This window comes from Cupressus sempervirens, chromosome 3, assembly GCF_028749045.1.
Source record: "Cupressus sempervirens isolate cs-2001-9-10 chromosome 3, ASM2874904v1, whole genome shotgun sequence".
Taxonomy (NCBI): domain Eukaryota; kingdom Viridiplantae; phylum Streptophyta; class Pinopsida; order Cupressales; family Cupressaceae; genus Cupressus; species Cupressus sempervirens.
In genome coordinates, this window is record NC_143120.1 from 1,010,312,431 (window position 1) to 1,010,456,609 (window position 144,179).

The window sequence follows — 144,179 nt, forward strand, 5'->3', positions numbered from 1 at the left end:
AATGACCCCTAACTCACCTCTTAGATAAAAAAAAAAAAAACATCCTTAGGTAATGGATTATTGAATATGTCTGCAATTTGTTCTTTAGTATTCACATATTCCAATTTTACCTCTTTATATTGCACCAATTCTCTTAGAAAATGATATTTTATAACAATGTGCTTGGTCTTGGTATGCATCACAGGATTCTTTGATATATTAATTGCACTGGTGTTATCATAGAAGATAACCACTGGATCCTTGATTTCTGCCTTCATACTTGCTAATAGTTGCTTGAACCAAACAATGTTGGAGCAATTAGTTGTTGCTGCCATATATTCTACCTCTATTGTAGACTGAGAAATACATTTATGCTTCTTACTGGTCCAAGGCACTAATCTTTTACCAAGAAAGAACGCTCCACCATTGGTGCTCTATCTGTCATCAACACTTCCTACCCAATCGACATCTCTAAATGCTTTCAAATCCATATTGCCTCCTTTTTGTACCATAATCCATAGTCTTCAGTACCCTTCAGATATCAAATACTTTCAAGTAACTTACATTAGGTTTGTAGCCATACCATAGTTCATAAGGAGTTTGATTTGAGTCTTTCTTTAGTTATGCTCTGTTCAAGCTATGCACTACAGTAACAATTGCTTCCTTCCAGTATTTGATTACAACACTCTTTTCTATCATCAAAGTTCTTCCACAATCCATGATGGATCTATTCCTTCTTTTAGCTATATCATTTTTTTGATGTGTACTAGGGGATGATACTTGTCTTTTAATTCCTTTTTCAGTGCAGAATTCATTGAACTCATTAGAGATGAATTCACCACCTCTATTTGATCTCAAACATTTTAGTTTCTTTGTAGTTTCTTTTTCCACTCTTTCCATATACCATTTAAACTTTTGAAAAGCTTTTGAATTCTCTTTGAGATACATTACAATCATCATTATAGAATAATCATCAACAAAAAGAATAAAATACTTATCTCCATTGTAGCTTTCTATTCCAATAGGTCCACATAAGTCTGTATGAACTAGCTCCAAGACTTCTTCAGAATGATAGTTCTTGCTTTTGAAACTTGTCTTGCCCATCTTACCAATTTGACAAATTTTGCATAAGCTCGTATAAGATTTCCTCGGGCTAGGGATACCTCTCACTCTTTTGTTTTTTCTTATCTTTACCATATTATCAAAGTTCACATGACATAAGCTTTTATGCCATAACCAACTTTCTTCTACTTGAGCAATGAAACATAAACTTTCACTGAGGTCTAGGTAGAATAGATTACCTTTGGTTTGTTTAGCAAACCCAACCATATTTCCTTTTCCATCTAAGAGCTTGGCCTTCTCATTCATGAATTCTACCTTGAATTTGATATTATTCAACTGTGCCACACTTAGTAGGTTATGCTTTAGTCCTTCAACTTGATAAGTATTATCACATCTAAGTTCATTGGTTAGTGAGATGCAACCTTTTCCTTTTATGCAACAAGGTTCATTGTTTCTAAATCTCACACTTCCTCCATCATAATGTTCCATATGTTCAAACTTTGTTTTGTCACCACTCATATGATGTGAGCAACCACTATCAATAATCCATGTATCATTTTTGCTAACATGAGAAAGAAATGTCATTTTATCTCCTTCGTTATCAAATTCATTTTTTACATCAATATAGACCTTTTCATCATCTTCACTAATATATGAATCTTTAGCCATGAAACTAGATTTCTTGCCTTTGTCCTTGTAGTCCTTGAAGTTCTTGAAATCCTTCTTGCCTTTGTATTTGTTGTGCTTCTTTTCATCTTTGTCTTCTTTGTTTGGACATCTTGCAACAATGTGTCCAACTTCTTCACAAGAGAAACAAATCAAAGGAATCTTACCTTTGTACTTTCCTTTGCCTTTGGGATGCCTTTTTGCAAGTAATGCTTCAATGGCTTCAAGATCACTTACAAAACTATCTTCCTCTTCACTTTCAGATTGTTTGTTGTTTGACCTTTTGCTTTCTTCTTGAGTGATACTCTGACTTCAACTGTAAACTCAAGATTGCTAGACCTAGGAGTATAATTATCATAGTTATCTAGTTTAAATGTAGTCAATCTTCTAACTAGAGCATCCAAGTTTATCTTGTTATTTGGATCACATCTCATCTCTTGAATAGCAGACACTCTGATTGCATAGATAGGAAGAAGGTTTCTAAGTATCTTGCTTACCACTATCACATCTTCAATTGTTCCTCCAGAGGCTTTGATAGCACTGACATTGACTTTGATTCTTTCAACATATTTTACAATGTTTTCATCTTCTCTCATCTTCATCTGATCAAACTGACCTCTCAAGATTTTTACCCTGGTTCTTTTCACATTATCATCACCTCCATAGATATCTTTCAATTTGGTCCACATGTCATGAGCAGTAGCACATCCTTTCACTTCATCAAATTTAACATAGTTAAGAGTTGATGCTATGTCAATCATCACGAGTCCAGTAAGTACAACTTGATATTCATCTTGAAGCTATCTCTAAGCTTGATTACATTAAGGTTGTGCTCAGAGATTGAGGAAATGAGGCCATGCAACTCTTGCAATTTTCTCTGCATTTGTTTCCTTAATACCTTGAATCTCTGGAAGGCTTCCTCCACTAGCTTCTTGTTCTTCCTCCTCATCATCCAAATTGACATCCTCTAGTTCATTATCTTTTATTTTTTCATCCTTTTCCTCATCTTCATCATCTTTGTCATCAACATGAAAAATAAAGTCACTAGGTTGATGTATCTTATAGATGTTTTTCAATATTGTTGTAGCTGCTTTCACCACATATTCAATGTCTTTGAGCAGTATCATGCATGTGCCTAATTTGAGAGTGAACTTTTTCCCATTTTTCTTCAAGGATTCCTTCACCTCCTTATTACTGAGATGCAAAATTCAATGGAAAGTGTTACATCTGCAATAAGCATGGTCATAGAACAAGTGAATGTAAAGAGAAACCTAAGTTTGAAGATAAATATCACAATTGCAAGAAACAAGGACACAAATCCTTAGAGTGCAAAACCAAGTAGTGGAACCCAACTGAAAACAAATTGCGAAAACAATATTTGGATGAGACTATAACACATGGTGTAGATGTCACTAATGTAGTGAATTTGGGCACATTGGAGCAAATTGTATGAAAGATCACATGAGAAAAATAAATACTACAAAGAGATGTTTTATTTGTACATAACTTGGACATTTTGCCAAAAACTGTATAAACACAAGTAGAATTGAAGATGAAAAGAAAGCCAAAGCTGACAATATCAGAAAATAAATGAGGTAGCAATGGGTACCAAAATCTCCATAGAATGCAAGTCAAAGTCATGACATTTAAGTCAATGAGTTGGATGGCTCAAACATTTCAACTTAGTTTCTTATGGAGGTCACTAGAATTGTGATTTAAAAAAAGTAATCTAACATCAGTTCTAGCTAGCAAGCAAAATGATCCAATAAATATTCAAGACATACAAGGATTACTGAATAGGATGGCAAGAAGGAGACATTATTGAGCAAGGTCGAGTCGCAAGAACTTATCAAGCAAGGTTAGGTTGCATATTGTTTTTGGTTACGAAGTTAGTAGTTCTTACTGAGTGTTGATGGATCTACTGAGCTGTAGATGTCTCCCAAGCATTAAAAGAAAACCAAGTGGAAAACAACTTGTCACTGAGTGAGTATAAAGTACAAAGCATTAATGGCAATTGATGAGAGGAAACTTGTTAAAAAGAAAGAAATTAATTGCATTGTTTTCACCACAATTTTCTAGAGCTATTTGTACAAAGTGATTTCAGAGCCCCCAGAAAATTGAGTACTTGTTGAAGAATTCTTGAAGTTTTTAGAAACCCAACCAAGCATGGCATCTTCAAGCAGCAAAGTGAAGAAAGGTTCTGAAATGCTAGTCCATGAAGTCGATTGCAAGGAACCAAATTTCAAGTTGAGTCCAATGATTGCAGAGGCACTCGACCCATCTGGTGCTTAATCTCAAATTCTACCTAAGGTACTACTCATGCATGACATTCATTCCTTTTATCAGTGTTCTATCCAAGAACTCAAAATCTTAGAGTTGAATGAGGTATTCAAGGAATTGTGTGTGATGGTGCATTGAAACCTAAACATTTGCATTTGGAAACCAAGGGCTTGACTCATATGTCTCATATGCCAAGAGACTCCTAGGTCAAATGGATGAGATAAATTCTAAGTTGTGTACACAATGGGCAGTTATGGTTGGACCAAATCATTTAGATAATGAAGAAAATGATTCATAGAATCATTGGGCTTCCAATGCTTAACAAAGCAAAGACAATCGAAACCCTAGGTCGAGTTAAATTGGAAAAGCAAACTCTTGCTGAGTGGGACGGAAGAGGTATGAAGATTAGTGCTGTAACAAACACATAACTAAAGTTTGACATTCATGTTATTGTACACAAAATTTATAGTTCTAGCAGATTAAACATCATGTCACGTGAAGCTATCGATATTGCATGCAAAGTTGTGAAGAATAAGCTATCCTTTGACCTTGCCGAGTTACTATTGAACCAATTCAACAAAAATATGAAGAGCATCGGAGGATCAAAGAATAATCCATGTAAGTTTGGATCTCTTTTAACATGTTTATTCTTCTTTGTTTAGAAAATTTTCCCTTCAAAAGGTACAATAGTATGGAGGAAAGATGTTCATGTTTTATATCATATTAATGAATACATAGCAGAGATGGTTGAAATTTTTGGAAACATCATGGATAACTATTTTGAAACATTCAAGGAGAAGATGAATAATAGATATAGGATCCCCAAGAAACTTGTAGAAGATTACAAGGATGATATTTGTTTCATGGTAGACCGTGAAAAAGTACACATTTAGGCACTCAAACCTAGAGTGGCATGGATTAAACCTCTAAAGTATGAGGTTAACATTAATGACACCAAGGATATCATAGAGGCTCTGATGAATGAGTTTGTGGATCCCAAAGCTACATACTTTAGAACATACGATGAAGCTAAAGCAAGAATAGAGCTTGAGATCGAGCTACCTTATGCAATAAACAAAGAAAGGAAAAGAGTATAAAAGTTGCTAAAAGACTCAAAGCAAGAAAGTTCCCCTCTAATGCTTAGCAAGGGAAAAGGTGATGATATAGAAGATGATGATGCAAAAGATGATGAAGAAGAAGCCAAATCTGGGGAAGAAGGGCCTCTAAGGAAGAAAGAAAAGGTTATCATAACCAAACCTACCAAGTCATCCCCTATTGTATTCACAAGAAGGGCACCCAAGTCAAGGAAGAAATTGAAGTTAGGTGAAGATGAAGTCGAGCACATAATCTTCAAGAGATCTGCACCTAAACTTCAAGAAAGATTGAAGAAAATAGAAGGAACCGGTATGGCATATTTCAAATTCCTCAAGTATGAGATAGGGAATACAGATGAGAAAAGGTAGATTGAGGATGTTGTTATGAAAAAGCTAGGTACATAGAAGTATTCTCTAGGTGAGCTTGCACAACAAATACCTAATGAACTTATGCAGGTAATAAAGCCAACATGGGCAAATGCATAAAAGTCTATCAAGGATATCTATGAACATACCTTAAGGCAACTAATGCTAAATATCAGTAATAAGGAGGTGAAGGAATCCTTGAAGAAAAATGAGAAAACATTCACTCTCAAATTAGGCACATGCATGTTACTACTCAAAGACATTGAATATGTGGTGAAAGAAGCTACAACAACATTGAAAAACATCTATAAGTTGCATCAACCTAGTGACTTTATTGTTCATGTTGACGACAAAGATGATGAAGATGAGGAACAGGATAAAGAAATAAAAGATGATGAACTAGATGATGTGAATCTGGATGATGAGGAGGAAAAATAGGAAGCCATTGGAGGAAGTCTTTTAGAGATTCAAGGTATTGAGGAAACAAATGCAGAGAAAATTACAACAACTGTCATGGCCTCATTTCCTCACTCTCCAAGCATAAGCTTAGTGCAATTTGGCTCAGAGATAGCTTCAACCAAGTTGGTTGTGGATACCACTACTATAACAAGCACCCAACCAAGCTCTAAAATTGGTTGGTTGAATGTTACAATGACTGAAGTACCCAACACTTCATCTACCAAGCAACAAGGTCCTCCATCACCAAGCTCGACCAAGCAGCAATAAGGTATTTTTGTTGTTAGTGTTATTCCAACATTTGTAGCTAGTCCATTAGTTTCCACAATTATTTCCATTCCAAGTATTTCCATAGCCAATACAATGATAGTTGAGAACTAGTCTCAACCGAGTATTGAAGTCTTAGAGAAGGGTAAACAAATTATTTCCACCATTCTAAAAGAAAAGGGCAAAGAAAAAGAAATTGTTGATCTGGATGAGGATGTAGTTATTCCAAATTGGGATATCTCTACCATCATGCCTGATCAAATGAACACCATGGGTAAATTACTAAAGAAGAGAGCTAAGCAACAAAATCTCAGAGAAGAGAAGAAGAAAGAAAACCAAGTCTTTGAAGACATAAAGGGCATATTTTTTGATGCTCTAAGTATTGAGGTTGATGGTACTCAACCTATTCTTGATCAATTAGCATATATTGTTCACAAATCTAATGAATACTTGAATGGACAAGAGAAGTTGCTTCAAAGAGAAGAAAGGAAATTCGAGAACAAAGTGTTGGAACAAGTTGCACAAAGAATTGCAATAGATCAAGTAGAATTAGGTACTATTCTTGGTTCACTAGAAACCTCAGTTAATAATGTTGTATCACTGTTTGTCAAGTTAAGTGACACATCTATCTTCACAAAGGAGATCAAGGATAAATTGTCCAAGATAGATGAAGATACAAAGGCAAGTGCATACTAGCTATCACTTGACCTAAGCCATAACTCTACACATTATACAAAGATTAGATATCTAACTAATCTACAGGCAAAATTATTAAGGGAAGAAGCCAAGATACAGGCCACACTTGCAAAAATCCAAGGCACGATTCTTCCAAACATGGATGCATTATAGAAACACATTGCACATGCAAAGACACTCATCCATGATAAAAACTTCTCCATAGCTGATCACACGATGAGATTATCAATAGAAGTTCAGATTGCACTACATGCAAGCAAGGTACTACAAGAAAATTGGGACAAGACAATGGTTCTCATTTTGAAGGTACATTTTGAATTCTTGTCACATTTTGTATTAACACATAAATATTATACACCTTTGGCATTTATGTCAAAAGGGGGGAGAAGTGTATATTATTATGAATAAGAATGGAAGAGAAGTGACATGTAAAGGAAGAGAAGTATACTATACTCCATTTGTATGTATATAAGAGATATATATGTATGGGGGAGCAATATGGATTAGCAAAAAGAAAAAAACCTTTATAGAAGCAATTTCAACAAATTAGAAAAATAGAGTATGTTACCGAGGTTGAAGACACTAAATGATGACTAAGGAAATTTTGACTTAAATTTTTTACGATCAGATTTTGTTTTGATAAGTATTTTTGTCACTAATGCCAAAGGGGGAGATTATTGACATTAAGGTCAATTTGTCTATCAGTGACTCAACACTTAGTCATTTGGTTACATTATTATTGAGCTTATCATTCAATTTGTAGTATTAACCAAGTGATTTAGTTGTTCTTGAGTTAAGTAGTTAGAATATAGTGTCTATCGAGCACCTGAATTAGTTTATAGTGTTTGTTGAGCTACATAGTTTTTACTGAGCTTCGGAGACAAAGGTTAGTGAAAACCAAGCATAGCATAGGCTATCGAGCTAGTTAGTAAGATCGTAGTGTTAACCAAGTCCAACAGTGTCTGCTGAGCTCATAAGGCTAACGAAGTGGATCTAGTGTTGACCGAGTTATGTAGTGTTAACCTAGTGATTTAGTTGCTTTCGATTTTCTCAAAGTTCACCGAGTCACACTGTGCTAACTGAGTTTGAGCTACTTGGAAGTGATTAGTATGGAACAAGCTTCAAGTTCAACCGAGTGCCAAAGATTATCGAGAATTGATAGTGTTTGTAGACTACCAAAACATCACTTAGTTTGTCTTCAAAACTCGAGTTATAATAGTTTAGCTGAATTTGTGAATTATGATGAAATTGGTATTGTAGTCAACTCCAATAAGTTGTGATTTGGATTGATATATATGTAATACATTATATCATATCCAAGTATGTATGTGAAGAAGTATATGATAAGTAGGAATGTGAATTAAAGAAGGCTACAATCAATACAAGGGACAACAAAGATTTATCCATCACGGTGAAGTGTTTATTGCATTTCAAGGAATCTCAACCAACAAATCAGAGTTGCAAATCAGAGATTAGCCATCAGTTCATCCTAACAGGTGTATCAGTTAAGTCCTCTAATAGGGTAGACTTAACAATCTTTGATAAATCTCTTAACTGAGTGTATACTTCATTGTGTGTTTGTAAATCCTTTAACAAGCTGGACCTCACAATCGTTATTGCTCCTAAGAGGGAAGATCACCAGAAGTGGTCAATTGTAAGCCTTAATAGTTTAACTTTATATTGCAGTACTAAAGCTTGTGGGTATCATCCCCACCCCAGTTTTACTTTCAGATTGGAAGGTTTCTGGGTTACTGTATCTTGTGTCAAAGTGTTATGAATGTTTATTTGCTTTCATTCTTTCATGCATGCAATTAGATCATAATATTATATGAAGGATTAATTAGTGAAGTAAGATAAATTTTTATTGGTTCCTGATTCGCCCTCCCCTCTCAGTAACCTTGCCTACCTTATATTTCCAACAATCTATCTATCTATCTATCTATCTATCTATCTATCTATCTATCTATCTATATATCTCTCTCTCTCTCTCTCTCTCTCTCTCTCTCTCTCTCTCTCTCTCTCTCTCTCTCTCTCTCTCTCTCTCTCTCTCTCTATATATATATATATATATATATATATATATATATATATATATATATATATATATATATATATATATATATATGTACATATATACAATTATACACATATATATACATTTATATATATATATATATGTATGTATGTATGTATGTATGTATATATGTATATATGTATATATGTATATATGTATATATGTACATCACATTTACTTTCTCTCACCTTTGACAAGTTTGCTTGAAAATCCTTTGACTTGGGCTAGACATTTTGTTGAATGCATCGCATGCCTCTCTATAAGTGCATAATTTCAATTATAGAAGTAAATATTGCATAAGAACTACTCATCCTGGCTTGAGAAAAATATGTTGTGGTTAAATTTGGAAAGTTATTTGTAATGTATCAATCACATTTTTCGTTTTGTGTACACCCAATGATTCTACATTTGGATGAATGTCTATGAAGGTGATGTTACTTTGAGGCATTCCTTCATTTTCTTTTGTATGTTGCTTCCATGAATTTATTGGCATATTCACAACATAGTTTATTGGATTTCCATCACAACTTCATGCTACATTCAAAATGGTGTGGAATAGTCATTGTAGGTTCCTATCCGGTATGGTATGATAAATGCTTGATGCTTATTCAAACTATCATGTCCACTGCAATCCCTTATTTCCTTGAGCCTTTTTCACATTCTCCATTTTGTCACATATATCCAAAATAACTAACTTTTATTGAGGTTAATTATTGAGTGTCTAAATCAATTATTCATCTATAAAGTAGATAAATAATCAATCATTATTTGAGTATTCCCCACACCCTCACATTAGTTAAATAAAAATCTCATTTAATTAATATATTCTCTTTCTTATTATTATATTTATATAATAAAATCCCATCCATGATAAAATAAATACTATTTATTTAATTGAGCTAATTTTTTCTCTTATAAAAATACATTTTATTTATTTATGTTTCTCTGCAAGTAAATAAATTCTTTATTTATCTAATAACTCCAAAGCCAACTAATACTAAACTCTTTGTTTGAGCAAGAGCCCATAACACAATGGTAAATTGTGAGCCTCTCATCGGAGAGGTCTTGGGTTTGAATCCACTTGAATTAACACATAATAATAATTAATCTAGGCTTTCGCCCATTACCTAAAAAAGAAAAAAACTAAAATTTTTGTTCACTCATTAATCATTAACTCTTCAATCAACATTGTTAATCCTCCCCTCAACATTTGGTAATCTAGTCAATCAATTTAGTCTTTCATTCCGTCTATTCTGTTACCAAACTCTGATCAATGTACTATTGTATCATTTTATGGCCTTTTAAAACACATTTTGAAGCACTATAGAATTGTGATCTTATAGATACTTTTATAGGGTGCAGTCCTATAATTACATTTTTATATGGATTATAATTAGATTCAAATTCTTAAATTGTTAAAAAGTCACTTATATTATGATTATAAAAATATAATTAATTTATTACATGCAAAATTAAAACTATAGTTAAGTTACATATTTATATTTAAAAATAATTTATTTCTGTTACAATATTTATGACAAGTACTATGTCACTTTGTGACACTTAGTACTTGCCGGTAGATGTGTCAATTTATGGATTGCTAGTCCTATCTAGTGATTAAATGAACTATTTTTATCCAATCTTGTACCACCATTTTCGTCACATTTATAAAATCCTATTTCTTCTAAGTATAGTTGTGGATTTTTTAAGTTCTAAATTTTATAAAATTATTTATGTAGACAATGCTTGGATAAACTATTTAAGGTCTTATATTGGAAGATACATAATTTTTTTGGGCATATTTTTATCCTCTTTTATAGGGTTCTTCACTCCTTACAATTGAAACTAATCACAATTTACAATCTTTTATTTTACATAGTAAAACTAAACAATTCAGGATTAAAATTAATTCTTATCTATAGATACAAATTTTGAATCTTAAATAAATAAGCAATTCAAAATAATGCTTTATAGTACAATTTTTTATTTTATTTTAAAAACTTACTATTATAATGACTCTTACTAAACTACAAACAAAATTATAACTATTATCATCAATATAATCATCACATTTTTATTTCAATTATAAAAATCAAATTCCACCTTAATCATAATTTATTAATCACAATTGAAACTAATTATAATTTATATTTGTTTATATTTTTAAATTACAACTTATGACTATATTTAATAACTATTCATTTCTTAAAATATATTTAATAACTATTTTCAAAAGTATATATATAAACTACAATTAATTACATAATTAAGTATAATGGTTTCTATTACAATCTTTACAGAAGTACTTAATTACTATGTGACACTTGTTGTACTTGTTAGATAATGTACTATTGCCTTCACTTTAACCAATTACTCAATTAATTTTTAAGTAATTTAAATAATTCTAAATTTTTGTTATTTATGTACTTTTAAAAATATTATATAAATTAAATATCTCAAACATGGTTGACTTAATTGATTTTGTGTTATAGAAACCATTTTTTGGGAGGTTCTCCATATTTCATTTTTTTGGCCGAATTTATGATACAACGAGGGAATAATTATGGGGTTGCATAATCTTTTGTGTTGTTTGATTTCAATACCTCCATCTCTATGCAATTCTCTTATTTCATCTCCTAACTTCTATTAACAATCTTTTTGTGATCGATATCTTATTAATACTTGTTGTAGGCCTAAGTGTTGTTGTATCACATTTTGACTTCCTAATCTTAACTGGTGATCAAATAAGTTGTAGTTGACCAATTATTTTTTCATATATTTGACCTTTAATTATAAATATTACATTTTAAAAAATATACACAGTAATTTTTAATTTTATAATTTATATAAATTATTTCTCTCTCTCTTAATTGGATGAATCATTTAAGGTTTTATATGCAAATTGTTTTGTGAAAATTTATATTTTATAAACTATATTTTAATCCCACTCTATTGTTATCACAAACATTCTTTGACTAATATGTCTTATCCCTAATTATAAGGAAATGACCTTGAATTAGAATGTATTGTCCTTTTTATAAAATGATTTTTAAAAAAATCATATTTAATAAATATTTGAATTGGCAAATATATTGTGGAAATTTCGTTCATCCACTCTAATACTAAATTTATTAAATAATTATTTTTAATTTCTTTATTTAAAACTTAGTAAAAACTAATATTTATGATACTTACAATAAATATATAATAAAATTGTAATTAAATTTACTATCAAAATTAAAACTAATACTACTTAAAGACAAGTACTAAGCCACTAAGTACACTTGTTGTTTGTTATTACAAACATAATCATATATGAAACATGCCAACATTTCCTATATTATAATTCTTTTAAATTTAAGATAATGGTCGTTGCTAAAATTCATGAATTAATTAATTTATAATGAAACACAAAACTCTTTCAATATTCACTTCTCACTATTTTTTTATTTAAATGTAGAAGTAACAAATTCATATTTCATTTTAAATACTTAAAATTTTATAATTATAATTTTTTTTTTTGTATTAATCATCGAGAGAGTAAAAAGTATCAAAAACTACAACAGAAGCCCGAGGGCAAAGAGCAAGCCCAAGGGAGCGAAAGTATCAAGATCTCATGATATGCAACAAGATAAAACAAAAAGACAAGCACAACTGCAAATGCTAAGCAAGAACATCATCACGGTACTCCAACCAGGTTGTCCATCCTTGTGCTCCTTCCATCCAAATAACTGTTTTCCTATCCAAGCACTGAGCATACATATCCAACTTATCATAAGAAGGAGTATCGGTGCGTCTAACCTCTTCAACCAAGCTGCCCAAGGCTCTGTCAAAGGCATTTTTGTCATCTAATATATTAGCCATCTCATATCCAAATTTCATCTCGTAAATGAACATCTCAGCATGCCATCCTCAAGGAATCTCATTAGCTTATCACATTCCAAATTCATGATGCAGCACACCTGAGAAGCAATTTTAAAATGGGTGAGTTTTCTACAAAACCCAATAAGACTTCTGTTTATGTCTTGAAATTTGGCTTCATTTCTACATTTCCAAATGAACCAAAGAATGAAAGATGAAAGAATATGCTAGAAAAGGTTAGAATCTTTTTTTAGACCATGTATAAAACCAGTAATGATATCAATAATGTAAACATTTTTGGTAATAGAAAAACCAAACATTAACCAGATTTATTTAGCAAAAGCACAGTCAAAGAAAATATGCCTCATGGTTTCAGGAACTCTACAAATAGAACAAGTGTCAAAATCAGTAGAATGATTTCTAACAGGAAGCTTATCAAGAAGGAGCTGCCATTTAAAACGCTTAACCTTAGGCGGAATAGGAGACTTCCATAATTTATCAAAGGATTTCTATCAATCAGAAGTGCTGAAGTTGCAATACCAAATTTTATTAGCATGATCAATAACACAATTATTAGAATTAAGGAAATTATATATGTTTTTCGCTTTAGTTTTTTCAGTAGGGTCCCATCTTTCCATTTGAAGGAAAGGTATCTATGTGAATCAATATCAGTATCTCTAGGGAGATTTAAAGAATTGCAAGCATTCTTGATAAGATTATAAGTTCTGATTTGAGAGTTAGGAAGGCCAAACCTGGTAGAAAGATAATGCCAACTTATAAGAGTATCATGTTCCATAATATCCATAATACATTTAATACCCTTAGAATTCCAAGCTCTTGCAGAGCAACCTTTAGTAAGAGCAAGAGGCTTATCCAAATTGGTGAGGTTCCACCAAATAGAACATTCCCCCTGAATGGAATATTGGTGATCAAAGCAGATGTTATCAATGTAATTTCGAACAATTTCCCAGACCTTCCAAATGGATCTAAAGACCCAGGTCCCTTGAACAGAAACAACAAATCGGCCAACCACCAAGTCGTAGAAGGGGAGATCCTTCTAGGATTTGGCATGCTTAGGGGCCCCACATTGTAATTATAATTTTTGATATTTAATATATGACGCATTTAAGATTTGAGCTATGTACATTCCTTGGTCATTTCTAAAATTTGAAACATCATGTTAAAAAATATAATATTAAAATAAATAGATTCACAATAAAAAAACAATGCTATGAGATAATGACTATTATTATAATAAGTTTGATACTAGATCTAATGATCAAAGATTAACAGTAAAAAAAATCTATTTCTCAATTGTTTTTCCTTTTAGATATACATATTTATTATAATACATTAAACTCTACCTTGTATAAATTGATTTCTCTTTTAAATTACAATATTGATTGATTCACAAATGAATCCCACAAAATAATAATAATATATCAATCTCATTTCTACAAACATCATATTAAATCTAATAATGTAAATAAAAACTTGAATCAATAAAAAACAGATTATATTACAATATTATATTAAAAAAGTTGCATTGAGAATATCAATTTCCAAATATTCATTTACATTTTCTTTATTTATAATCTTTTAAATATTTTCCATTTCATAATTATTTTGAATACTTTGAATAGATCTAGTATGCTCTTTAAAAAAAAGAAATTCAATTCTTATGAAAAAGACTATAAACTTAAAACATATATCTTCATTTTTTTTTAATAGTTTTCTAATTTAATATTTTTATTGTTTTTTGTACTTTTAAGACTTCCCACACCATATTAACAATTGCAAATCCATTTGCAAAATATTAGTAGCCATTCTAGGGTATATGGGCATTTTTATTTTCCCGCGGGAACTCCCTGCTCCTCCCCATCTTAGCTATCTTGTTTAAACAAATGTTGCTGGAGAAACGTACAGCTGCTCTGCAATGCGAGTTCTCTGTTGTAATAATTTGACAAGCATACGCTGATCTCGCCTCTCGCTAATGTTCTGCTCTCCAACTCTGTAAAATGTATAAATTTCTTAATTCAGCAACAAACCGATTGTTCTGTGACTTAATATTTGATTCAAAAAACAAAAAATGCACCAAAGAAAACAATTTATGTTTTGTAAAATGACTTAAAATTTCTTATTTAGTTATTAAAAGATAACATAGATGATATCTTATGCAGAAATTCGAGACGAGGGAGGAGCCGGTTACAATGGCCAGGGGAGACGCGGATCCTGATGTTAGCTCACAAGCCAATGTTTCCGCAGAGGTTCGTGGTTTCTTTAGTTAGAGTTTTGCATATTCTTTCAAAATTATTGTTTAAATGAACAAAACCCTGTTAGCTAAAATTATAACGTCTATTTAAAGAAGAAGAATTGAGTGTTGGCGGACCCTTGGTTATTCAGGAATTCTACACCAAAAAAACACTGTGCATGACAGAAACCAGAAACTATCTTTTAAAAAAATTGGGGTACGCATCAAGTATTACCTGTGAAATCTCAGGAGTGTCGGTTCCCACACATCTGAAGTCCTATAACCTTGTCCGTTGCTGAACACACAATTAAATTTCATTAAAATGCGATTAGGAAGCCCTGATAATGTTGCTTTCGTGGGTGGGAATCCAGTTGCGCAAACATCAATATCACCATATTGTTGTACTGCCTGCAATGGAAGATGCAAATAAACATGTTAAGACAAAAAATGGATTCAATTCAAGTATTATTGTTATCCTTAACAATGTTGTAGGGATATAAAGGCACCAATGGGGTTGCGCACCACATATACATAAGAAAAGTACTTACGTGTTCTTCAGTTGGGCTAACTGTTGCAATTGGGCGTTGAGTAAATACTGCAGAAGGTATATATCTGTCTTGAATAATTAAATATATAAAAATAAGCTTTGAAAACAATAATATAAATAAAACCAAACATGAATGATCTTTAAAACATATTGATGGAGGTAACACACATGGGAGATAAACAGTGATCGCTCCTCAGATAGGAAATATATTTGCACACAGTTACGAAGATTTGACTTAGGGTTGTCATTGTAGATAGATAGATAGATAAAATTTTAACGTCCACGAGGCCAAAAATAGCCTATGGGACAGCAAGACAACTCAAGCAGACTTAAGTAGCGCTGTTCGCCTCTTGTGTAGACTAATGATGAGCCCCCCCAATTGCTCAATGTACTCTTCGTTGAACAGGTTATGCCAAGAACTGTCACATATAGTATCCGCAAACTTATCCCTGCTATCCTTGTAGGCCTCACATTCTAGAATAAAGTGCTGTTCAGTTTCCACTTTCCCAGAATTGCAAAATCTGCAAATTCTCTTTTCCCAAGCCTCCTTTGGCCTCTTCCAACGCCGGGTCTCACAACGAAGTTGGTGAGAGTTGGTTCTCAGCTGAGCAATAAGAATTTTAGCTCTCCAAGGAATGTTGGCTCCTATGTACACTTTTTCGAGTTGATCACAAGTGGGGTTGAACTCATTTATATAATATAGTTTCTTCCTCCCAATCTCGCTTCCCCAATTTCTCTTGTAGAATTTCTCCATAACAAAGACCTTTATTTCTTTATTACTTGTGGGGCACATATTGAAATGAATATTCCATTTACTCATCCACTTGATGTTTTGTTGCATCCATGTCCTTTTTCGCTTACATAGTGTGTCACTAAAGACAACTTTCGGCCATCTATCCTCTTCCATTTTTTCGATTCTTTTTAGATAGCTTAAAAGGCGAACCATAGCAAGTGCCTCAATAGGCGCAGCCCCCATTTCACTTAGCATGATGTCATATGGAACAGTGCTTTTAATTTTAAACTTGCTTGTAATCAAGCGCTTTTGGATTCCTTCGATTTGTTTCCATTGTGCTATAGTAGTGCTGCTGGCCCATAATTCACACCCATAAAGAACAACTGGCAGCACAAGAAGACCAAACAAGGTTTGAATAGTTTTCCAATCCCACAACTCCGCTTCACGGCACCTATTCTGAAGAGCGTAGAAAGCCTTCCATCCACCTAATGTCCTTTTATACCTGCAGCTAGACCAGCTTAGTTTTTTGTTGAAATCGATGCCAAGGTATTTATATTCCGCAACTTCTTCGAGAACACTTCCATTGTAATAAAATTCATGTTGATGCTGTTTTTTATTATTAGAGAAAATCATAACCTTGGTTTTGCTGATATTGACTTGCATCCCCACCATTCTACAAAATTGATTTTTTATTAATGCTCAAATTTGATTTTTTAATTATGCTAGCCGCCTTAAAATTGTATTTTTTTTTAATGATAGTGGCCTTCTAGATAGAAGTCTTCATGTAGCCAATGGGAGAAACATAATAGTTTTTTAAATACGAGCAAAACCCAAATTGTTTTTTGTAATCATCATTAGTACTGCACCAACAGATCTGCGTTTGCCGTTTCTAGCTCTATTTGCAAGCCTATTGTAGAACTTGTGGATTGTGCATTATTTGCAAGCCCTAATTTCTTTTTAAATCATTATCAGTACTGCACAAATAGACCTGCATTTCTAGCTCTCTTTGTAAGCCTATTTTAGCTTTATTTCAAAATCCTTCTTCCAGTTTGCAGCTATCTCTCTTTATATAAATGACTTTAAGATGTTTCCAATTTCTGCTAAAGCTAGGAGTTTTCATCCACTAGTTTTCATCTTTTAATTTTCGATATGAGGGGCTTCATCTCAGATTCCTGAATCCTTATTTTATATTTCACAATGAAATTAAATATGTCTTAGCCCAAAGATGATCTCCTTTCTTGATTTTATCTTTCTTTATACACCTTTTCTATTTAATTGACACGACTCTTCATTTCATGCCTTTTAACCCTTTCATGAACTTAATTAAATCCCATTTTTAATGATATTGATTATTTCTCCTTGATCACTCCTTTTAATACCATAGGCAGCTGATGGTGATAATTAAATTCCATGTGATTAGGACAGTGATCTATTTTTTTGTAGTTGTCCAAGGTGTTTATGTTTTATTTGCGACCTGTGACATGTTATTCATTTTTGGATGAGGCCATTACGGCCCACCCTTCCCATGATTGCTTGTTCTCAAGCAAATTTAATTGGAATAATCAAAGATGTTGGAACCTTCCCACTTGACATTCTGCATAAGCTGATTCTTCCACTTAATCAAATATTCTGGTATAATCTTATCCTTAACATCCTTTCTTTCATGTCAATTGTTGCATCAAGTGACAAAATCAAATTAACTTCATCATCACGCAGGGAAATTTTGCACATGGCGTGGTTGCTTTTTTAGCACTTTCTTGAGGTGAGATACATGAAAAGCATTTTGAATTCTACTATTTGCTGGTAATTCTGGCTCATTGGTTACTTCTCATGACCTTCATGTAATCTTATAAGGTCCATAATTCTAGTGGGATTGTTACAATCTAGGACAAAGAGGGCACTTCTAGAGTCAAGTACCCCCTTACAAGCTTCACCCGACTCCGCATTGACAACTGTTTGAAGGGAGATAGGAATGATCAGGGAAAGCAGGTACAAGCCGTGAAGCAAGAGGGCTGTGATAGACATTCACTATTAAACTTGGTGTAGAGATGGCTTTGGGTGGATCCATCATGTCTCTTCCCCCAACGTGCTTATACTCTATGAATATGATGTGGCTTGACTAACTCTAAAGATTAACTATATAAATGTATATGTTTGTATGTATATTGCATATGTCTGTCATGCTGTGGTTACATGATTTGAAACCAGAATATTATCATTGAGAAAAGATTTATTTCTTAGGATGTAATACGAACCCTAATTTGTTGCATTTGTGATTTTAGGGTAAATTAGGAAGGGGACATCACACAGAAAGGTGGGGGTAACCTCACTTTTTGGCCCGAAATGGATTGCAATAGAAAGATGGGGTTAGGCACACTTCCTATCTCAGAATGGATTATGAGCAACAAATCTGACAAGCATAAATATTAATATGTGACAGTTCGTGTCTAAAATTCTAAATGCTTTGATATATGGCAGATTTTAAGGATAATAATAAGGTGAAGGATGATAGTGTAAATAAACTGAAGTTGCAAGATGAAAGAGTTAAATGATCGGTGGATTATAACTTTTTTGGAGAGTATGGCGAGAAAAATAAAGGAAAAACCAAGAAAAGTATGAACAGAGTAGAGGAAGAGTATGGCGAGAAAAATAAAGGAAAAACCAAGAAAAGTATGAACAGACTAGAGGAAGATAAGAGTAAAGGATTTATTTCAAGTATATTTAATGAGATGAATGTAAAAGGGATTAAAGGATGAATAAAAAATTAGATACCAAGAGAATGATCAAATTAAACAAGGAAATTAAGGCAAAATAAACTGGGAAAAAGAGTGGAAATGATATAGGAGAGAGCCAGAGAAGGTTTGAGTTTGCTTATGAACTGAAAGGGAAAAGGAGGAGGAAAGTAGTATGTGTTACCTTAATATCTAACATATTGAAAGTTACATGCCTTTACAAGACATTTTCTAATTCAACATGATGCTTTCAAGTTATAAATAAACTCATTTTTATACAGAAACTTTTACCAGATCAGTATGATGAGCAATGCTCCAGAAATGCTGTTTTGTAATTGGTAGTAAGTCTAGAATAAAACATTTTGGATCAACTGCATGATGCTACCCGGTGAATCGATTTATTTCTGTTGTGTAATTTGTACTGCAGGAAAGGGACAAACTTGTTTCTGAAATAATGAGATTCATGCTTTTCAAAAATCATCAACACCCTGGTGTTCCTGTAAGACGGGAAGAGCTAACACAGATTGTCACTAAGAACTATCGTCAAAGGAATCTTCCAAATTTAGTAATTCAGGATGCGCAAAAGAAATTTGCAAGCATTTTTGGCTATGAAATGAAGGAACTACAGCGTTGTCGATCTTCAAAGGACAATCTCGCTCGTAGTAGTCAACAAAGTAAGTTCTTAAGTTTTTTATTTAATCACATGATTTTTTTGGAAATGATCATTTGTTACATGTGCTTTAAAGTAGGTCATCCATGTGGTTCATGCAGGCACAACTGAGGTCAAATCATATGTTTTAAAGAGTACGTTGCAAGAAGAGCTTCGAACCAGATTTGTTGAAGACAAGCACAGTTCACAACTTCTTGGATTGACTTTTGTTGTAGTTGGCATTCTGCAACTCTCTGGAGGCAAAATTCCAGAAGGTAAGTTTTAGAAATATGAAAAAGTTCTTTAATGTGCTTATAGTGATATTTAAAATTTAAGCTTCCCTGATCTCTTTTGTGAACAGATACATTATGGCAACACCTGAGGAGACTAGGGGTGGATGAACATGAGGAAAGACATCTTGTTTTTGGAAATGTAAAACAGGCAATAGAGACAATAACCAAGCAAAGGTAAGACTTAATGCTCAGTTAGTAAGGTGCGCAGCAATGCTTTGGATGACCACAGATATTTGATGGAAAGAATTATATCATGCTGCGATCAAAATTAGGGCTATGATCATCAAGATTTTGAATCCTTCAGCAAAAAGGAGTCTGCAATTAAATGATATCTAATAAATTAAAATAATGTCTTTTAAGTTTTTGTACACTGTAGTTAGGATCTGGTAAATCTAATGCAAAAATCTTATCTTAGACATCAATATTATATACTTCTTAATCCTTACACGTTTTCAGTATACATCCTTAGCCTCATTTGGTTGTGAGAGACAAATAAACTAGTCCATTAAATTACATCCGAAATGCACAACAGTACCATTGAAAGTTTAACTACCCCAGATTTTCTCCCAGAGTTGACATGCTATTAGGATTTCCCATTTGGGATAATAGTTAGATGGCAAATCCGTATGTGTGTGTGTGTGTGCCTGCGTAGGTGTATGTTTCTATCCTATATTTAAATGAATGGATATATTTAAGAAACAATAGAAATTAATAATTATAGACAACATGGACTGAAATGCTGGAATCTAGTAAAACTATGCGTTTGATTGCAGACGAAGATTGAAATTTTATTCACTGTGAACAAAACACTTTTAAATATCAAATATATGCCTCTTTTAACAAATAGAAATTGGCAGATCAGGATTGGAGCTATAATTTGTTGGAAATCATATATTCAATTTATAAGTTCCATCAAGTTGATGGTCCATACAAACCTTCCTTATTGTGCACAGAATTACAACTAGCAATTAAGCTAGGTTGGTGGGTCATAGTTTCATTCTCAATCTCAAAATTACAAAGCTTTCAGGAAACAAGAAGGTAGACTGCAGAAAGCTGCAAAACCTTAACTGGAAAAAATATCCTCATTCTTTTGATGCCATTATTTCACCTCTAATACTTTTCAACAATCGCTTATGATGGTGGATATCTTTTGGGAGTGGTATTTAAATGGAGATGCATTCTTCTTGTGATTGCTAACATCCCACCATTTTGCAGTTGAAGTCAAGTTTGTGTGGTCTACGATGACAAACAAGTAGCCATGCCTTTGTTTAGATAAAGGCAAACCAATTATAAAATCGATTGGGATGCTCTCCATGATCTACTTGAAAGTTTGTATCTATACAACTCAAGCTTCCAATTGGTGTGTTGTAACATCTCCCTTTGCTTGGGTCTTAACTAACAACTAACATATCAAAGAAATACAGTTATTACTTCATTTTCATAGGAAGACAGTTATATCAGTTGTATTCATGTGAATGAGATTAATAGTTACAATCATTTAAACAGAAATTTTATAACTAACAATCGAAGATATCATCAATGAGTTTGCCAACGGATTTAAAATATACATACCATAGAATTCAAAATTGACAAATTGTCTAGAGATGCTTCTGCAAAAAGCTAGGTTAGTCCATAAAATACCTCTTAAGGAACAAATAGCTATAATACTTTATCGTAATGACAAATACCAATATATCATCTAGGGCATCAGATACCATTGTATCAATTAGGGAATCAATTACTATTGAATCATTCAGGGCATCACATGCCACTATCAATTAGGGCATCAATTACCATTGGATCATTTAGGGCATCACATACCACTGTATCAATTAGGGCATCAATTACCATTGGATCAATTAGGGCATCACATACCATTTTATCAATTAGGGCAATAACATTCAGTTAGGAAATACACTCATATTCATTATTCAAATAAATGAAGGTAGAGATAACAATCCATTAGATAAACTTATCCCTTGCATATAGTAATATTTCATGTTCAGTTGGAAGATCAACCGATCTAACTGGTTACCAATTATATTAACGAGAAAAGTTGCTTTCAATACGGGAAAATAATTGAAATGATGATATAACTCAAACCATCTTAGCTTCTACTTGAATAAGCATCATAAAAGTAAAATACCTGTTATCAATGAATGTTTGAATGCTTAACCTATCTTTGTCTGATGCATGTCTTGACATCTTGTGGAGAGGGGAAACATTGTCAGGGGCTTAACCTCCCAACCACGGACCTTAGACTTATCCCGACATTTTCTCTAATTAGAAAGACCCTCCCTACCCTAAATAGACATGGAGTACCTTGTCAGCCATTGAGCATTCTGGTACTTAAATCACACCACTCGACTTGACAATATAGAATGAATTGGACATGCATAAGCTATTAAATGTTTTCTTTTAAGCAAAAATATTTAATGTATCATATTTGATTCTGTTTCATGTTGTTGCAGATTGTTCCCTCACCTCTTTACCCTCTTTCTTGGCCATACAACTAGGTGAGTCTTAGGTATTTAGATCTTAGAGTAATTCAATTCCTTTTGCTGAACCTCAGCTGGGGTAAAAATATTACAAACTTCAGTATGTCATATCATAGTCTTAAGGCTTGGAAATTGATCTTAATGGACTTGCAAGGAATGTAATTTGGTTATGAAATCCATCAATAGAACAAAATGTATGAACATATCACATACTCTTGACCTTTACTCAACACGGAAAGGATGGACTTATCAAGTATCTATTTCAATATTGCAAAGCTATGATAGTTTTACGCAATTCATGGACACATTCTTACTGCTGTATATTCGAATGCAATTGTAATTTCTGTAATAATTCTCAATTAGAAGAGCTGACCACATAGCCTGGTCTGGAACTCATGGCATGGCTTATCTCTATGCAGCCGAGATGTGAGCAACCACTATGCATCACTTGGGGAGATAATGAATACGGCTTGTCCTTGAATATATGCAACCAAATAGAAAATGGAGAAACATGAGAGAGCAGAGGTATAACGAGCAGAATAATGCTGTTTTGGTTCTCCGACTTGCATACCTAAAAGAGGCATTCAAAAATAGCAAAAGCTTCAAAGAAGCCGTAACTCTTGAGCAGTTAAAAGAATTGTCTTCTTGAATCATTGATAACATATGCAAAGTGTACATTTTGGCCTCTTATAAGGAAAATAAATATGGAAGGAAACTCGAAGATTATAAATCAAAAGGATAATCCGTAAACATATATATTTACTTGCACATATATATTTTATCAAGATGGCATCATATTTAATGTTTATCCAAGCTTGTACCTATTAAGTATGTATATCTTATCTTCTTATCCACTCATGGTGTGCACGCATTTAAATGTACATATTTTAATAAATATAATCTTGTAAAAGATAATACCACGGTGTCACCTTATATGCACGTACATAAATATGTATTATATTGAAGTGATGAGAATGTCAATCATAAACCATTAAAGGTATGTACTTTCATTAAGATAAAATGTTTAATTTTTTAAAGATTATTCAATAGCTCATGTGTGTCTAATGTGTGTATCCTGTTATGCAGTCGCTAGGTCCTCAACCATGGTGATTCATGATTCATACTCATTTGCCCAGTGATGGTGATGCTTTTGTGCTCAATTCTTTTCTAACAATGCTTCCATCTTTTTGATGTGCTCCCTACAAAGAAATTCTCCACAGTTGAATCATATTACCATAACAAGTTAATCATAAATAATCATAACTGCTAACCGCATTTTCAATTCTAAGAATTCATTATAAATAAACAACTAGCATGTTATCTTCATATGAATTTATAATGACTAACCATCTTACCATTTCACAGGATTATAACAAATTTAACCATCAACTGACTTCATGTGAAACTCAACGGCTATATGAACATTTTAAATTGGGTCAAAAATTGGGATGTAACATGTGTCTAGTCCACCTACAAATTCCATATTGAGGCTTCCCATCCTCTATTTGCACCCATTTATGGCATGTACAACCCAATGTTTTTTATTACTATGGTTGTGTTACATGATACATATACATGGTGAATCTAGATGCATCCTCTCTCAGATTTGGCCAAAGAACATAATACAGCAAATCTGCTACATCTTTTTCCTAATATAGGTTGCTTTGTACATTTTTGCCGGTTCCTCCCATGAGCTGAATTCTTCATCCTTTAGGTACACATGGCTTGCCCAATTTCTAGACTGGTCCTTCCTTGAGGTAGAGTTAGATTTTTTGTGATGTTCCCATTCAGACAATTTCTAGGAAGTAGTTAGTTTTTCTGTGATGTCCTCAATCAGATGATCCTAGGAAAAAGGTGATTTTTCAAACATGTGTAAGCTGAGACAATAATCAATGCCAAGCATAGATTCCAAACTCTAGCTCGTCAGCACTAATACAAAGAATGCTTGCAAATGAAATAGGCAACTTCAAACAGCAAATTCAAATCCTTACAATGCTGATATACAACTTCAAATGCAATATGAGCAATGGATCTAAGTAGTTTTGTAAAATTACATCAAGTATAATAGTTGACATGATTGATGTAAACCCTAGATCTGAGCTCTATGTGCCCAGGTTGATCAAATACAATTGCTTGTTCTGAATGATATAAACCCTAGGTCACCAAATATACTTAGAATAAATAACAAGAAGAAACCCTTGAATTTGATTTTTATTCAACTGCAGTGGTTCGAAACAGGGTACAATGCTGATGAAATCATGCTGGAAACATAAATTCAGATTTACAACAATAAATTTAATTACTCACAAGCCTTCTTGTTGATTCAAACCAATAACTGATTTGATTGACTGAAAATGATATACAGCTGTCCCACACTAGTAAATCCCTGAAAACTGGTTTTTTGGCAGCTGGTAAGAGGCCGCAATAGCTGGAAATGGGGATGATGGCTCCTCCTCAACGATGGTGCTCAAGATCTATGGCTTGAAATGTGGGGTGCAGCAGTACACAAGTATAGAAAAGGTATTGCAGCCACTGTTGTGAGATAAAAATGACCCGAAATTTGAATGCCACAGCACCATGGTCTAAAATTTAAATGCCCTCAAGAGTGAGGTAGGTGGGAGGGAATGATTGATGCAGCAACAGATGATGATGGCACACCTCTATAATGACATCAAAAATGCAGATCGCAGCACCAGGGTTGTATAATCACCCCCTAAAAATGGAATGGCTTTTCCACAATGATATTACTAGGGAAAAAGAAGAAAGGCCTAGTCTCCAAAACATTAGAATGCAGAGTTAGAGAATCAAAATCTAGAGATTGTGAAAGAAGAGTTGGAAATGGAAGGAAGAGATAAGAGAGCCATGCCAAATGAAAACTCTGTTGAAGCACATTATAATGTCCTTATTCAGTGGCACAACATTGATAAATATGATGGCAAATTTGATCAAAACTATGTAGAACCAGAATGTTTCTAGGCCTACCTAGAATTGTAATGGTGAGGAGAGTACCTCAGCAAACAACAAGAACAATTTTTTTAATAGAACCATTATTGATTCCACTGCCAAACCTTTCTAACTGTTGAGTAACATGGATCGTTTGTACTAACATTGCCAATGTAATTGATGTCTTCCAAATGCAGATTTGAGGACTCATAAATATAAGAGGAGGCATGTCTCATGAAGAGACATGTCTCTATAGTTAACCATCATTAGTTAATATATTAATTATATAAATAACCATATGCATAATATATATATTTATAAAATAATAATTATATATGTATATAAGAATAATTTCCTAATGATGATTTACCATCAACAATGTATCTCATGAACGAATCAATCTGATTGCAACTACAAACTTAACACTCCCTCTTAGTTAGGGAGGATTGATATAAAACACATTATGCTCTTGAGTATATGAAGAGATATCATCTCAGTATGATATTCTTGGAATGACAAATTTAAGGATATCAACACAAATCCATAAACTTATATGTTATCTTTTAATATAATCCAAAGTATGTTTCAACAAGAAATATCAATCATATGATATTCATCATACGTATATTCTTTTGGTATGTGCAGTGGCATCAAATCCTTGAGGCCTACCAAAAAAATATGTTATATCCTAGAAGGATATGAGTTATTTTATTTTTGGCACTCCAGGACAACAATTTAATATAGTCTATCGAATAACAAGAAATCACAATGTCATAGTCTCTATTATGACAAGTATCATGATTTTTGACACTTCGGGACAATAACTTAATGAAGTCTGATCGTGATATGTTCATTATCATGACTTCCAACACTTTGGGACAATGACTCAATGAAGTTTGTCATGATAACAGGTCTATCATTTATAAGATCGTCACCTTACAATGGTTACCTTTTGTTTGATCATGATATGTTTGATATCATGACTTCCAACACTTTGGGACAACAACTTAATGAATTTTTTTATGATAACAAGTCTACCATTTATAAGATCGACACCTTACAATGGTTACTGTTTGTTTATATATGTCAATGAAAGATCATCATCTTTCATTACATGTCATATGCGAAATAGTAACCACCATGAACCAAGTCAGAGGGTGGTACAAAGGCTTTCACCTCAATTCTCTCTCACAAATAAGAATGCATTACAAGGAATTTCACTTAGAACTTCTCCTCATAGGGAATATATCATTCACAAAGGATTGCACCTCAAAATTCTCCCTCTAAACAATGATCTTGGGAAGCCAGGTCTAGTAGTTACTCCCTTAGAGGCGCTCTTCCCCCAAGGGTTTTTGTCAGACTCACTTTGAATCTGATATCAATCTTCTGATTTTCTAGTGATAAGTTAATACTTCCTCATGGTGCACTCAAGAGTAGGCCCATCAAAACCATGCAATCACACACATGTATTTCTAGACTCCCTCTGAGTATTAATCTTCTAAGCTTCTGCATTGCCTTCGAAGAAGTGTCATACTCCATCTCAATGTAGAAGTATACCCATGTCTCAATCATCAAAGATATTTGCTTCAAGGGCCTCACTTTATCCAGTCTAGTCATCAGATGACTAATGAATTTTAGATCACAACTTCTTTCGAGCTACTGTCATGAGATTGAGTCTGCACAATATTTGGTAGCATGTGTAAGGTACCAACCTTCTTTTCCTGCAAAAAACCATCTTTAGATATAAAATAAAAGATCAAGGCAAATAATTCTTATAGCATGTATAGAACTAAAAATAGAAAGAATACAGTGAGTAGATAAATGTAATACTCAAAAAATACTCATCTGCAAATAAACATCATTGATACAAGTTGCTCCAGTGAGGGTCCATATGCAGCAAATCAGAAAATCGTCTCCATATAAGCATTTTTCAAACAATGGGAATGAAACATTGGTTATAATTCCTCCCACAATGTAAAATTCCCACTTACTCCATTATATAGGGTTTTCAGTCACTCTTTAGTCCCATGACTACACACATCAAATTCTTTCTTCCGTGATTGCAATCTCTTAATAGTGATTTTACAACTCACTAAATCTATATCATTTCGTTATGATATATGCAAAGCATAAGCTCCCTCAATGTGTCCAACTCCCTTTCCAATATATGAAGTAATACAATCTCTATCTCAAAACATCTTATCTACATTAGCTAAGATAGTGTTTGATTGTTCTTCATGCTTAATCTTCACAATGTTATAATGAGATTTCTAATAACATCATCTAAATATTCTCGGTATTATGTTTATGTTGCATTTCATACAAAAGGTTGGATTCTAGGCTTGCTGTAAGTCACATCACCCAATGCTCAATTTTATCATGCCATCATGTTTTGATTTAACACTAATATCATATGCAATGTCACTACCACTAATTGTTTTTTTAAAATTAAATTTAAAATACAATGGATATTGCCCATTGCTTCCATTTATTATTATTCTCGACAAAGAATAAAAGAATTTTCATTTAGGCAATCTCATCAATGGTCGAGTATAAAGTGAGTCGATATGCCGTGCAGAGACATGTCCCTTCATGGGGCATGTCACCCTCTGAATCTAAATCTCCATCTTTTTTCTGCAAGAACATTCTCGGAGGAAAAGATCAAGGCAAGTGCTCATATATAGATACAAGTAAGGGAGAGACTACAATGATTAGATAAATAAAATGCTCAAGGATATTAATAAATTTTCAATATAGATAAATATCTATATCTTAAATCTATATTTTTCATTCATATAATTTCCTTATAAATTTCCATATAGATAATGTCAAAAAGAAATTTTAATCAACATAATAAAAAATAGTTTATAATATTTGAAATGACTTGTCACCCATTTCTTACCTCCACTTACCTAGGTGGTTGGACCCCTTGTTTGTGGGATGTCATTTCTACTTAAGCTGTGATTTCCATTCTACTACCAACATTATCAATCTTCTGGGTATGTACGTATTGTCAATTGCATCAAATGCATTGAGTGCTCTCGTATTCTCCCTTTGATTTACACACATTTTCCCATGCAGGTGGTAGTTTTAACGTGGCGTATGATCATATACTTGTGGCACTTACCACGAAGTGCTCACCCTTCACTGTCTACGTGTATCCATAGATGGGTGGTTTTAATGCTTCAATCTTATTAACATCTGCCTTACTTATGATTCGGCCTCTCGATACTCTCTCAAGACTCGGCTTGACAAAACAAGATTGGTGACAACACATTTTTATACAACTTGACCTTTCTTTCCATCAAATAAATGCTTATGAAAGAAATGACCACCTCACTGCTCCTCTAGTTAAAATTGGTGAGCACAATGGGAGAGCTCCTCATCGGCGCCATGGCGCATAAAACTATACAACGTAATCACTACTATATAAGCATGACTTGTTACAGATGATATACATATGTTACTCTTTGAAAGAAAAAACATCTCCAATATAGTAAGCCTTTCTCATATGAATAGATCCTTTATTTGCTTCGCTCCTTAGGTAACGGTTGATATTAAAGTCTCCATCCTTTTCTTCATTTGCGAGTTGGTTTGCTCAAGATGATTTGAGTTTATAATTTGTAGCTAAACGACTCTGAGCTGCCACAGAGCTATCCTTCTTATTTTTGTATACATTCAAGATATGTGCATCATTATTATTAGGCACAACTCCAAGTAAAGTAGATAGAGAAATGATTTACATAAGGCTCTCGCTGCTTTGTGCATCTGATTATGGGCCTATTTCAAAATTGTGAAATTTGGATATCCTATAACATCTTTCTTTCTTGCGACAGGTGATATCCCACAAAATTTCCAGAACTTTGATGCCCATTATGTTTGTGTGATATAAAGCCCGTGGGCTATCCAGTTAACAATTTTATAATGGTAGAGACGTCTTTAAAATTTTGACCTTCTATATTAGAATATATCTTATGACACTTTTGTTGGTGTGCGGTTGCAGAAAAAATGATAATTTTGAAGGAACTTGTCTGGCTCTCCTCCCTTATGCATTGATGAGCAGCTAGCATAAATGATATCTGTACATGTTTTTTTTTTCTATATAATCGATCAAGTCTCACATGTGTTGTCGGTAAAATTATAAAATGACCGACAGGCCCCTTTGGGAAGGTTCTTGGGGAAGTATATGTACACCATTCGAGATCATTGTAATCATCATTGGAAGCATTATGTAATCTCTTCGGCATATATGCGAATAATAAAATGAGTACTGCTGTGTTACATGTTCTTGTCTATTGTCTGTATGCATTAATCTATTTACCTTTTACGGTAAACATTTGGCACCGTTGCCCAATGGACCTAGAACGAAGGCAGAGGAATGAAGACTAATGGCGAATCAGCTTAACAAGGATAAAAATAAGATAAAGGGAAAAGATGGAATACGCACCGCACAAAATTTTTAAATTTTGGCACAATAGGTCGAGCGCAGACAGAGGTTTCAACAGATTGTTGACGGACACCGAAGCATCGAGGAATTGTTGGAAGAGACTCCATAGCGGTTGAATTTGGTGGAAGAAACAAGGGAGGAATTTTTGAACTTGTATATGCCGAGTGAAGAGAATCCAGATGGAAGTGAATCAACTCGCATGGCTCGGAGTGCTAAGGGAGTACGAGTGTGGAGTGAACTCTTCATCTGCGATACACTTCCAAAAGGACTTGAGGAAAACCCTTTTTCACCAAGTAACGCGGTTGTTGGAAATAAGACGACTACCCGAAACAACAGGTGTGCAGAACAGTGCGGTTGAGCAGAACAACGCGGGTGTGCAAAACAATGCGGGTGAGTAGAACATCGCGGTTGTGTAGAATAGCATGGGTGTGCAGAACAGTGCGGGAGTGCAAAACAATGCGGGTACACAAGTACCTCCAACTCAAATAGTAATGGCTGGACTAAAGGAAAAATTGCCAAAGTTTGATGGTGATGGAACGGCCAGTCCAATTAGACACTGTAAGACATGCGAAACAATTTGGACAGTGAATGGTGTAATCAACATAGATGAGTGGATCCGACAATTTCTAGCAACCCTAAGGGGTGTAGTAGTTGATTGGTTTGCCGACACCAATCCCCAAAAATTAACTTCTTGAGTAGTAGTTAAAAAGGAGCTTATCGCTGAGTTTCAATTGTTGCGAGACGACAATGAGATCGTAGCAGAAATCTACACCACAAAGCAAGGGAAAAATGAAACAGTCCGTGTATATGCCAGAAAACTAAAAGAATTAATAAATAAAATGGAAAATAAGCCGGCAGGTGGGCTGAAAAAGAGATGGTTCATTAAAGGACTACGTTCGGAGTGAAGGAAGAAAATGAAGATTGTGCCTCCATCATCATACACCGAAGCATACAATCGGGTGATGGACTTAGAGAGTGAATAAAAGTTGAAAAAAAAGAAGAAAAGTAGCTCATCCGACTTAGATGACTCGTCTTCGGAAGAAGATAGCAGTGATGACAAAAAGGGCAGCAAGAAGGTTCGAGCTCTCCAGAAGGATATGATCAGAATGATGAAAGAATTTAAGAATATGCAGAAAGAGATGAAGGGAGACGAGCTATGGTGCACGAAATGTAAGACAAAAGATCACATGAAGGGATCCTGTCTGAAGAACCAGTTCTGTGAGATCTGCCAAATTATGAGACATTCCACAAAAGAATGCCCTTTCAATATGAAAATAAGAGGGCATCAACAAGTGCTCCTGACAGGAGGCTTCCGCGTCAGGAGTGAGTGAAAACACCAGTAACGATGGTGCCACTTCAGGTGGGTACAAAAATAATAGAAGAGGGCAAATCAACAATACCAACAATAATAATGGGAGCTGCATCTGAATTCAGTATGATGTGAATGATCGCCCGATGGTTCAATGTCGAGCATGCAATTTGTGGGGCCACTTTGCTCGAAACTGTATATCGGCAAACGCACCAAAGTTGTTATGCAGATGGTGCGGTCCGGGAGATCATGAAGATGCCAATTGCTCGAAATTAGGAGTGAATTTGATCACCATCAGGACGGACGAAGAGGAGGTTCTGGCAATCACACGAAAACAAGCAAAATTGTACCTTGACCCGACGGAAGAAAAGAAGAGATTGGAAGAAGCACAGGCGGAAATTGAGAAAGCAATGCAGGCGGTGAAATCACAACTGAAGGACACTACCGGTTAGAATAGACGATTTGCTGCTCACAATGCCTCAATTTCGATCGACACTCACAAACATCACTCCAATTGCCAAACCACTGGGAGAACATGGAAAGGAGAAGGAAAGTGGAGCAAGCGCAACAGACCTGATGCTGCTAGCCCTCACATCTGGATGGCATCCGACAATCGTAGAAATGGGCATATTAGGAATGGTCCTTTTAGACACAATAGTGGACGGAGGTTCTTGTTAGTGTAGTTTTTTTTTTTTCCTATTTTGCTAGGTTTTTCCTACACTTTTAATAATCTCGCTTAGGTTAATAAAGCATGTCTTATTAGGTGAATGGTTGTGAGGTGTCACCTTCCTACATGTGAGCATCCATTAGCTATCTTGGGAAGATACTTTGCTATCTTTAGTTCAATAGATGGTTGTTCCTCATTGGTTGGTGTTGCCACCTCCTCCCTTTTCCTAGCCTATATAAGCATGCTACCTGGCTTGTATTTGCATCTCTTATTTTTGCATCCTCTTAATGCTATTTTGCTTCCAGCATTTGCATTACTCTCTTGGAGACTAACTCCATGATGCTATTTTGATTTTGTATCATTTGCATTCATAGTTTAGATATTTACTCTTTGCACTAGTTTTCTGGGTTATTAATTTTATCAGATTTTAACATGGTATCAGAGCTTTTCTATGTGCAAGAGTAGATTTTAGTTTCCTTATTTGAGAGATTCGGGGGGGGCAAATAAATTTTATTGTAGTTTTTTGAAAAACGAAGTATGCTCTTCTCTTGCATCTTTGGATGATCCTGAGAATTAGAAAAGTTTTGACAAAAACGGTTTTCCTTTGGGGTTTCAATCTCAAATTTGACAACCAACTTGCATATTTGGAGTTTTCAATCAATTTTGCAGATTCCAGCATGCCATTGATATTACAATAATAGATAAGACGTCTATTATTAGTTAATGGTTATCTTGTAAATATCTTTAGCTTTAGTTTGCTTTCGTTTTTTGCTTTCTTTGGAATAGAATGTTTCTATTCTTTATGATCGTATCCTAAGGAAACATCGTCTCTTCCTTTTGTATAAATTGACCTTTCGGTCTTTGTTATTAATAAGCAAGTATTTACCAATTACCTTGTAATATGGTATCAGAGCTAAATACTTAAATTTTTTCGGAAAAATTTATAATTTCTTCTTGAAATTATTTGTTTAAATTTTTTCAAAATTATTTCAGCTAATTTCTCCAAAACCCACCTAGGGTTTTTCTGCTTGGAGAAATTCCCGAATTACGGGTTTGCAAATCGCGTGGAAATCGTGGCCATTTTTGAAGACTCGCATTTTTGGGGTGAAAATCTGCATGTTTCTATATCAAATCTTCATGCTCTTAGCCGTCTCAGTCTGTCATCGTGCTCTGGGAAGCAGATTCGACCATTTTTCATCAAGAAATCTGAAGTTTTTTCAAGCTTTTTCAGCTAGGGCCGTTTTTTTTCGAAACCCTAATTTTTGGGGTCGAAATTTTTTTTTGTTTGTAGATTCTTGGTGGGTTTTTCGAGAGCTCAACTGGGTTGTCGTTCATTTTTTTGGGTGCCTCGATTTTTTTGCCTCGATTTTCGAGCCAGCGGATTTAGAAAACGACAGCAAATTCCTTCTGGGTTTTTCGAGCTCTCTTTTGGGTCATTCTTTGATTCTTCTGGGTCTTCCGTATTTTTGCCTTGAAGAACGTGTCTTCACAGATTTTCACAGTTTTCATTGAAAAACGTGCCATGGCATCTCTACAAATATTCTGCTCGAGCATAATTCCAAATTCAATGGTCGCAATTATGGAACCTGGAAGCAGCGCATCATCGCAATCTTCGAATATCGAAACACCGATCAACTTGTTCTGGGTGTTAAGCAGTGTCCGACTTCTCCAGGTCCTGATCAAGATACATGGGATCTGAACAATCGAGAGGCAGTAATGCTTCTCAAACTCTCCGTAGCTGATGACCAGCTTTCTCAGATTCCATCCGGCAAGACAGCGGCCGAAATCTGGACACATCTAAAAGGTCTTCATGAGACTTCCGACAAGAGCAGAGCCTTCTTTCTGAAAAACACTCTGTTTTCTATTGTCATGGATGAGCGCACCTCGCTCCAGGCACACCTGAATCGGATTCAGGAAATCCGTGATCAGTTACTTGCCATCGGTCACAAGATGGAGGAAGAGGATATTGTGGTAATCACTCTTCGGAGTTTACCAAATTCCTATGAGCATTTTATCGAGACTCTCAACATCACATCTACTGGTGTTGATCTAAAGTTCACTGATCTCTGCACCCTGCTACTTCAGCAAGATCGGTGGAAACAACAGTTCGGTAGTAGCTCCAGTTCCACCTCCACTGAGCAAGCCTTTGCTGCGAAATCCTTTCAGAAGGATAAGGGCAAGTTTCAGCAACCATCTCAGCAGAAGTCTTCTGCTCCAGCATCCGATGGTACCAAAAAGAAGAACATTCAATGCAACTATTGCCACAAGTATGGTCACATGAAGGTTGCATGTCGGAAACGCTTAGCTGCCCAGTCTAAGCAATCAGGTTCGCAACCCAAAGCGAACAGTGCAGAGCACACTGAGCAGGTGGAATCTGCCTTTTATGCCTTCATGGCTAAAAGACCCGCAGATCATGTACAGTCATCTGCCTAGTACATTGATTCAGGTGCCTCTCGACATTTCACTCACCGCAGAGACTGGTTTACTGACTACCAGCCTTATTCAGATTCTGTTATCTTTGGTGGTGGAGAAGAGTACACGGTTGTTGGTAAAGGCAACATTCAAATTCAGTCTGTTGGAAGGAAGCTCATATTCCTTGATGTGTACTACGTTCCAGGGATGGAACTAAATCTACTCTCAGTCAGTCAGTTGCTGCGACATTCTCCACACTTGGCAGTCACCTTCAGTTCACATCAGTGCACCATCACTGATCGGGCGACTAAGTCTACTATTGCAATTGGTCTTGAGGATCATGGTCTTTTCAGACTTACTGATTCTGGTGATTCTCAGGACTTAGCTATGGCTGCTCGGCGATCTTCCATCAGCTCACTTTGGCATCAGCGATATGGGCACTTAAATGTGCATTATCTCTCACAACTTGCTCGGGATGAGCTTGTTCTTGGTTTGCCAGAGATTCAAACCCAACACCTTGGAGTTTGTGAGGCATGTCAGGCTGGGAAGCAACATCGCACACCTTTCCCCAGTGGCGATTCTTGGCGAGCTTCTCAAGTACTTCAGCTTGTTCATGCTGATATCTGCGGCCCTATGGCCACTCCTTCTGTTCTTGGGTACAAGTATTTTCTGTTGTTTGTAGATGATTTCAGTAGAAAAATGTGGGTGTATTTCCTTAAAAAGAAATCCGATGCATTTATTGTATTTCAGAAGTTTAAACCCTTAGTTGAAAAAGAGTCTGGAAAATCTATTATTACTTTTAGATCAGACAATGGGGGGGAATTTTGTTCTAATGTTTTCTCCAGCTTCTTGGATACACATGGCATCCAATGCCAGTTCACCACACCCCACACGCCACAACAGAACAGTGTAGTTGAACGTCGGAACAGGACAATCACCGAGATGGATTGTTCCATGCTCGAACACAGACATGTTCCGAAGTGTTTTTGGGCAGAAGCAGTTAACACTGCAGTTTATCTGTTGAACCGGTCACCCACAGTGGCGGTCAAAGGTAAAACTTCGGAAGAGGCCTGGTCAGGTTGCAAGCCTAGAATCAGTCACCTGAAGGTTTTTGGCTCTCTTGCTTTTGTTTGGATCCCTGATGCTTCACGCACCAAGTTGGATGCCAAGAGTCAGAAACTGATGCTTGCTGGATATAGCAGTCTTCACAAAGCCTACCGCCTTATTGATGTTGAGACATCTCGTCTCATATACAGCCGCGATGTAGTCTTTGATGAGTAGCGAGGACCATTCATGCCTGTTTCTCCTGTTCTTGATCCAGCAGACCAGCCTATGCAGGTTCATGATTTGGGAGTTCGGCTTCCATTAGGTCCACTTGATGGGAGGGCTCCAGTAGCTCCTACAGCTCCAGTCCTGCCAGTGATACCTGTACAGCCACCTCCGGCTTCTCCTGCAGGATCACCTCGTTTTGAAGATGCTTCACCTGAGTTTGATCCAGATTCTTCTGATCAGGATCCTGCTGATCAAGCATCTCCTAGTACTACTGTTGGTCATTCTCCTCTCTGGCCTAAGTGGTGGGCTAAGACACTTGCTGATCTTCATGATGATGAGCTCATTGATGGGAGAACTACTCGGAAAAAGAGCAAAACTATAGATTCTGTTAACTTTGCTCTTATGGCCAACATTCACAGTGTGTTTGAACCTCAAACATATTCCGAGGCTAAAGGAATTCCAGAGTGGGAACAGGCCATGCAATCTGAACACCAGAGCCTGCTGAAGAACAACACTTGGGTCCTTTCTGATCTTCCCCCAGAGAAGAAACCCATTAGCTGCAAATGGGTCTACAAAATCAAATACAAATCAGATGGTACTTTGGATAAGTACAAAGCTCGTTTAGTGGCAAAGGGCTTTTCTCAGCGTCAGGGCATTGATTATGAGGAGACCTTTGCTCCTACTACAAAGATGAGCACCATCAGATTAATCTTAGCCATGGCAGCACAGTTTGGCTGGAAGGTCCATCAGATGGACGTAAAGAGTGCTTTCCTGAATGGTGATCTCCATGAAGAGGTTTACATGACGCAGCCTCCTGGTTTCAAGGTTGCTGGTAAAGACCATCAGGTTCTCAGATTGGTAAAAGCTCTCTATGGTTTGAAGTAGGCCCCTCGGGCATGGTACATCAAGATTGATACGTACCTCAGTGATCAAGGCTTCAAGAGGAGTTCTTCAGACTCAAATTTGTACATCAAGACTACTGACAGTGACATCATCCTTCTGGTTATCTATGTGGATGATCTGATCATCATTTGGCAGTTTGGCATCTTTGATTCAGGGAATCAAACAACACTTATGCCAGTCTTTTGATATGACTGACCTTGGGCTCATGCATTATTGCTTAGGTGTTGAAGTTTGGCAACAGTCTTCTGGTATATTCATCTCTCAGTCCAAATATGCCAGAGCCTTGTTAGACAAATTCCGAATGCAGGATTGCAAACCTGCATCTACACCTATGGAGAAAGGTCTCAAGTTATCAGCCAAGTCTGATTCTCCTTTCGTTGATGATACTACGTATAGGCAACTAGTAGGCAGCCTCATCTACCTATCTGCTACTAGGCCTGATATCAGCTTCGCAGTCAGCTATATTTCACGCTTTATGACAGCTCCTAAGGCTGATCATTGGATGGTAGCAAAGCGTGTGCTTCGTTATGTGAAGGGCACTTCTGATTATGGACTTCTGTATTCTCGGAGTTCTAATCCTAAACTCAGTGGGTTCACAGATTCAGATTGGGCAGGCTCTGTTGATGATAAAAAGTCAACATCTGGATATGTGTTCAGTTGGGATCCGGTGCAGTCACATGGACCAGCAAGAAGCAACAGGCAATTTCTCTCTCTTCTACAGAGGCTGAATATAGAGAGACTGTTAAGGCAAGATGTGAATCTGTCTGGCTTCGTCGGATGCTTGGGGATATGCAGATGTCACTAGTAGGACCGACTACTCTGTTTGTTGATAACGAAGGCCTTTTCAAGTTAGCACGGAATCCAGTCTTCCATGAACGAACCAAGCATGTGGATGTTCATTGTCATTACATACGACAGCTGGTTGAAGACGGGACTATAGATCTGCAGTATGTTCCTACCTCAGATCAGACTGCAGACATTCTCACCAAGTCTCTTGGTCCTGATAAGTTTGTCAAATTCAGAGGACAGCTTGGTGTGTTAGATAGATTAACCATTAAGGGAGGGTATTACAATAATAGATAAGACGTCTATTATTAGTTAATGGTTATCTTGTAAATATCTTTAGCTCTAGTTTGCTTTCGTTTTTTGCTTTCTCTGAAATAGAATGTTTCTATTCTTTACGATCGTTTCCTAAGGAAACATCGTCTCTTCCTTTTGTATAAATTGACCTTTCGGTCTCTGTTATTAATAAGCAAGTATTTACCAATTACCTTGTAATAATTGATGGACTTAGGAAGCTGATACAGCATTTGCATGTCATATTTTGGTTGCTGGAGTCGTTTTTAAATTTTTGGAGCCGTTTTTTTACTGTTAAAGGCGTCTGATTTACACTACAACATCTTCTGTACATCAGCAAGAAAAACGCTTTTTGGGTTGTGTTCGCAGCCACGAAAAACCATTTGGGTATCTTTTAGATTTTGCATGCAAGCTGTATATTTTGCAGAATCGAGCATGCAAAGCTACAGCCATACCCCTCTTCATTGGCAGTCGCAGATTTGAACACAGTTTTCAAATGTCTCGTTCTTGCTCATATGGATTTCGATTTTGATGATTCTTGTTATGAACTTGGCTATTTTTTTGTGCTCTATCCACTAGTGGAGTTGTTTTTTGATTTTCATGCATGAATTCTTCTGAAATTGCAGATTTTCAGCCGTGACTGTGCACAGTTCTCATTTTGGAAACTTCAGAGGATCATAACTTTCTCATACGACCTCGTATCGAGGCGATTCTTTTTTTGAAAGTGCATAATTTTTCGAGTAGATCACAATAGTGCTATTTTTTTCTTTGATTATTGTGCCCAAGTTTCACTTTTAGCATATGCTCTTCATGAGGGTTTGTAATGCATTGAAATCAAGAACACTAAGTATTTCTTTCTAGTGGTAGTTGTAAATGCACTAAAATAAAGTGCCAAATCATATTTCTTTGGGGGGTTCTTTGATTGAGTAAAGAGGGGGGGGGGGGGGGGGCATTGTCGTGGCTGGGTTCTCTTCTTTTTAGCATTTCTTCTCTGCATTTCTTCATCATGGATCAAACAAATATGCCCATCCTAACTCCATACAATTACTTTGAGTGGATATCACGCATGACAATTCACTTAAGGAAAGCTGGATTAAATAGGATAACTATGGGACTTGAAACTGAACTTGCTAAAGATGAAGATAAGCCTAAGTGGTTTAACAAATGTGATGAGGCATTTGGAACATTGTGTTTGTCTGTTTCTCCTGACTTGCTATTTCACATTTAGTCTTTGGATACACCAAATGATGTATGGACAAAGCTAGAAACACTATTTGGCACACAAGATTCAATGAGGGGTCATATGTTGGAAAATGAATTAATTAGTTTGAGTCCAGGCAATTTCAACACAATCCAAGATTTTTTCACCAAATTGAAATCACTAAGACTGCAGTTAAAACAATGTGGAATTGAAAAGAAAGATGAACAACTGATTCTTAGTATTCTCTCTAAGCTAAGTTTAGAATATTCTGTGTTTGTCTCTACCTTCTATGCTACTAAGGGTGCACTTGGTACTCAATTCACCATGCCATCTTTAGATGATTTTGCTGTCAATCTCACTCGAGAAAAGGACAAGCTAATCTAGATGGGCACTCTTAAGTCCTCTAAGTCACATGCCTTGGCTGCCAACCAAGGCACAAAAGAACAACAAGGACAAAGTAGTAACAACAATAGTAAGGACAAGAAACAAAAGAATAGCGAGGAGAAGAAGGATCAGATGCCGGTTTCTTCAAAAGCAACTATTGATACACCATCTTTCAAGGGTGATAAGCCTAAGAAAGAAAAGGTCAAATGTGCCTATTGTAAAAGACCTGGTCATGATGAATATAAATGTTTGCAGAAACAACTTGATCACTTAACATACATTCTTGAGAAGAATAATATCAGTGTTCCTGAGTCTATCAAACAAAGTTTTAATAAAGGGTCTAACAAAGAAAAAGAAAACAGCAAGGGGAAAGGAAAGGGCAAGGCCTTTTTTGCAGTTGCTTCCTCACCATCCACTTGGGTTCTTGATTTGGGTGCTTCACACCACATGGCTTCATCTAAGGAAGAACTTGCATCCTTGGAGCCGTGTACTATGCCTTCTATTTTGATGGGTGATAACACTCTTGTTGAGGTGTGTGGGAGAGGGTCTGTTGATGTGGGGGATGGTACATTCCATGATGTTCCTCATGTACCCTCATTGTCAACTAATCTCCAATCGGTACACCAGATCACTCACATAGGTTTAGGCAAGTGGGTTGAGTTCACTCCTAGTTCAGTGGAGATATGTGAGTTGCACAATGATTCTACAGTTGCAGTTGGGAGAGCAGATCATCAGTCACGACTCTATATGTTTTCTCACTTTGTTCCTGATCCTCCTTTGACTGTTTCACTCACTCACTCTAATGATGTAAGCAGATTATGGCATGAGCAGTTTGGCCATCTTAACTTCCACTACTTGCATTAGCTTAACCAACAGAGTATGGTCACAAGGTTGCCTTTTACTTTGACATTGGAGTCACTTGGAATACATGATAGATCTTTTAATGGGTCAGATTCACTTGAGCAGTCTTCTACCTCTACTTCTGATGCAGAGAGTGATTCAGAGGACTCACCTCCTTCCTCTCCTAGTCATCATTCACAGGTTGATGATTCTTCTCTAGATTCTCCATCTTTTGGTCCACTTTGGGCTAGACAGACTTTGCAGTTTGTAGGTGATTGGGTTGGGGATCCATCAGACACCAAGTAGACTCGTTCACAATTCCAAGATGCTCTACATATCTTCATTGCTACTGCCTCAAATCCACAGTCCTTTCATGAGGCTTCTGGTATTTCTGAGTGGGATACAGCTATGTAGGAAGAGTATAGTTTCTTAATGAGGAACCACACTTGGGATCTTGTTCTTTTTTCTAAGGGAAGAAAAATTGTTCGTTGTAAGTGGATCTATTGGACAAAATTTGCAAGCTTTGCTGGGGATATGGGATGCTTCATCTTTTGGGGGGGCTGCTTCCTCTCACTTGGAGTCCTAATTTTCTTTGGGGAGTCTCTTTTCTCTCTCTTTTGGGGGAATTTTATGTACATGGGTACCTCATCAGGCTTGACTTGCCGGGACCCATTTCTACATCCACCTAAGCTTCGCTTATGAGGGGGGTGTTAGCGTAGTTTTTTATTTTTCCTATTTTGCTAGGTTTTTCCTACACTTTTAATAATCTCGCTTAGGTTAATAAAGCATGTCTTATTAGGTGAATGGTTGTGAGGTGTCACCTTCCTATATGTGAGCATCCATTAGCTATCTTGGGAAGATACTTTGCTATCTTTAGTCCAATAGATGGTTGCTCCTCATTGGTTGGTGTTGCCACCTCCTCCCTTTTGTTAGCCTATATAAGCATGCTACCTGGCTTGTATTTGCATCTCTTATTTTTGCATCCTCTTAATGCTATTTTGCTTCCAGCATTTGCATTACTCTCTTGGAGACTAACTCTATGATGCTATTTTGATTTTGTATCATTTGCATTCATAGTTTAGATATTTACTCTTTGCACTAGTTTTCTGGGTTATTAATCTTATCAGATTCTAACAGTTCCGAGGTAAACATCCTACCAGAAGATACTTGGAAAAAGTTAGGACAACCTACGTTGTGGCCACCAACTTTCTAGTTGCTCACGCAGACGAACACGGGATCAAACCATTAGGAGTGCTGATTGCACAACCAGTGACTATCAAAATACAGCCATTCTTGTTTGACTTCGTTGTCATCCCATTGAAAAGGAGAGGATATGACGCCATTCTGGGCCGAGGATGGCTCATACAAGCAAAGGTTAAGCATGACTGGAAGAAGAATACACTATCACTGGAAAGCAAAGGACGAAAATCCATTATTGATTTACACACACAAATGGTGGGTGAAGAAGCTTTATCATCTGATTCCAAAGAAGAGGATGAAGGGAAGCAGCGAACAAAACCAGATCAGGAAGGAGTCCTACAGTTGGAAGGTGGATCGACGGATGATGATTTGGATTTGGTTAACGGATTATTTCACTGGCAAATGGAGGATTATGGGCTATTCCAGAGCTGCAACGTACTAATGATAGAAGAAGGGCACAGTGGAGACGAATTTCCAAAAGAGTTCAGGGAAATAAAAGAAGGGGACGTACCGTTGGATGAAACACCTGCACATGTATTCGGTGAGGGGAAGTCGATAAGATATGACGAAGCCACAGTACAAACCATGAATTTGGGAGATGAGGCCTAACCAAAAAAATACTAGTGGGGGATAACTGGAATCTAGTACTAAAAGTAGCGGCATTTAAAATATTCTTGGAATATAAAGATGTATTCGTTTGGACATGCAAGGAATTGAAAAGAGTTTTGTCGGAGCTATGTGTTCACCACATCTGACTGGTCGAAAGTGCAGTGCCTGTGCGGAAGCGACTTTATAGGATGAATAAAAATTACCCGGCGCGGGTTACAAAAGAAATTAACCAAATGCTGGAGGCCGGTATTATCTTTAAGGTCCAAACAAGTGAATGGGTGTCATCCATAGTCATATCCCTGAAAAAGGATAACACCCAAATCAAGATATGTGTCGACTTCAGATGTCTCAATGCAGTAACGATCAAGGACCCCTTCTCGATACCATTCACAGACAGCATATTGGAGGAGGTAGCTGGACATGAGATTTATTCATTTATGGATGGGTTCTCGGGATATAATCAAATTTGCATAGCAGAAGAGGACAAGCTGAAAACAACATTTGTGGTAGAAGATGTTGGTACGCATACAATAGAATGCCATTCGGCCTGTGCAATGCGCTGGCTACGTTCCAAAGGATCATACTACACATTTGACAAAATGTCTGTCAAAAATTTCAAAGCATTCCTGGATGACTGGTCCGTATTCAACACCGAAGACAAACATCTAGCGGCGTTGGGCGAATGCATGGAAAGATGTCGAAATGCGCACCTCGCTTTAAATCCAAAGAAATGCAAATTCATGGTCCCGCAGGGAAAATTACTTGGACATATAGTTTGCAACGAGGGATTGAAAATAGATCCAGACAAAGTCAGAGTGATAATGGAAATGCAACCATCTACAAATGTAATGGAGGTCAAGTCATTCTTGGGACACATAGGATACTATAGAAGATTCATCAAAAACTTTGCCAAAGTATCATATCCGTTGGACAAATTGACATGCAAAGGAGAACTATTCAAATGGGACAAAGAACAGGATGAGTCATTTGAAGGTTTGAAGCTATGATTGGCCACAACACCTATATTGGCGTACCTAGATTGGAACTATGAATTCCATGTTCATGTCGATGCATCCAATTATGCAATAGGAGTGACTTTGGCGCAGACAGGCAACCATGGGTTAGATCACCCGATATATTTTGCCAGCTGACTACTGTCAAAAGTAGAATAGAACTACAGTACAACAGAACGAGAAGCCTTAGGAATGGTCTATGTAGTGCAGAAGTTTCGACATTACTTGCTGGCGACACTGTTCGTGTTTTATGTAGACCATCAGGTTCTGTTGTACCTGGTGAATAAACTTGTCATCCAAGGAAGAATCAGCCGGTGGCTACTTTTGTTGTAGGAATTCACCTTCAAAATCATTGTACTGCCTCGGAAGCATCATGTTAGCGCAGACCATCTGTCACGAATTAAAACAGGTGAATCGGCCGACGAAGTGAATGATGATTTCCTTGATGCACAGTTATTTCAAATTGCAGTATTGCCAAAATGGTACACGAGTGTTGGGGAGTACCTTTCCACGGGACAGCCACCGAAGGATATGCCACAAAATGAAAGGCGGAAATTAATAATGAGCCATACATTTCAATTGATTAATGGATTACTGTACAAAATGGGGCGTGATCATATCTTGCGACGGTGTGTGTTAGAGGAGGAAATACCGAGGGTGTTGAGGGAAGCACATGAGGGTCCAGCAGGAGGACATATGGGCCCTGATACCATAGCGCGCTTGCAGGATTGTGGTGGCCAACAGTGTACAACGACGCATGCGAATGGGTCGTCGGGTGTAACACTTGCCAAAGGGTTGGAAAGCCGCTAAAGAGACTTTATACCGCTGAACCCTTCACATGCACAGAAATTATTCAAACGATGGGGATTGGATTTCGTGGGACCCTTGAGAGTAAGTTGAAGGCACCGATGCCGATATATAGTCGTAGCTACGGAATACTTTACGAAGTGGGTGGAAGCACGGGCTCTACCAGATAACTCAGTGGTTAGTACAACAAAATTCATAAATGAGCAAATAATCACTTGGTATAGGATTCCACTTCAGATAACGAGTGATTGTGGAGGGCATTTTGTCAATCATGCCATTAAATTGTCAACGACGGAATTCAAGAGATATCATTCTCTATCAATCTCGTACTACCCACGAGCAAACGGACAAGCTGAGGCTACGAACAAGATCCTGGTAGCAATCATCTACAATTCATGTGCAGTTGAAGGTGAAGACTGGGAGGAAAAAATGCCCTCTGCCCTCTGGGCATACCGCACGACGTACAAGGTGACAGCGAGACACGCACCGTTCTAGTTGATGTTTGGACAGGAGGTAGTGGTACTAGCAGAATTTATGATACCAAGTCTGAGGATTGCACTGGAGAATAAGCTGGGCAAGATGGAAAGCTTGAGGGAAAGGTTGCATAATCTGAACAAACTCGAGGAGAAGCGACTATTGGCACAATGGGCCACAGAGGTAACGTAGAAGAGGCGCAAAGCGTGGCATGATAAATACTTGAAACTGAACAGGTTCCAATCGGGACAACTGGTGTTGAAGTATGACGGAAGGAACGAAATCAAACCGGGCAAGTTTAAGGTAAAATCGGTCGGGCCATACCAGATCCTTGAAGTAGGTGATAACGGAGCAATAAAGTTATGGACACTGGAGGGACAGGAAATTTCGGAAACGGTGAACGGTTCCAAGTTGAAAATATATCATGTGCGAACCGTTTTGTCGTCAACAATTAGCGAGGAGTAGTAAAATTCATTTTAAAAAAAAAATTGAGTAGAAAAAAAAAGGAAAAAAGAAGAAGAAAGTATATTAGTCACCACACGGCAGCCAACTGATGACCACCAAACGGTGTTTTCCCTGCCCACTGTACGGTGTTTTAAAGTCCTCCCATACGGTGTTCTAAGTACCGTACAACATAACATCATAAAAGAAACAGGGATGCTTGGAGACTGGAGATGAAGCACTAGTTGTATCTACTGTCGATTTTGCAAACACATAGAACTTTTATCATCTGCAATAAAGGTCGTATGGTGTTTTAAGTGCCTTACCGGATTTCTAATTCCACCATACGGTCTTCCTGGTTCACCATGTCCGTATGGCGTCCAGAGTGCAAAAGTCGACTAATTAGCTATATCTAACGCAGGCACTGGAAGTTTGCTAGCGTACAGACATCAAGCAATTGAAGGGCTCAACCGTACACTCCTTGCCACATGCCTTCACCGTACGGCTTCTTTTAGGGACATCAGTGACACATCTGAGCCATTTGTCAAACATCGTATGTTAGCAAGAAAAGTTTAAGGCCGTACGCTCAAAAAGAATAGCAGGAGGAGTTTGATTGTTTAGGATTGCAGAGACTGCCGTATGGCAATTGCCTTGTATATGTTGACCACTGTACGACAAGGAGTCAACACAGGATTTGCATAGTGAGAACTAGGAGATCACGTACGGCAAAGGGAAGCAAATATTAATATTCAAAAATCCAAGGGCTGTACAACAATTATAAAGCATTTGATGAACATTGGACGACAAAGTTAGAAGTAGAGAAACCACTGTACGCCATATACGTTTTTTATAGGTTTCACATGGTCCATACAACATGTACGTTTCATTACTGGACGAATGCAATAGGATAGTGAAAGTCGGAAGCCGTTCATGAAGTCTTGAAGGAGGGTCATCAGTTGGTTTGTACGAAGAGATAAGTGACCTAACCAAGTAAAAGAATAAATGAAATTTGCAGGCAAGAGGAAGTGGAAAAAGGAATTGGAAGAATCTATAGCTGGGAAGGGCACGAAAATGTCGACCGCAGGTAACCAGAGTGAACGCACCAGTGGTAGCAGCAAGCAAAAGCGTAAGGCACAAGCACCTACAACCATTGAGATCACACCATAGAATATAGCATTTGAAGGATTGAGCGGTATGGACCGTAGAAAGTGGTGGCAGGAAACTCCTGACGATCATCCTGTAAAAGCCAGCATCAGAAGGGCACAAGTGGAATGGGTGATTCAGATGCTTGTTTTTTGCATCCGAGAATACAAGGGTTTCTTGCGCACCATGATCGAGACTTATGGCAGGGGCTTTCGAAAAAGCACATTTTAGTATTTGGGAAGAGACTTGGTAGTTTCATTCAAAGTAGCAGATTTCACGTGGGTGTTTGGCATACTAGGGCCATAGGGAAAGAAGGTACAACCTAAGAAGATTTCCAAGGAGGTAAAAATGTTTTTGATTAGGTTGGTATGTGAAGATATGGCTGAAGTAGAACATGAAGTGTTGGCCGAGACATCAAAAGGTAAGGGATTGAAGAAAACAGACATCCAGGAGGGACCATGGCGATGCCTGATGGATTTGGTAAAGAGCAGACTTATGGGATCAAGTAGGGCATCTGATATTTCCTTTCCGCAGGTATCCATGATGAATGGCATAATGAATGGGAAGGTGTATGATTGGGCATTTGTGCTGGCTGAACGTATGCATGAATTTATGACACTCCAGCATAAGACATTTTATATGCCACATTATGCCATAGGTCTCTTTCTTGATGCTACAACGTGGATGATTCCAAAAGATAGGTTGGAGGCGAGACCTGGACCATTGGCTCCCGGGGAATCTCCTATCATGCAGTGGAGACACTTAGACTCAGCCGTTGGGCAAAAGGGCTCTGCAGGGTAGAAGAGACCCTGGCTAGATGCAGGAGGTGATACGGACAGTAGACGGCAGGAGACATCTTTTGACGAGAACAACATGGGAGAGGAGGAAGGGGAAGACGATGATGAAGAGGGTGAGATTGTCACATCCACTCCCTTATTATTTCTGCGCCCTGCACTATCCGCCACTTTCTGCTTAGTCCCAACAGGTCTGCACATGACACATATACTAGGGTTTGGACAGACACGACAACCGATAGTGATGATTGCAGCACCACAGCAGGCGGTTATAGTAGTAGCACCTTGGTAGCACGGGGTAAGGCCTCCCCTAGTTCGACCAGCAACTGGGTTTGCCGTAGGGTTTGCATGGGTGGCACAATTCGTTAGTCGTGAGAGTATGCCAGCTCTTGCGGAAGCACTAGTAGCGGAAACCATGGCACCGACCGAAGCACAATCAGCAGCAAAGTCTGTGACACCTACAGCAAAGTGTACCGGAGGAGAGAGAGGAGACTGCCATGGAGGTACCTGACCTACCAGTACTAGAGATAGCGGAGAGCCAAAGTACGCCTGGTGTGTACTTAGATGTAGTAGGTTTGGATACAGTACTTACGGTGGATGCAACACTCTTAGCATCACCTGAGCGTGATAGGGAGAGTAAAACTCAGAGGTTGAGTACTTATTCGAGAATGCAGTTCCACCGTACTCCAGTACCTCGGATGGCCTATATGCAGACACCTATGCAGGATGATATTTCGGAGGAAGACACTTAACAAGCACAGGTAGCGGAGCCAGTTCAGGATGTGGGATCGTCACATAGCATTGTTGAGCATATCGCGAGGAAGCAGTAGAGACGGCTATGTGTGTGTAGCAGGAACATCTAGTAGCGCAGGAGTAGGGATGACAGAGGCATTTCTTGCTGATGTAGCAGCTTTAGCGACTTGGGCTCACTAGGTGTTAGCTTCGGCAGAGACTCAGGCATTAAACTCAGTAGTGAAGGAGTTGGAGGGAGTCATATTTTTAATGAGATTGGGATGCTCAGCTGCCTTTACAGTCTGTTTTGAGGAGTGGGGATGGGCGGATGTGGAGATTGCAGAGATGTGACAGGATTGAGCCTCGACGAGAGATCCTGGTATGGAGAGCCGGGTAGAGGCTTTGATTCACGAGATAGTGAAGTTATACAAGGAGGCGTATTACACTCTTCGAAGGAGCCAGGTAGATCAGGTAGTAGCTAAGAGGGCTCGGGAGGAGTTAGTTGCCAGGATAGCCTCAGAGCGGGCAGCTTGGGAATTCGAGAGGTCAGCCCTGTTAGACAGACAGACTCAGCTACAAAAGTTGGTAGCAGAAAAGGAACAAGTGGCAGCAGGAAAGGAGAAAGAGTTGGGAGAAATTGCATAGATGATGTAGTCGGCTCTGGAGCTTTAGATGGAAGCAGAAGCCGAATTGAAGATTCAAAAGGATCAGGTCTACAAGTTGTGGGTTGAGTTGAGTGAACTGAGAGCACGGACAGGGAACCATCCTCTTGCCTAATATCTGTATTTTGATGTGATTAGTTGTGCAAATTTCATTTTTTCTGAGTTTTGTAGTTGTCGTCCGGAGATGACTTTTCTTTTGGGGGGATGATGTCATCGGTAAAATTATAAAACAGTCAACGGGCCCCTTCGGTAATTGTTATGTAGCCGACAGACCCCTTTGGGAAGGTTCTTCGGGAAGTATATGTACACAATCCAAGATCATTGTAATCCTCATTGGAAGCATTATGTAATCTCTTCGGCATATATGCGAATAATAAAAGGAGTATTGCTGTGTTACATGTTCTTGTCTATTGTCTGTATGCATTAATCTATTTACCCCTTATGGTAAACAACATGAAATCTTTAGGGATGAGTTCTCCTGCAACTCATATGCAAATTGGCAAAGTGATAAGTTCATAGAGAACTTTGCTCCATTCCTCCACATAAAAACTATGAAATCCAATTCAAGCTAAAAACTGGTTGTAGGCCATTGATGAATTGGTGATCTGGTTGATAATCTTCAAGCTCTTGTTGAAAAACAGATGAGATAGTGCCAAATGCCCTATGATACTACAATTTTCACCAATGGTTTTCATTTAATTCAATGCTTGCGAGTTTCTTCAGCTCGTAGCTAAGACCAACCAAATTCTCTATATCGTAACATCCAGCTTGGGGTCTTCGTGAAATAACAAAACAATTTCATATTTGAGAGTTTTTGAATCAGAAACTTCATTTATTCGGTATGAAGTCCATTGATAGCTTGGGTTTCAAACAATTATTCTAATGCTTCTTGTATCACAATTTTGCTATATTGGGATGTCCACTTTGGGACTCTCTTGAAATAGCAATAACCTAATTGATGCCCTACTAATATGCATTGAATTAGAGGGGTGCCACAATTTGATGCTCATATCCATGATGTTGGATACACAAAGCTTTTGTGATCCACGACTTTATCACAACAATAAGGAGTCAATGGTTAGTCCTTAAGTACCAACGAATGTGATAAAAGTCCCACCATTTCTATATACAATCAACGATGTCATCAGAGATAGGTAATATCTCGTAAAAGGATATTAAATTGCAGACATATCTGTAATAAACACTACAGAGATGTGGATAGCTTTTAGACACAATTCTTACTCATTATTTTGTTTGCATGATTGATGTTGCACTTCCATCAATCGTTAGATATTGGCATAGATATCTCTTATCCAGAACCTCTTACATCTTTCTAAATTTCAATACTTGTAATTGTATCTGCTTGCTGATATAACTTATACCTATCATTTTCATCTCCTTTCTACATTTGCAGCATGGCTCTGATACCATGTTGAGTAACATAGATCATTTTCTGCAAATGTACAAACATTGCCAATGTTATTGATGTCTTCCAAATGCAGATTTGAAAACTCATAAATATGAGAGGAGGAGACATGTTTCTATAGTTAATCATCATTAGTTAATATAGTAATTATATAAATAATCACACTCACACTCTCTCTCTCTCTCTCACACACACACACACACACACACACAATAATTATTATATATAATATATAATATAAGAATATTTCTCTAATGATGATTTACCATCAACAATGTATCTCATGATTGAATCAATCTGACTGCAACTACAAACTACAAACTAACTTTCCTATCAAGTGAAAGATGAACTCCTAGAAGTTGAAGTGCAGAATCCTGCGATAAATGAAATTACTATTTGTTATGCTGAGTATAGAGCTCTCACACTAGAGGTTCAGTGTGATATACCCTTTTCAAAATAAGAAATAGTAATAAAAATAAATAATTATGAAATGATATATATAATCAAAATATAAATAAAAAACAAATAATAATAAATATAATATTTAGGTACAAGGTTGTTATTCATCGAGATGCTAATACTATCGACATTAGTATAGTTAATAAATTAAAATAATATGGAAATACAATAGAGCAATGAATATAATAGATAAAGAAGTGATAAATCATTCTATTATGAATAGATGAGTCCAAAAGAGACACATCCCTTAACTGTTTAAAGAGTGCAACCTTTCAGAATTGAAGGTGTAGAAGAGAAATCAAGTCCATTCCGTTGGGAAATAGGGAAAATATTAGATTACATAAATATATTGGGTACTCATCAAATATATTACTTTATTTCAGATACTTAGATGGATTTTGGATAATAAGAAAGAGGAGTCAGGGATGATTATTTATTATGAATACCCTTCAAGGAAGAGATGAGAAAAAGAAATGAATCATCTACAATACTGAAAGACTTGTGTGACAGCAAATTGTGCTGTAACATATCTATGAGTTTAATATCAGAATGACCTTATAGGATAAGACATCCTTTATATATATATATATATATACACACTGGTAATAATGAAATCAGAAATGTATATGATAATGAGTTAGAAATATATATAGGTACGATACACCTTCCATTCCGTACTTTGATCTGGTCGATAGAGCCTCTACCTATTTGACAAACATCAGTCACAAATCTTCTAATATAAAAATCATGGATGGAGAAATTGGTAAGAAAGTCTAGTGGACACAGAACAGTATGCGATTCAGTAAACTAAAGAATACTCATAAAATAAATATATTTTTCTTTATCAGGCTTCTGCAGTATAAGAGAGCACAAGCCATGTATTTATAAATATCTATAAATCCATATCAGGTATATACGGACCTGAGCCTCTTGTTAAATAAATAAGAAAAAGTGTAATTAATATACCATAAGATACACATGCTAAAGGCTATTTATTGTTTAGTATCTGAGAAGGGAGGCTGATGCATTCAGGGAGAGTCTCGTGTAAATTCCTGCCAATTGGTTATTTCCAAAATAGGGTGGGGGATCAGTGACCCTGAGTGCCTTGTGGGCATTGTCTGATGGAAGGCTTAAGAGCTTGGATCTGTAAAGTTTGTGGGAAAGCCTTTTGAGGATTGGTATCTAAGCAACCCGATTACATCCAAAATGTCCTTAAACTGAAATAATAATAAGGTTAGCATGAATGTAATGATCATGGATAATAGGATCCCTAATTTGTGTTAATTTGGACTAAATCCAATTAAGGGACGTTACATTCAGGCATAGATGTTCCCTACAAATTTTCACAATTTGAAGACAATAAATTTACCAAGACATGAATGAGCAAAGATCCCGTGCAAATCAGCATTGGAGAGATCTTCAAAATAAGTTGGAAAAGTTGACCCTTTCTATTTTTGATGGGTCAAATGTTTGTACAACTTGTGCATGGATTGAGAAACTAGTTTGCTTTTTGCTGCCTAAACCCATTGTATGAGGAAGATATCAAGTTTGCTACTTGTCACCTTGAAAGCATAGGTCATGAGTGGTGGTACCATAGGTTGGTCACCTAGGTTCACAACCTCATTTACACCTATAATGAACTCAACAAAAGATTGGTTGAAAGATTTGATAGAAAAGATTTAGAGGTTCATTTTAGAGAGATTGCTCAATGAAGCAAGAAGGCATAGTGGAAAAGGAAAGGAAAGGAAAGCTCCTTCTATAATCCACGACACCAGCCATTTGTTTTTGGGTCCACATATGGTGACAATGATATGGGGCTACCTCATATTCCTTGCAGGAGGCACCTAACTGTACTACAAACAAGGCATACATACTCTACTCCCTTGTGGGATTTGAACTTGTGACCTCTCTTTCTAGACTACAAGTCCACTAGGAATGCTATTTAGTAGAATCAAAGATTATTAATTTATTAGTAATGGTTCTTGATGTGACAGAAAGGAGACTCTTTATCTTGTTGTCAATTTGGAAACTATTACTGTTCATGGTAGCTACAAGAGAGCTTCTTCATACCTGTGATGATTGTGAAAAGTCTTTGCTTTGCTGTTTCAGAGATTTAATTATTCTGGTGATTTCTGATGAGTTTATTCTTACTTTGCTGTATTCATTCTCAGAAGATGCTATTGCCATTTGAGCTTGTTCTGAAGCCTTTTTTTATAGTCAACAGTTTATTTTATCACCGCTGGTTATTCTCTCCTTATCTTTTTTGCATATGCAGTTTCATAAGTGAAACGACTCTCCTTTTATTGTCACTAATGTCAATGTATTGTCTTTGGACTTTAAGTTTTATGGAGTTAGCTGTGCATGTGGGTAGTGATTATGTTGCAACTGCCCACCTCCTTCATCCGCTAAGAGTGAATGACATGGAACCAATATGGTATGACTTGGCACCGTTTCTTTTGGTCTTACCATCGGGTTAAAATGGTTACCAAGACAGAATAGTGAAGCATGAATTCAATTGTACCAAAATTAGAATACACATTTATTACCAATAACAAGCATATCAATATTGGTGAGGGAAATCCGTATTCTTTATTGATTACCCAAAAGAAACAAGTACATCATTCATGTTCCGAAGTTCTTAAATAATGGTCGGTTGGTTAGGAAGAACAATCGACACATCCCCTCGCTACCTAACTACCCAAACCCAATGCTATCTTTAATTACATCATTGATTTATTACGCACTACATTATCCCCCCCAAAAATGAAATTATCTCTCAGACAACTACCCAACAATAAACCAAAAGAAAATTAGACTTCAAGATGTAGGGTGGGAGGACACTCTGAACTGGATGCTCGTTTGCAGAGATGTCGGAGATTACGTTCGCAGCCATTTGCTTAGCGCAAACTCCTTGAAGCATTCGTAAGGCTTTCATCCTATCTTTTTCTGCTGTTGCCAATTTCTCTGCTAGAATCACTTTTTCTTCCTTCTATTCTCCTTCCTTTCTTCTTGCCAACTCCTTTTCCTGTTGAAGTTCCAAGAATGTCCCTTTAAATGCTTCCTCCATTTGAGCAAGTGACTACATGAGGGGTGGCTGCCCCATCATTGTAGGAATGGTATGTCCGGCCTTCCATATTTTGACTGCCTCTTCATGCTCGATTCCACTTTGCATAAGTAACTCCACTCTGTATGGCAACCTTTCTTCATAAATGCCAATAAGGATTTTGCTGCTTTGATTGTGGCCTCGAAGTTCTATCCCTTAGCCTGTTTTATAATCTCCTTAGTGGTTTTTTCCATCCCTTGTAACTCGTTGAGGAGTCTTTTCACTCTTTCCTCCAATGAGTGTCCATTCCTATCTTTGATGGTTCCAAGTGCTCACTTCGTGCTTCCATTTTGTCTTAAATCTCCATCTCCAAGGGGGTTGGTAAAGGTGGGGGTATCATTTCAAACATTCCAAGCAACCTATCCGCCTCCTCCAACATTGTGTTCTCAACTTGTGTTACCTACTTGTTTGTACCCATTCCTTCTATGCCCTTCTCACTCTATACTGCCTTCTTCCCTATAGATTGTACCACCAAAGCAATCGGCTGAGCCACTTCTATGCCTTGTGGTGTTTTGAGTCTCACACTATGTGCAGTCTTTTTGTGGCATCAAAGATCTATCACCTTAGTGTGAGGCGACTGGCTTGGGGTAACCAAGTTTGCTATTGCTGAAATGGAAATTTGCTTTGCGCCCCATTGAGGAATTAGTTGCCTGCTTGGGTCTCTTGTGTCTCCTTTTGCGCCTATATTCCTTTCTCCTTATCCCCGAGTGTACAACCTGGTTGTTCCAAGTGCTCACTTTGTCTTCAATCTCCATCTTTAAGGGGGTTGGTAAAGGTGGGAGTATCATTTCAAACATTCCAAGCAACCTATCTACCTCCTTCAACATTGTATCCTCAACTTGTGTTGCCTCCTTGTTTGTACCCATTCCTTCCATGCCCTTCCCACTCTGTGCTGCCTTCTTCCCTTTAGATTGTACCACCAAAGCAATTGACTGAGCCACTTCTATGCCTTGCAGTGTTTCGAGTCTCACGCTATGTGTAGTCTTCTTGTGGCATCAAAGATCTATCACCTAAGTGTGAGGCAAATGGCTTGGGGTAACCAAGTTCACTATTGCTAGGATGGAAATTCACTTTGCGTCCCATTGAGGAATTAACTGTCTACTCGGGTCTCTTGTACCTCATTTTCTGCCTTGTAGTCTTTCCTCATCCCCCAATGTACGACCTGGCCGTTGTACCTCCATACGAACATCTAGTGACGAACCTGTGTACAGACATCCTTTGTACGAACATCCTTGGTACAAGCAATTTGCGTATAAGCATCTTCTGTACAGACACCCTCCGTAGGCACCTCTTGTTTGCTCCTAAATTCTTCCAGTGTACTCACTACCTCTGCCATGTCTTATATACAAGCTTCGTCTCTTGTGCCCTCCATACGACCAACCGATGTATGATCAGCTCCTCTTACTTTCACGTCTTCCTATACTTCCATGTTTTCTTGTATGTGGATCTCAACATACTGGGGTATGGCTCTTGGCAATGGTCCCTCTTCTAGTGGTAGGAATGTAACGTCTCTAGGTGTGCCTTTGAGGTGACTTAGCCAAAATTCCTCTTTCTTGGAGTCTAAAGAAGATGCTTCTGTACTTGTTCCTCATTTGCCGAACTTTCATCTTCTTGGTCTGTGCTCTGTGTTTGTATACAAGTCTTCGATGCCACCATATGCCTTAGTTTCTTCTTTATTGGCTCTTCCCTTCGGGGCCCTATTCCAAATATATCCATTTGAAACTAGTATGTCATGGCTGGCTTATAAGATTCCACCCTATTTTCTAGTACGCATGGCCTTCTATGCTTTGGGGCCAACTATGTTGGAACTGCTTTTAGGGACGGGGCTAGGGCATGACGAGGCATATAAAATGCTTTATGCTTTAACTGCAAGAGTTCCCTTAGCCTTTTCGAAAGGAGTTGCGCCCATTTCCAAACCCTTTCCAGATTCAATCCATTCACTATGGGCAACATCCAGATGGCAATGTATGATATGCGGCTCCCACCAGTGAGTTTGCTCTTTAGCAAGTCCACAAAGAACCTCCATTCTTTATTGGTTATAAATATTTACTTTAGACCTCAACTGCTATTTTTGCTTAGAATATTGTCCCATTCCTGTTCAGTGAGATTGCTTCTACACATTAGCCCTAACCGTTTTTTCTCTTCCTCCAATGTTATTTTTTTTGGAGTTTTTGTTGGATCCCATCCTTTGCTAGGAATCATATGTTGTTTATCTCCTTAGGAGAATCTGAAATAGTGAGGGTATGCCGAAAATATTGAGCTACAAATTTGTGCCCTTTCTTGTCATACCCAATCACCATAGTTCTCAATACAGAACCAAATTCCTTTAAATAAAAAATGGGCATAACAAATAGTATATCTACCTCTGCCTTGCGTAATGCTTCCTTCTGTATATGATTTTCTTCTGCATTCTCCCACTGTGTTTTGTTAGTATTTTTCATTTCAATCTTCTTGGCCAAGTGACTTGTCTCCATGGGAAAATGGTCGTCCCCCTATGTCTCCACGGGAGAATGGTAGTCCATAGGAAAATGGTTATCCGCCTGTGTCTCCATGAGAGAATGGTAGTCCATGGGAAAATGGTCATCCGCCTATGTCTCCACGAGAGAATGGTACACCACAGGAAAATGATCATCCGCTCGCATTTCCATAGGAGAATGGTAGTCCACGGGAAAATGGTCGTCTGCTTGTGTCTCCACAAGAGAATGGTCGTCGGCCTGTGGCTCCACGGGAGAACGGTAGTCCACGAGAAAATAGTTGTTCGCCTGTGTCTCCACGTGAGAAGTTGTCCGCGGGAGAAGGGTTGTCCACAGGGAAGTGTTTTGTCAAAGGGAGTATGAGGTTGTCCGCGGGGACATATTTGGTCCATAGGAGAAAGCTTAGTCCATGGGATATGGTTCCACAGCTGCCTGGGTTCCTTGGCAATTAGTTTCTTCGAATCTGCGTGTTTGCTAGGTGTTTATATGTGTTGTGCTTAGGCCTCTGCATACTACACGTCGAAAGTGATGATTATCTGGATACGCAACATTACATTCTCAGTTGCCTAGAACAGATAAAATGTCTACACATTAGGTGAAGCTCTTCGAAGAAGCTTCAATTATTTTGGAAAATGAATGCTAGCGATTGGACATTGGTCGCATGATTAGTTCTTCTGTCATAAACTCGTTACTGATAATCAATGATAATAATGACTCAAAAATGTAACTGTTTGAAGAGAAAATTGAATGAAGGCACTTGGAAGAGGAGTCTTGGGAGATTTTTAAGGTGCAGATCATCGTCTTTTTTATTAATGATAGGAGAACGTGGACAACTGTGTGTAGGATGAGTGAAAGGCTTTTGTGGACTGAAGACTAGATAGTTTTGGGGGTTCATTCTAAAGTGATGTTGGTTGCTTGGCTGAGTTGAATATAGGGTGTAAAGAAGGGATTACATAGTTAGTGAGATAGGCATATTTTCAAGGCGGAAGGAGGTCTACTACAACGGTGTGAAGAACACATCATTTGTGTGGCGAGGTCTAATACATGAAGTTCATTTGCTACACTTGTGAACTCATTTATGTGAGAATGGTTGTGTTGCTGCATTTGTATTCTTGTCTGCAATGTTTTATCACTTTATGATAAAATAAGAGTTAAGTTGGTTGTAATACTGTTGCTTCATTAGTTAATTGGAGGTTGTGGCCTTTAGAGGTAGTTGCCTTAGTTTGATCAGGTTGATGCTTGCTTTTTGTTGAGAAGGTTGGAGCCTTGGATGTATTGGGATGGAGCCTACATTTGCAGTGATTAGTGATATCGTGGTTTTTTTTAGGGTGAGTTATGTCGTATGCTTGCAGGGGGAGTTGTATGTTCAGCTTCAGGACAACTTAGTTTCAGGAATATTGTGGTATTAATATGGGTTCCATTAACTCAGTTTTAGAAATATTTTAGTATCAATATGGGTTGCCATCAATTAAAAATAGGGGGAGATATTTACTATTTTTCATTTCAATCTTCTCGGCCAAGTGACTTGTCTTCATGGGAGAATGGTAGTCCACTGGAAAATGGTCATTCGCCTATGTCTCCGCAGGAGAATGGTAGCCCACGGGACAATGGTTGTCCACTTGTGTCTCCACGGGAGAATGGTAGTCCACGGAAAAATGGTCGTCCGCTTGTGTCTCCATGGGAGAATGGTAGCCCACGGGAAAATGGTAGTCTACCGGTGTCTCTATGAGAGAGAATGGTAGTCCATGGGAAAATGGTTGTCCACCTGTGTCTCCATGGGAGAATGGTAGTCCACGGGAAAATGGTCATCTGCCTATGTCTCCACGGAAGAATGGTAGTCCATGGGAAAATGGTAGTCCGCTTGTGTCTCCACTAGAAAATTGTTGCTCGCCTGTGTCTCCACGAATGGTAGTCCACGGGAAAATGGTCATCCACCTGTGTCTCCATGGGAGAATGTTGTCTGTAGGAGAATTGTTGTTGATGGGGAAGTGTTTCGTTGGAGGTAGTATGAGGTTATCCGCGGGGACATGTTTCATCCATAGGAGAAAGCTTAGTCCACGGTGCCACATCCAGTTTTTTCGAGTCTAATTATCATTCAACATACTCAAGGAATACAATTACTATTTCGTTTCATAGGAAGACAGTTATATCATTCAGGTTCATGTGAATAAGATTTACCGTTAAAATCAGTTAAACAAAATTTCTTAACTAAATACTAGAAGTACCATCAAATTAAGTTTCTATAGAAATTGAAAACCACATACCTTGGAAAACTGAGTTCGAATCAAACTAGGGATGCTTCTGCAACCACCCAGGTTAGTCCACAAATCCACTATAACAATTTCATCTAAAAATTGCTATCTTATAATCAGATGATAATTACAATTAAATAATTCCATTACTTTTAAATTAGGGCATCACATACCACTATATCAATTAGAGCATCATTTACCATGGATTCAATTAGGGCTTCCACGATGACGGATAGAATTTAGGATTTCCACAACGACGGATTCAATTTAGGGCTTCCGCGATCACGGATTCAACTAGGGCTTTCGATACCATAGATTCAATTAGGGCTTCCAATACCACTGTATCTTTTAAGGTTCCAGCTGTCACACAATCAATTAGGGCTTCAGATTTCTTTTCCTTCCGATTACTTATTTGTGACAGTAACTCAAGATTAGAAAATATACTGATATTCGTTATTCATATAAATGAAAGTAAAATGATGATAACAATGAAATATTTCAATTTAATTTTACCTCCTCATAATTAAAAATGATAGTACCTGTTTCCATTAAACAATTGAATGCATGGCTTATCTCTGTCTAATGCATATCCAACTTCTTGAGAGAGGTGAAACATTGTCAGGGGCTTAACCACCCAACCTCAGACCACACTATATCCCCACACGATCTCTAACGAGAAAGGTCCTCCTTACTCGGAATTGACAGGGAACATCATTCCATCCACTGGGCATCATGATATATAACACGCCATACGACTTGGTAGTAGGAGATCACCATAATAGGAATATGCATGAGCTATTAGTTAAATTCATTTCAATTGGTAATTATTGATTGTCATAACTGATATTGATTCATACTATTAAGGATTCTTTTCTCACACTTCATCACCCATCTTCTCGGCTACACAGTCGGGTGAGTCCTAGGTATTTGGAATTCTTAGAGCTAACGGCTCCTTCATTTATTCATCTGTCATTTCATATTCTATGATTATATTCTTAAGAGTTCTCAAAATGTCAACATTCTTGTAATTCTTTTCAACAGATTCATCTACACCTCCTCACCATAAACAGGCCGTCAGGTCGGTGACTCCTTGGTGCCTGAATAATTATCCTTACTGTTATGTTTTGTACCTTGTTCACCTTATTCTGGCTCTTAGCCTGGTGAATTTCCTTGCTACTCTGTTTTTGATATTCAATTCAGATTTAAACAATATTCCATACTGTATTATAACTTTTATCATAGAAGGTGGTCATTCAAAGACTTACTGATTATTACATGTTCTGTTATTATGATGATAACAGTCTTATGTCTAAACAATATTATGGCAATCGATTAAACTTGAAAGATTAAGATAATTTTGAAAGACTACAGTTGGCTTCATCCAATAATGTTGTATCAATTATAAGTATAAAAGCAGATTGAAAGAATTACGTATGGCTCTATTTACTGATTTAAACAATATCTCATCTCTGTTTGATCATTAATTCCGTATCTCATAGTAAATGCTATCAAGAAATTAACTCCTCAAGAAAAATTCAGGGAGATTGTCCATTCGGTTATCAATCCAATTATCTGATTTGAATAGCAATTAAGACTAAGGTGTTTGACTGATCTTCATCAGTTTATAATGATTTTCAAAAGATTTAATATGGATATCCTCATTCTGGTTTTATAGCAAGAAAACAAGTCAATCTAGCAATGAAAGGACAAGCTGGAAATGAAAGGACTAACTGGAAATGAAATACGATGGGTTTATGTACAGTTTGATAATGCAAAAAGACAAAAATAATTGCCAAGACGTATATTGTTGATGCGAGTTTTGTATCACTTACATAACATATTAGGATTTGAATATTCGATATGGGATATCAAACATGCAACTCCTCTCTTGAAAAGTTAATGCTCATGAGGCATGAGTATAACTCCAATGTTCCTTACACCGTTGGATACTCGCTCAGTTTTATCGATGTAATTTGCTGGTAATCACATAGGCGGCCTTATGCTATTCATTCAAGGATGACTTGGACTTTGGTGGAATGAAGGTGATGGTGACTCGGTTTGTGAAATGTGCGAAGGCAGATTATGTTGATGGTGGTGGTGATGGAGGATGTCTGCTAGTGATGATGTTGATGGGAAAGCGATGGTTGTGGAAAGTGAATGGATGTGCTCTGATACTCAACTTACTCCTCTAACTTCCTTCTTTATAAACTTCGACTACCTAGCTAGTCACTATTCTACTCCTACTCCTATGAATGAAAGGTTAGCAAATGGACAGGGATCGAACCTAATGAGAGTTGACCAACAGCCTCACTTCCACAGGTGCAATGATTCAAAGGAACAATAAACTAGTTCACCACACAAGGCTTCCCAACCAGCCGCTAGGATGCTAGTGGTCTAGTATTGATCACTATCAAACATTTACCAAGGCTACCATACAACTATCCATCTACTTTAACCTCACTTAACAATTTCAAATAAAATTTGCTTCAACAACTTGAAAGGAAATCTAACTAAGTGGAAGTAGAAAACATGCAATAACACCCAATGTTCTTAATCAACATGCAAATTGCAACAATGAAAAAGAGAGCAATTTTGGCATTATCTTCGCAACAATTTCTCCAACACTTTACAAATGAGAGCAAATGGCCTTATATAGGGACCAAAAATACAACGGAGGGTGGAGATCAAAACAAGATCAATGGTCCAGATTGGATCCTCAAAACCCTAATTAGGGTTGCCACCCCATCGGCCAATGAGAAGTTGCCACCTCATCAATGGAGCAATGAAAAAAGTGTAAAAAATGGCAACCAATGAGAAGACACCAAATGGTGGCCAATCAGAAATAGACACTTGTCCTATTCTAGAAGAAAGAGAAATTGCCGCTTGGGCTTACATCAAATGATCTTCTAATATAACTCTTCCCTTTTCTTTCATTTTTTTAGCTAAGGAAATGAACTTAGCTAGCCTTTCGTTAACTTCTTTCATAGGAGGACAAGGTGTGTGCTTCGCTCTGAGTTCCATTGACTTCACCACGCTGCTTGCTGCTTGTAGCATCTTTTCATGATCCTTCTCATATTCTTTCGTAAATCCAATAAAAGCATTGAGAGAGGAAAGGGTGCTCAAATGCCTTTTTCCTGATGACAACCTTTCCCAACTCATCCAACCTCGATCCAAAATCTGTCTTATTGATATCCTCTTTGCCAAGGGGGATTGTCCTTCCTTCAGTCTTTCCCTCATCCGTATCATGTCCATTGTACCGATATTGGTGTCGGTTATTCTCTTCATTTTCGAGAAGAAGGGCGTTTTGGGCATCATATCCTCTTTGTCTTTCTTAGTCTTGTTCGCTTGGGATTCTTACTTGCACTAACATCCTCCATACTCGTCGCCCTATTATGGGATGGTAGAGTGGTGGACCAGAAGGCAAGTAGAACCAAAGGAAGCAATCCTTAGACTAGAACGAAAGAAGGATGTCAGCTTAAGGACCCGTTGCAACTCTAGAGGATGAAAATTCACCTTAACCAATAATTGTACAGCGACTTTTTGGAATTAGGACTAGACCTGAAGAACTTCAAATCCACTTGCAAATTAGAAATTTATTATGTAATTCACCTCCAAATAAAATTACCCAACCTAGGGCAAAAATCGCAACTTCTTGCAAAAATCAGAATTTTATCTCCCACAAAATTCGGCCCTTACAAAATTCGGCTCCCACAAATTTCGGCCCTCACAAATTTCGCCCTTCACAAAATTCGCCAAGCAAGACGATTGCAGATTTGCTCTTGCAAAATTGCCACACCTTGGGAAGGAGAAGTGAGAAGTGAGGAGGGAATGGGAGAGAGGCCTCCTCTTATACCCAACTTTCTTACTCCCCCAAAGCTAGTCGACTTGGACCTTGGGAGAAAGAAAAACAAATAATTAATGCAAAATTATGACCCACAATTAAATACTTAGCAAAAATTAATTTTGCCATGATGGAAATTAACTTTTAAATTGCCAATTGGACCAAAATTGCAAAAAGAAAATAAATTATGCCTTAGAGGTGTTAAATATTTCCATTTAATGAAGATTTAGTAATTAATACGTCATTAAAATTGGATTTTGGCTAGCCAGAAGCCATTTTTCAATATTAAATTACTAATTTCATTAAAAGCTAAAAAGTTTTAAGGCAATTTAATCCATTTAAAGCCAAATTTTGCAATTTAAATCCCAATCAATTTAGCTATAAGCAATTTTAGCATTTTAACGCAAATAAAATTATTTCTCTAGAGCCTAAAAATTGCAATTTGACTTCACCATCACAAAATTTATCTTTTTCACTAAAAATAATTAAGATTTTTCAAAAGACCAAATTTAACAAAAATTTCATTTTTGGAAAATTATCCAAATTTACACAATTATATCCAAATTTTCAAAAGAAAATGTCTAAGTACAAAATTCACAATTCTATCTTGCCAAGTTGGAATTAATTTTGAAATTTGTTCGGCCTAAGGACGAAATTGGTGGCTTTGGAAAATCAAGTTAAAAAAAATCGGGTGAAAAATAAGCTAAGTCTTTCCCACTGGCCTGAAGGTGTCCAAGTCTCAAAATTTTCAAAACTCAAAATTGTTGGGCAATCCAAAAATTTGCCAAGGCGATTGGAAAAAAGGGGGTTCCACAAAATTTTGGGGCGATGGTGTGAAAGCCTCACAATATATATGAAATCCTGTACGTCTACCTATAGAGATAACTGCATATTTTAATTCAATAAGAAAGGGAAAAGTAATCGTTTCTTTTGTGGAATCCTAATGCTGTCTTACGTGACTTAATGCTGTGATGATGTGGCATGGGTTCTTGAGACAACTCTTCATCCGGCAGCAATATCCTAGCCGTATGCTCCTTATTTACTTGCTGCTTCCTTTGCGACTGATTCTGGATGCTTGGTTGAAGGTTTCAAAACGGAAATATGGTTTGCAGGGCTGAAAACAATAATGAACGCCAAGGCTTGGAAAAGGACAAGGTATTGAGTTATGTTTGAAATTCTAATAATATAGATGTGAGCTTGTTTATATAGCTTCCATCGATTACAAGAAAACCATCCGAATACCAATCAATCAAATTATAAAAAGAAGAAAAATAATTAAAAGATTGGAAAAGTTGAACGATTATAAAATTCAAATTTCCAAATATTAAATTGATTGCTAAGCCAAGTGTTATCAAAGAATATTAAATTGAAAGGGAATAAGTTATAATAATTCTAAAGTTATTATAATTCGAATACTATTAAAATCTTACATGCACTTGTAAACATCACTTAATTGATTATTAAATTATAATGGTGCTAAATGATTTTATATTTAAATATACGCTTATAAATATTTATTGAAAACAATATAACGAAAGATAAATTAAAATCCTTTTAAAAATTAAAGTCCTTAAGATACATTTTATATTTTAATTCAATTATTTTATTTAAATTATTAATTTAAATAACTTATGCAATTCCACAGATGTGTCCTGTTTCAAATTGCTAGGTCCTTTACCCGTTTGCTAGTGATGGTGATGCCCTGCCTAATTCTTTTCTGACAATGCTTCCACCCCTTCGACAAGCTCCCTGCAAGGAATTTCTCTGTAATTAAATTATAAATTATAAATAATCATATCAGTTAACCTTTCATCTTAATTCCATGAATTTGCGATTAATGAATAACTAGCATGTCATCTTCACTTGAAATCATAACCACTATCTTACCATTTCGCCAGATTATATCAAATTAAACTGCCAATTGACTTCATGTGAACCTCAACGTCTATATTTCAAGCTAGGTCAAAAATTGGGATGTAACACACGGAAAATGTTTCCACGGCTGCCTGGGTTCCTTGGCAGTCTGTTGCTTTGAATTTGTGTGTTTGTCAGGTGTTTCTATCTGTTGTGCTCAGGCCTTAGCATACTACTTGCTGAAACTGATGATTATCTGGATACACAACGTTACATTCTCAATTGCCTAGAATAGATAAAAAGTTTGCATGTTAGGTGAAGCTATTCAGAGAAGCTTTAATCATTTTGGAAAATGAATGCTAGCGATTAGACATTGGTTGCATGATGAGTTCTTATATCCTAAACTCCTTACTGATAATCAATGATAATAATGACTCAAAAATGTAATTGCTTGAAGCGCTAATGGGATGAAGGCATCTGGAAGAGGAGTCTTGGGAGATTTTTTAAGCGCAGATCATCGCCTTTTTTATTAGTTACAGGAGAATGTGGACAACTGTGTGTAGGATGAGTGCAAGTCTTTAGTGGATTGAAGACTAGATATGTTTGGGGATTCATTTTGAAGTGATGTTGGTTGCTTGGCTAAGTTGAATATAGGGTGTAAAGAAGGGATTGCACACTCAGTGAGATAGGCATATTTTCAGGGCGGAAGGAGGTTTGCAATGGTGTGAAGAACACATCATTTGTGTGGCGAGATCTGATATAGGAAGTTCATCCGCTGCACTTGTGAAGTCATTTATGTGAGAACGGTTGTGTGTTTGTGTCTGTATTCTTGTCTACAACATTTTATCACTTGATGATAAAACAAGATTTAAACTGGTTGTAATACTGTTGCTTCATCAGTTAGTTTGAGGTTGTGGCCTTTAGAGGTAGTTGCCTTAGTCTGATCAGGTTGAAGCTTGCTTTTTGTTGAGAAGGTTGGAGCCTTGGATGTATAGGGTTGGAGCCCACATTTCCAGTGATTAGTGATATTGTGGTTTTTTCCCAAAAGGGTTTCCACAAGATAAATCCCTGTGTCTTTGTTTCCTTTGTGTTCATTCAATTGCATTTATTTTTAAATTTTTGAAATACTGATTTACCCCCTTCCCCTCAGCATTTTTAAAGTTTTTCAATTGGTATCAGAGCCGAGTCTCTCCTTCAAAGCTTAAAAGCCTGAGAGTAGATCTGTCCCGTGTCTCCATGAGTGCTTTAAAAGGTCTTGCCACAAACCATGCACCTTTATTTGATGGAACCAACTATGCCTTTTGGGTTGTACCTATGAAAACATACATTATGTCTTTAGGCTGTGATGTTTATCTTAGTATGATTAATGGCTACACCATTCCAGCTCAACCACCCACTGATCCTGATGACAAAAAGGATTTTGAGAGCAATGCCAAAGTCATGAATGCTTTATTATGTGGACTGATTGAATTTGAATTTGTGAAAGTCATGCATTGGACCTCAACCAAAGAAGTATGGGACAAGTTGTTCAATGCTTATCATGAAGATGTCAAAGTCAAGACGACAAGGTTCAAACACATATGGTTATTTTTGAAAGTCTTTGCATGAAAGAAGATGAGAGCATTGCTGCCTATTTTCTTCGGGTTGATGAAGTTGTAAATGTGTTGAAAGGCTTGGGAGAACTTTGTTGAGAAAACGGTGGTTCTAAAGATTCTTCGCTCTCTTATTATGAGATTTAATGGTAAGGTATCCGCTGTTGAAGAAATGTCTGATTTGGATACTCTCACCTTTGATAAGTTGCATGGTATTTTAACTACCTATGAGATGAGAACAAATGTTGAAGGGACCTCCAAAAGTGAGATTGCATTCAAAGCCTCTGACACTGGTAAGGACAAAGAAAAGAAACAAGGTGTAAGTTGGACTATCTTTTCCCATGTGTCTCAGTCTACCACTAATTTTCTAATTTTTCTAGTTGCAAGCAACACTCTTCCCAATATTTATAACCACCGTGTACTGCTCCTTCCTTATTCTACCTGTACCCATACCTTTTTGCCCTCTTTGTCGTATGTCGTACAATAACATGTTATTCGTACACGGATGCAACCTCCTTTCCATATGCGGGCTCCTGTTTGTTCTGTTCATACACGCGTTGTTGTCTGTACGCAGGCTATGGCATGATGGTGGATTGCCCATACATTGCCCTTGTAGTTTTGTTTTGATTGTTAGCATGCTTCTCTTGTGCATAGCTCGTATCCCATACTCTTGTTTCCTTTTCTCGATGGTGTACTCTTATTTTCTCCTCCTGTCGTATGCTTAATCCTTTCTCTCTTGCTGCACGAGCTCTCTTTTGTCTTGTGTGTTTACAATGCTTCCTTGTTCCTTCGTACTTGATTTATAACCCTCTAGGTTTTGGTTTTGCGTGTCTTTTTTTCTATTTTATTCAATTGGCTTTCCTCTTTTATTTCTATTGAGTAAATATGAAAAGTCTCCTTCCTTTCTATATAGAGTTTCAATTTGGACCCATAGGCTGAATCCTTTAAAGTGTTATTGTCTTATGTTGACAACTTTATTGCTCCATTTACCTCTACTTCTCTTATTCTGTATGATCCTAACCATCGTACTTAAAAAATTTCCAGGCTTTATCCCATTCTTGCCATTGCACTTAAGTACATATTGTCTCAGTTGAAAATTCGTTCTTCTCAAATGTTTATCATGCCAAAACTTCCTTCTCCGTTGTTATACCTCCGTAGCCCATTGAACCATTGTCCTTCTTTCATCCAATTTTTATTAAGGCATCGAGTCTTTCTGTTAGGCTTTGCATGTCCCTTGACCTGTGTTTAATTGCCACTCTTAGGTTGGGTATTGCGTATTCAACAAGCATTATAACATCCTACCCATACATTAAGTGAAAAGGGGTTTGCCCAATGGTGTCCTTGTAGGTAGTTTGGTATGTCTATAGGACTGTTGGAAGCCTCTCTTCCCAATATTCTTTCTCAACTCCACATGTCTTGTACATGATGGTCACCAATACTTTGTTTGTAGCTTAGGCTTGTTCGTTAGCCCTGGGGTAGTATGGACTAGAAAAAGTATGGAAAACCTTGAACTCACTTGTCATTGTTGTGATCGTAGTTGGCATAATCGCCGAAAAATCATCGAGTTTCTACTAATTGCCGAGTTTTTGGGCCCAACGAGTTTTTCCTAGATTTAATCGTGACTTGGCTAGAGAAAAAATTGCCAAGTTTTTGTGAAAAAATTACCAATTAATCGCGGAGTTTTTGCAAAAAATTGGTGAGTTTTTCAAAAAAATTCTTTAAAAAATAAATAAATTATTTTTTAAATATTTTTTTTGTTAAAAAAAAAAGGCAAAAAACCTATATATATATATAATGTAAAATAGAGAATTACAGTATGCTAGTAGACGTGGGAAGAGGAAGATGTGATTGTAATGATGTATTAACTTCTAGTTTGACACAAACTATTTACTATTATGCTTCTTGCCATTAGCATTCTGCATGAGAATGTGATTTTGTACCCACCATGCATTTATATATATCTGAACTCTATTTGTTTCTTTTGAGTTCTCTTTAATTAACTCATTAGATGCATCTTCTCATGGAAATTTGCAAAAAAATGTATTTTGAATTAAATTTTAGTAGTTTTTTTAGATTCTCGAGTTTTCTCCAGTTTTTTTTTTTAAATGGTCAATTTTTTCTCGAATAAACTTTTAGGGGGCTTGGCGAGTTGTTGTCGAGTCTAAGTTTTCCAACTATGGTTGTTATTACCTGGTTCACAAAGTGTACTCCTCTATCTCTTGTTATTTGCAAGGGTATTGCAAACTTAGTCACTATTTGCTAAGAGAAATTTGGTCGTACTTAGCATCGTATTGTCAAGAAGTGCCCTTGCCTCCACCCATTTTGTGAGGTACTTTGTTGCCACCACTATATATTTACATCAATGAGTGTTGCTAGTAAGCAGAGGGCCCACAAAATGCAATACCTAATGTTCAGATAGCTTCTGTGATTGCAAGGGAAAAAACAACATGAAATCTCTTTTGAGGGGTTTTCTTGCCCTTTGGCATGAGTCACAACTTAGAACCCTTTCTCGAGCATCTGCATATAATGTGGACCACCAGAGACCTGCTAGCAATACCTTCCGGGATGTTGCATTTGGTCCCATATGGCCTCCGACTAGACCTTCATGAGACTCTTAGTACCCCTAGGATCTCTTCCTCCATCACACATCTCCATAGTACCTCATCCGGCCCCATGTTATACAATAACCCATTGATGAGCTGAAATGACTTACTTTTCAATGCAATTTTCTTCCTTTTTGTCACTAGCATTTCTCTAGGGAAGGTAGAAGTTGATAGGTATTGCTGATACCTTTGTATTACAATATTATATTGTTTCTTTACAGGTCATCTTAGTTAGTCTTTAGTTTATTAGGTATTTTCTATTTTCTTCTTTAGTTCACAATTGTTTCTTTTAGAAACATCATCTTTGTAAATCTATATAATGAGCTTTCATCTCCTTTGTTTAATACAACCACAACAACATCGATTTACCATAACATGGTATCAAAGTAGGTCGATAGGATTTCATTAAATTTGGTGGATTTTTTAAGAAAAAATCAAACCTCTTTTGTTCTGGAATTTTTCCAAAAATTCACTCGTTGATTTTTAGAAATAAAAATCGATAGAGGTTATTTATGAAACTTTTGTGGTTCGTCTTTGAGGGTTTTTGTTGGGAATTGCAGGCTTGGTTAAAGGTTTTGGTTAAACAAAAGTCTCTGATTTTTTAGGGTTGCATGTACTTGCATATTCAAGTATAGAAATAAGAAATAAAAATTACATATGTAATTTATTAGCAATAAAATATTATTTAGTATAATATTTAAAACAATTAAATAATAATGAGTTTACAGTGAATAAAAAATTAAAAAAGTTAAATACAAGAGAATATTGTAGAAAGTATGTTATCTTTCTAAATAAGATTTAATAATAAATGATAATAAATATAAAATATATAAGTAAATACTTAATATAATATAAACTAACTAAATCATTCTATAATTTATTAGCAATAAAATATTATTTCGTATAATATTTAAAACAATTAAATAATAATAAATTTACAATGAATAAAAAAAAGGAATTAAATACAAGAGAATATTGTAGAAAGTATGTTATCTTTCTAAATAAGATTTAATAATAAATGATAATAAATATAAAATATATAAGTAAATAATTAATATAATATAAACTAACTAAATCTAATAAAAAGTCAAGAGATGTAGTAAAAAAGATGGGACTTTAAAATTAAGGTATAAAAGGGAGGAGAGTTCATTTTAAAGAGGAAGGAAGAGGAGAAGAAGAGAAGAGTTGAAGAAGGATTATTAGAAGACGAATGAGAAGAAAACAAGTGACTTTTTTTCAAATTTTTTCAATGATGAAAGGATGTGACTCTTTGAAAGGACTATAATTATAAATGGTTGTGACTCTTCAAAAATATGTTAACTATGAAGAGTAGTGACTTTTCAAAAGGGTTTTGATTATGAAAGGTTGCGACTTTTTGATAGTATTGTGATTATGAAGCGTTGTAACATTTTGGGAATATAATACTTAGTTTTTGGATTAGATTGTGTAAAGATGGCAAAAATCTTTACACAATCTAATCCAGAAACTAAGTATCATAACTATTATGGATTGTGGAAATTTGATCGTGTTAATTTTGGTAATATTGTGATTATGAAGTGTTGTAACATTTTAAAGGACTTTGATAATGAAGTGTTATGACTTTTCAAAAGGTTTGTGATTATGAAGGTTTGCATCTCTTTGAAAATGACACAAATGATAAATCAAATATGGGAGGATTAAAAAACAATTATGCCTAAGAGAGTTGAACTACATCGGAATAAAGAAAGTAAAGAAACTAAACGAATATTAATTGAATGCTAGGAATCTAAGTAATATATATTCTATGAAGGATTATAAAATGAAAAACTAAAGGGAACTAGAGGTGTGTGTTGTGAAGTTTTCACACTATCGCCCCAATTTTTTTTTTCGGGACCCCTTTTATTTTTGATTTCCTCGGCAATAGTTTTTTGAAATTGTTCAAAAGTTTTTTTTTTGAGTTTTGAAAATTTTGAGCTTTGGACACCTTCAGGCTAGTGGGAGAGACTTAGCGTATTTTCATCCAATTTTTTAACTTGATTTTCCAGAGCCACCAATTCTACCCTTAGGTCGAACAAATTTCAAAGTTAATTCCAACTTGGCAGGATAAAATTGAAAATTTTGTACTCAAACGTTTTCTTTTGAAAATTTGGATATAATTGTGTAAATTTGGATAATTTTCAAAAAATGAAAATTTTGTTAAAACTGGTCTTTTGGAAAATTTTCAATTTTTGGTGAAGAGAGATTAATTTTGTGATGATGAAATCAAATTGCAAAATCGATTTTAGACTTTAGAGAAATCATTTTGTTTGTGTTAAAAATTAAAATTGCTTAGCAAAATCGATTTGGATTAAAATTGCAAAATTTGGCTTTAATAGATTAAATTGCCTTCAATTTTTTTTTAAGCCTTTAATGAAATTAGTAATTTAATATTGAAAAATGGCTTTTGGATAGCCAAAATCCAATTTTAATGATGTATTAATTACTATATCCTCATTAAATAGAAATATTTAACACCCCCAAGGCATTATTTAATTTTTTTGCAATTTGGAACTAATTGGCAATTTAAAAAAGGCAATTTTCATCATGGCAAAATTAATTTTGGTCAAGCATTAATTATTGGGCTAGATTTGGAATTAATTTTTGTTTTTTCTTTCTCCCAGGGTCCAAGTCGGCCAGCTAGGGAGGGTTTGTGGAGTTGGCTATAAGAGGAAACTCCTTCCTCTTCTTTCCTCACTTCTCATCTTCTCCTCCTTGCTTTTAGGCAATTTTGATTTTGAGGGCAGATTTCTCCATTTTTTGGGTGAATTTCTTCTTGGAGCAGCTCTTTGGTGTTGGGCGATTTTCCTTGCAAGGCAGTTTTTTCTCCATTTTTGGCGATTTTGGTCTTGAGGGCAGATTTACCTTCCATTGGCGATTTTTTTGAGGGTAGATATGACCCTTGTCTTGTGCGATTTTTGGTTGAAAGACAGATTTTTCATGGTGTTGGCAATTTTTTGCAAATTCTGATTTTTTGCAAGGAGCTGCGATTTTTACCCTAGGTTGAGCAATTTTATTTGAAGGTGAATTACGTGATAAATTTCTGATTTGCAAGTGGATTTAAAATTCTCAAAGTCTGATCTTAAAATTCTAAAAGTGTCAAGATCCGACTATTGGTAGAGGTGATTTTTAATCATTTACAGTTGAAAGGGGTCTTTAAGCTGACTTCCTTCTTTTGTTCTAGTCTAAGGATTGCCTCCCTTGGTTCTGCTTGTCAATTGTCCACCACTTTACCATCTCGTAATAGGGCGACGAGTATGGAGGATGTTAGTGCAAGTAAGAATCCCAAGCGGACAAACACTAAGAAAGACAAAGAGGATATGATGTCCAAAACACCTTTCTTCTCAAAAATGAAGCGAATAACCGGCACTAATGTCGGTACAATAGACATGATATGGATGAAGGACAGACTGAAGGAAGGACAATTCCCGTTGGCAAAGAAATACATAATGAGATTGCATGTCAGAGCCCAAGCGTCGACACTTCCATTTCAACCATGATGAGCGACGTTGGGATGACACTTGATTTTGAGGATATTAGAGAAGAGGATATCAATGAGATAGATTTTGGATCGAGGTTGGTTGAGTTAGGAAAGGTTGCTATCAAGAAAAAGCATTTGGGCACCCTTTCCTCTCTCAATGCTTTTATTGGGTTTGCGAAAGAATATGAGAAGGATCATGAAAAGATACTACAAGCAGCAAGTAACGTGGTGAAGTCAGCGGAACTCAAAGTGAAGCACACACGTTGTCCTCCTAGGGAAGAAGTTAACGAAAGGCTAGCTAAGTTCATTGTCTTAGCTAAGGAAATGAAAGAAAAGGGAAGATTTATATTAGAAGATCATTTGATGTAAACCCAAGTGGCAATTTCTCTTTCTTTTAGAATAGGACAAGTATCTATTTCTGATTGGCCACCATTTTGGTGCCTTCTCATTGGTTGCCACTTTTAGATTTTTTTCATTGGCCCATTGACGAGGTGGCGGCTTCTCATTGGCCGATGAGGTGGCAACCTTAGTTAGGGTTTTGAGGATCCAATCTGGATCGTTGATCTTGTTTTGATCTCCACCATCCATTGTATTCTTGGCCCTTATATAAGGCCATTTGCTCTCGTTTGTAAGGGGTCAGAGGAATTGTTGCTAAGATAATACCAAAATTGCTCTCTTTTTCATTGTTGTGACTTGCATGGTGATTAAGAACATTGGGTGTTATTGCATGGTTTCTACTTCCACATAGTTAAATTTCTTTTCAAGTTGTTGAAGTTGGTTGTATTTCAAGTTGTTTAAGCAAGAGTAAAGTAGATGGATAGCTGTATGGTAGCATTGGTAGATGTTTGATAGGGGTCAATACTAGACCACTAGCATCCTAGCAGCTTGTTGGGAAGCTTTGTGAGGCAAACTAGTTTACTTTCCTTTGAATCCTTGCATCTGTGGAGGTGGGGCCGCTGGTTAGCCTTCATTAGATTCGATCCCTGTCCATTTGCCAACCTTCCATTCATAGGAGTAGGAGTAGAATAGTGAGTAGCTGAGTAGTCGAAGTTCAGAGAAGGAAGTTAGAGAAGTAAGTCAAGTATCAGAACACACCCATTCACCCTCCACCATCATCACTTTCCCATCAGCATCATCATTGGCAGACACATCCTCCATCATCAGCACCATCAACATTATTTGCCACCTGAATATTTCATAGACCAAACCACCATCTCTATCATCCCATCAAAGTCCAAGTCATCCTCAACAATTTGCGTAAGGCCGCCTACGTGATTATTAGCAAATCACATCGATAAAACTGAGCGAGTATCCACAAGTGTAAGGAACATTGGAGTTATTCTGACATTCCATGAGCAATAACTTTTCAAGAGAGGAATTCTATGTTTGATATTCCGTATTAGATATTTAATTACTAATATGTTATGTAAGTGATACAAAATTTGCATCAACATTATCTGACGCTAGGAGGGCTTGAATGATTTTCACTGTTGGATCAACTTGGAAATTCAGAGCAAAGATTGAGAAGGAATGAGCTTTCAAAGTTAGATTTGAGATGAGGGATCTCTTTTAATGTAGAAATCAAAAATATCAAAAAATCAAAAAATTCAAAAAAGAAAAAAGAAAAAGAAGAAGAAAGGTAGGTTCCTCAATGGATAGGTGAGTGGATGTTCTTCCCATTTGGTTTGATTTGAACAAAAGGTTACCTCCATTGAATTTGTCCCAACTTGCGGCATTAGGGAAGTGTAGGATACATGGTACTACAGATCATGAGGAGCTGGATTGTTTGGTGTTTCTCTTAAGAGTAGACTTGGCATTAAGAGGAAAATTTTCTTTTTTACAAATACATGAGCCTGTGGTCTTTGTCAATTCAGAGGAAGATTTTCTTGTTTTCAAAGAAAATATCAATAGGAAACCAAAAATGTAATGACCCTGCTCAAATCTGATTGAAAACTTTTGATTTTTGGCCTTTGAAATTTTGTCAAAAACTTCACATATAATGGTCATATGACTGATATAACATTTCAGTTTGCTTTAATGACTCTTTTCTTCAATTAATATCAATGAGAATGCTTGCAAGAAGACTCAAAATTGACTAAACAATGACCTAACATGAATGTGCAACTTATTTTGACAATATTCAATGCATGTATGTGACTGAAATTACTTGCAATATGCAGCTACAGCAACCATTAATTATGACAAACACTTTGGATGCAACCTAAGATGGCATTAATGCACTTACAGCCAAGTGGCATTAATACAAACACTTGGTATGCAAAATTATAACATTATCTATGCCAAAAAGAGAACCTACAGCCAATTGACATTTTGTCAATCAATTGGCATGCAAATTAATAAGCTGATCATGAATGATAAAAACATATTCAATTACAACTATATCAGACCAGCAACTTATGTCTCCTTTATTGCACATATAATGTCAACTACAATGCTAGTATGAAATGGCCAAGACTCTTGGCATTACAACATATGCAAACTATGTAATTTTTTGAGTACAAATGCAACCTTAGTATGAAATCTAAAATGCAATATATATACAACAATTGACTTGCGAAACCTGGTACACAAATTGTAGAAGAGCTGGAAACATGATTGTAACACTTGTTGATGATGAAGACCCCTCCAAATGAAGAAATCAACTCCCTTGAAGTGTTGCCCCTATTCTTGCCTGGCAATACTTTAGATAAATAAATGCAGACTCTAGGCTCCTCGAATTTGTCCTTGAAATGATTGTCTCGGGGATAGCAATTGAATGCAACAATACCCAGAACCATAGGATGCTTCAACGATGAGCTATGAACCAAAATGCCTTGCCAATGGTGCCTTTCTTGTAGTATATCAGACCATTGAAATTATTTACCAGCAACCTAATAGCTACTCCAAAATACGCCAAAACAATTGCCAAGCTCTCCCAAGATGAGTGCTCAAATACCCACAAAGAAACAATACCCGAATGAGGCCATACAAACAAAAATCTGAATATGATATGCAAAATTGTCCTCCATTAAAATCTGAAAAAAGACTGGTAACTATAACAACAATGTGCAATAAATGAAATCGACCCAATGATGAAATTCCAAAGCTCCAAATGCTTCCAAAATCTGCAATAGAATTCCTCAAATTGATACCACCAAAATTTGGCCAAGGGCCATAAAATTTTGCTTTGAAGTACAAGTAGAAAGTTTGAAGCAACTTCCTCAACTTTGCAATAATTCAAGTGATATTTCACACCCTCAAAATTGCTCACCAATTGAAAGTTTTCGTTCTCAATGGCCAAAGACAACTGCAGAAGCCCTAGGCTCCACAACCATCAAACATCAACATTAATAACAACAAATCTGCCTTGTGAGACTGAAGCTCAGGATGCCTATTTATTCTTTTTTGTCCACTTTCTCCAGAAACTTCTAGAACATTATTTTATTAAGTGACTTTATAAAATATTTTATAATTCAAGTCATTTTATTAAACTAATTAAATATAAAGCTACCTTTTAATACTTATTTATTTGATAACTTTATAAATAATGAACTTAATACCACTTATTTATTTAATTAAAATAATTAATTAGTCATCCTCATAAAATATTCATTATTTTGGATAACTTAATTAATTAAATTAATTAAATCAAATTACCTCCAAAAAGGGGACATGACAAAAAAACACATATGGAAGAAGCTCTTGGTGCGAGATACACGGTTACTCACATTCAGAGTCTACTTGCTCATCTTGCCAAGACACCATTGACTTGGTCAAGTTTCAATTGGGTTGGTATGAGGAAATATCAATGGGGGGTGGTAGACATTTCTCTCAGCTTTTAAGTTGGACACCAAAGAATGAAGAAGATAAGGTGTGTCAAGATGATATGGTTGATTCTAATGTTCAAGATAATCGAGTGGCAGAACTTGCACCCATTATATCACGAGGCGGAGAGGTTGACAAGAAAATTGAGCAAACAATTGAATCTATCCAAGAGAGAGAAAAGATGGTAGGCAAAGATCAACAGATGAAGACACACGAAGAACTACAAATGGAACATCGAAAGGTGGACGAAGAGGAAATCTTTGGTGAGCCTTCATGCATAATTCGAGGGGTGACTCTCTAGGATGGCTTGCAAGAAGTTTCAAATATCTTTAAAGAGGAAGATAATCAAGTGGGTGAGTTGAACTGTGAAATACAAGATATCACAAGAGAATCAAGATATGAAGAAAAATTTGATAAACCAATACAAGATGCTATCTCCACTGCATTCTTTGGGGGGATGCTTGAAGACCCTACGGAAGAAATACAAAAGGAGTCATTGCCCAAGGCCTTTCAAGGTGACCAAGTTGTTGCAGGTGGCATGATTCACCATCAACTCCAACCTCCAGAAATTTTGCCTCTTAAAATGGAAGTTGATGGGCAACTCACAAAGATCTATGATGGTTCTCCTATCAGTCTTGGAGGTGCCATGTTTGGTGAGAATCCACATAAAGAATGACAAGATGTTCTTGAAGAGAGTTCAAAGGGAAATTACATGCTATATGATGTAGCTTCTATTGACAAGGATATGCAAGGAATGTTGAGAGGTGATCAAGTTGCTCCCATGGAAAAGGAAAATAAAGAACAGTTTGGGTTGATGCTACAGTCAGATATTGTGTCCGAGCAACTTGGAGAGGTGTTTGATGAGGAAAATATCAAAAAATCCTCGATTTCTGAGGATACACTTGAGGAGATTCACAAGGATTCACGGTTCACTATTCACAGAGACAAGCCCCCAAAGACAATATTTCATGAACCTGATTCCAAGATTAATCTTGCCTGGACTACCAATGAGTTCGATGTTGATGCTATTGAGATGGTTCACCACCAACTTCGACCTCCTAAGGCCATAGGGAATTTTCAGGTTCCATTTGAATTTGAGTTGTGCAAGGTTGTTTCTTTCCTTGCTCTTAAAAATGAAAGGTTTGAAAGTTTTTATTTTGATTATGGAAATTCTGGAGAAACAACTTGTATTTGGATTAATCATGGGCCTTATGAGTTGCCTCAATTGTTGGTCTTGCATGTTAATCTTCTAGAGTTTGAGTTTGAGGTGACCAAATTTTTTTTAGAGTACAAGGATGAGTTCGCAAGCTTGAGAACTATCACCCAAACCTTGTTACTTTTGAACATTCTGAGAAACCATGTTAGAGCCAGTGTATATATTAGATCGGTTAGTGTTGGCCCTTTAGAGTCTTGTACATAGTTAGGGTAAGTTTGTTTTGGACCATTTGGCCCAAGGGTTAGAGTAGTTTCCCTTTCAGTTGGTTAGGGTAGTTTTCTTTCAATTGTTTAGTTTAGGTGTTGTGAGGGAGCTTGAGCTTGATTTGTATCAAGTCATTTGACTAGAAATCTTTTAGTTTCCCTCAGTCGATAGTAGTTTTGGTTTTGGGCCTTTGCAAGTGCAAAGAGGAGTCCATGTTATCACTCGTGGGCGAGGTGTGTCGATTTTACATTTTTGGTGTCAAAATGGAGTCTGTTTTGTTCATTTCTCGAATACATTTAACAAGGTTTAGAGATTAAGGGGTGTGCTTAGTCGTTGGTCTATGGTAGGACTTGTACTAAATTTGGGTTAAACTCGATAGAGGTTCTTGAGTTATCTCTGGCATGGTTACAACATTCTACTCACACTTAATTGCTCTGAGTTTTTGGTGATTCGAAGTGAAATTGGACTTGGTAAAAATCATACACCTGCTTCAGCACCATTGTGGTCTTCCAAACCCTTTGTAAGCTTCATTGCTTGCATACCAAACAAAAGATTGAAAAGAAAAGAAAAAAGAGAAAATATCATGAGAAAAGAGAAAAGACAATATCAAAGTGAAAATAAAGATGAAATTTAGTTCAAGGGTGTGCAATCATCTCTATCGGTGCTATAAAAATAATCACTAAAGGTAGAACCATGATTGTGGTGCCACAACGATAACTATGTCGGGGCTATAGATGCCTGACTAGCAGTGGGGCTCTATCCAAGTTGCTTTTGAAGTAAGGATATTATAATAACTAAGTTTAATGGATCTAAGAGATTAACAAGTTCTTGTCAAGCAGGAAATAAATCATTTACACATATGTGGGTAACTTATGGTCAGGGTGCTTAGGATCAACTTGAGAGTTCTTTCCTTTGTCGAGTGCTTGTCCTTAAGTAAATTTTCGGATAGGCCATCCTGAGATTTTTTGTTCTAAGCTACTTATTTCTTGAAATGTTCAGGAACATTTCTTTGGGTTGATCGCCTCGGCAATAGTTTTTTGAAATTGTCCAAAAGTTTTTTTTTTGAGTTTTGAAAATTTTGAGCCTTGGACACCTTCAGGCTAGTGGGAGAGACTTAGCTTATTTTCACTTGGTTTTTTAACTTGATTTTCCAGAGCCACCAATTCTACCCTTAGGCCGAACAAATTTCAAAGTTAATTCCAACTTTGTAGGATAAAATTGAAAATTTTGTACTTAGACGTTTTCTTTTGAAAATTTGGATATAATTGTGTAAATTTGGATAATTTTCAAAAAATGAAAATTTTGTTAAATCTGGTCTTTTGGAAAATCTTCAATTTTTGGTGAAGAGAGATTAATTTTGTGATGATGAAATCAAATTGCAAAATCGATTTTAGACTTAAGAGAAATAATTTTATTTGTGTTAAAAATTAAAATTGCTTAGCAAAATCGATTTGGATTAAAATTGCAAAATTTGGCTTTAATAGATTAAATTGCCTTAAAATTGTTTTTAAGCCTTTAATGAAATTAGTAATTTAATATTGATAAATGGTTTTTGGCTAGCCAAAATCCAATTTTAATGACATATTAATTACTAAATCCTCATTAAATGGAAATAATTTAAAACACCCAAGGCATTATTTAATTTCTTTGCAATTTGGAACTAATTGACAATTTAAAAAGGGCAATTTTAAGCCTTATGTAATTAGTAATTTAATATTGAAAAATGGCTTTTGGCTAGCCAAAATCCAATTTTAATGACGTATTAATTACTAAATCCTCATTAAATGGAACTATTTAACACCCCCAAGGCATTATTTAATTTCTTTGCAATTTGGAACTAATTGGCAATTTTCATCATGGCAAAATTAATTTTGGTCAAGCATTAATTGTTGGGCCAGATTCAGAATTAATTTTTGTTTTCTCTTTCTTCCAGGGTCCAAGTTGGCCAGCTAGGGAGGGTTTGTGGAGTTGGCTATAAGAGAAAACTCCTTCCTCTTCTTTCCTCACTTCTCATCTTCTCCTCCTTGCTTTTGGGTGATTTTGATTTTGAGGGCAGATTTCTCCATTTTATGGGCGAATTTCTTCTTGGAGCAGCTCTTTGGTGTTGGGCGATTTTCCTTGCAAGGTAGTTTTTTCTCCATTTTTGGCGATTTTGGTCTTGAGGGCAGATTTCCCTTCCATTGGCGATTTTTCTTGAGGGTAGATTTGGCCCTTGTCTTGGGCGATTTTTTGTTGAAAGACAAATTTTTCATGGTGTTGGCAATTTTTTGCAAGGAGCTGCGATTTTTGCCCTAGGTTGGGCAATTTTATTTGAAGGTGAATTACATGATAAATTTCTGATTTGCAAGTGGATTTAAAATTCTCAGAGTCTGATCCTAAAATTCCAAAAGTGTCAAGATCTGACTATTGGTAGAGGTGATTTTTAATCATTTAGAGTTGAAAGGGGTCCTTAAGCTGACTTCCTTCTTTCGTTCTAGTCTAAGGATTGCCTTCCTTGGTTCTGCTTGTCAATTGTCCACCACTTTACCATCTTGTAATAGGGCGACGAGTATGGAGGATGTTAGTGCAAGTAAGAATCCCAAGTGGACAAACACTAAGAAAGACAAAGAGGATATGATGCCCAAAACATCTTTTCTCTCGAAAATGAAGCAAATAACTGACACCAATATCCATACAGTAGACATGATACGGATGAAGGACAGACTAAAGGAAGGACAATTCCCGTTGGTAAAGAAATACATAATGAGATTGCACATTACAGCCCAAGCGTCGACACTTCCATTTCAACCATGATGAGCAACGTTGGGATGGCACTTGATTTTGAGGATATCAGAGAAGAGGATATCAATGAGACAGATTTTGGATCGAGGTTGGATGTGTTAGGAAAGGTTGCTATCAAGAAAAAGCATTTGGGCACTCTTTCCTCTCTCAATGCTTTTATTGGGTTTGCGAAAGAATATGAGAAGGATCATGAAAAGATACTACAAGCAGCAAGTAGCATGGTGAAGTTAGCAGAACTCAAGGCGAAGCACACACCTTGTCCTCCTAGGGAAGAAGCTAACGAAAGGCTAGCTAAGTTCATTGTCTTAGCTAAGGAAATGAAAGAAAAGGGAAGATTTATATTAGAGGATCATTTGATGTAAGCCCAAGTGGCAATTTCTCTTTCTTTTAGAATAGGACAAGTGTCTATTCCTGATTGGCCACCATTTTGGTGCCTTCTCATTGGTTGCCACTTTTAGACTTTTTTCATTGGCCCATTGACGAGGTGGCGGCTTCTCACTGGTCGATGGGGTGACAACTTTAATTAGGGTTTTGAGGATTGGATTGATGATCTTGTTTTGATCTCCATTGTCCGTTGTATTCTTGGCCCCTATATAAGGCCATTTGCTCTCATTTGTAAGGGGTCGGAGGAATTGTTGCTAAGATAATACCAAAATCGCTCTCTTTTTCATTGTTGTGACTTGCATGGTTTAATTAGGGTTTTGAGGATCCAATCCAGATCGTTGATCTTGTTTTGATCTCCATTGTCCGTTGTATTTTTGGCCCTTATATAAGGCCATTTGCTCTCATTTGTAAGGGGTTGGAGGAATTGTTGCTAAGATAATAGCAAAATCGCTCTCTTTTTCATTGTTGTGACTTGCATGGTGATTAAGAACATTGGGTGTTATTGCATGGTTTCTAATTCCACATAGTTAGATTTCTTTTCAAGTTGTTAAAGTTGGTTGTATTTCAAGTTGTTTAAGCAAGAGTAAAGTAGATGGATAGTTGTATGGTAGCATTGGTAGATGTTTGATAGGGGTCAATACTAGACCACTAGCATCCTAGTGGCTTGTTGGGAAGCTTTTTGTGGCAAACTAGTTTACTTTCCTTTGAATCCTTGCATCTGTGGAGGTGGGGCCGCTGGTTAGCCTTCATTAGATTCGATCCCCGTCCGTTTGCCAACCTTCCATTCATAGTTGTAGGAGTAGAATAGTGAGTAGCTGAGTAGTCGAAGTTTAGAGAAGGAAGTTAGAGAAGTAAGTCGAGTATCAGAACACACCCATTCACCCTCCACCACCATCGCTTTCCCATCAACATCATCATTGGCAGACACATCTTCCATCATCACCACCATCAACATTATCTGCCACCCGCATATTTCATAAATCGAACCACCATCTCCATCATCCCATCAAAGTCCAAGTCATCCTCAACAATTTGCGTAAGGCCGCCTACGTGGTTATCAACAAATCACATCGATAAAATTGAGCGAGTATCCACAAGTGTAAGGGACATTGGAGTTATTCTCACATTCCATGAGCAATAACTTTTCAAGAGAGGAATTGTATGTTTGATATTCCGTATCAGATATTCAATTACTAATATGTTATGTAAGTGATACAAAACTCACATCAACAGTGTGTTCATTTGATATGTTTATTTCATAAATAAACATGAATCATTTGGTAGATAAAATTATCAAGATCGAGGTTTGAGATGAGAACTTTATAGTTCTCATAGAGATCAAGTAAGAACTTGGTAGAGGGCATTCATTAGAATGTCGAGTTTCTTTTAATAAAACTCAAAGATTAGAGGACATTCTTGATTGAATATCGGGATTTCAAATTGGAACCTAGATTGAGATCTGTAGAGAATCTCTTAGAGACAAGATATATTGTAGTGGTCAAACATATGCATATGTCAGAGATAAGAGACTTGGTTAGAGGTGGATCTTTACCAAGCAGTGTTACCAAAGATCTCAAAGAGGCCTAAGGAAGATGTTCTTTATATGATAATTACCTAATCGAGATACAATTCTTATCAGAGGGTTAGGTGGTTTGAGAAGGATCTCTTCCGAAGGATTAGGAAGGGTAGTATGGTTAGTATTTAGATTAATGTTTACTTAATCCAATATTTTTAATGTGTTCCACATACAATTTTTCTATATTATACTAACGAATGGTTGCAGGTTACAATATTCAAATTTAATCTGGAAGAGGGGACATTACAATGAATCCGTCATTGACCAGGCTTGCTTCAATAAATAACCAATTTTCCAATTTTCAATTTTCCTATTAAGACATTCGTTAATAATAATCAAGAAATATCCCTCAATGTGGAGCTTATCTACCTTCATACTCTTCGCAAGCATCAAGCCCTGCACCAAAGCCTGAGACTCTGCAATATTTTTGGTGCCAGGAGGAATCGGCATAGCTTTAAAACCTATCAGTTTGCCTTTACTGTTCCTTAAGCAACAACCAAATCCCATATTTCCCTGATTCCCCTTTGAAGAACCATCAAAATTAAGCTTAATAAAATGAGTAGGAGGTATCCATTTAACTTTGGATCTGTCTGACGATTGCTTTGGACATACTGAAGTTACAACATATGAGAGTGATGGCACCTTCTTCCAGTGTTTTGCCATTAGCGCATCCCAAGACGAGAAGTATGTCTTCTCAATTCTACTCTTTATATGGGAAAGTACTATATCTCCGATGGAATCTTCTAATCCCTCAAGGACTGATTGTAGAGGCAAACTAGTATTTCTAAATATATGTTTATTCCTCTCCCACCAAATTGCCCAAACAACAGATGCGGGGATGCACTTCCACAGACACACAAAGAAAAGGAGATGGAAGCAACCAGCCTTGAAACATGTCCCAAATAGTATTCGGAATTGGCATTAGCAGATGCAGTTTATTCATAACAAAAAAGCAACATTGTTGGACAAATTCACACTGTAAGAGCAGATGATCAACTGATTCTAATTTAGAATTACACAGAACACATTGAAAAGGTTGAGCTATATTCAGTTTTGCTAATCTATCACTTATTAAGATCCAATGTTTAAGTGCAAGCCATGTAAAACATCCCACTTTCGGTAGCACTGTATTGTTCCAACTAAAGAAAAAGGCCCCAGCACTGTAACCTGATTTAATAGAATATTCACCATCCTTAGAAGGGCCCCATAACAAATTGTCTGGTTGACCAGAGATAAATGTTTTCCTAACATATAACAGGTTTCTTAAACTAGCTCTGTGATGCTCTGACAAGGGAAGCTCATTGGGATCTTTCCAAATAACTTTTCCTGAAAATATCTCAACTGTACTAACATAATCAATAACCAAGCCTCCCCACTGTTATTTCGCAATTGGTAAAACATCTTATAATTGAGTATCCCTACAGAGAAGAGGGAAACCATTCCACGAGTCTTCCCAGAAGAGAGCCAATTCCCCATTGTGTACTTCCCATGAGACATATTTAGCTATAACTTCCCGTGAGGCCATCATAAAATTCCAAATGGCTGAACCTTTTGGGAGATTCAAATAAGAAAGGATCGAGTTGGATTGGAGGATTGCAGATATTTTTCTTGCATAATATGATACCATTTTCTCTCTGGACTCTTATACATCTTCCAGACCAATTTACCACCAAATGCCTTGTTCCTGTATGACGGTTCATGGAGTCCAATCCCACCAACAACCTTCTGCAAAGACATATCTTTCAATGATGCTAGAGGAATCTTTGAATCACCTGTCATGTTATTGCTCCAAATAAATTCTGTAATAATCTGCTTAATTCACTTATCCACACCACAAGGGGCCTGAAGAGCTGAAAAATAATAATTAGGAATTGACACTGATTTAGCCAATAAAATCCTACCTGAGACAGACAACCATTTGATTTTCCATGAAGCCACGCAACTCTTAATTCTATCAATAACTGATTTCCAATACACTGCTTTATTTGATCCCATGAAAAATGGAATACCAAGATATGTGGAGGGAAGGGTCTCTTCTGTGAATCCCAAAATATTGACAATCTTGGTAGAAACCACTTGATTTGTATTAAAAATGTAAATCTTTGATTTTTGAGCATTTATTCTTTGTCCCGAAGCCTCCATTAATGAATCTAGCATGCTCTTAATTTGTTTCGCTTCCTTAATACTAGGCTTGCCAAACAAGAGGGTATCATCTACAAATATATAATAAGCGACTGAAATTGAGGTACCCCTCACCGGTTCACCCGACCATAAGCCTTGAGAATGACGAAAACTGATGATTCTGCTTAAAGCTTCAACCATAATTATAAAAAGAAAGGGAGAAAGTGGAACCCCCTGTCTGACACCTTGGGAAGATGCAAAGAAACTGGCACGTGTACCATTAATGATTACAGGAAAAAATGCCCCAGATATACATACTTTAACCCATCTGCACCATTTTTCCGCAAATCCAAATTCTCTGAGAACTTCAAAAAGGAAGGACCAGCTAAGCTTATTATAAGCTTTCATCATTTCAAGTTTGATGACAAAGGCTGAAGTTTGATACTCACTAATTGAATGGAGGACTTCATGCACAACAAGAGCACCTTCCCTAGTTTCTTTGCCAGACACAAATCCCCATTGCTCTGGAGAAATAATTCTAGAAATGATAGGTTGTAGTCTCCAATAAATAGCCTTGGTAAAGATTTTATAAATTGTATTGCATAATGAGATGGGGCGAAAATCTGCAAAAGAACTAGGCTTCCTAATCTTGGAAATTAATGCAATATTTGTAGCATTAAAATTTTGTAACATAGCAGCATTTCTCTTGGCTTCTTCTAGAGCAACAAGTAAATCCCACCCAAGGACATACCAACACTTCTGAAAAAAGAGGGCAGTAAAACCATCTGGACCTGGTGCTTTGTCAGGAGGGAATGAAAAAACAACCTTGTGAACCTCTAAGAGTGTAAAAGGAGCCACCAGCATGTTGTTATCCTCATTTGTTACCAGCTCAGGAATAGCATCAATGGGCATCTGATCATTGATGAAATGAGGGGATGTAGATGGTGGAGGTGCTAGAAGATTTTTGAAGTACCTAACAACCTCATTTTGAATACCCTGATCTTCTGAAATAACATTACCAGTGTGCATTTCAGTAATACTAAATGTAGTGTTAGCGGCCTGTTTATGTTTCGCAGACATATGGAAATTTTTGCATATTCCATATGTCTGCGAAACATAAACAGGCTACAATATTAATATCAAAAGTCCTTGCAATGGGAAGGAAATATCATAAGACTTGATGCCAATTTATGCTGATTGCTATGAAGTAATCATAACCAAGTATATCACTATCTACAAAAAGGGATATTGGGCCTAGATCTGGAGAAACGTGATCACTGCATTTATTATCTTGTGCACTGCCTAGGCTCATACGTTGAATTAGTATTATTGTTGCTACTGAAGAAACAACCAAATTACATGGCTAAGAAGTATTTTTATAAATCGTAAAATAGTATGCTTAAGCAAATTACCAATAGCAACCAATAACTATCATAAGGCAGTGGTCAACATACAAGGCAATTAATGAAAAAGTGTGATTACCTTAGAAGAGGCCATTACTAGAAGGTGGGATTAAGAAACCATTAGAAGGGTGTGAATTGCATGTGGTTAAGGGATACACATCTCCAACGCTACTCTTGTCCATGGAGTAAGATGTATACAAGGACGGACAAACACATTTGACAGGAATCCTCATCGGAAGTTAAGAAAAAAATTAAAATAGAAAGAATTAATATCAGATTTCAGTTTAAACCTGTGATCTGTGTGTGAAGCATTGTGTGGTACTATCTCACATATGAATGCTCTTTGTGACTGTTTTTACCAAATTATGTGGCCAGAATTATGATGTTGAGTGATTATTTATACTTAAATATTTATACAGACTTGTATATAGATAGTCTTCATATTACGGATTTTATATTTATGTATCTCGCTTTGCTGTTCAGGAGTATAATCATAGTATGGGACAACTCACTGATAGAGTATAATTATATGCATGTGCATGTCTGCAATCTCATATGCATTTTAGCTCCTGACTCTTGAACGTTGTCATACAGAGTTATGTGTGAAATATCATGTATGCCTTCTAAATTTTGCAATTAGTTATGGTAGGGGTATTGAGGTTATTACCATTGGGAGAACAGTGATGACTTCATCCATCTAAGTACCTCACATCATGGTTGTGACTGGGGATTCTCCATGGGGCCAAAGGGGGACAAAGTGGACTGCCTTTGGGCTTAGGAAGGATAGCTTTTTGGGGCATGCTGCTGTGCATGATACCCACAGTCCTATCCATTGTAATTAGGTGTTCAATCATTTGAAGCCAAGTTAGGAGTGGTGAGATGAAAGAGAATAGTGATAAGACGCCACACTAGGTTGCCCATCTCTCTTGTATGCCACGGGCCACATGAGTCTAAGGGGATGCTATATATGCTCTAGGGTCTAGGGTAGGAATTTCCTGGGGCACCTCATCAAATCACTCTACCTTAACACTTCTATGGTTGGACCTTAATGTGAATTTTAGCAATCTTTTGATTTAATTAAATTATTTTTTAAGGAGTCTAACTATAAATTATAATTATAAATAAACCCTAATTGTGGTGCAGGGCATACATCTCGAAATGTAGGCATGCTAGTCCTAAATAAATCTCAGTGTTTACTGAGATGCATGAATGCATACCAAACAAATTATTTAAGTTGTCTTTTGATTTAGCTATTTGCCCTAAAATAACCCAGAAAGAATGCGTGCAAAATATGAAAGCACAAGGCAGGGCACATGGACTATCGACCCAGATGCCTCAAAGAAGTGTTTCCTCTTGACATGTCAAATATTAGACAAATGAATTAATATAAAGTTGTCATATGTCAAATGAATATCTTCTACAAAGCATAGGATAAAAAGACTACGCAAAAGTGATATGAAAACTTTAGTCTCCACCTATTTATAAGCGGGACTAACAAAGATGTGTAGAGGACAAAGAAGTTTTTCTAATTGTGCTAATGTATGATGAAGTGTAATGTCCTTACTAGGTTAGGTCTGTTTTAACCCATATTTTATATTTATGTCCTAAGCTAAATGGAAAAAGTTATAGTGATTCAGTCTAAGACATCCAAAGTGAAGAGAATTACTCATTCATCTTATTAGATTATGTTATCTGTATACATATTATTAACATCCATATTAACTTTATTACTACTTCAACTCAATGAAGGTAGGATAAGGCAATTAATCAAGGTGCCTGGAGACCAGTTACAGTAGGCTCCCTCAAAGTTTACAGGTTCAAGCCCGTATCCTATCTTGGGACTTGCCCTCAAGGCTTTCAGGATGCTGACCCCTACCTTGTCTTGGGACTCATATTAATGATTGGATTTAGACAAGCCCCTCCTTGGAAACATTATCGCCCCTTTCTTCTCAGGCAAAAATAGTAATAAGACTGAATATGGTTTTATACATATCTTTAAGTACTTATTTATATTCCTTATTCATTTCTTCCTTATGAAGAGTCTTGAACATATTTTTATATAATCTCCATTTCCTCTTTGATATCTTACTTAACATACCAGATATATACTATATATATGTAGATTAATATCTCATGTATTACCACTTTATGTATAAACATAACATATAATTCTGATTATATATATATATATATATATATATATATATATATATATATATATATAAAATAGCATAAAGATATAAGTATATATAATTATTATTTCATAACCGTATAAATGTATATTTATTATTTAATATTCTGTGACACTACTGTGTATATATATATATATATATAAAATTGTTCTTCACACACATATATATAGTCTAGACACACTTATATATCTGTACTTACATAATATATATGTCTGTCAGAAATATCCATAAATAATTGTTCTGTTATAATACTTGATTTAATCTTGACTAATGTAACTCTTAATATAGCCCCATGTATTACACGGGAGTATATTAAATAATGTATTACTAGATCTGAATTCTGATTGCGGAGACCAGCGATCAGTATGTAAAGCTTTTTTTTTCATATCCCCCATTGAATGAGATCAATTTCCATTTTTATATTTTACTAACCGAAAAGTTGTATTTGAAAGATGTGCCTATACTGGGTTCATAACACTTCATGAGAGATCATTCCCTATCATAACATTTATCTATATTGATTATTATTGAGATGCTAATGGTAGACACAGTTGCTGTTATTTGAGTAAATTATTACTGAACTCTTGACAATTATTGTCACTTGCAAGAGTAATGATTAATCATTGCTTAGTCAATCCTCCTCTCAAACATCTTATTAAACCAACATTAATAGCTGATGTCTTTCCTTAAGTGATTGATACGACATATTTACTCTATATCTCATTTTACGGTGATTAACTACTGTTATTGTGTGCTTGTCAATAAACGCTGAAGGATGATGTTGTAGTCTCTTTATCTTAATGTAGTAAATTTGGGGACATGATAGTCTATATTCTTCCCCAATATTATTTGTAATTATATTTGTTATTCTTGAATATATGTTTATTATTTTATTATTTATTCTATTATTTAATTATATATTATTAAATTTCATTTCTGAAGGGGTACCTCACATGAAGTGAAAGTTATTTCTTAAAAAGTTAAGAGCATACTTGTTTGACAAAAATTGTGATGTAGGGAAAAATTTGGGTACTCATAATTTGGGGACATTACAGAGACATTGCTCGTCTGTTCACTAGCAAAGTTGTCAAGAACTATTATCGACCTATATTGTCTATTTAGAAATTGGAAGATTTGGCGTTTGAGATAACACTCAGCGAGGAAAGCCTTTCTGCTTCAAATTAAGGTGGTCCACGTTAATAGTTTTTATTTTATAATATTTCTCGTCATTGTTTAAAAGAAGACACTCTGTAAATATTATTGAAGAGGTCAATAGTTTTGAGTGCAACAATAATTCAATGTATTAAGTGAACAAAAATCTTTTGGCTATTACAAAGGCACATTACAATAATTCAATATATACACAATTCTATAACTAGCGGCTATTGCAAATGTCCATTACAGCATCTCAATAATTCAATATATGCACAATTTTCTAACTAATGATTATTTCAAAGGTACATTACAGCATCTCAAGCTCTCACTTGAAGCTTTCATCTTGAGTGGTGGTTATTACACTGACAAAGGAAGATGTCTCAGCAGCCCATACTCCATTATATCAGAAAGGTGAAACCAGATGTCAAATTGATGCTACTTCAACATAAACATCCAAGAGGAAATAGGTAGGGCTAATTGCAATACAGGATAAGATTGGGATTCTCTAGGCATAGGTCTACTAGAAAACCTTCTACACGTTGCAATTGCTGAAGTGCACTTCTTGTCAATTTACTAAAGGAATATCCATGGTTCATAGAAATAAAATTTGTGAGGTCCAAAAAGTTAGGTTTAAGAAGGGCAAAAGTTTATGAAAGATTGAAATTTCAAGTAGGTTCAAAACTACATGATATGCAAAATCATGTATGATCATACAAATAAGATATGAAAGCTGGTCTAGTAGAGACATTTGATACTTAGAGAATGACACAAGTTATTGGGTTCTCATAGACTAGGACTTAAGGATCTCTAGGTTCTAAAATAACAATTTAATAATTTACAAATACCAAAATTTGCTTCATGTTCCGAATTGTGATCATTAACATGATTACTCCATTATGAAGGTTTATTGCATCTATTCTATAACTAAAAGGCTGAAATGTGTTGATCTTTTTGAGCTATAAAGGAGATCGAAGGCTTTCCAGCTGAACAAAGTTGAGGGCTGATGTTGTGGTGAATTTATTGATCAGATGTTGAGAAGCTCAGTTTGATAGGTTTGACTTTACATAGGTATTGGAGTTTTAGTAATTTTTTGAACACCTTTTATTTCCATCTCTCACATTATTTGCATGTGGTATATATAGTTTTTAAATTTTTGTGTTCTTTGTACTCAAGAAAAATGTAAGATTCAATGAAAGCAACAATATGTGCTATTGAAAAATGTGGGAAATGCAGAGGCACTTACACATGAGTTTGGAGATGCACCTATTTTGAGGATTCACATTGAAGCGTCAGTTTTATAGAACCTGTATTAAAGTCAAGTGAGTCATACCATGTGATAATGTTGAAAATGATTTGTGTATGCAGGTACATACAAAGGGAAAGGCTCAGTGGTCCTGAAGGTGATACTGTAGTGTATGAGCTTGCTGAGAGAGCTGTTGATGAGGCTGTCAGCAAAAAAGTTAAAGAATCCATAATGCAGGTATATTTTCCCAGCTATTGTGATTAATATTCAAAAGTGCTCTCTCTCTCTCTCTCTCTCTCTCTCTCTCTCTCTCTCAATGAAGATATACATGTGCACACATTTACACGTATGTAGGCAGAGGGGCTATAGCCAAAAGGTGTTTTATAGGCAAATGTCAAATGAGTGACAATTTGGTGTATGAGATACCCCCTGAAGGATTGGTAACTTATCTAACATTCATAATAAATGTACATGCTGTACAATCTGCTGGGCTTGAACTTGTGCTTCTATGGAACACAGGGAACCTCACTGTTATAAACTTCCAGGCTCTATGTATGTTGGCCCCTGCCTCATCCCCCACACATATACAGACTCAATGACAGAAGAGATTGCCTTTTTAAAGCATGTTAGTGCTGCCTAGAATTGATTGTTTCCACTTGCCAGGATAACACAATTAAAATGTGAGTAATATGAATGCCTGCTCAACGATGATAATCAGTACAAATATAATCTCATCATTCAATACCTTCATGCTCAATGTCCACTGTATGAGATTGCAAAGAACAAGTGGAAACCGTCTTCTTGCACCACAGGGAGTTTTTATAAGATACACTTAAACGCGAAGTTCAGGTCATCAATTTGCCTTTCTCACATGTAGGATAGAGAATAACCATAGTGGTTAATTAAGATAAAGGAAACCAATGTGAATTCTCTTGCATTGTGATGAATAGTTTTTCATAGGATATTCATGGTCTAATTTTTGGAGAGAACATCCAACAAAGTTTTAACTAGGTGTTAATTTTTATTGATTGCAAGATTTAGAAAATAGCACATTAGTTTGCATTTAAATGACTGATTCTTGTGTATCCCAAGTCATTAGAACACTTGAATCGCCTTGTACAAGTATGTTGGTGTAAAATAGACCATTTTATGTTGAGGTGAACTAAAGTTAGGTAGTTAGTTAAATTTAGTATTTAGATACTTAAATGTAGTATTTAGATGTGCATTTGGACAAATGTATGGACCTACATTTTAACACGTTAAATCAACATGTCCTAGTGTATTTTGGTAGGCATCTATCATGAGGTGGCACCTTGAATAAAAAATGTTAAAAAACACATTTGGTTCTAGTTCAGCTGCAGTGAAAAGCTCACTGATGGGAAAGGGCTGGCAGATTATTGTAGCTGCAGTAAAAATCTTATCTATTGGAAAAAATGGTAGAATCTTGTATTGAAGCAGCCTTGGTTCTTCTTCTGGCTCTTTGTATGGGAGACATTCTGGTCCCTTGTGTCAGCTCTTTTGCTCAAACTTGGGCATAAATACATCCATTGGGGAAGGTGCAAAGAATGCGTACTGAAATTCAGAGGAAATTGAAGGTTGTAGTCTATTGCATGGTTCCAGATTCAGTCTTGTTAATGTCATCAGATTTTGACTCTGAGAGAAAATATTAATATCTGATATGGATTTGTTTTGTCAAATTCTTACTTGTGATATTCTCATACTACTATAAGTAATATCACTGTGAGTGGATATATAATATTATTACAGATTAGAAAGTAATATGCAGCTGACTTTATAAGTCTGAGAATTGTTATTTAAATCAGATATCAATTTGACTGATGTAAACACTGCACTGTAAGAATGGTAGACAAGCACTGCACTTTATAACCTTGAAGATTGTTAAATGTTTGTGTTTGATGATTATAAAACACAGGGCATGGTTGAGCATTTGTATGGAGGAGGGGAGTCACATCCCCGATGGGAAGTGACTCCACGGTACATGTCTCCAAGAAAGTTTAAACCAAAGCACAACCGTAATCAATGACTACCAACCAAGACAGAAACTTAGTCGACAAGGAAATTTCTGGTCAACCATTAGTCAAACGGTAATGTTAATATGATTTTATATATATATAAAATTTCTCAATGATAGATTTATCCTGATTAACTAACATTTTTAACACTCCCTCTTAGTTTTAGAAGGATGAATACATAAGACATAAAACATCATGGTAACATTTAGAAAACACATATCAAGGAAATCTTTGATCAGAAGACTTCCATTAAATAATATCATATGGGCATTGGCTTATCAGAATGTCAACACATAACATTCACCAAATACACTTTCAATATTATGTTAAGTAACTTGAGTATTGACCTATTGGAACATCAATCAAATGATGTTCGCTATGCACCTAGAGTAATGGCCTATTAGAATATCAATTAAATGATATTCACCAGGTACTCTTTGCGGTAATGGCCTATCATAATATCAAGGTAAGATATTCACCAAGTACCTAACATATATCTATATAAACAATTTATAGACAGTCAACTAAATGACATCTAACACTTAGTTGTTGATTTGTAAGATAAAGCCTTCTATGATCTATTTGAACATTTACTCAAAATGTATATCATGATTTAAGTAATTGTAAGATCCTTACCTTCCAATAACCTCTGCAAGTACAAGTGTAGATCGTTTGAAAGTCGTCACTTTCTCGTGATGACACAGGTGGTAGGCCCATTAAAATCACATAGTCATGATGTATATTCATAAATCACAGTTCTCTTGACTGCTGCAATTTATTGATCACTGGAAAATTTATCTCACCATGGTTTACTCCCTCAATCAATATGACTGAGATCATCGAAGGTTGACTGAATCATATCCTCTATCTGCTCCCTCTTTTTCAAAGATGCTTTTAGTTAAATGTCAAGCTCCCTCTGAATCTCAATCTCCCTCTTCCTGCAATAACATTCTTGGAGGAAAAGATCAAGGCAGTTAACTCTTATAGTACATATAGAAATACAAATAAGAGGTTGACTATAAAAAATAAAATAAGGATGATATTGAAGATATAATAATCAGAAAATAATTATCTCATTATTTAAGAGCAACTGCTTATCAACATCCTTTCAAATATAAGTTGTTTCTATGAATGTAAGGCAATGCATGTACTTATCTTGATGACTATAAATAAATTTACCATTCTCCTCTTACAAAAAATTGAGAGTTCCAAAGCTCATGCAAGCACTATAATCACAATAGATTAACTTTGGTTCTTGATGTCTATAAAGGGATCAGTTTCTGAGATGACACGACAATACTTCTCCCAGTATCACAATTCACAATACTAATACTCAGCTTTAAATCGCTAAATATCGCTTGATGAAGATTTCTACGAACTTTGTTTGTTCACCAATTTCACACACAAAGATTTTGCAGATTTAAATCTTTAACTCAAAAATACTTAAGCCTTCACTTCTTGAACCTTACAAATATTCAAATATAACTCTTCCAAATGTAATCGAAGTATATGTTTGAAAGAATTATTGTCATCCACATATAACATGCCCAATGGAATATCGTATATTTGTAAAGTAGGTTCTTGATCCTTCCTTATCTATGTGACTCTTCCCGATCCTCGTTCCTTTGTTCCTCAATTGTATTTGGCGGTAATGATTATTTCTAAGTATTCCATTCGATTGGATTTCTAGGATCACTGCAAATGACTTCAGACACATGTGGCTTTTGGAGTAGGGCAGATAAAGAATGACTACCAGTTTTGAATCATTTTATTTCAAATTTGTCTCTTCGTCAATTATATGCTGACCACCTGTACGGGATGTTTCAAAGTAGATGTTCTTCACCATCACTGAATTGGTATCCGTATTTGAAACCATATCATGAGAAATGGTATCACGCTAAATATTTAATATTCAACTCAAAAAGTTTAAATCAGATAAACTTTTTCTTACCGACACATCTATTAAAGACGCCTCTAGTGAGAAGAACATGTCACCCTCAGTTTATTCACCTATGCTTGACAAATCCTTAGATATCCCTTTTTTAATATTTCTAGATTAGAGTCGTGCACTGAAAGATACTTGGCACTACTTAATAGCCATGCTGTAAAGATGAGTGAATATGACATCCTTCTAGTTATCTGCAGGTTTAATGTAATTTGATAGTTTGTGATACCCGACTCATCTTATCATATACACACAAGCGCTCACTACAGAGGCAATTATTAATATAACTATGCTCCACGATGACATTGATTTCAGCGGTAGCACTTTTAGCAATCTTCATACTATAAGTGGGCTTGCTTCTAACCTGGGCTGTTTGTTCTTCAAACTTCTGAATGGAGAATTAACTTCTCTACTACCCACTGTGACATTGGCTTCCCAAATACCTCCATACCTCATACATAGGAACTCATGCGTTCCTTCTGACTCAGAGACCCAATTCCAATCTGGTTGCACCAGAAAAAGCAATTTATAGATCTACAATTCTCTTTAGTCACAAGTGGACTCCAAGATCTGCAATCTCTTAATGACACCCCTCCGCATAGGGAAACACAATGATAAGATTTGATATACTCCAGCACTCATAGCCTGAGCCTAAGTCACTGACCTATGAAACTATAGCATCTCATGAGCAGTCTAAGAACACTTCATACCTGTGGATCAGGACACACAGTTATTCAATTATCATCTCCAATATGAACCTTCAAACACATCATAACGTTGTGGTCATATGGCTCACTACTGCTTGCACTTTATCTGCAAATTAAAGTCTTCCTCTCATAAAATCAAATGAACATCAAGAAATGGGCATCGTTTTGATCTCTCTCATGGTACATCTCACAGTTGTGCAGCTCAAGTCCAAAACAAATATGATGTGCACTTTAACCATAACTGCATGGCTTTTATTCTGAAATAGATCTGCAATATTATTGGAACTCTAAAGATCCATAGAGGGATAGATTGACTAACCCAAAAATGCACATAACATATCCTCAAGAACAATTTTGAATGAATGAAAGATTTTTAATGATGTCCACGAGGCCATAAGCCTAAAGGACCCACATAAAACTCCTAGTTAGTCTGATGTGATTTCTCCAGCCTGTCTCTTTTGTTGTGAATTTGCATAAGTAAAATGGCCCCATTGAAAAGTCTTGGTCCTTCGAAAAGGTTTTTTATGTTGTTCACTTTTAACGTTTCTTTGTGTTGGCTGTGAATGTCTTCGTATGCTGTATAGTCCTTCAGATAGTGCCACTCTATTTCCACCACACTCTTGTTGCAAAATCTACAAATTCCGTCCTCCCACTCTTCCTTAGAGACCTTCCATCTACCAGTTTCACATCTCAAACGGTGAAAACTAGATCTCAACTGAGCGATTAAGATTTTTGCCTTTCCTTTGATCTCAGCTCCTAAATATTCTTTGTCATCATGTTCACATGTGGGATTAAATTCTTTGACATAATAAGCTTTTTTCTACCTAGCTGGTTTGCCCACATGACAGATCTGATTTTTCTTGCCACCCATTTTTTAATTTCAGAATTGTTTTTTGGACATTCTAGGTGGTCAATGTTCCACTTATTGAACCATTTATCGTTTTGTTTCTTCCATGCCTTCTTTCGACGAGCCAGTTCTCCGTCCACCACCCTACTAGGCCAGCGATGTGCATCCATTTTACTCACTTTTTTAGATAGCTCAGCAATCTAACAATTGCCGAGGTCTCTATCGGGAACATGCCCGCCTCCGCCAAAATAATCTTGTATGGGATTGTGGATTTGATTTTGAGATTAGTTGTGATGAAGCATTTCTGAATTCTTTCAATTTGTCGCCATTTATGGTTTGATATGCTGCTCCCCCATACCTCGCTGCCATACAAAATAATTGGTATCACCAACAACCCAAAGAGGGTTTTCTTAGTCTTCCAATCCCATAACTCTACTGTTCTGCACCTGTTTTGAAGAAGATAAGATGCCTTCCATCCCCCTTGTATCCTTTTTGATCTCCATGTTTCCCAACTGAGCCGGGAATGGAAATTTATCCTCAAATACTTGTATTCTTCTACAATTTCTAGAACTTTGTCAATAAATATGAAAGTGCATTGTTGTTTGCTCCTCCTCAAAGAAAAGACCATGATCTTGGTCTTAGAAGTGTTGACCTCCATCTCTACTTCCGTGCAAAAGGTTTCTAAGTTCTTCAAATGTTCTCTCAGCCACTGTGCTGTTTTAGCAATTAGAATGAGGTCATTGGCATACAAAAGCAATCTGATCACACATTCAGCCAGCTGAATTCCCTTTCCATTGGCTTTGTTTAGCCATTCCTCTAACTTGTCAATATAGAGGCTAAACAATAAGAGAATAAACAAATTTCTTGAATATCTGTGACAAAGTTAAACCTTCAGCTTAAGCTTTTGAACATTTAAATTAGATAATAGTGAGTAATCCGCAGACCCCATGCCACTTGATCTCATACCATATTGATTATCTTAAATTGAATATCTTATTTCCTTCATTATTGAACCTAACAGGCTGGTAAGGTACCTGCTCTGATACCATGTTAATGTTGCCAGACTTTGACTGTGAGAGAAAATATTAATATCTAATATGGATTTGTTTTGTCAAATTCTTATTCGTGATATTCTCATACTACTATAAGTAATATCACTGTGAGTGGATATATAATATTATTACTGATTATAAAGTAATATGCAGCTGACTTTATAAGTTCTGAGAATTGTTATTTAAATCAGATATCAATTTGAATGATGTAAACACTGCACTGTAAGAATGGTAGGCAAGCACTGCACTTTATAACCTTGAAGACTGTTATATGTTTGTGTTTGATGATTATAAAATGCAGGGCATGGTTGAGCATTTGTATGGAGGAGGGGAGTCATATCCCCAATGGGAAGTGACTCCACTGTGGAGTCATGACCCATCGGGACGTGTCTCCAAGAAAGTTTAAACCAAAGCACAACCATAAGCAATGACTACCAGCCAAGACAGAAACATAGTCGACAATGAAATTTTCGGTCAACCATTAGTCAATCGGTAATGTTAATATGATTATAGTAAGATATATATATATATATATACACACACACACACGTGTACATATATATATATATATATATATATATAATTTCACTTTGTTATATCATATATCAAAATATAATACTATATATAAAAACATTAAGATAATATATATTACACAAATATATAATTATTTCTCAATGATAGATTTATCCTGATTAACTAACACTTTTAACAAGTCTATATGGAGTTCACCAGGCACAAGTGGGGTGATGACTTCTTGTTGGTGCCCCTAGTTGCTCTCATGAAGGGAGCAACCTTGTACTGATTGATAAGAGTGGATTCTAGTATAAACTGAAAGAGTAATTCCACCGTGTTACAAGTGAGTGAGGCTTCAAGTGGTGATATAATATATTATGGGATGTGTTGGTTTTCTGATTAGTTAACAATATATTCTATGATATTTGTTAAAGGGTTCAGCAACTGGGGTATGGCATAAAGTTTTGGATAAATGAATATTAATTCTCAAAATAAGTCACTCAACATGCCAATTGACTAGAGGGGGATCATATTTTCTACACTTTGAGCCTTGCAAAGCTCAAGAGACTGATCCTATTAGAGACCTCAAAGAATGGAATAAAGCTTTGAGTGAAACTTTATTACAAAGACCAAAGTAGACCCTAAAGTGCCCAAGTTGTAGTCACTTATTCATTCTGTGTTACTTTAGCATGAAATTGCAATCAGAGCTTTTGAAGTTACAGGAAGATGATAAATGTACAACTAAATGAGCAAAGGCTTTATGAACAATAAAGAACTTGAGTAATCATTTGCATGCTTAAGTGCATTGTGGAATTATGGAGTGAGTTAAGTTTTACTTAGTTGAGGAATTTGTCATTACTTTTTTAAAATGCTGAATCTGGAGCGATTTTAATATCGCTGTTTAGTCCTTTGAGAACAGAATCAGAGAATCTAGCTATAACAGAACAAAGAGTAATCATAGTTAAGATAGGCTTAGCTGATTTGCTCTACCTTGAAGTTTCTGAGCCTTCAAACGTTTTCTCTCTTATTGAATAATAAAGCATGCTTTTCAATCACATATATTGTCAGAATACACATGTTAAGTTAGAGAGGTTTACATTTGATACTTGATTAGGATACTAAGTAAGGTTTAACATAAGATTTGTTAGGTTTCCTGAAGCACTCAGCAAGAAATGAAGTCTGTTTATGACACTAATCAGAAGTGAATCTTGAATGAATTACTTGAAATGTAATCACAAATTGAATGCATCAGATTCTATTCTTGTTTGCTATGAGTTTCTAGAGGAACTCTTGCATAAGTTAATGCATTTTATTATTGCTGAACTGATCCCTATGATACAGAAGTAAATAACCTCTGTTTATAACTAAGAGACAAGGATCACCTTAAGTGAATGATAGACACTTGTTTCTTAGCATTACAATCTCATAAAAGTGGTTATTACTAAAAATGCTAATTTGATACAAAAATTTAGTACAACTGCCACTTGTTCATGAGCTCTGCCTAAAATGGAGAGGATGGGGAATATGCAATAAGGAAATCCTTGCCAGCAATCTATCCCTTGGGTTATCTTCTAAAAAGGCATTGCTAAGTGAGGTTCCAAGAGCAACCGTACCCATATTTAAGACCATGTATTTATAGTAGATGTTTTAGTGGGAAGGAGCTGGATCAAGGCCAGTTCTCAAACTTCTTATCACATTCTTCAAAGAAGAAATCGCTACTAGAGTATTGAGATAGTAGTTCCCAGCCCTCCAAATAGCTCCTTTAATTCAAACTGAATTTGGACTTTTGGTGACTTGAAAACAAACTGTTGCTAGTTTTATTTTCCTTCTTTGAAATCTCCCAACATTGATCAAAGCAATGCAATACCATGTGATCTGTATAACAAAAATATCCTGGTTTTGGTTGGTGGGATTTATTTTCCTTATGCAGCTCAACGGGATGATTCACTTATTGCATCGTGGGGACACTCTGCTACCTTATGCGGTCTTGTCAGTGGCTTCCATATGCGATTGTATCAACTTATTGCTTGCTGCCTTCAAATTTACTTACTATTGCTCATATAGCTGAGTACCTGGCAGACAATCTATCAAACCCATGCATCCCCTTTTTATGTGAAAGCAATTTATCGATACAACACATAACTTATTCAAAAACCTTCAGTTTCTTCTGACTGTTTATTGCATTCATCATTGACTGGCTAGTCAACATTAATGATTTTATCAGCTTTGTTCATGCTTGGATTATATTTAGATCCAATATGATCCAGGTTTTTCTAATAAATTTATCTACTCTTAGTTCTAGTGCTAGGATATGACGAACTTAATGGTTGAATGGTATGGGATCCACCCTATCTCTTGACAAATTATCAAACTCATCCTTCCAAAATTCTAGTTCTTTCCTACTGCCATTAGAACTCTCAATTAAATGCAAATGTGTTTCAACTAAATGTTGATGTTCTTTTTCTCTTCTCTAATTCAGCATTCCATTTAAAAAAAAAAATTAAGCACCATAAAGTAGCTTCCAAGCCTCGTGGGTTGATGACATTCTATCAATCCCTATGACACACTTAGCTTTTCATAGCATCTTCTTCAATGAATATGCTAAAAGAATCCAAATGCTATTTATTGTTTGCAGCTGTGATTCAATCTCACTTCACTGGGCTGCAGTTTGTAGTTGAAGAGTCTGAACAAGCTCTTTACTATGGCCTAGAAAACACCTGCAACCATCTCATCTAAATTTTCTTTGTATTCTCTGGTTTGGCAAAATACCATTGCCCAGGTCTTTTGAGTTTCCTTTGTGTGAGATCCTTGACCAACCCCCCCTCCTTCTCACGTCCCCATCCCGCTGCCACCTCTTCACGTTCATCAACATCTTTGAGACAGTTAGATGCATGAACATCAGCAAGACCGCAGACAAGGAGGGGTTCTAGGTAGAGCTCTTCAAGGTTGGCATGATGGTTTTGGGGTCCTTTCTCATTGTGCTATTTAACATAGTGGTTTGCACTGGGTTTCCTGACTCTTGGTCGTGACACATCATCAACTCGATACATAAGACCGGGTCGATCTTTGACTTGACAACTATAAGACCATCATGATTGGGCATACATTTGCCAAGTTGTACGTCATAGTGCTGAACACTATCTTATGTCGAAAGCTCAATCGTCGACACTATAGGACCAGAGGACAGGTTAGTTTCTGAGCAGATTACTAGACTATGGATCATATTCTTGTTTTGCGGGCCATCATTGAGGAGGCTCGACATTTCTTGACAAAAGTCTGTTGTTTCTTTGTAGACTTTCTCAAAGCTTTTGATTTTGTCCCGTGACGAGTCCCTTTCAGAAGCTTAGGGAGATCAGGATTTCAGAGGTTCTCACGACTATCATGAGTTTATATGACTATTTGGTGGACAGGTTCAGATTCCCCCAGGTGTTTTCAGACAGTATTCAAAGCACCATCGGGGTGAAGTAGGGTTTCCCTCTCTCCTACTCTCTTTGGTATCTACATTGATGAGTTGAAGACCTTCCTTAGTAACTTTTGTTCGTGGGGGATGATTACCTTTTACATCATGTTCTAATCTCCATTTTGCTGTTTGTAGATGATGTGGTTCTTTTGGTCGTCTCCTTTGAGGGACTCTAGTGGCTCCTTGATGGGTTGGCCTCCTTTTGTGTTTTGCGACAGCTTGTTGTGAACCTGGGCAAGACCCATGTGATGGTCTTCAATTGCTTGAAGACTTCTCATCTCCACTTCTACTTTCAGGGAGAGGAGATCGAGATCGCTTCCTCCTATACATACTTGGGGTTAGATTTTCGAGGACTTGTTTCAGTTTGAGACTTGCTATGCAACCAAGCATGAACAAGGGTCTTGGTTCTCTAGCTGTGCTTGAGAGACAGTGTTTTAGACATCACTTCCAGGACACCATGACCAAGATGTCCCTCCTGGACTCTTTGGTTAGATTGACTGTCCTTTATGGTTCCATTATGTGGGGTCCTCTACTTGAGTCGGATTGGGCTTTTGTTGAGCAAGTTCAAACCCTCCTCCTTCGATATATCATTAGCCACTAGTCCATCCCACTCAACACCATTCTTGCTGAGTTTGGTGCTCATCCTTTTAGGCTCGGGACCATCTTTGATCTGGTCTGGTTTCTCCATCGGCTGCGGTTCTTAGTCATGGTCCTACACTTAATCCCAAGGTTTGCCGAATTTTCGGCTTCAGATTTGAAATTCGACAAACCTATAAAAAATGGAAAAAATATGCCAAGTTCGTTATGGAATTCGTACAAAGCCGTTTTTGGATTTTGGGCAAAACAAGGTTCTAAAACAATGCCCTTCATTTACGTATTCGAAGCTCTGAAAGGGCAAAAAAAAAAAATTGCCAAAAAGATTGCGGCTGAATATCACAGCACCATTGGAGGGTCATGTTTGAAGCTTGTGTCAAATTGCCTTAGTTTTCCTTAGCCACCCGTTGGCTCCATCCTCCTGTTGTTTGCTTGATCTCTTTGTCTCCTTCATTCGCTTCGCTAATTCCAGCTGACAGTTCGATAACATTTTAATTTTTAATTTGTAGAGGTTATAAAGTCTAATAACATAATAATGTTAAATTGTATTATTATTGTGGTAACATTTTTATTTTTTTATTGAGATTTTAATATTTAAAAAGATAATAAGAAAAAACATTATTTTTATTATTATGTTTATTATTTCTTTATTAACATCTGTATGTACATTTATAATGTGTGTATATTTTATGTATATTTATTTATTGTTATGCGGTAACATTTTTATTTTTTTATTGAGATTTTGATATTTAAAAAGATAATAAGAAAAAATATTATTTTCATTATTATGTTTATTATTTCTTTATCATTATCTGTATGTACATTTATAATGTGTGTATATTTATTTATTCACTATCAGTAAAATAATAATATTTACTATCAGTAACATAATAATATTTACTATCAGTAAAATAATAATATTTTGTATGTTTTTTTATAATTATTAATTAATTTATTATTATAATACCTTTTTATTATTTTTAATTCTGTAATATTTAAAGTTTTATTTTATTAGAAAAGGTTAAATAGAAAGATTGTTATTCTTTTATTTTAATTTTCTTTATTAGCAAAGAAAAGTGAAAAAATTATTATACTCAATAATTGTCTCCACAAAGTTGCACACCCTCCCATAGCTAGGAATGAGGGTCATATATTTATATTCTTTAAAAATTATAAAGGCCAAATTATTGTCAATTTTTTTTTCAATGTTTTTGCCTTGTCGAACTTTTTCCAAACTTCATAGTTGTCAAACTCAAACTTGAACTCGAACCTTGTGACTAGACAACTACTGAGATGTCGACAGTTCTCTTTACAATAAGTTTTACTTGGAGCCTTTGTGGCATGCAATCTCTTTAGGACAGGCTAGTGCTCAAGCAACCGAGATTTGCATTTTAGGGCTAAAAGGTGACCCCCTAAAGAATTTGCTAGACTCCTCCTGGCTATGTATACAGTCTTATCCATTTACTTTCTTATTGTAGTGCAGGGGCCATTGCATCTGTAGCCTCTTTTCATAGGTAGCAAACAGGCATACTATGGACTCATGATTTACATCTTTGGCTATTAGCATAATTATAGTGGACACAATTTAAGTCATAATTAATAAATGTTATGGAATATTGATGGAAAATATTGAGCCGGATCTAAGGTTAATGGCTAGCATAAATGGATGAAATTAAATTATTCGAGAATAATTTTCTGAGACATTCCATAGCCAATATTCCAATTAGTGAACTCCATTCATGGTTTCCATGAGCTAGGATTAGTACTTGCTTCCCACTAGTTACTTAACATTCATCTCCTTTATTTGCAACATTAGCAGTCAAACTTATATTTTCCATTAGAGTTATTCATTATTGACCATAAATCCCTTTTCTGACATTGTAGAGTGTTTTTGAATTGGGTATCTAATGCCTTTTGCTTTTCTACTAGTCGTTCATTTGAAAAATTCTCGATATACTCCTATACACCAATTTCCTTAAGGATTTTGTGAGCTTAAGGACTTTGATCTTTACCTAAAACCAATGGCCCAAATTAGTTTCTCTTTTAGATCAACAATTTTAGGTCATCAGTGGACTACTAAAAGTGCTCACTACTTGATCAGCTATTCAACTGGAATTAATTTAAATCTAACATGTTTTCCCTGAAATATTGTCGTATTCCCTTTTTGAAATAGGATTTTATGATAAATAATAATAAAAAGTTAAAATATACAAATGAATGATGATAAATATATTATAATTATAAGACAACTGAATGTCTCAATTTTCATGAGGTCTTTGAGAGAGACAAAATTGAGATGATAATTGTAAAGATTTAGGAAGATCATTATATTAACCATGATCTCTAGTGGAACAAAGACATTTATGTTAATATCATTACTGCGTTTCTAAAGGATCGATCATATACTAAATTGATCATACACCAGTAGGAAGATTAATCACATGTTAGCCAAGGATGTTGCAAGATGTCGAGCCTCAAGAGAAGTTGACTAACAATATCACTGTCCAAAGGGAATGACATTGTGATATTAATAAAAACAGCAAGCCAATACTATTAATATCATTGCATATCCAAATCGGTCAAGAAAGTATAATATTGGTAAAGGCAGTGATAGATAGATCAAGCCATGACAGTTTTGGACATATACAATTATAGATGTTAATTTGGAAGTATTGTCAAGGCAGTGGAATAAGTCGAAATCCTATGATGGGTTCAAGAAGTCAAACTAGTTGATAGTTTACAAAGATGTCAACACAATGTGATATCATATTATCAACAAGGAAAAATAAGATTTCCTTATGCTAATTACCAACACTTACACAAGTATAACAATCGATCTTGAATGGTCACTGACAGAGTTGTTATGATAGCTGCGATTACAATATCAAGTGATGTGATCCAAACTATTAAGTCAACAAGGAACAAGGTGCTACACAACTCATTGGATGGAAAATGACATCGATCCATGTTTTAAGAGAAAGTGATTAATAAACAACAATATGATAGGGTCGACAATGATAGGTCAAATACGCAGCAACAATCTAATGTAGTCAGCAAAGGCAATAAGTAATGTAAGTTAGTAAATTATCAAATAATTTGATTTGTATTGTTAGTTTGCAACTTTGCAGTCAATGACTGGTGACTAAGTATGTAGGAATATTTCTGTAAGTAATGAAGCAAATATGCATTGATAATGGGAAAACAACGATTGGATTAGAGAAGGCAGCTTTTAGACAAATATGATTTTAATAAAACAACAAATAATAATTAATTGTGGAAAGGTGTGATGAAGTGAAAGTTATGTCACTTCACCATCTAGGACTGCAATCTAAGTCACAGGGTTCGCCAGATTTCAACCATGAAGTTCGAAATTTGGCAAACTTCAAAACTCTGCTAAAAAATCTCTAAAATCCGTCACAAAATTCGAGAGGAGATACAAATTATTTAAATATAATATATTAAAAATCATTTTCGTAGGGCCCTTTCATGTCAAGCAGTGATGAAATGTTCATCGGCGAATACAACAGGTTTCAATGTTGAACGGCACAATGAGAATGACAGGAATGAGCATATCCACCACTGACCAGAATAATTATTTTGCAGCCCATTTCCATGTCGAATAAGTGTAAATTATAACCTGTAGAAGCTCAAACTCCATTCACAGAAATATTCAGGCATAAAACATTTGATTAATGATTTGGCTCCTTTTTGAAGTTTTTAATTCTGCTTGATAGATTAAATGATTGTCGGCTTCCCTTTGACTCTAAATTCAAAGTTCAAACATTTAGATTTAATTTAAATATTCAGTTTTAAATTTTAAATTTTTAAGTTTGTTTTAAAATAAAAATTTAGCATCTTGTTATTAAATCTTCTAATTTGTTTTGTAATATATTTTAGAATTTAATATATGACCTGAATTATAATATTGAGTATTTAAATATAAATTTATCTACCTTAATTATATTTTAAATTATTAAATTTTTTATTTGATTTATATTTTATTAAATATATTAAAGTTCGATATTTTAAATATTTAGATTATAATATATTTATATTAGTATAAAAAGTTCTAATATAACTCATATCGTATATTAGTATTATTTAAATTAAGTTTTCTAAATCTCATAATAGAAATATGTTTTAAAACTTATTCATATTATATAGAAATTTAACATAATATTTTTTATTTTTTAGATTTAATATTTATATTTAGAAAAAGCAGAAATTTATATAAGGCGAATTTGTTTTCGATTTTTTTTTGGCATCACTAAACTTTTTTCGAATTTCATTGCCGAACTCGAATTTGAATTCAAACCATGTGACATAGACTGCAATCGTTCAACCTTCTAAGGCATATAAGGGTGTCAAATTCATTCGTCAGAAGATCATTGAAGAGGTAGAAATAAATGCATACCAACAGAAGATATTATGTTTTCTCTAGTCGTCTGGAAATGCCATACCTATTGTTGTGATCAATGATTTATTTAGGGCTCTAACAAAGTTATACCACAATGGAGGGGAGATACAATACATGTGAGGAGGGTAGGTAGGTACGCATCCATCTAGGTTAAGTAGGAGGTCAATTGACAGATGTGCTTGTGTGCCCTTGAACTTCAGAGAGTTAAGCAAGAGGTAATATGGCGATTGTACTTTCTAAGCCCTAAACCTGTTGGATAGGCTCATAGACACCTTGCATGATCTCCCATGGTACTTCGTAATGGCAATGAATGGGTTTGGTTGAAACTACAAAGGCATTTATTGATATCTCAAAATGGCAGTTCAATATATACATTGTTAAATTTCATATGCGTGTGTGTGTGATACTAATTGGATTGAAGGTTCAATATTGATGTAGAGGGAAAGGTTTACACAAAATTTGGAGACAATCTAATGCCAAATGAGCATACTTCCCAACAAATGGCGACAAACTAAAACTCGATTTGGGTATTCAAAATCTACAAGACAACACCTAAGACACCTTGGGATTGATAAATTTGACATGAAAAGACCATACATGGCCACCAAGCACACCAATTATCATATAACATAGCTCTACCATCTTCCTGTAGCAAAGTGACAGGAAACGACATAGACAGGACAGTTTTAAGAAATCTGTTTGTTTGATCTGTGAAATCACAAAATGATTTTTTCTGGAAGGAATAAAAGTTGTTCAAAACATGATAAACTATCCACACCATACATAGCTGTTACAACTTACAACACATTCTTTAGTCTGCAGTTTTGGGAAACCGAAATCGGAACAGGCTATCCTTACAAAGTAGGCATAACTTACATTTCTCAATGAAAATAGTCTAGAGTTGAAGCAAAATAAAATAGATTCAATACTCTTTCCGACCATGTAACATTCATACTCCAATCCTTTGATACAAAAAAGTACAAATTGTTGAAACATACAAGAATCAGAATTCTACTAGTCTGAGACACAACTAGAACTGTCGCAACTTCTAACATGAAGCCAATGCAACAATGGTATATTTTTGCTGTCTTCACGTTTTTAGGACCGTAATACATCTAGGAACACAATTTATATGTATACAACCTTGAATCAAAATGATTTATAGTGTTCTACAAATGTTTTATTTGCTGCTGTTATGACTGTGACAGTCACCTTCATATGGACAGTTGTAAAAAGAGACTTGCTTATCTAACACAAAGCTTTTCTCAAGGTAAGATCATGCATTTAAGGCCCCCACTCAACCTTCTTGACGTTCCCAAACTAATGCCCTCAATATTCATTCACCATTCACACATGCAAGCGGAAAACCTTCTCTATTTTGACTGATACATATGAAATATCAGTTCTCTTTTATCTTAAAACCATTGTAACATCCTCCTCATGCCCTGATGTGCGGGACAATGAAAAACATATAAAAACAGACTAGAATACAAGATTTGGGCATTCCCCCATGCAAAATGCAAGTTCAACAGTTTACAGGCTCACGCCTCACCCTAGGTAGGGTTTTTAACCCTTCAACACAAAAATCATGATATATAACTCAAAACTTAATGAAATTGCGTGAGACCAATGCTGAAATAAAGTAGACGAGTAATATCAACCCCAATCACTCTGAAATCGTGGGGACGAAGAAAAATGAATCAAAATGAGCCATTATCAGACTTTTTACACTAAGAAAAAGAATGGAAACTAGAGAATTTTTATTGAAAGAACACATTTCATCTCTTGATCAGCCCGTACAAATGAAGCCCAAAGGGCTTATTTAAGTCAATAATGATTTAATGCAACTGATCTAAGCTCATGGGGTGACTTTTCAACTTCTTTTGCATGTTTTTTTCCCTCTTTTTTGCAAAAATATTGATTTTACAACTTTACCAATTTGTGCAACTTTTGTATTTTAAATCCCAAAGACATGCTACTTTGGAAAATGATTGGAAATGGTCTAAAATGATCTTACAAAACATTATTTAACTAAAACTAAGCAAAATTCCTCAAAGATCACTTATTTGCCTATATGAGGCTAATTTGCATATATAGCAACCTGCACCATAGTCCCTTGGGAAAAGAACTCAAGTTCTCACTGAGTTAAGACCTGCAACAGTATAACTATGTTTGAAGATATCTTCCTTAGTCACCCAAGTAGCACCCTCCATTGGTAGCACTTTCCATTTGACTAGGTGCTGGTAGTAGCTTCTCCTTCTTGTCTTACTAAGCTCTTTCCTGTCCAAAATGTACTCTTAATTCCAATGGCTAGGTGGGAAGTCTCTAATCGAATCTTCATTAGACGGTGCTGTTCTACCTGTATCTTCACCTGCAACCACAGCCCCTTTGAATGGCATTCTTCTTCCTGGTCGTCCAAAATTTTTTCACATGCTCTTTTGTCCCTGAAAACAGATTTAGTACTCTCTCCCTTCGTATCTTTTTGTGCCTTATTTTATTCAGTTGGATCTAAACCTCTATGTTCCAAAATTCAAAGTCTTCAACATATATCTTGGCAACCTCATAAATTGTCTTCATCATATATTGTAGCAACATATTCACCTGCATCAAACTCTTGTAAACCTTTGTACAACTCATTAGAAATAAAAATTCAACACCCTTATTAGTATACTTATCATATCCATCAACTTGTCCTTCCATAACACACGTAGTGGTAACATTCATAGTGTCATCCCTTCTGATTGATCCATTAACAACAATACCATCAAATACTTGGTCATTAACACCAATCACATCATGAATCCCAATATCAACATTCCTTTTCATTGGTTCATTAAGTAAACAAGTTTGTTCATCTTCAAACACAAGTGGATCATCATGCATTTGTAATGTACTTGGTTCAACGTGATGAATGCATTCAAACTATACCTTTGCCTCTTGTGTTGTTGTCTTTACCTGCTTCTTTCTTCTTTGGGTTATCCTCTGAATGGGCTATACTACCTTCTTCTTAGGTGTTAGGTGCCAAATCAATTTCTGCTCTTCAATTTTTCTTTCGAAGTCATCAAGTTTCCTTCTTATTTCGGCTAACTCTTTCATATTCCAAGTATTATTTCTCCTTCTCTTCTCTCTCCCTCTCTTTTTCTTCTTCTCTTCACCTCTCTTCCTCTTCTTTTCTTTTCCTCTTCTCCTCTTTCCTCTTTGTCTCTTCTTGTTTCTTCTTCCATGAACTCTCACCTTGCAAATAGTCCCTCAAAAGGTACATTTCTTCAATCAAGTCTCTGTACGCCCGCCTCATCTTTTCGTTGCCTCATGTAGGTCTCTCCTCTCTGCCTAGTCTTCTAGCAACAAGGTACTTGCACAAACACAATGCACAAATACCAAAACTCTCCTTTGCCCAGACCTTCTGAGCTTTAATACCAATCTACAAATACCAAAAATTCAAATGCACAAATACTAAAATGCTATATATTGTTTTGATTTAAGCTCACAATAGAATGTGTTCCTAGATGTGTTAGGGTCCTAAAGTCATAACACAAAAAAATATACCATTGTTCCTTTGGGTTCATGCTAGAAGTTGCGACTGTCCTAGTTGTGTCTCTGACAGTACAATTCTGATTTCCATATATGTTTCAGCACTTTGTACTCTTTTGTAGGGAGGGATTGGGTATGAATGTCACATGGTCGGAAAGAGTATTGAATCTACTTTTGTGACTTATTTACGTATGGCTGACTAAGGACTTGCCAATTGGTGTGTGGGTAGTTTATCATATTTTGAACAACTTTCATTCCTTGTAGAAAAAATCATTTTGTAATTTGAGGTATCAAACAAACCGTTTTCTAAAAACTAGCATGTCTATGGGGTTACCATCAGTGTAGCTACAAGAAGATGGTAGAACTATGTTATATGATTATTTGTGTGCTTGGTGACCATGTATGGCCTTTTCATGTCAAATTTTATCATTCCCAAGGTGTCTTAGGTGCTGTCTTGTAGATTTTGAATACCCAAATCAAGTTTTGGTTTGTGGCCATTTGTTGGGAAGTATTCCCATTTGGCATTAGATTGTTTCCAAGTTTTGTGTAAACCTTTTCCTCTACATCAAAGAGATACAAATTCAGAAAAACACGTCGACCGTTTGCTTCTTAGATTCTAGTTCCAATTTGTGACCTATGTAATGTCCCTTTGTCACAGATGGCCCAAAACAAAACTTGAAGCAAGCTTGGAGGAGAGTGTATGGCATCTACTGTGAATGGGAGATGAGCAACCCCTACAAACATTGGCATACAGAGCTTGTACGAAATTTTAGTAGCCGTACGATAGACCCACGAAGGGCTGATAACATATGGTAGGCCAAGGATGCATGGTGGGACCGTACAGAGTCAAGTAGCCTTACGTTGCTGGATTGAGTAGTGGGGAATGGAGTTGCTGTACAATGGAGGTGGAGGGAAATATGACGTACGGTTATGGTTGGGTGGAAGCAAGATAGAGTCTCAACCTCCCTTTGCATCTTTCAACGTGTAGTCTGTATGGTGGGACTTTGCGATGGAATATAGTTGGTTGTACGGTCCTTTGCCCAACTCAGAGTACTCTATGGTCTCGAAATGTTCCTTCCTCAATTGCCAAGTCCCTCGATTTGAATACAAGTACCAACTCAAAACAATAATTCAGAGCACTAAAATGCAAGATTGGAGATTTGCATATGCACAAGGAAATTGAATTTATTATTGATAACTTCAATTTGCACAATGATGCTGCTTCATGTTTTCCAAATTGAAGCAAGCAATACAAAGCAAAATAGGGCGAGGGATGAATCCCACCGAAACTATGATCAACCAAATAGAGAAGATCTTTCAGTTCTGATATTGCAAAAACAGTGCAAAACTCCAAGTGGAGTTCATAGTACATTAAAATAATTCAAGTCACATACCAAAAAGTTAAAACATCCTACACACCGACCATAAATACCCATTGGAGGAAAATTTCAAAGGTGCCCAACAAGTGCAGACATGGCAACAAACACCTATGACTAAAAAGTTAAATATCGACGCAAGATATACATAAATCAATTAGGACTGCAAAATACAAATATATTTATTTATTTTATTTAATGACAGGGAGATTACAATCCCCTTGTCTTGGAGATTGCTTGTCCTCAAGCAATCACAAATTGGGTGTCCTAGAATCTATTTAAGAGGTCAAGAGGGTGCCTGTCGTACAGGTGTAGATGCATACAGTTCAATGGTGGAAGGTGTATGGTGACATGAGCAAGTTGTACAATGATTGGTTAGGTTGTGTGGTGTGGAGTAAAGGAGGATGCACGATGGAGAGAGCGAGTTGTACGATGTGGAGGAAGAGAAGGCTGTACAGAGTAGTCACGTGGGTCTGTTGAACTAGCCAAGGTATACAGTGGGTGACGTGGAGCGAATGGAGTAGGGTTGTAGCAGAGAAGGGAGCACATATGACTACTATAGGGATAATGTACTATGCACATAGGGTGTGGGCTGGTCTGGATAGTAGAGGGATGTCTATGAATAGAAGATGTTGTATGGGGAATGATAGGGTCGAGAAGAGGCAAGTATGGAGTGTACAAAAACCTTAACTTCAGCATTGTCTTATGATGACATGTATGGCAATGAAATAGAGAATTAAGAATGATATTGTACAATATAGAGTAATGCCAGTAACCAATGACAATATCGATGATCGCTCAAACAAACATTGATAGCACTTTGGATTTGTCGGATCTAAAACAAAGAAATACAAGTAGAGTAGAGTGAGGGATGAACCCCACTAAAATTGCGAAGCCAAGTAAAGAAGGTCTTTCACTTCCGAAATGGCCAGAAAAGCAGAACTTACTAGAATTCGCAAAACAATAAAATAAATTAAGTCGCCTACCTAAAACATCCTACACACCACTCATAAATACCCCATCGAAGAAAATTTCTAGAGGTGCACAAGAAGTGCCTGCACAATGACAAACACCTAACAAAAATAAAAGATGGGCCCGAGATATACCTAAATTAATCGGGACCCCAAATACAAAATGTTATTTATTCATTTTATTTGATAACATGAACATTACAATCCTTTTGTTTGCTTGTCCTCAAGCAATAGAAAACCCTTGTGTGATCAACTTATTCAGTTTGGAGCTAGGTACTAAGTGGATTTTATTGTCATAGTAAATGATATTGTCAATCACTTTGTATCTATCATCCTGTATATAGCCATCCATCAATTGACATGTAAATGTGTTTATGGAGTACTCAACCAACATATGAGCCCTGTAATCAATCAAAGACTGAAGTAAGGGTTAAAGTTAGATGCCTCGGGTAAAGTGTTGATTGTCACGTTTTTATTCACCTTTGTAGTGTTAACGTTATATGCTCGATTCATATTTTGTCTATAAATTGCCTCCATCTTCTTGATTGTAACTTCCCTTAGTCCTCTGTTGGACATCCCTCTTAGCAGCACCTTCTTGTCATCCGCCTCAAATGAAAATTCCATCCTCTTGAAATTTTGTCTATACTGATCAAGAGTCTCCATCCAATGGATGCCCAAGATGAAATGTGTGTCATCCAGATCTATGACAAAGAAATCATGCGTCACAATATAGTTTTTCATGGTAATGCTTAGTCGTGGATTCACTTGAGTGTCAGGTAGCAAAGTTCCTCTTGCCACCTTAACCTCAAATTCTCCATGCTCCACTATCTGTAAAGCCCTATTAGTGAGCAATGATGAATGGATGAAATTGAGTGTGGCACTACTATCAATCATGACGATGACCCACCCATTTTGAAGTGTCACGAACCCAAAATATACTACTTCCAGAAGTTGCAGAGTCTAGCAATGGAACCCCTTTTTTGCACGAGTGTGGCAATTCTCTTTGCCTGGATAGTTTCTTCACCTGGCAGTTTTGATACCCGACATTCTTCTTCATTGCTAGGCAACGCCTCAATGTAGTGAATTTTCATCTTTCCTAAACAATGGTGACTTGGTCCTCAAGGTTGCTTGCAAGAGAAGCAAAGCTTTTCCTCTAGAGATCTTGTTGAGAGTCCTTATCCATCGAAGGCTTTTTTTGTGTCAACTCCTTGTCTCGGTCCTATTGTGGGAAAGGTGGTGGAGTAGGTGTGTAATTCTTGGAAGAAGACGATGCAACCATGTTACACTTTTTTAATGGCTTCGTTGAGTGTGCATAGGTTGAACACTTTGATCCAACCTTTCAAAGTGAAAGGTTCCCTCAACCCATCCATGAACAGCATGACTCATTGTCTCTCCAAGATGTTTGTAACTAATGTAGATAACTTTTGAAACTCGGTGATGTAGCTGTCCGTTGAATTGGTTTGCTTTAGTTTTGCTAATTCTTTAAAATTAGGTTCTAGATCCTTTTTGTCAAAACGGTCTATGAGTCTCTTCGTGAATTCAACACAAGAGCTTACTTGGTCATGACTAAGAGTAATTTAGCCGTGATTTCACCATTGGTGTGCAACTTCTTCCAAGTAGAGTACAACAAATCTTATTGCTTCTTCTTTGGGCATTCAATTGAGCTGAAAATATGTGTTGGCCTTCAACACCCATGCCTGTGCCAAGACTAATCGCGATCCATCAAATGGTGATAAATTTACTTTGTCGATCTTCCTCTTGAGGTCACCATTAAAAGAAACACGATCACCATCATTGCAGTACCTTATTCTCAGATCAACTTAATCTCTGTAGGATATTTCCCCCTTCCATGTTCACGTTCCTCTAATCTTCCCGTAGTTGTTCTTTCATTTCCTGGAAGGTAGGGTCTCGTTCTTTGTGTAGTGTTTCAGTCCTTGGAGAGAAAGTTGGCATCAAGGGTTGCAAGTATGAGGGTTGATGATTTGTCCTTCCCGTAACTGAGTTGTTGCTATGTCCATTTTGTTCTTTGGGTATCTTGCCTTCAATCAATTTGTGTAACGTTTCCTCCATGAGTCATTGATTTGGGCTTGGGTTTGAGTGAGTTCTCTCAGGAAAGTCATGACTTTAGCAACAGGGTTTTGTTGTTCTCCCATTCTATTGACAAAATGATACCTCCTTCTCTGTTAGGTATAAACTTGCATTCACTACTTATAGGCTGGCAAAATCACCAACTCTGACACCATCGTAACGTATGGAACTTGAAAATCCCACAAACTCAGTGTATAGGTGAACCAATATGCAATACAGTGGGCCTTGATACACAATTGGAGGCCTTACGGTTTCTGCAAATCTGATTTATGGTATCAACAAGAGTGTCCCACAAAAAAGGGTTCTGTTGTACAGGGTTAGAGGCATACAATACCAATGGTAGAAAGCGTACGGTAACAAGAAATTTGTATGGTGATTGGTTTGGTCATACAGTGTGGAGAAAAGGAGGACGTACGACAAAGAAAGAGAGGGAACCGTACAATGCGGAGGAAGAGAGGGTTGTACGTGTTAGTGAAATAGGATTTGAACTTGTAATAGCACTTGTGGAATTTTATGCATTTTCCAAGTTACTATATTAATGAATATATATGTGAAATAATCTTTAACATATTAACTTACATTAGTTATAGTTATAACACAAGTAATATACCCTCAATATATTATAATTGTTATATAACAATATATATAATAAGATATATATATCACTCTTAATATAAGTTAATTATTCCATATATAATATTTGTCATATATTATATATCTCATATATATAATATAATTTATCCGACAAAATTATAACATTAACACTCCCTCTTAATGAAGAAGGATAAAACACATAGATATTACACCATAGGTAATATTTCAAAAATAATACATATAGGAAATCTTTGATTAGAAGAGTTCTAGAATATGATATCATGTAAGTATTGGCCTATCAGAATATCAACATATGATATTCACCAATTAATATTTGATATCATATTTGGTAACATGAGCATTGGCCTATTAGAATATCAATCAAATGATATTCACCAACTAAATGATATCCACCAAGTACTGAATGTGGTAATGGCCTATCAAAATATCAAGGCAAGATATACACCAAGTATCGAAAATATATCTATACAAGCAACTTGTAGATAATCAAATTAATGATATCAAACGGCTAGTTGTTGACTTATAAGATAAAGCCTTTACATGAAACAATTTCGCAAAAATGAATCATGCTACAAGTTATTGTAAGGACGTCACTTTACAACTACTTCTCCTAATACAAGTGATAATCATTTAGAAGTCGTCACTTCTTCATAATGTACACAGGGGATAGGCTCATACATGTATGACATCAAAAGTTCGCATGAAGTCTCCATGAATACTATCATGTGGTGTTGTCACAACATTCACCATAAAACATATTAGAGAATAAGGTTTCTCCCTCGTCGTTTGATATCAACTTTTTTGACCTCTTAGTACAAGGTTTTCTTCGATGAAGTGTCGGACTTCCTCTGAATCTGTTATTATCTTTCTAACCTCTTGGAAACAAGTCTTGTCATGCTTTCCTAGTTCAATGGGTATCCTGATAGCATAATGCCTTGCAACCTACATACCCGAGACTTTATCCCATGAATCATAGTCCTTTAGCTATTATAGTTTCTGACTAGTGTTGAATCCATCAACAAGGTCTACTCCTTCTGAACCAATATCATCAAAAGTTTGATTTAAGCAATTTTATTTTTTGCTCCATCTCTTTCTCCAAGGTTGCCTCTAATGAACTGTCAGACTCCCTTTCATAATTTCAATCATCAAGGATATTTGCTTCAAGAAACTCACATTATCCAACCTAATCATCAGATGATTCATGAATCCTAAATCACAGCTTCTTTGAAGCTACTATCATAAGATTGAGTTTGCACAATATTTGGTAGCATGCCTAATGTATCAATCTTCTTTTCCTGCAAGAACATCCTCAGAGACAAAGGAAAAGATCAAGGCAAATATCTCTTTATAGTAATTATAGAAATACAAAATAAGAGAGAGACTACAATGAGTAGATACATGCAATACCTAAGGATAATAAATCCTTATCTGCAATAATAATATAAGTTGCTCCAATGAAGGTCCATATGCATCAAATCAGGAAATGCCTCCATGTAAGAATTTTTCAAACAATTTGAGTACGTCTTTTCTGCTCCCATATAAGGACTGTTCAAATGGGAATAGAACATTCGTTATCATTAATAGAATATTGGTTATCATTCCCCCTTACAATGTTGGATTCCCACTTTTATATTATTGAACATATAAGTATGATCAAAATCACCAAAGTTTGACTGAATCATATAATATATCTACTCCCTCTTTTTCTTCTACCCCATCCACGTGGGTAATCTTAATGGACGGAGGATAGGTACTATACACAACCTATCAATCTCCCTTATACTCCACGTCATGCTAATGTGGGTAAGGGTGACTTCCATTGCAGATTCTATGGGGGTGGCCCTTTTTGCTGTCATCAAGTAAAAAAAATGTTTCGTACAACAGTCAGGATACGCTATGAAGCAGCACAGATTCCTCCAATAGCATTGGTCTACATCTTGACTATTTTGTCATTCCCTCATTCCCCTTTCAATCATGGTAATACAGAATATGTAACATCTCAGCAACCTTGTGAATACACTATTTGTTCACCTTACACATCTTTGTACAGTTAGCTAATATTCATGCAACCACTCATGATTTCTGCAAGGACAATTCAAAATCCCTTAAAATGATGATATCTTCACCTTTGATAATTTTAAACTAATAGTCATGATAGTCACAGGTTCTTCAACTCAACACACGCATGAAAGCTCATAACATCTACCCACAACTTGTATGCTTGCTACATTCTCCCAAATACAAAATATCTTTCACAATGATAGTGTTTCAACATCAGTAAAGAATTTGCATCTTACATGTTTGTAAATTTCTCTACCCCACAATGAGTGAACTAGTCATGGATATTGTTCTCCATCCAAACAGAGCCCAATATTATTCATATTCATGGACGATATCTATGACTAGTATTAATGACATCCACCAAGTATTAATAATAAGCAGTGTAAGAGGAGTATATATATAGTTATATATGAATGCCAATTATATATGAATGCCAGTGTTTCGTGAGGAACCATGGCACCATGTGGTTCAAGCATGATCTCATTGATGCACAATTCTTTGGCCAACTAAAAGTACAAACACTCAAAAGGATTCACAATTCTTTGTATTTCTTCACCCCAACCTTGGGTATAATGGTTGCTTTCCTTCTAAATTTAAGCATTGAGCTGAAGAATGACTTCATCACCTTTTAACGTGAAAGTCGTGATTTTCAAATTTAAAATCAATAAAAATCGATTCTATCGTACTGACTGCAAAATAATATTAAGGTTGTGCCCCTGAAACATTAAATTGATATCCTTACTAAATCATCCATCGATACATCATTACTGATGTGTCATAAAACCTTTCCATCAGAATGTCAGAGCGTAATTTTGTTGTAGGCATATTGTCATGATCCCTAGATGTCGTATGAATTACAAATTTTGGTAGTACTGTAATATATAAGTATCGAACATTTCAGAAATGTACAAGTTGCTACTTTGTTCAAATTTTGATATAATGCTCACTATTCCAATAGCATGTTGATCGATGCTTCTATCCATCTTTCAATCTATTCATATAATGGATATATACTACGTGGCTCCTCATCTCCCTACGGAGGAGATATACTACTCTGCTGCATTCTGAGCTATTTTGCCATATTTCTTAAAGGGTCATCGACGTTTTAAATCATTGCTGAGCGTTATAAAGTTGAAAGTATCTATTCATCGAAAAATAGAATAACAACATGATACAAATAACTAGCTCCTTAGAATGATTTTATACCCTCATGGAATCCACATCACCAGTCAGCGGAGATGTGTTTCTCATCTTTTGTGCAACCTTTTGTGAATGGAAGCTTGATTATTGTCTCACTTGACTTGCACCAATGCAACTAATGGCATTGTGAATTTTGATTCGCGATTTATTTTGAATGCTTGAGGATTGGGTCAAATCTTGCACAGGGGTTGGGATAGAAGATCTAATCACTGTTGTAGTCACACTTCAATGGGATCCCCATATTTTCCAGTGATAGTGAACCCACATCCTGGTACATAATTGTGGAATGACGCCCCCGTATTCAACTATGCATTGACACACTCTGTCTGAATGTTGATTGTACATTGGCCTAGTTTCACTTGCTTGCTAGTTTTCCTTTACTTTCAAGCACCAAAAATTGCAGACGCTCAATTTGGTGTTACAGTCATTTGTGTTGATTATTCCCTGAACCTCATATATAATGATCTTTGCATGAATATTGGTCTTTCCAGTCTTAAAGTCTCTTATCCCAAGAGTTCGAACCTGCTCTGATACCATGTTAGTGAAATAGGATTTGAACTTGTAATAGCACTTGTGGAATTTTATGTGTTTTCCAAGTTACTATATTGATGAATATATATGTGAAATAAAGAGGCATGTCTCTTGAAGAGACATGTCTCTTTAACATATTAACTTACATTAGTTATAGTTATAACTCAATTAATATACCCTCAATATATTATAATCGTTATATATATATATATATAACTCTTAATATAAGTTAATTATTCCATATATTATATTTGTCATATATTATATATATCATATATATAATATAATTTATCCGACAAAATTATAACATTAACAGTACAAAGTAGTCACGCGGGTCTATTGAACTAGCCAAGGTGTACAATGGGTGATGTCATGTGAATGGAGCAGGGGTGTGGTAGAGAAAGGACATACGACTACTATAGGGAAAACGTACAATGTTCAGAGGGTGTGGGCGGGTTTGGACGACAGAGGGGTGTCTATGAATGGAGGATGTCGTATAGGGAACAATAGGGTCGAATGGAGGGGAGTATGGAGCACAAAAACCCTAACTTCAGCGTTGTCTTCCGACAATGTGTTGTATGGCAATGAAATATGGAATTAACAATGATATTGCACAACATAGATTAATGCCAATAATTGATGACAATATCGATGATCGTATAATCAAACAATGATAGCACTTCAGATTTACCAGGTCTAAATCAAAGAAATACAAGCCGAGTAAGTGGAGGGATGAATCCTCCAAAACTGTGAAGCCAAGTAGGTAAGGACATTCACTTCTGAAATGGCTAGAAAAGCAGAATTGCCACTGGAATTTGCTAAACAATAAAATAAATCAAGTTGGATACTAAAAGCATCCTACACGTCGGTCATAAATACCCCTCGGAGGAAAATTTGAAAGGTGCACAACAAGTACTGACACGATGAAAAACCCCTGTGACCAAAAAATAAAACATGGGCCCAAGATATACATAAATCAATCAAGACCTCAAATACAAAATATTATTGTTTCATTTTATTTAATAATAAGGACATTACATATAAGCAAAGAGAAAAGTCAATAATATGTAGAAGCACCCTATTCTCGTAACTCCATTGTCATGATTAAATTAGCAGGTTCATCTTGGTGTTTTTATGCATCTACAAGATCCTTGGGTAGATTCCTTTGCTGGATTTAATTAAGAACAATATCATATTGAAAAGAAAAGTTACTCGTAAATAGTCATTTCCATTTCAGCAGTATTGTTCAATACCAAGATAAGATGCATTTCTAAAATAATCTTTTAATCTCTAATAATGCTTTCACCTCTTTCTTAAAATTTGCCTCATGAAGCACCATAAAATTTTAGCTTTGGAAAAAGGTAATGTTGAAACTTAAGAGTTCTTTATTATGTATTTTTCCTGTTAAATTGCATGGTGGATCATGCAATTTTACATCAGAATGTTTCCAAGATTACAGCCTTCTGTGCTCTATTGTTGATAGATGTATTGCTTAGGAGGATGCTTTATTTATTGAAATATTTTAAAAATTAATTTCAACCAAATGTTTTCCCCTCCAAGCCGATGTGGACTTTGATAAAACCAGCATTGTTGCAAACTTGAAGCAATTATGGGAAAACTGAGGTTGGTGCCAAATTTTACTTTGGAATTATTGTTGGATATTGATGTGAGAGAGTGGCATGGATAAATAAGTTGGGGCAGATGACTACATTAATGCCACTTGGGACTTTATTATTGAAACTCAGTTTGTATGAAATTCAGGTTAAAGTATTTCATGTCCATAGGTCATGTCTGCCACAGGTCTATTCTCTCACCATTAGAGTTTTTCATCTTGAAATTCTTCAAGAGCTTCAGCACCAAAGCTAGAAAAATGATGTCATCAAAGGCACTTCAATATATAAAGCTGAAAAAGTAACCATGAACAGCATGCTTCATGCCTTCTATTCTTATACTCTTAGACAACACAAACATGTATCCATCTATTATGTTAACCAATTTAAAAAGTGAAATGCAAATATCACAATGGACATGTGGATTTAGAAATGTCATCATATTTCATAGTATACCTCAGGCTTATAACTTTCTTAAGGAAAACCTTTTGTCTTTTTTAATTTTGAGGTGAAACTAAATACTAGTGTGGAGATCAAAAGAAATGGATTCCAAAGAGGACTAAAGGTTGTGTGAGTGTGACTGAGGTAAGTAACCTATAATCACCTTAATAATTCTTTGTTGCAGTTAGCTCCATCATTTGTTAGTCAATGCATTTCTGGGGAACTCCATATTTAGAATAGATAAATTCAATTCTTTTTGGCATTTATGTATGCAAGACATGGAAGTATAGATAAAATGAGTAATTGACTGTAGTTTATTGTACTGCATGTGAAAGATGGTTTTCAGGATAGAATAACAGAATTTTGTAAAGTTACGAGAAGCAGTGGTACGAAACATTTTTTCTTCTGTTATACTTTTAGAAATTGAAAACTAATAGGTGTGGATGGTTGTCTGGCTACATATGGGCTGAATATCCTCCTGGCATGGTTTTGACAAATATGGCCTGACAACATTAGCTTTAGTTAAAGATACAAAATATCTTCAGTGCATAAATTTCCATTAAGATAGTCTGACAGTACAAGTACATTTCAGGTCACTAAGAAGGATATTACTACCACGGAGGCTTTTGAAGAAGGAACATGACACCTTTTAGGCGAACAAAATGGAGATCTCAATTTTTATAGGATTTTAAGTTTTTCCTTGACAAATTTGGGTCAGATTGTCATAAAGAGTACTTGTTTGTATTGATATTTTAAGATATTTGGTAATTATTATATTGGAAGTGTTGGAAAAATTGCAAGTGAAGATGTATTTCTTTCTCATATCATGCACTCACAAACAACTGTCATTAAATTTATTGAAATGTATGATATATCCTTCCATGACTGTATTCTGCGTCTTGTGCATCTTATTGTTTGACCTTGTTGCAATGGAATTTAATTAGAATTAAACCAGCATTTGCACCTAAAAAAAGGTGCAATAGTTATATGCCATAGAGATATATACTACTCACAATCAATATAGTTATTCAGTCTTTCGACTAGTGTCTAAATTTTTGGTTGTTTTGGTATTTTTCTCCTTTTTATATTAAATAGTGTAAATATCAGCACATGTACATATTTTATTAACAACTATTGCGAGTTAAAATTATATTCAAAGTGATAATAAAATTCAAATTTGACCATAAATTGTATTTATTAATAATTACTAATTGTTAAAATTATATTGGAAATAATAAAATTCATTTGTTTTAAATTTGGTCATAAATTTTACTTCATTCTTCATAATGTTATTCTCGTGTTTTTAAAAATTGTTAAAACTATATTAGAAATAAATTGTATTTATTAATAACTACTAATTGTTAAAACTATATTATAAATAATGAATTGTTAAAGCTATATTAGAAACAAATTGTATTTATTAATAACTACTAATTGTTAAAACTATATTATAAATAATAAAATTCATGTGTTTTTAAATTTTACTTCATTCTTTATAATATTATTCTAAATTTTTTAATATTTTATTTTATTATTAGAAATTAATTATGGAAGTCAACAAGCAATGGTTAGATTTTTTAAATCTAGCAAAGTGGTAAACAAGTCAACTATCAAAATAAATTTTTTGAAGAGTGATTGTAATGCTAAATGTAATGAAATTTGCCATTAACGTCTTACTTCTCATTTACAAAATATAAATTTTATATGTTGTATTTAATAATATACTCAAGTGGGCATCGCAATTACGACACCAACGTTAGCATTGTGACGACGTCATGGATAATTGTTAAAAAAAAGGAAATTATAACAAATTACACCGCTGTCACAATTGTCATTGCAATTTGACCTCAAATGTTGTGTTTATTCTATCTAGACCTATCAGAAGAGACATGTATGTTTGCACAACAAGATGTTTGGTTATGGCACAAAATATATTGTCATGTGAATTTCGACAATTTGGTGAATATCAATAAGATGAAGAATGTAAGAGGATTGCTTAAACTAAAGAAGCCTGATAATGCTATGTGTAAACATTGTCAGTTAGGAAAGATGACCAAGTCTAGTTTTAAGAGTAAAGCATATATTGCCAGCGATATTTTGGAATTGGTTCATACTGACCTATGTGGACCCATTGGTGTTAAAAGTTATTGTGGAGATCATTCTATTTGTGGATGATTGCTCTAGAATGATGACCGTGATGTTTCTTAAAGTTGAATTTGATGCTTTTTAGTTATTCAAGTGGTATTTAGCCAAAGTTGAAAAACAAATAAGGAAGAGTCTGAAGTGTTTGAGATCTGACAGAGGTTGGGAATTCATTTCACATGAGTTCAATACATTTTGTATTGATGGAGGAATCAAAAGACAAATGTCAGCACCAAGGACCCCTTCTTAGAATGTGATAGCTAAAAGAAGAAATAGACTAGTTATGGACTAAGCAATAACACTAATGATGGAGAAATACATATCATAGAAATATTGGAGAGAAGTGGTTAGTACTGTTGTCTATACCCTGAATAGAGTTCAAGTCAAGAAAGGTACAAATGCTACACCTTATGAACTATGGTATGGTTATGCTTCCAATGTTAAATATTTCAAAATATTTGGAAGTAGATATTATATACTAAAAGATAACATGGATGAAAAACTTGATGCAAAAAGTGATGAAGGCATATTCCTAGGTTATTCCACAAAAAACAAAGCTTATAAGTATTTAAATTCTAACACTAATAAAGTTGTGGAAAGTGCAGAAAAAGGTGATGCTTCATGTAATGAAGAACTTGAAAACTATAGTACATTCCTTTATGTGGATGATGATGCTCCTAGCACTCAAAATAAACAGACAAATTGAGCTGCAAGTTCCCATCAGACAAGAAATGGAGTGGAAATGTAAATTGCCAAGCAACAGAGAGTGGGTATCGAGCAACAAATTGTAGATGTTGAGTCATAGATAGGAAATGTCAACCATCAGATAGTGAATGTCGAGCATTCATAACCTAAACTGGAAATAGAACAAAAAAGAGGAAATGAGCTTGAGATTGTTTTTCTAGATGAATTTGAAGAAGAGCAATGAAGAAAGCTACTTGCATTAGTAAAATATGTGAGTAGACTTTATAAACCAAATCAAATAATTGAAGATGTTGAATCAAGCGCTATGACAAGGAGAAACCTCAAAGGTGACACATGCTTATTATGTGAGTTTGAGCCTAAATCAATAAAACATTCTTTAGATAATGAAGATTGGATACAAGCTATGAACGAAGAAATTGACTAGATTGAGAAGAGCAATACTTGGACCTTTGTTCCAAGAACTAAAGACAAAAATGGCATTGGGACAAAATGGGTTTTTAGGAACAAGCTCAATGAAAATGGGGTAGTAACAAGAAAAAAAGAAAGGTTGGCATGCAAGAGTTATGCATAAGGAAGAGTCGACTATGGAGAAACTTTTGCTCATGTGGACTAACTAGGAGTCAAAACTTTGCTTGCATACTCAGTTTACAATAATTTCAAGGTATATCAAACATATATCAAACCTGCATTTTTAAATTGTACACTAGAGGAAGAAGTATACATTGAACAATCTGGAGGATTTGTAGATCCAGACAAGAGGAACATGGCATGTAAACTAAACAAAGCTCTTTATGGATTGAAGCAAGCACTAAGAGCATGGTATGAGAGGTTACATAACTATTTAGTGAAAATTGGTTTTAAGAGAACAAATGATAACAACAATCTATACTTGAAAAATGGAAAGAACAATGAAGTATTGTTATTTGAGAATTTTTTTGATATCATATTTGGAGAAATATAATTATTATGTAAATCATTTGCTACTGAAATGAAAAAGGAATTTTAAATGTCTATGTTTGGTGAGATCAAATTCTTTGTTAGATTACAAGTGTGCAAATGAAGTTTGGTATTTTCATTTGACAAACCAAATACGTGAAAGAAATATTGAAAACTTTTGGTATGAAAGATTCAAAGAAACTAGTGATGCACACTAAGATGAAGCACATTGCTATCAAGTATCACTACTTGAGAGAATTAGTTCAAGACAAAGAAGTGAAGCTAGAATATGTGAATACAAAGGAAAAAATTGTTGACATATTCACGAAACCATTACCCAAAGATGCTCATGAATATCTTAGAGGTAAATTAGGGGTCATTTCCCTAACTAAGGCTAATTAAGAAGCCAAGGTGCATTGCATCACATCTGCTCCAGAACATATTTTACATAGTGGTGCAATACAACTCTACTTTGGGACATGCCTAAAGTAGAACACTTCAGTAAAACATAAAAGATCAGTCATAGACAAATGACAAGTATCAACAAGACATGCAAAATATACATAATTTAGATATATGAAGAATTTGAAGCTGACAAAACTACACATTTGAAATTGTTGTCAAAGAGGGAGAGATTACTGAGAAACTAAGATGAAAGAGAGAGATTATTAAGAAGTCATTGTAGACACCTAAATTTGATTACACCACTTTAATAATCCTATTTAGCTATCTTTAAAGACATCATTAATTAAAATTCCTATTTACTAATCTTTTGCCATCCCCTAGCTGATTAATTTAATTAATCATCTATAGCCCTAAATTGATAAATCAAATAACCTATTATTTATCAATTAAATCCTATTCCAAAACCCTCATTTATTAAATAAATCTATTTGATAAATAAAGCCCTCAAATCTAATAGCCCCTAAACTATCCTAAATCCTCCATTTAGCCTAATCCACCCCATCCACCCATACTAACCTAGCTTAGCCACTAACTCACCCACCCTCATGAATGCCATCCACTTGCACATCTCTAACATCCCTAATCTAATCCTAAACCCAAGCCTAATCCCCCCCCTAACCTTGTCACATTCCCTAAGTGAGCTTAAGACTTTCCTAAGCCAAGCAAAGTCAACAATCTCAACTCCCTCCAAAATATCCCAACCACCAAGCCTTCATTTCTCTTACAAACCCAATGAATGCTCTTACAAGCACTTATGAGGGCCATTTAAGGCCTTGAGCCTCCTTTGTTGACTCATCCTTGCCCTTTCCTCCATCCACTCACCCTGTGACATGTGTCGCTCTCTGATTGGTGCTAAACAAGCACAATTCATGTGCTCCCCTTTGAGTGCATCCTAGCCCTCCCTCACCATCTTGCCATCCTTGCATCTTAGCCCTCCATCCCTCAAGCCTCTTGCCTATAAATTGGATCCCTTCCCAAGCCATTTCATCACAAATCCTTAAGCTAAAGTTACCATGCCCTTTTGAAATCACAATCCATCAAGTAAACTCATAATGCCATTTTGAGAAGCCAAATCCATATCAAAGCCATCATACACACCAAAAATCTCAAATCCATTGAAGCTATTTTGAAACTTGAGCATATATCCCAAATCTACATAATAGACTCATCCCTAAATCAAGTGACCATCCTCATTGGGAGAGCCATTCCGTGGCTCATATTCTCATTTGAGGGTTTCACTTTGTCTATCTCATATGTTATGATTTTTATGCTAGTTAATGCTTTTGTTTTTGAATAGATTAGTATTACTTGCTATCATATTTTCTCATATACATTTTGGCACGCCCGGTGGGACCCCGCAAGGGTCATTTTAATCTTCATTAATGCTTTGTTTTTATGTTTTGGTTAAACATGAAAACCTAACATTGTATGCCTTAACTTTTGTGTTTTCATCTTGTGATTTTTGATTGTAGGGTACAATTGACTGCTACAAAAACATGCATACAACCCTCTAAGCGATTTTGACCCAGTCAACACTTGGAAAAGACCTTTTTTTGCATCCTCGCGACGCGGGAATGCTTCTATTTCTCCAGCAAGAATGCGAACCCACGACAGCGAGTTCGCAGTTCATCATAAAATAGCTCTGCCACACAGCCATACAATTTTCTCTGCATCCTCGTCGACGAATCCTCCAGCGGGAATGCACCTCAGAGAAATCGGGATCGTCATTCTCGCTTGCGGGAACGCGCCCTTGCTTTTTAACTATCTCTAAAATTTTAATAAATTTATCTTTTGCGGGACCGTCATTTCCACGTCGCAAGAAAGTTGTAAAAACCACAAACCAGCGGGATCGCTCTGTTCAAAACGAGCTCCCTGGTTTTTATTTTTATCTTTTATCAATTTTTCCTCGCATTCCCATGCCTTGGTAGGCCTCCAGGAACGCATCCCTGCGAAAGAAAACTCCAGCAGGATCGCGAACCCGCTTGCAGGAACGATACCCTTGTGGGAACACATTTTCTTGTGTTTTCTCCGTAGGAACGCTGTCAGTTTTTGCTGGTCGGGTCTAAGTCATTGTCATTTCTCTTTACAAATTGGAAAAATGAACTTGTATGTCTAAGAACCTCACAAATCAAACATTTCGTTTTGGAGCTTAAAAAGAACAACTACAAACTTTCAATTTCGCATGCAACTTAAGCTAATTTAATTTTGAACACTTAAGAAATTTGTTAAGTAAAAAACAAATCAACAAAAAATCAAATTGAGTAGTTTTCATTGGACTCACCCGCTTTAATCACCCATCATGCTAACCATTGGTTGCAATCTCAGCGCCATTTATGGGGATGGGTCTACCTAAGAGAGTGTTAAGTGTTCCATGATCGAATTCTACTTAATTAGTTTTTGAGGGTTTGTCTTAACTTATAAGATTTTTCGAATGTCCAAAAGTTTAGATTAAATCGATCGCACTTCAAATTTGGATTTTAAAATTGAACAACCAATTGACGTGGAGGGCCTCCGGGCGCGCGCTTGACAATCGTATTTTACACATCTTTATTTTGGGCTTAAAACAAACTCACACTCAATCTTGAATGCCTTAAAGAAAATTAATCGATACTTGACGTGGAGGGCCTCTGGGTGTGCGAGTTTACTTGTGTTGACCCTAACTCTTCTTTTTGCTTTTGTTCTTCGATCGCATTTTCTTTTGTTGACACTTCAAAATTGGAATAAACATTAAACATGAGTGCTTGCAAGGTCTAGATCAGAAAACTTGAACGTCAGTTGAAAAAGAACTCTGTCTTTTAGCCCAAAATCATCCAAGTCTTCTCTCCCCTTGTCGTCTTTCGAGGCCATCTTGGGTGCATGAGATTAGGATCCAAAATCTTGTTTAAATTTTAGGAGGCCTACTTGGGGATTTCATCACCCCTTGGGACGACCTCAACTCCAGCGTTCCGACAGAGTATAAAGATCGAGGGGTGAATCCAAAGACACCTCTCTTGGGATCAAAATTTTGTCACTCGGGCTAAGCCTCAAAGAATTTTATACCCTTGAGAAGTGAAAGAGGAGAAGTGGGTTACTGCTCCTCTCGACTGTGTGACATCTTTTTGGTTTCATCTACGGATTTGGGCCTCACATACCTTGGGTATATCGAGGACTCCCTAGCTAAACCAACTGTCAGCCTTGTAGATAACCATCTAGGATGTTAATGTGTTTGAAGTGACTGATCGAAACATTTGTAAAACATACACACTCCTTGGCGCAAGTATCACATTCTGGGAATCAAAACTTCTATCTGGTTGTTCTTATCTATTGCTTGATCTTTTACTTGTTGAATGGATGTTTGCCAAGCGCGGTCAATCCTAACATAGGGCATACTTAGCGTAGTCACTGCCTCCAAAGAACCCCACAATTGTGAGTTTTAATCCTCGAAAATATCTCATGTCAAGCCATCCCAAGACTAAGTTTAAGAAGGCTAAGCTTCCTCAAATACCAACCTATAAGGAAATCGAAGAAAAACATAAGAAGCATACCCCCAACCCTAGGATTGCCAAATTGGATCAAATTGAGAAAGATAGAGCTGAAGTAGCATTGCAAACTGAATGGGACTACAAAATCCAAAACCTAACCCTTTGACGTGGTATTAATATGAGCCTTATCGACAACTCTACTGTTACTCATTTTGATTATGTCCTTCCTTTTTCCACACACACTTACACACATATAGGTTTAGTCTCTTAATTGCACTATCCCATCTAAGCATTTGAAGTCAGACCATCTCCTCTCATCTTAGGTTGTTGAAGAAAAATCCTCCACCTGCATTGTTAAAATTTTAGCGTTATTTCCTCACCCACTTACAAAATATTTTTGCATCACATCTCTCATCATCTTGAGCATCCTGGAAACACCATACTTTGCTAGGAATAGGTTTCTTTTGGTGTCCCACATCACCTTGAGCCAAAGGTTAGGGTCGCACCTTTTGCATCACCATCACATTTCCTGCATTCATATTTTAGGAACACACAAGCTTCTTACACTTAGCACCATATCATTTGGACACCCTTAGTATCATCCCTCGCTGCATTTAGGAGAAGCATCCTTTCATGCCACCCACCACACATTTTGGTAGGCACACATGGAAAAAAGACATGGATCCTAGTCATAGTGGTAACACATCTTGAGCTCAATTTTACTTCATGGTATCCATGACACCATCAGACCCACCACCGAAAATCCCAGAAGAACCAAGATCATCCATAGATATTGAGGCTTTCATGAACCAAATTGGTCATGCTACTATCGTAAATGCCATCATAGATCGCAACAAGGAAACCATCATGGAAAATTTCTTACGAGACAATGTTGGTGTCTTTGAGTTTGGAGGTCCACCACCTATCAACATAGCAGATCCTACCCACCCTTTGTTTGGATGGCAACCACCTCAGGTAGAACCAGCAGACCCAAATATCCCCTCAACCCAGGTGCCAGTTCCCATTTCACAGAACACTCATCCTATCCCCACTCAACCATTGGTGCATACTACATCTCAACCAACCTCAAGTATACCATTTGCATCTGCTTCCACCACTCATTTTTTCGCTCCACCAAATCGTCCGTTTGCATCTAGCAGCACTACCTTTTCATTCCCACCCCATATCACATCTAGTCCATTTGCTCCTCAAATACCATCATTAGGGTCCAATACCTCATCCTCCATCCCACCAAACATCACTATCAACCCCTTTGTAACTAGCCAAAGCTCTTCAACCACTTTTCCTTTAGGACCTTGGAATTTTGGTGTGACACAAGCACCTGTCATTAGTCTTCCCCCTAGCACTGCAGTCACGTTCACACCTTCGACACTATCATCCACTGCTTCACATAGCTATTCACTCCCACCCCTCACCAACTATTTCTCCATGCCACCTCTAGGCAATAGCCCAAATCCACTGCCACTACAGTTCTCTACAGTAAGCACTTTGCCGCAAATTAACTACCTTGCGCCTACTCCAAATCAGTCCTACTCTCAAGCAGGCACACAACCCACATATATTGGGCATGGTATAAATTCCCAGAGCATGGCACAAGCATCATTTGCATTACCACCATTCCAACCATAGTCTTCACACGATCCGTATGCCCAAGCATCCATACAAAACTACCTCATAGGGCAACAGCCTCATAGTTACCTATCACACCCACCTCAGCAGATGCAACAACATGCACAATCCACGTTCCAACAACTCATAGCATCCACTCCACCGGGGGCACCTGCTCCTCCACCTGTAAAGTTTGAATGGGAAGAGATGAAAAATGCTCTCAAAGCCCTCAAGGATGGGATAGACACCAAAACTTTCAAATTTGAGAATGATTGCCCATACCCTTTTGATAAAACTATCACATTGACTCCATTTCCTAAACATTTTGAGATCCCCAAGTTTGAAAAATTTAGGGGAAAAAATGATCCAGTCACACATGTTAAGGAATTCTATATGCATTCTCAAGAGGTATCTTATAGTGATCTGTTCCTCATGCGGCTCTTTCTCAATAGCCTAGCAGGACCAGCCTTGGAATGGTTCTGTCGTATCCTCAAGGTACTATTAAAACTTTTGCAAAACTTTCTGAGGCGTTTGTTGCTCAGTATACCCATCTCATTGAGACTGAATTATCTGTAGTGGACCTTGTCCACACCAAACAAAAAGGAGTGGAAAGCCTTACAGAGTATTTACAATGCTGGCAGATCCTCACAACAAGGATCTCTTGCACCATCCCTGAGCGCCATCTTGTCAAGATGTTCATAAACAACGCACACCCTAGCCTCGCTCATTACATGGTTATGAACTGTTTGCAAAAATACAAGGACATCAAAGAAAAAGGAATGGCCCTCAAGAAAGGTCTCATCAAGGATGATGTCATCCGATTGTAAAAGGAAAACACCTAGGACTGTGGTTCGAGCAACGACAAAACCCGATTTTGGAACAAAAACAAGAATACAGTAACAGATGGCGCCACTGACACTCGACAGGTCCATATTGTTGGGTTGGCTACCAATGTTCCCACTACATTTTGCCAAAAACAAACTTATCAACAAAAACCTCCTACATGTCACCAACCACCCATGTAAACTCATCAACAAATACAGGTTCCTCATAATCAAACTAATGCTATCACACTAGTGGCAAGTAGTAAACCTCGTGTTCAGAGGCAACCAAAAACATACACCCTATTGGGGGAACCTCTTGATACCATCTTTGAAAAATTGGCCAAAGATAACCTTGTTCAATACCCACAAACGCAACCCTTGGAACCCAATCAGTCTAGAGCTTCCTAGTACAAAGATAACGAATATTGCAAATTCCATCGTGTCAAAGGGCACACTACCCTTAAATGCATGCAACTTAAGGATTATGTACAAGACCTCATTGACCAGAAAGAGATCACAGTGGGGGCACAACCCTCACCCAATGCGGGATTAATGATGTATCAAAATGCTTTCCCTCCTCATAACACAAACTCGGGAAAGGCACCTGCAAACCCTCCTGTCAACAAACCTAACAATGCTCCGAGTAAACAAGGTGACAACCGAGACATGTCTCAGAATTATACCTCAGCGTATTTAGACTATGGTAGCTTAATTGGTTGCATATCCCAAGTTGAACCATCCGTCAATGTCATCAATATCAAAGGCCCAGACACTCAGTGTGCAGTTGCTACCCATTGGACACGACTCAATATAGCTAGTCCATCTATATCCACACAAATCAGACCACCATCAGCACGACCACCTCCATCTCGAGCATCTCCATTAGAATCACCTTCACTAGGGCCACAGTATAACATCTTGGAACACCTTGGAAACACACCGGCCCAAATCTCCATCCTGGATCTCTTACGAACAAGCCCACTTTATCAAGAGATCCTCGACAGTACTCTACGTGAGTCACGCATCCCTTCCAACATAAACGCCACTGAGTTTTGCAACTTGGTTGGCCATCTTTCGTCCTCCTATGCCTTATCTTTCAAAACCACTGATATCCCATCAGTTGAACCCGATCACATCCTCCCGCTCTGCATAGCTGTCATGGTTTCTGACTTTGCAATTAAGCGTGTCATGATAGATAATGGATCAACTCTCAACCTATGTACTCTAAAGTTCATCAAGTAGGCAGAATATACTGAAGCAGATATCATCAATGAGGTGATCACCATCAAGGCATATGACAATTTGGAGCGTACTACTAAAGGAAGCATCTTGCTCCCTATTAGTAGTTGGCCCAGCCACTCAAGAAACACTTTGTCATGTAGTTGATCTTAATCTTCCATATAACATCCTCCTCAGTCGTCCATGGATTCATGCCATGAAGGCCGTTCCATCCACATATCATCAGTGCATCAAATTTCCGCATAATAGCACTGAGATAACCATCCACGTAGATCTTGAACCCTTTGCTTATTGCAATGCCGTTGAAGCTTCATACACCAATCACTGTCCTGGGATCAAAATTGGTACCACCATGGCCAGCTCCTCTGGCACCTGCCATGATCTGGACACCATTTTAGCCTCCACTCTCTCCACGGTTAAGATCAACTATCAAGGTTGTGGCGAATATAGTCTCATGGATGCTTTTGCTATTGGCGCTCTACCACTTGACCCACATACTCAAGGATGCCCAATACATCAAGGGCTTATACCAAAAACCACCTCTCGGCTTCACCAATTGGGTCCTACCACATTTTTCACCAAAGGTATCCTTGATGGAGCAAAAAATACACCAAACATTAACACATGGCTATACAAAGAGCCACCTCCTAAAAGTGAAGCACTTCTTGATCACTTTAAACAGAAATATCCTTGGTCACATTGCTTGGCCACGGAGCATTGAGATTATCAGGGAGGTGGTTTAGGCTGCTAGGAATCAGGTATGAGACAGCCTATAGAAGCACACCAAGGGCAAAAAACCAAAGGCTTGGGCTATGGACTCCCCGCAACTGGGGGCACTACAACGGAAGGCCACGCCTTTACGAATATCCAAAACACTCTCATTGAGGTTGAAGACATCCCTGAGGAAGTTCAAAAGAAAGCTTACGACGATCTTTTCCTTGACAAAATAATCCTCGGAGCCTCTGTGCTCTGCTAGTTATCCTTGAACCTCATAGACCTCCCCCTCACTCACCCCTCACTCATAGATTGGGACCAACCAAGTGTCGTTCATGTTGGCGAGTTCTCTACCGAGCATGCGCTCCTTAAATTCATGGGGGTAGAAATGTCACATAAACGGCCACCTCCACCATCGGCATATGTCTACAAGCTAGATCCAGCAGGTTACTTCGGGGAGGAGGAAATCTCTTGTCGCAAAAATGAAGTCCCAAAAGAAACAAAAAACAAAAAAGATAAAAGAAAAATATCCCATGGTGAAATCTCCTCTGGAGCACCATTGGGTGACTCAAAAAATGAAACAGAAATAAAGGACATATCTGACGGTGAAAAACTCTTAGAGGCACCTGAGGATGGAGATTTTATCCTTATCTTTAGTTTTGACAGAAGAAACTCAGCCCATAAATATCAGTCTGACAGAGATACCACATATCACATACATCGCAACCTCTTTACCCTCTGAACAAGCAGAGCTTCTTCTTGAAGTCCTCTATGAAAATATAGGCCTCTTTGCATGGTCATATCAGGATATGCTGGGGTTGGACCCCAAACTAGTTTTACACCATCTGGCAGTAGATCCAAGGGCCAAGCCCGTCAAACAGAAACTTCGAAAAATGCACCCCAAGGTGGCTTTATTAGTCAAAGCAGAGCTAGAGAAGCTGTTGGAGGCCAAAATCATTTGACCAATAGATTATTCTAAATGGATTTCTAACATGGTACCTGTTACCAAGCCCTCTGGTGATATCAGGATTTGCACTGATTTCAGGGATCTTAATAAAGCCTGTCCAAAGGATGACTTTCCATTGCCAAATATCGACATGATTGTGGATCTGACCACATGTCATGAACTCTTGTCACTAATGGATGGCTTCTCTGGATATAATCAAATTCGTATAGCAGAGGAAGATCAGCATAAAACAACATTTACTACACCTTGGGGCACATTCTGCTACAATATGATGCCATTTGGGTTAAAAAACGTCAGGGCAACCTATCAGTGCGCAATGACGGTCATCTTCCATGACCTAATCCATAAGATACTTGAGGATTACGTGGATGATATTCTAGTCAAATATCTCAATGCTTTGGATCACTTATCTCACCTCGAGGAAGTGTTTAACTGACTGGCAGAATATCGTCTCATGCTAAATCGAAAGAAATGTGTCTTCGATGTTACTTCAGGAAAGCTCCTGGGCTTCATTGTGTCACAGCGCGGTATTGAGATCGACCCTAAGAAGGTCAAAGACATTATGGATATGGCTCCTCCTAAGACACTCAGGTACCTTCGTTCTTTGCAAGGAAAACTCCAATCAGTCTGGCGGTTCATTTCTCAGCTTGCTGATAAGTGTCAACCTTTTACTCACTTGCTTAAAAAAGATCAAAATTTTAGATGGGACCCAACTTGTCAATGCAACTTTGAGCTTATCAAGAAATATTTGGCTAATTTGCCTATTTTGGTCCCTCTAGTAGCAGGGTGCCTGCTCATCCTATACATCACAGCTACTCCCACAACATTAGGTGCTCTTCTAGCATAGCTTGATGATGCAGGAAAGGAAAGAGCTATTTATTACATCAGTCGAACATTAGTGGGTTATGAGCTTAACTAAACACCAATGGAGAAGGCATGCTTAGCAGTGGTATCTGCCACCCAGAAGCTGCGTCATTACATGTTGAGTCATACTGTGCAACTAATATCAAAGATTGATCCATTGAAATATATGCTCTCTTGCACAGTACTCACCGGACGTCTGGCAAAATGGGTTATGTTTCTCAGTGAGTTTGACATTCAATATATTGACAGAAAGGCCATCAAAGGTCAAGCTATTGCAGATCACTTGGCTGATGCACCCTTAACTGCAAATCACCCACTCATCATGGAATTTCTAGACGAACACCTCTGTTTGATAAAAACACCATCACTCTGGAAGCTATATTTTGATGGCTCCTATACCTCTCATGGCTCCGACGCGGGCATACTCTTGGTTACACCTCAAGGTTATTATATCCCTAAATATTTCAAACTACAATTTCAGTGTACCAATAACATTGCAGAGTATGAGGCCCTTGTGGCAGGACTCAAGATCGCCATTGAATGCAATATCACAGAGCTTCAGGCCTACGGTGATTCTCAGCTTATCATCAAACAAGCTTTGGATAAATATCAAACCAAGGATGACAAGTTCCTACCTTACAAAGACCTGGTTGATCAACTAAAGGAGCATTTCACTCAGATCCAGTTCATACAGATACCTCGACTCCAGAATAAGGTAGCTAATGCTATGGCTACTATTGGTTCCCTCTTGGAAATACTGCGTGAAGCTACGCAATATGAATTCTTGGTTGAGTAGCTGCACAAACTCGCATATGAGAATGACGAATCAACACGGGTATTTATCTTAGTTGGTCCCCAATTTCCATGGTACCACAAAATTCACACTTACCTACTAAGTGGTATCATATCTCCTCACCTCACACGAACCCAGTGCCAAAACCTTATTCGCAGAGCTTCCCATTACACTATCATCACCCAAACCCTATATTGTCGTGGTTATAATGATACTCTCTCTCAATGTTTAGATCAAAATGAGGCTGCAATGGCTCTCAAAGAGGTACATGCTGGACTTTGTGGTGCTCACACGAGCGGGATGGTGCTAGCAAGCAGATCCTTCGGGCTGGATATTATTGGCCTACTTTAGAACAGGATGCATGTGAATTTGTGAAATGATGTTTACCTTGTCAACAACATGCTAATTTAATCTGGGCTCCAGCACAGGACTTGCAATCCATTGCACCACCATGGCCTTTTGCCTACTGGGGATTTGATCTTGTTGGTCTTATTGCGCCACTTTCTTCAAAAGGGCACAAGTGGATAATCACCGCCACTGATTATTTCACTAAGTGGGTCAAAGTTGTTCCCCTTGTTACTGCCATGGGAGTTTAGGTGTCCAAGTTTATATTGTATCATATTATATGTCACTTTGGCATCCCAGCTACCATTTTCACAGACCACAGAGGTAATTTTGAAAACCTAAATATGGAGGAATTGTGCACTTCCCTCCGCATACATCACCACTTTTCTAGCCCGTATTTCTCCCAAGGTAATGGTCAGCTTGAGGCAACTAATAAAACCCTCCTCAAAATCCTCAAGAAAGTTGTTAATGACTCCGACCGTGATTGGAATTTGCAAATTAATCCCGCCCTATGGGCATACCACACTTCATTCCATACAACCACTGGTACAACTCCATACTCCTTGGTCTATGGTGCTGAAGCAGTCTTGCCTATTGAGGTTGAACTCCCATCACTCTACATTTCTCTCCGAGGATAGATATCTGATGAGGAATATAGAGTGACTCGACTTACTCAACTTGATCTACTTTATGAAAGAAGGCAATAGGCCTACGACCATCTCATGGTCTATCAAAGTCGCCTCAAGTGCAATTTCAATAGGAAAGTCCATCCGTGCAGTTTTCAGGAAGGTGACATGGTCCTTAAAGAGAATATGAAGGTTCAAGCCGACAGAGAAAAGAAGGGCAAGTTCGAGCCCACCTGGCTTGGTCCTTATGTGGTCACGACATCCTTTGGCTCAGGAGCCTACCAGTTATCTACTCTTGAAGGTGAAGTCCTAAATGATCCTACCAACATTATTCACCTCAAGAAATTCTATGCCTAAAGATAAAATTTGCAAATCAAGGAAAGAAAAAAAGCATAAAATCAAGCGTCCAATGGTGAAAACTTGGCAATTCAAGCACCTTGGATAGGTCCCTGGTAAAAACCTAGCAAATAGGCACTAGGTGTACTATAGCTCTTCCATTATCTATTATCGACACACACACCCCTTTACCGCCCCTCCATATCCTACCACTCACCCCACCCGCTTTTCCAAGGTGTTGCCTATCATTATTTGCCATACTTCACAAACATCATCCTCTAGCACTTCACACTGTGTAACATCCCATCTCATTTATAGCATCCCCTGTACCATACTTGATGTACCCTACCATTGTAATCTCCTAGATCTACCCTATCACATGCTTTTTATCCTTACCATATGTAGCATATACTACCCATGTAAACATGTGTCTCATACCTCCTACACTAACCCTTGTCTCCCATATATCGTACCTATATGAATATAGCAGTATCCGGACCCCTATACATAAATTGCACTTTACATAAACCCACCTCAACAAAACCATGTATTCTGACGACGCTATCTCCTCATCCCGAGCTTTCCCCCATCACGCATATACCTACTATGTTTTGCTATCTAGTCTCGAGTTCCCATGTCCTTAACTAGTCTCACTTGTACATATTGTCCAAGTCTTGTTTGCAACCCGTTAGTAGCTCGTCAATTGATCTCTTTGGAAAAATTTTCCTTTTTCACTTTGCGGAATCTTTTATTGTTTCTCCTTTTGGTTGATTGTTTCCACGTACCTTTTGTTGTTTCCTCCTCAAGATCCCATGACCATTTCATATCATGGTGTGTTTTGACTGGAGCAACTAAGGAGGTTGGTTTCGATCACAGTGTTTCACTGGTTGAGAGTCAGTTGATATTATCCTTGCATATTTCAAACATGTTTTCATCTTTCGATAAAACATGATGCACTTGGGTGATCTCGTTTGCTTGCGGATCATCCAACATCTTTCCAACACTGATCTCTCTAAGACTCACGTGTGATGCTGGGGCAATCCTTGCATGCTTGTTTGAGTCAGTCCTATGAAATTTTGGAGAAAAGGCCTTGAAATTCTCAGTAACCTTGGAAGATCCCTAACAATCCTATATCAAATTAAGTGTTTACACTACATAATGGTAATTCCTCACAAAGTACCCCACGCTGAAGTTCCTCTACATCTCACTTTTTTAGAAACCTTGGTATCCTCCTCCTTATCACTTTTTACATCCTCAGGATCATTTGATTCAAAGCCTCGAACATGCAATCTTATTTACTCTCACCATGATGTGATCCCTATCATAAATTACTATCCTAACTCTCAAATCTCTGCTATCCTCCTGACTGCGAGTTTGTTGGTTACTCTTTTTCCAACATTATTCTCCTTAGAGTCAGTATCTCCTATGATCACTTTTCATATCATAGAACACTATCATAAGTCAAAACATTGGTTATCTTATTCCACCATCATTGTTTTTCTTGCATCTCCTAACAATCTCGTATGTTATATTATCATCACTTGTATCCTTTATCATATTACGAAATATCATTATGCTCGATCTTTTTATGCTATTCTCGCAGGATTATCATAAATCATAGATGTACCTTTTAGTTTTTGTTCTTTTAGCATATCATAAATTCACTATTCTCTCTTAGGGTACATTTTAGCATAGTCATTCATTATTAGATTAGGGTTCATTTTAGCATAGTCATTCATCATTCGATTGTGCTTCATTTTTAGCATTATCGTCCTTTCTCATCAGGTTAGGTTTCATTTTAGCATTAACGTTCATCCTTAAGAGTTGTACTTCATTTTGTGTATTTTCATTTTATTTTATTAATTTATTTGTTTTATTAGTTGGTGATTCATTTTACATTTATAATTTGTATTTATTATCATACAACATCATACCAAATACTCTCCAAAGCAATCAATTTCCCAGGATCACATCACATCTATCATAAAGCAACATCACATCATCATCATCATATCAAAAACCTATCATACTATAGAAAATCTCATCATCATCACATCTACAACATCATAAAGAAAATCATGTCATCAAGGATCACTTACATCTGTGATATCATAAATTAAAAACACATCATATCTACACTATCATAGCTAAAATCACATCACAATCAATTTATATCCTATACACAATGTCATCAAAAATCACATCCTGCATCACAAACTGTCAGCACAATCATAAAATCATAGTATATATCATCCTACATCACCAATCGTCAGCAATATCCGCAAAACATCACTATCTATCCAGCATGTATCAAAACACTATACGTAACATCACTAGTCCATAACACATCTCTCACCAGAATCATCAGATCTATATATCAATGAAAGAATGAAAGAATAATAGTCCCTTAGTGTAAAAATGTCCATATCATACAAACGGGTCTGAGCCCGCACAAAAAATCTCCATGTATCCCAAAAATGGCTGCTATACACAAAATACTCATCATACAACAAAAATCTAGCCTATCACTGGTCACTGCTCTGCCTCCCTCCCTGCCCCTGGCATTGCTAGTGGTGGAGGTGGTAGCCTCATCAATCCCCCTCCTGTCCCAAAGCTCTCTGTCTCATCCCTCCCCATCCCTATGTCTTGCCTTTGGCTATGTCCTGTCCTGTGACTATGCCCTGTGTATTGAGACCCGCCTATCCTCTATGAGCTCCCAGTGCTCCCTCCACTGTCCCCTCCACCTTGCAACCCTATATGTGTCCCTGCTGTACCTGACCGCGTCGGTTGCCTGTAATGCTCAATCTGGGATGCTAGCACCACTACATGATACCTTCCCTGATAAAATCCATCCCTCTCCCTTAGATCCTCCACCTCGTCCCGTAGTCTCCTCAGCTTATCCAAGCCCCCTCCCACTTCTACCTACGCTCTCAATGTTGCCACCTCCACCACCAGTGCATCCACCCTCCCCTGCACTGCCTGCCTCTCCTGACTCACCACCTCCAACCTACCCTCCATCCGCCACAACTCCATCTGTAGTCTGACCATCTCAAGCCCTACCCTATTCGCTTGCCCCTGCGCTACATCCCGCTCCTGTCTAAATTGATCATGCTCTATTCGGAGCTGATCTCGCTCTTGCTGTGTATCCTAGAGCAACTGACTAACGACCTCATGAGCCTGCTATAAAGAGGCATAATGCCCTGCCAATCCATCATCTCCTCCCTGTGTAGATGATCCCCCTACATCTCCTCCTGCTGGCCTTTGTGACCCCTGGTCCTCTGCCCCCCGCTCTCCTCCTCTCTCCGACACCTCTTGCCGCTCCCTCACTCTCCTCTCTGGTTGAGCTCCCCTCTCCTCCCCCCCAACCCTCCTCCTTTGGTGAGCTGGCTCCTCCTCCTGGACAACCGCTGCTACTCGCTGCCATAATCCTCTGGCCACATACTACCCCTGTCGGGCTGCCTGGGCTAGCTCGCCTGCCACCGCCGTCGCCCTAGTCCCCTGTGCTCTCCCCACCGGCCTTGACCGCACCCATGTGTCTGGATACTCCTGAGTGGAGCTCGCATCTGCTAACCCCCCAAACCAAACCCACTGCTGTGGCTCCAACTCTAGCCATGCTCTCAAAAGCCTGTCGCGTCGTAAGGATGGCCTGTACATTAACACTAGCTCGCGTGTCATCCGTTGATACCAATGTGGCTCTCCTAGAGCCACCTGCTGCCACCTAAACTGTCAAAGTGCCCTGTCTGGCTTATACTGCTATGCTACATACTCCCACCGTTCAAACACAAAACACGACGATATAGTGTACGACAACTTCTCTCCCTCCTCAGCCCACGGTCCTAGGCTCATGTATGACCTCCACACCACTACTGCTATCTCATCAATGGCCACCCTCCAGTAATCTACTGAATCTGTATGATGGTATGTCAGGTGCTCGACCCAACTGTATGCCACTGGCTCCTCTGCCTGTCTGTCTCTTTGCCCCAAAGGCCTTAGCATAGTAATGTGCTCCCAAGCCCACACTTGTAACAATGTAGGGAACCCAATGCTCCTCCCTTGCCGGCGGCTACCCTCGTACACTATCTAGTGGAGGTCTCAGTATAGCTCAACCAACATCAAAGAACCCCACGTCGCTGGGCACCCTGCATCCACTATCTGCATCACCCTTGGAATCAGTGCCAATGTAACTCCTATACCACCTATATTTGGGGAAATGTACCTTGAAACTAGCCCTAACACATAAAAGTAGATCCTCCTCTCTGCCGCCACCCGATCTAAATGCTCATCCAGTGCAAACTGTCCTTGCTAGATCTTGTACTCAACTCCTGGCTCCATCAGTCTTTGAATGGCCGCATCCTCTATCATTTCTCTCATCGCCATGACTAACGTCTCCCGTATCGGCAATCTGAATATCTGATACACATCCTCCAGTGTCACTGTCATCTCCCTCATCGGTAGGTGGAACGTTGCCGTCTCACTATGCCATCTCTCAAATAGCGCTGTGACCATCACCATGTAAGTCCAGGTATGGGGAAACCTCGCCAGGTACCCTAGTCCGATCACCTCAATCATTGCCCAATCTGTCGGCATCAACATCCCTCCTACACGCAGCACTGCCGCTCACCGCTCCCATGATACTAAAGCATCCAACGACCACTGGACACCACAAAACCAGTCCGATATCAATCTTTCTATATCAATTTTTCATCCTCCATCCCTCCCTTTAACCATCCCAACCTTTTTTTCAGCATTTTGTTTAACCGACCGCATTCTCGCGAACTCGTGATCTCGTGATGCTCACAAAATCATGTTCATGCAGCAACAAAATCGCATTTCCACCGGTCTATCTTCTCGCGGGATCACACCTTTTGACTCTTCTACCATCCATCTTTGACTTGCATTCCCGCACACGCTTCCCTGCCAACCTCCCATCTGGTGTTCTCGCTGAAATATATTCTGGCAGAAACGCGTCTTTGCCTGCCCTCGCCTCTTCTCATCCCTAGTCCGCGAGAATGCATTCCCGCACCCTGACTCATGTTCCTTTTTGCGAGAACGTGATCCTACCTGTTTTCCAACGCTCCTGCAGAATCTCCTACCCCGAGATCGTGATCCCACTCAAAATGTCTGCTACCCATTTTAGTCCTACACGGCTAAGATACTATCGCGGGATCACGATCCCGCTAGCATTCCTGCCGGACCCGTGCCTGCGTGATCGCATTTTTGCTTTCGCGGGGATGCAATAAAATCTAAACAAAGAAAAAGCAAGAAAAGTTTTTCAGCCCTACCGATCGATCTGGTGTCCTCCGTACTCCTACCTATCGCACAATGTCCGCCTAGTGCTCTAGTCGCCCACTACTTGCCATTGTAATCTCCAATGCAGAGCTCCTCACAGTAATATCCCCTCATCCGTTTGAGCGCAAATAAACCTTCCTAGCGCACCCCCCCCCACCCTAACTATCCCTCTTAGTCCTCCCCCCATCCAAAACCATTCCCATTTCCCAAACCATGAACAAAACACAGCTTATCCCATTGTAACATATCTTGGTCCGTTAGTTTGTACATCCTCTTTAGCCCAGTATTATTGTATCTCTCCAGCTTTCGTGCCAGTTTGTCCTTGCTCAAAATCTTGCACACATCACACATCTTGGTTAGCTATTCCATTGCATCTTTTCGCTAAATCACACCTCTACATCTTTTGTTTGTTTTTCTTTTCTACTTGTGGGTTACCCAGTATCGCTTCCACACTGCTTCCTCTAGGATTCATGTGTGATGCTAGGGAAATCCTTGCGTTTTTGTTTTACATCCGTTCGTCAGTCCTTTGGACTGTCGATGAAAAGGCCTTGGTGTTCTTGGTAACCTTGGCAATTAACCAACATTCCTATATTAAATCTAATGCTCAACTACGTGGTGGTCCTTCTCTTTGAAGTATCCCCCCGCTCAACCCACTTCAATGGATTCCCTGCATCTCCATTATCCCATCATCCCTTCCCTTATCTTGGATTCCTTTTTATAATGCTCCGCTCCTTCATCCTCCACGTCCCTGAAAATCTTAAGCTTTTTTCCTCTTGTGCATCTAATTCCCCTTTATCATTCTCCCATAGTGAGAGTTTGAGCTAATTCAGCCCCTTCTCTTAACCACTCTGAGTCTCCTTGCTCATCCCGGATTCTTATATTTTTCAAGAAGTTGTCGAGCCTCATTTCTCTCCCCACTGCCTTCTTGAGGGGGCATAATCTAAGTCTAGTCTCTCCTCTTCTTATCCGAAACTGGGGCAACGTTGTTGCTAAAAAATCTTCCTCCTATCGTCTCCATTTGAACTTCTTTGAAATAGTGTTGTCTTACCACTATGTCAAAGAGGGGCAAAATGTAGACACCTAAATTTGATTACACTGCTTTAGTAATCCTATTTAGCTATCTTTAAAGACATCATTAATTAAAATTCCTATTTAATTAATCCTTTAACATCCCCTAGCTGATTAATTTAATTAATCATCTATAGTCCTAAATTGATAAATCAAATAACCTATTATTTATCAATTAAATCCTATTCTAATACCCTCACTTATTAAATAAATCTATTTGATAAATAAAGCTCTCAAATCTAATAGCCCCTAAACTATCCTAAATCTTCCATTTAGCCTAATCCACCCCATCCACCCATACTAACCTAGCTTAGCCACTAACTCACCCACCCTCATGAATGTTATCCACTTGCACATCTCTAACATCCCTAATCTAATCCTAAACCCAAGCCTAATCCCCCCCCTAACCTTGTCACATTCCCTAAGTGAGCTTAAGACTTTCCTAAGCCAAGCAAAGTCAACAATCTCAACTCCCTCCAAAATATCCCAACCACCAAGCCTTCATTGCTCTTACAAACCCAATGAATGCTCTTACAAGCACTTATGTGGGCCATTTAAGGCCTTGAGCCTCCTTTGTTGACTCATCCTTTCCCTTTCCTCCATCCACACACCCTGTGACATGTGTCACTCTCTGATTGGTGCTAAATAAGCACAATCCATGTGCTCCCTTTGAGTGCATCCTATCCCTCCCTCACCATCTTTCCATCCTTGCATCTTAGCTCTCCATCCCTCAAGCCTCTTGCCTATAAATTGGATCCCCTCCCAAGCCATTTCATCACAAATCCTTAAGCTAAAGTTACCATGCCTTTTTGAAATCACAATCCATCAAGTAAACTCATAATACCATTTTGAGAAGCCAAATCCATATGAAAGCCATCATCCACACCAAAAATCCCAAATCCATTGAAGCTATTTTGAAACTTGAGCATATATCCCAAATCTACATAATAGACTCATCCCTAAATCAAGTGACCATCCTCATTGGGAGAGCCATTCCATGGCTCATATTCTCATTTGAGGGTTTCACTTTGTCTATCTCATATGTTATGATTTTTATGCTAGTTAATGTTTTTGTTTTTGAATAGATTAGTATTACTTGCTATCATATTTTCTCATACACAGTCACAAGAACTATTGAGAACAGAAAGATAAACCCTAGAGGGAGAGAATCATGAAAGAGAGAAAATTGACAGAGGGAGTTTGAATGTTTGAATGGATGAGAGTTAGAATGAAACTAAGAATAGTGGTCATTCATGGAAGTGAAATCTTTTGGATTGTATGGTAACTAAGTTATTGTTAGTACCTTAGATATTTGAGATGTTGCCATCAATGCCAAAGAGGGAGATTGTTGGAAACTTACAATTGGAACAACTGTTGTTTTTTCATTGATGTCAAATCTATGGATGAGACATATTGCTACTTAATCTAAATTTCATATCTATTTGATTGATGAAGATGATTTGAGAGTTACTCATAACTATAGCACCTAAAGGAAAGGTTGAAGTTATGAAAAATAAGTAAGAATGGATGTTTGATTAGATAGACTTTGATAAAGAAAAGTAATTGTTTATGTTAATAAAGCTAAGCCAAGCCAAGAAAAAGAGTAAATAGTGAGAAGTGTCAAGTAATGCTAGTGTCAATTGAGCCATAGTTAGTGCCGAGAAAATCTAATGTTGACCAAGCATTAGCATCGATCGAGAGAGTTAGTTGATGCCGAGCCAGAAAGCTTAAACAATAACTGAGTGTCATAATTCAATAATTGCCGTGTGACAATAAAATATCAAATTCAAATGAACTGTAAGATCAAGATGACTCAGTTGATTTCTTGGGAGATGTAAAATGTGTTTAAGTTTAGATTGATGAGTTGGATAATTAAATTCAAAGTGGAAATTATGTAAAGACCTAATAGAAGGATTCTAGAGGATGATCAATAAATTGTATAAATATATTGAATCGAGTTGAGTCTAATTGTAAACCCTAAGATCTATGGTGGATGTAGAAAATGGTAAAGTACAAGTTGCCTTTTTAAGAAGGTATAGAGCCCAAAAAAAGGAGCACAAAAAAAAAAGACATATAGGATCAAAAAGTGTGAGTTTGTATGCAAAGGAAGTCATATGCAAAAAGGTTGATCATAAAAACACAAGTAAGTGGATGTGAAGCTAGAGAAAAAGCTTGTAGATGTTGTTTTTGATAAGTGAATTTGAGTAGAAGCCTTAAGTGTTAATGGGAAGAGTAGAATGATTGCTTGAAGGGTGCCCAAGCAAATTAAGATTAGAGATGGCAATGAAAGGCTTATCAATGAACCAAAATAGGGACCAAATATAGATCTGAACTAACAAAAGTGAGTTGTAATCACATAGATCAAAACCTACTATTTTCTGTCTTATCATTGTAAACAGTTTGTATTGAAATCCTTTTAACAGAGGTCGACCTAACAATCATTGGAAGCCTTAACAATCTGTATGAATTCTTTAACTAGGTGACATTCTAAATGGAATGATAAAAGTCCTCTTATAGGGCCACTCCTAGTAGTGTGATTAAATCGTCTAACCAGGTCATATTTAGCAGTGCGTATTGTAACCTTTAATAGGGCTGACTCCTAATAGGGCTCACTTCGAAAGAGTGAAAAAGAGTGACATATTGTTGGTGATTTTTCCCAAATTGGGTTTCCACACAAAATTATAGTGTCAAATTGTGATGAATGTCTTATGAATGTTTTACATGTGATGGTGTTTTCATTATGCAATGCA

The 144,179-nt window shown here is 36.8% G+C and overlaps 1 protein-coding gene across 3 annotated transcripts; it reads left to right on the plus strand.

Moving 5' to 3' along the window:
- The first annotated feature begins 14,594 nt into the window (after positions 1-14,594).
- Positions 14,595-119,916, plus strand: LOC149570157 (melanoma-associated antigen G1-like protein). 3 transcript variants are annotated; one of them, XM_089822816.1, is made up of 8 exons: positions 14,682-14,821; positions 14,982-15,068; positions 19,492-19,738; positions 19,836-19,988; positions 20,075-20,180; positions 22,478-22,522; positions 89,157-89,271; positions 119,619-119,916. In XM_089822816.1, the coding sequence occupies exons 2-8, from the start codon at positions 15,012-15,014 to the stop codon at positions 119,667-119,669; spliced, it is 774 nt and encodes a 257-aa protein (XP_089678942.1). In that variant the 5' UTR covers positions 14,682-14,821; positions 14,982-15,011; the 3' UTR covers positions 119,670-119,916. The 3 variants fall into 3 exon arrangements, with proteins under 3 accessions (XP_089678943.1, XP_089678942.1, XP_089678944.1); XM_089822817.1 differs by lacking the exon at positions 22,478-22,522 and having other exon boundaries at positions 14,595-14,821; XM_089822818.1 differs by lacking the exons at positions 89,157-89,271; positions 119,619-119,916 and adding an exon at positions 22,924-22,999 and having other exon boundaries at positions 14,683-14,821.
- The last annotated feature ends 24,263 nt before the right edge of the window (positions 119,917-144,179 follow it).

Excerpts from the sequence above, each read along its gene's own strand:
- LOC149570157 (XM_089822816.1), top strand. The coding sequence starts at position 15,012 with ATGGCCAGGGGAGACGCGGATCCTGATGTTAGCTCACAAGCCAATGTT. Across the intron at positions 15,069-19,491 it reads AAGCCAATGTTTCCGCAGAG|GAAAGGGACAAACTTGTTTC; the intron begins GTTCGTGGTTTC and ends TTTGTACTGCAG. Across the intron at positions 19,739-19,835 it reads CGCTCGTAGTAGTCAACAAA|GCACAACTGAGGTCAAATCA; the intron begins GTAAGTTCTTAA and ends TGGTTCATGCAG.